This window comes from Monomorium pharaonis, chromosome 8 (genome assembly GCF_013373865.1).
Source record: "Monomorium pharaonis isolate MP-MQ-018 chromosome 8, ASM1337386v2, whole genome shotgun sequence".
In the NCBI taxonomy this organism is placed as follows: Eukaryota; Metazoa; Arthropoda; class Insecta; order Hymenoptera; family Formicidae; genus Monomorium; species Monomorium pharaonis.
Window position 1 is genome coordinate 16672562 of NC_050474.1, and position 130480 is coordinate 16803041.

General features: G+C 34.8%; 6 protein-coding genes and 4 long non-coding RNA genes across 18 annotated transcripts; 4 read left to right on the plus strand and 6 right to left on the minus strand.

Annotated features, from left to right (window-relative positions):
* Positions 1–2464: 2464 nt before the first annotated feature.
* On the minus strand, positions 2465–5678 carry LOC118647069. The gene is made up of 2 exons (XR_004964379.1): positions 4013–5678; positions 2465–3897 (listed from the first exon to the last, which is right to left on the minus strand). It is a non-coding gene; the product is annotated as an uncharacterized LOC118647069 (long non-coding RNA).
* Positions 5679–6741: 1063 nt separating this feature from the next.
* On the minus strand, positions 6742–13135 carry LOC105839688 (proteasome assembly chaperone 1). 5 transcript variants are annotated; one of them, XM_012686174.3, is made up of 6 exons: positions 13008–13133; positions 12577–12691; positions 12357–12436; positions 12113–12279; positions 11829–12021; positions 6742–7977 (listed from the first exon to the last, which is right to left on the minus strand). In XM_012686174.3, the coding sequence occupies exons 2-6, from the start codon at positions 12672–12674 to the stop codon at positions 7793–7795; spliced, it is 723 nt and encodes a 240-aa protein (XP_012541628.1). In that variant the 5' UTR covers positions 12675–12691; positions 13008–13133; the 3' UTR covers positions 6742–7792. The 5 variants fall into 5 exon arrangements, with proteins under 5 accessions (XP_012541628.1, XP_036147153.1, XP_012541627.1 ...); XM_036291260.1 differs by having other exon boundaries at positions 13032–13051; XM_012686173.3 differs by having other exon boundaries at positions 12861–13025.
* Positions 13136–18452: 5317 nt separating this feature from the next.
* Positions 18453–19715, plus strand: LOC118647065. The gene is made up of 2 exons (XR_004964375.1): positions 18453–18699; positions 18847–19715. It is a non-coding gene; the product is annotated as an uncharacterized LOC118647065 (long non-coding RNA).
* A 559-nt stretch (positions 19716–20274) lies between these two features.
* LOC118647066 lies at positions 20275–20668 on the minus strand. The gene is made up of 2 exons (XR_004964376.1): positions 20514–20668; positions 20275–20366 (listed from the first exon to the last, which is right to left on the minus strand). It is a non-coding gene; the product is annotated as an uncharacterized LOC118647066 (long non-coding RNA).
* Positions 20669–32463: 11795 nt separating this feature from the next.
* Positions 32464–35868, minus strand: LOC105840381. Its single transcript, XM_012687297.2, has one exon. It carries the CDS (start codon positions 35866–35868, stop codon positions 32464–32466), a length of 3405 nt encoding a protein of 1134 aa, XP_012542751.2.
* A 9721-nt stretch (positions 35869–45589) lies between these two features.
* Positions 45590–53316, plus strand: LOC105839947 (protein HIRA homolog). The gene is made up of 11 exons (XM_036291239.1): positions 45590–45962; positions 46044–46106; positions 46234–46344; positions 46523–47118; positions 48279–48560; positions 48628–48884; positions 48991–49546; positions 49973–50162; positions 50264–50548; positions 52860–52954; positions 53037–53316. The coding sequence occupies exons 1-11, from the start codon at positions 45926–45928 to the stop codon at positions 53157–53159; spliced, it is 2595 nt and encodes an 864-aa protein (XP_036147132.1). The 5' UTR covers positions 45590–45925; the 3' UTR covers positions 53160–53316.
* Positions 53317–54477: 1161 nt separating this feature from the next.
* LOC118647064 lies at positions 54478–57255 on the minus strand. The gene is made up of 2 exons (XR_004964374.1): positions 56282–57255; positions 54478–55261 (listed from the first exon to the last, which is right to left on the minus strand). It is a non-coding gene; the product is annotated as an uncharacterized LOC118647064 (long non-coding RNA).
* A 439-nt stretch (positions 57256–57694) lies between these two features.
* Positions 57695–79850, minus strand: LOC105837706 (autophagy-related protein 13). 3 transcript variants are annotated; one of them, XM_036291254.1, is made up of 6 exons: positions 79301–79850; positions 67597–67779; positions 64068–64416; positions 62662–62845; positions 61237–61561; positions 57695–58170 (listed from the first exon to the last, which is right to left on the minus strand). In XM_036291254.1, exons 1-6 carry the CDS (start codon positions 79319–79321, stop codon positions 57958–57960), a joined length of 1275 nt encoding a protein of 424 aa, XP_036147147.1. In that variant the 5' UTR covers positions 79322–79850; the 3' UTR covers positions 57695–57957. The 3 variants fall into 3 exon arrangements, with proteins under 3 accessions (XP_036147147.1, XP_036147146.1, XP_036147148.1); XM_036291253.1 differs by having other exon boundaries at positions 61228–61561; positions 79301–79848; XM_036291255.1 differs by having other exon boundaries at positions 61228–61561; positions 67597–67784; positions 79301–79846.
* An 8328-nt stretch (positions 79851–88178) lies between these two features.
* LOC105832731 (glucose-6-phosphate isomerase) lies at positions 88179–101459 on the plus strand. 2 transcript variants are annotated; one of them, XM_012673920.3, is made up of 11 exons: positions 88179–88424; positions 88661–88754; positions 89867–90058; positions 92004–92084; positions 92163–92378; positions 98213–98452; positions 98687–98867; positions 99073–99191; positions 99260–99482; positions 100584–100650; positions 100750–101459. In XM_012673920.3, exons 1-11 carry the CDS (start codon positions 88294–88296, stop codon positions 100871–100873), a joined length of 1668 nt encoding a protein of 555 aa, XP_012529374.1. In that variant the 5' UTR covers positions 88179–88293; the 3' UTR covers positions 100874–101459. The 2 variants fall into 2 exon arrangements, with proteins under 2 accessions (XP_012529374.1, XP_028046165.1); XM_028190364.2 differs by lacking the exon at positions 98213–98452.
* Positions 101460–104253: 2794 nt separating this feature from the next.
* On the plus strand, positions 104254–118511 carry LOC105832732 (dolichol kinase). 2 transcript variants are annotated; one of them, XM_012673921.3, is made up of 7 exons: positions 104254–104707; positions 107319–107572; positions 110970–111190; positions 111677–111865; positions 112001–112210; positions 113777–114104; positions 114187–118511. In XM_012673921.3, exons 1-7 carry the CDS (start codon positions 104628–104630, stop codon positions 114318–114320), a joined length of 1416 nt encoding a protein of 471 aa, XP_012529375.1. In that variant the 5' UTR covers positions 104254–104627; the 3' UTR covers positions 114321–118511. The 2 variants fall into 2 exon arrangements, with proteins under 2 accessions (XP_012529375.1, XP_036147144.1); XM_036291251.1 differs by lacking the exon at positions 104254–104707 and adding an exon at positions 104716–104930.
* The last annotated feature ends 11969 nt before the right edge of the window (positions 118512–130480 follow it).

Consider the following 130480-nt stretch of genomic DNA (forward strand, 5'->3'; position numbering starts at 1 on the left):
AACTATAACAATATATAGTTGCGCATTTGTACGCTTCGCGTATTCTCTCTCCCCTCTCCTCTTTAACTTCGGAGCCTCCCCTCTTGAATTATTATCCAAAGATCCTTAATATAAATAATTGTAAAATTGCTATGCAGTGTGTAGCCTATGCACTCTATGTGAATTTGTTGTCACGAATAATATTATGTATTTTGTGTTTATATTACATTGCAACTAAATACTATTAATTAAGCATTCTCCTCAATTAATAAAACACTCAAATGAGACGCGTCAGCGCGTGGCGCGGTGTGCCATCGTTAGTAATTGCCGATACAATTTCTCGTAAGTGTTTGCGGCACATTTACGAATAATTGACCAAAGGAATAAAAATATCTTAGGAGGAAAACCTCTCCACGATTATTCTAGTTAGAAATTCAAAATTCAAAATTCAAAATTATATAAAAAATGTTTAGAAAAAATTAATCTAGTCTTTTGTAAACGATGAACACAGAATAACATATATTTTGAAAGTTATGTGCTAAAAGCGTTTCGAGAACAGCCTGCGTAGATAGAGGACAATATTACATTATATTATTGTGTCATATTCTACTCTGAAAGTAATGAAATACACGATGTGTGAAGTTACTGCATATTTTTAATAAATGGGTCACAAAATATACATCACCGTTTCTCATTCTCTTGTTCGTTCCTAATACAAATGACAAATATTGTGATTATAAATTCAAATTTCTGACACAATGAACGAAATAAGTAAAGGCCATTGCATGTACAATTCTGTAACCGTTACCATAAAAAATTGAACAATGCTATTGGTCTAAATCTTACGGTTATGATTATGGAAATATACGTACAATGGCTTTAATAGGGAACAAGGAATGTCTACCCATACTTCCCTCTCCCTCTTTACAGAGCAAAACAACGTCCACACTTGTACGCGAGGCACTCCTATCGGTGAGGTGAGTGCGGGAGGGTGGCAAAGCCCTCCTTGCATCTCCCGTGTGGCCATAGCAAAGAATTGTCGGTTAAGTGTATTTCTTGTAGACTGTCAATGTTTACTATTATTATTATCATAAAACTTGTGTTAATAACTTTTTAATAAATGCCGAGCGAATTCTAAAACCTTCACAATATTACTCAGGATGATGACCTTGATAACATATGTGAAGGACACTAAAATCGGAGGTGGCTCCGTATAACTGCATAATTACCAGATTGAAATTAAGGGGATCCTAAGTGCCTCGTCAAACTTGATCGGGATCGATAATGTAAAGTCATTCGTGCATACCATTAACAAGATTTTGTATGTATTTCTTTTACAGATTTGAAAATTCTTTTCCAGAATTAAAGTATCCGTATTAATATTATCATATGAACTGGATTTTATACCGAGAATAAACAAAATGTTTTTCGGACTGCTCCTTTTCTAATATATATCTGGATTTGCAGTTATAAAAAGTTCATAAAATTAATCTTTTTTTCTAGACTTTTCTAGATTCGTACTTTCCCACACAGCACACTTTATCTTGAGGATATCCCTAGGTTATCGAGATATCCAATTGGACATATTGCAATCCCATGGATGTCCTACGGTTATTGCGATATCCCTCGGATATCTGGTGGATATTGCGATATCCTGTGCTGTGTGGGTTAATTTTATAAAAGAATTTTGCGATTCTATAAAGCGAATTAAAAGATTATGAAAGATTTGTGTTGAATAAGTTATATGAAGTTTTGAACATTTAACGTCGTTTTTCTTAAAAACTATTGTTTTTATGGCAAAAATTAATAGAATATAAAATATGTATTTCGATAAGATCTACAATTTTTATTTAAAGTATTTTTTGAAATTCCCATTATTTACGGAAATAAATGGAAAAACTATGATTTTTATGGTTTTTTTATGGTTTCCGCTATGAAAATCAAATTTGCGCCAATTTTCACTATCATATTCGTAATCAACACGTCAAAATGTGTAAGTCTATAGTTTTTAAAAAAAGGAGGTACGTGTCCCTTTGGAAGTTTATATAATAACGTTTTTCTAACAAAAATATTAGTTACATTAGTTAATTGAGTACTTATAAATAAGTTCCAAAATTTTTTTGTACTTGGTAATACACGCGGATGTGGCTGGATGATTTTCCACATTGAAAGTATACTTTCCTTCATACATAGCAACATAACTTTAAAATCTGTCTTGAGAATGTTTAATACATTCAAAAGTGTTAGATATTCACTAATGGATGTGACACATTAAATTCAGAAAAAAAAACTAACAATTAATATTTCGTTTCATATAGAACGACGGTTTCTTCTGCGATTCTTTTATTTTGAAAGAATGTATCAAATGAGCATAAATTTATATATGTGCGCTGCTAACTTTATTTATAATTGTAAAGCTCTGAATAGACATGTTTTAAGGGTAATCATGGAACAAACTTAAAAAGACATATAACACATTTCATGATTTCAAAGATTATTTGACTGATAATTCTTCGGGTAAATTAACATAGAGTTTGTTTTATATTATATAACTATATTTTTTGTTTTAAGGATGAGTAAAAATTATAATTATAAACTCGAAAAATTTGCAACCAATAGTAGTATATTAGCGTATATAAAAAGTGCGTTTCTTATATTTTATACATCATTATCTTACAATTGAATGTGTGACAAGATATCTCAAATGGTTGCATCTTTTATTTTTGTTACATATTTGTATGTTTCTTTATATATATTCTGGATATAAAGAATTATCAATAAAATTAAAACATCACATAAGTTATTCTTTTATATGCCTCAAGCAGAAAGCACGAGAAAACAGTGGTTTAAAAGTACCCATAATTGTACATATTTTGCTTATTGCTATTTATTTGCAACTTCGCGGATTGTTGTTTAACTACTCCTAGTTTTTTGCTTTTTCCTCTTTTATTTCTCTCATTCAATCATCTTTTTTGAAGCAATAGATTTATTGGTAGCACAATTCAAATTAATTCCTTCTTTCATACTTAATTTTTTATAAATTATTATTAAACACTATTAAATATTATTAAATATAAATATTAATAATTACTATTACATAATTACTTATTAAATAATATTATTAGAATCACGAACCAGAACCGTAACTGAAACAAAACGGAAAAACCGAAATTTAAACGGTTTTGGATTTTTGTATTTGCCAAGGAACTAAAACTGAAATCGTAACTAGTTTTCAAATTTTTTTATTAAACCGTAACCATAACCGAATCTTAATTTGATTCGGTCCGGGTCCCTGATTCTATGACATATTTTATAGATGTTTTCGAATTGTTCACTCCATAATATATTTCTAAATATTATAATTATAATGTAGAAATATTATTGTTAATGTTCTATTCAAAGATTTTTTATAATAACATTATATAAAACATTAACAACTACATATTTTATAACGTTACATTACGTCATAAAATATCATTATAATAATTATATTTATTCTACCATCCCGATACTTTTCGAACTTTTGTGTGTATATAGAAAGTTCGAAAAGTACCGGGATAGTAGAATTAATATTATATAATTATTATAATGGTGGAATACATCTTTTGTATTAATCCCTTCGAAATATTCTATCGTCCCGGTCGAACTTTCTGTATATACACACAAGAAGCGTGTTCAACCTTTAAAAGTACATCATTAATTTCCGATATAAAAATATACATGTTCATTATTTTTCATATCATTATAAGTATGCAAAGTTCCATTAAGTTCGGCGAGTCACACTTCCATAGGGTTTCTTGTTATGTATAATATACAGCACACCCTTCTCCTATGGATGTCATATTTGAATAGATATTCCTGTGGACAGATATTTGAATATTCCAGAGATATTCCCAGGATGTTCGCGGGACAGGTGTGCTATATGGGAATGGAATATAAATATTGTAAAATATTTTTGATCTAAAAAAGCTTCTACTTTTCTATTTTCATTTAATTTTTAAATTTATTTTGAAATTGCCGGTTATTTGGTTACCTTACACCTTTGACTATTGGCATTTTCGACCGGTGCTGGGTTAACCCGTTTCGGTTTCTTTTCCTCTAGAACTGGTCAATCACAGTTATTTTCTTCTTCAGAAGAATGGCTGTGATTGGTCTTACGACGTCATTAATCGCTGCCGGAGCGATTAACCCAGGCTGGTCGAAAACACTATATATAAGTATTTTCCTGCGCTAGAATAATGAAGGTTTAGTGTATACTTTTTAAACTAGTACAGCCAGTGCAGGAATAAAAAACAAACTTCATGTTTTATAGTGGGTACTGTGCATTATTTCTTTCATTTGTGGGACCAAATAAACGTTAATTCCGTTGTGATTACATTTATAAAAAAGAAAAGTAACACCGTTACCAACAACGTAATAGTTTGAATAATTTAAAAAAAGAATTGCATTTTATAATTTATATATATTATTAATTGTATTTTTTTCTCATGGAAATCACCGAATACAGTATGAGTCCTCTCGAACGTTCTATGACGTCACACTACAATACCCAAACTATTTTTTATGTATTAAAATATTCATTTATCTTAAAAATAAGCAAAAAGAGCACATATAAAACGTGTTTTGTATCTTTATGTAAAAGTACAATTAAAATATCACATAAGTTATTCTTTTATAGGCCTCAAGCAGAAAGCATGAGAAAAAAGTGGTTTAAAAGTGCCCATAATTGTACTGATAAAATAGGAAAATAGAGTTATTTTTGTTGTCAAAATTATTTTAATGTAAATATTATTATTATTATATAAACATATTTTTTATGCTTTAATTATAATATTTATAAAAATATCAAACAACGCATATATTGTTGTAAAAATATCTTATATAATCTAAACTTAATCTAAACTCATACATTAAATATCATTGTATTTAGGACTTTTTATTTATAAAGTACATCTAAAATTATTTGAAAATTATATTTTACAATTAATAAAAAATTTTTTGTGTGTAAATGATATTTTTAAAAATTTATAATCATTAAAAATATATTCTCAAACCATAAATACATTTATTTTTGGCAGATTCGTTGAATCAACTTTAACGAATCCTGAATCTAATTGGTTTGGCATTTTATTTTAATATACACAGATATTAACAATAAGAAGGCCGTAACAAAAGACTAAGGCGAGGAAGGAAACTCGTTTAGGAGGCCGAAAAATAGTTTAATTTCAATTTTTTTAGTTACAATATAATAAAAATTATCTTTTACCAAACTTTGGGTACGTTTTACTTACATCTTAAAGTGAACAAAATAATTTTGTAAAAAAATTAAACATTTTATTGCAAAAATGACACAATGTTTCTAGCGCCTTGCTGCCGAAGTAGGCGTTCTGTGTACAGAATAGCTCTCGTTCTATTTATTTAAAACAAAAAAATCAAAATGTCTTACAAAGGAAGTGCACCAAGTGTTAATCGCGAATGGATATGTGTTATATATTGTTCAAAAAGTCTTGTCAAATAGAATTTGTGTGCAATATTTCGCTTGAATGGCGCCTTTAGAGGGCGCTATGCGCAATGTAACCCAGATAGCACAAAATATTTATAAAATATTTATAAAATATTTTAAATATTATAAGAAGGAAAAATATTTATGATAAATATTTTGTACATATTTTTATTTCCGAGTTTGGCAGGTATAAAAAATTATGATAAACATTTATGAAAATATTTGAAATAAATATTTATACCATTATTATCAAATAATATAAAAAATATTTCAAGTTTATATACCATAATTAGTTTTCAATACATTTTAAAAATATATTCTATATATTGTTGATAATAATTTTTGTATCATTTTTAAATGGTTTATAAAAATATTTATATAATCTTTAAAAAATATTTTTTAAAAATAAATTTGTAAAATATTTATAAATATTTATTATAATATTTTGTGCTATCTGGGAAGCTATAGAGCTAGGTTGGCTCCCCCATGCCGAAACTGTTTCAACTGCCAGTTTTTTTTCTTTATTTTTGTTATTAATAATAAGATAAAATAAAAAGTGCAATTTATGTTATATTAAAGTATCTTATTAATAATCTTTTTGATTTTTTCGTTTTTTTTTACTTTCAAAACTCTAATATTAGTTTCTTGATTTTCTTTTTTTTACTTTATTTTTATTTTTAAGATAAAATAAAAAGCGCAATTTATGTTACATTAAAATATCTTATTGCGAATAACTTTTTGGTTTTTTGGATCTTTTGTACTTTTAAAATAAAATAAATGCAATTTATCTTGAAATAAAATATTCTAAATAAAACTTGTGCAGCTAATTATACTAGTAGACATTTTTTATTTGATACTATTTTTAAAGCAAAAACAATTAGCTTTTATAGAAATCCAAGCGCCCTCTAAAGGCGCCATTCAAGCGAAATATTGCACACATAAATTCTACTTAAGACTTTTCGAACGATATATAACGATATATATATATATATATATATATATAACACATCCATTCGCGATTAACACATGGTGCACTTCCCTTGTTAAACTTTAATCCAATATGTTTTAGATGAACTAAAAAAAATATAAAAGTGAAAAATAATTTTGAAAAAAAGTTGTGATTTTTACGAAAAAATGTCAACCTTTTATTGCAAAAAAGTCATTGTAAAATTATATTTTCAAAATTTTTTTTAATTCACCTAGAAGAGGATCTAATTAGCTTTTAAATAAGCCAAAATTTATTTAAATCGGTTCATTAATTTTTTTTCTATTTTGTACACAAATTACAAAAACCTTGTTTTGACAAAATCGCGTTTAAAGTTTTTACAAAAAAGAATCCTATTTTTTGAAAATTTTCCTGTACCATAGGCATCTGCGATTCCTACTCCATATATCAAGTCTTTAGATTCCTCAAAGAACTTGTTTTGAGCAATTTGCTCCGCTCTACGAACTTGACAAACCTCTTTGGTTTTGCTACAACGTTGCCTCGCAATCCGTTGTTATACGTATTCGCAAAATTCTGAGCTTGCAATCCAATTGTGATGTCGAGGTGATTCATTATCTTTAAAATACAACGGTAGTTTTCATTAAAAACGCATGCAACAATATGGAAGGCAATTTCAACGATTTTAACACCTGCATGAGGATACTTAGGAGCTAGGCATTACACCATAGAATTGAAACTGTTGTTCGGGTTTTGTGTGTGGCCGCCTAAACACCTGGCAAGAAAATCATCATTCGACAAGTTCTTATAAATCGGATATATATTTCTTTTCAACGTCGGAGCGGAAGAAATCGCATGCTCGTATTACCTGTTTGACTCTCAATCATACTAAGGCTCATAACTTGAAAAATACTTTGAATTTGGTCCTGCAACTGTAGGGGAATATTTCCCGATATATTTGCTGTCGATTTAAGCAATTTCCAGAAAATCGTTTTCATCTTTTAAACGAGTTTTCCCCCTTAAGTAAAACCCGGCGTAAAAAGTTTGAAACTATGTGACGTCATGCACTTGTAAGCCAATCAAAATCGTTTTCTGACTTCATAAAAATTTCAAATATTAAATTTTATTTTAATTTTTTAATACCTGCCTGTTAATAAAAATGAAAAATTTGGTTATAAACAAGTTTATAAAATAGATTGTATTGTTCTCCTTAAATTTACAAATTCTTTACAAATACTATAATGTACATAAATACAAACTTAACAGATCTTCCAGCTCAGATCAATACAATCTTAACAATCAAATTAGTAAGAGCCATAATCGGTTAGACAGTAAGAAAGAAAAAATAAATCAAACACATTTATATTTTACATGTAAAGATTTCCTTTACTGAAAGGATTTTCTGTAAATTTGTGTGGTTGTAATTTACAAGGCATTTCTTCAGTTAAAACTTGTAAAATTGGTTCTGCGCATTTGGAATCCAATACAAAACTGTCGATGTACAATATATATAACTTGGCTGGTATTCCCATGAGTTCAGCATAAGATAAGACTGAAACAAATAAAATGGTTTGACAACAACCTTCATTTGATCAACGCATTTTTTGAATGCATTTTCCGTACAACACAGAAAGATTGCAGAAACATTGCAACTATTACCCCCCCCTCCGCGCGCGCGCGCGTGTGTGTGTGTGTGCATGTGCGTGTGCGTGTGCGTGGCGTGCGCGGCGCGTGCGTGCGTGCGTGCGTGCGTGTGTGTGTGTGTGTGTGCAAAGCATTCTCTGCACCACATGGGTTTGCGACTATAAAATATTTATAAGAAAAAATACAATAAATATTTTGCACATATTTTTGTCTAAGTTTGCCAGATATAAAAAAATTATGATAAATATTTATGAAAATATTTAAAATAAATATTTATGCTATTATTATTAAAAAATATAAAAAATATTTCGAGTTCATATATTATAAATATTTTTCAGTACATTTAAAAAATATCTTTTATATATTGTTAATAATAAGTTTTATATTATTTCTAAATGGTTTCTCAAAAATAATTATATAATCTTTAAAGATATTTTTAAAAAATAAATTTGTAAAATATTTATGAAAATTTATGATAAATTTTCTGTGCTATCTAGGTTGTTTTTGCATTATTCTGCGATGCGGAATCGTATTGTGTGCAATCGGGTCAGTGTACAAACGGGTTGGTGCGCAATTGGGTCCGTGTGCAAACGGGTCGTGTGCAATCGGGTCCGTGCGCAACTGATTCGGTGTCCAATTCAAACGTTATGTGTCCGATCGTTGTTGTATCCAATAGGGTCTGTGTCCGATCGGAACGGTATGCAATCGGGACCGTGTCCAATCAGGACTGTGTCCGATCGGGAAATACTACTGTGTCCGATCGTTTATGTGCGCAATCTGTGCCTCACTCGTTAATTACGTAGTTCTGTAGACTCTATGTTATTCCGTTAAGTTCATCTAACAAGTATATTTTTTAATAGGTACGCTTTTTTCGACTCGTCTATTGTCTCTCGTAAAATCTCACCTCAAAATGTTTAGGTTTAGGTTTAGATTTAGGTTTAGGTTATTATACACATTTATTATACACTTTATTATACACATAAGTTATATATTAAAGTTACGATCACGGCCTAGCTATATTACGGTCTTGACGTAGTAACAATTATCATTACTAGACCTCTGATTTCACAGAGTATTTTAATTTATTCACACACAATTTTGTTTACAAAATAAATAAAAAAGAGAAAAATGAAAAGAAACAGTTTTAGGAAATTTAAAACGTGAAATAATGGTGATGTTATTGACAGTACACTCACTATTGTTTAAACTGTGCAATTTGCAAAAGAAAACTGCAATTCTCGTTATTGATAAATTGATTTTTAGCAAATTTTATGTAGAAAAGGGTACGAATGTATGAAATGTGGGTTTTTATTTCTTTAATTAACCAAGCGGATTGTTTTTATCGATATTCGTACAATGCGATGTTTAGTTTCCAAGAAATAAGGGAGTTCCAATTCTAGAAACTGTTCCAAATTCGGTGCCTTTCCTCTAATAATAATAATAATAATAACAACAACAACAACACAACAACAACAACAACAACAACAATAATAATAATAATAATAATACTTTTAATAGTGCCCCTTTTTGAATAATTTTAAAAATTTTAATATTAGAACATTTTCGTTCTTTGGCCAGTGAGTTGAACTACGAAAAAGATGGCATCGCTTCAGCGCCTAAATTAAGCTTCTGGTCCGAAAAAAGAAGTGCTTATTTTTTTGCTGTATTTAAACTTTATATTCTTGTTTATTGTTAAAAATATTTAAATTCATTTGCAATGAAAAATGTGTTGAAAAATATGTATAAAAACATAATTATGTTGCACTTTGTGAAATATGAGGCAGTAAAATGTTATTATACAAAATAACATCGACTCATTTCAAAATAAATGCACATATTGTAATAAAAAAAGTAATTTTAGCTAACTGAGGTGTTTTCGGTGAATCTAATTATAAACCTAATATTAGACTTTCGGTCCCAGAAAAGTTAATTGCAGAAATTATTATATACTATCAAATATTTTCAAAAATAGCTCCATGTGACTTACCATGGTAAACTTGTATTTAAATGCAATATAAGATATTTGCATAAAACCTTAGCAGTCAATTTTCACAATATGTTTGAAATATTGCTTCAACATTATTAAAATCCTATTCTATACATATCTATATTTTAACAATGTTTTTGAAATATTGTTAAAATATAGATATGTATAGAATAGGATTTTAATAATGTTGAAGCAATATTATATTGCATTACAATATAAAAGATTACAATGTTGCTACAATGTAGCTGCAAGATCTTTTGTCATATAGATTGATCTCAATAGAATAAAGAAAAAGTATGGATCTGGCAAAATGCCTCAAAACCAAGACATTTGATAAAAACATTCCACACAAAGTTGTTTGAAAAAGGAAACAAATAAATAATAACATTAACTTTCGAAAAACTGATTTTTAAAGGTTATCACCATTTTTTAAACAGAATTATTTTTTTATATAAATTTCTTTAATTATTCCTCATATAAAAGTATTAGATTTATTAAAAAATCAATATTTAAGATATATTTTATGCATATCAAAATATGGTACAGTGAAGTATAAAACATTTCGTAAACTAATGATTATTTAATATCTATCTTAATAGTTTTATATAATAAGAGTAGAATAACTAGAATAATCACGTTATGTAAAAAAATCAATTTTATTTTAAAAATAACTTCATATCATTTTAAACAAGTTTTTTAATTCAACATTATTCGTTTTCTTCACAAAAATACCATACAACATTTGTTTGAAATATTTTTCCTTAAGATGGTTAAGATTGTTATTTAATACAAAATGCATCTTCTGCCAAAATTTCAGTTCATGTTGCCAACAAAATTTTAGAAAATAAGCTGTTTGAAAATTGTCTTTTTAACTCATTGTCTTTGTTGCTCTTATGGGAGTCTCAATATTTTACAGAAGTCACATAATAACTTTTATTATCACAAGCTTTACAATGAGTTACATAGGAGTTTGCCGACCGAACATCAAAGATATTGAATCGCAAAAATGTAATTTATGAGGTTATGCATGCCTTTCTGCTAGGAGTAAAAATAGAAGAGGATGATCTTTATAGCTGCGAATAGCAAAAGTGACCCCATTTTTAAACCCCTAATTGAAAGGAAATCTATTGAAAGGAATGGATTCTTAGGGTAGGTAAGTTTACCAAGAAGTTGGAACAACCAGCCCTAAGTTAAACCTCTTGTAGCAGTGTCATGCCAATTATTGACCATTTTTTCCATGCAAGCTGTAAAAAGGCTTTTCTTTTTGGAAACATCTTTTTTCCACTTTTTGTAGTACATCCACGTCATTTCATAATACAAATGCACAGGTAAACAAACTGAAATACAGCTGGACTGATCGAGTAAGGTTAATTATTGCAAATGACAGCCATGGATAAGAATCTATTTCTTTCAGTAGACATCCTCCCAATTAGGAGTTTAAAAATGGAGCCACTTTTGTTTCACAGAAATCGCCCTCTTCTTTTAGTTCATGCTGCTAGTAAAAGGCTGGCACAACGCTAACACGTGTGCAATGCTCGATGTCTGATGCTGCTGCTTATCAATCGATTAATAAATTAATTTCCGATTATTGCAAAATAAATAATAAAAATCAACTGAAACATCGGGAAAATTATGAACTAATAAAATATTAAATGAACTTAGGGATTATTTTTTTTAATTTGAGAAAGTCAAGCAATGCCTTGATTCCGAGATATTTTATCGATCCTGTACTTTTTGCTAATGTCATATACATAATTCTTATAAATACTAACCTCCTGCACCAACTCCAAACACAATATTTGGTTGTTCCAATGGTTTGATCTCACATTTCGTGACATTTGCAGTTGTGGTAGCTAATATTCTTAAAAATGAAGGAGTATCTGGAATACTTGTATTTTGAAACTGAGATATATGACGACACACTATTGAAATAACATTCTCCGAACTCAGCAACAAGTCGTATATCTGTAAAAAAAAGTAGATGCATATTTTTTAGACTTTTAAAATATATGCTGAGAAATAGTTAGATATATGTTATGGTTGATCAGATACATGCCTTATTTACAAGTTTTCCAGCATTTTTTGTGTCAAATTGTGGTAAAACTATACACATATAGGCTTGCTTATTAATTTCATAAATGACTGAAACTCTTTTATGATTTTCATTTTCTATGATGCAGACTTCTTCCATTTTGCTGGAACACAAACATTGCTCCATAAAGGCTAGAAAAAAACATTCAATGTAACAATCAAAAAGCATAAAAATTGATAAATGATTTTAAGAACAGTACTGATATTACAGATTAATGGATCTCCTTCTATTACAATCAATTTTTGTATACATTTTAATTTAGCTTTTGACCAGCAAACATACAATTTCCTGAAATCATAATCATGCTTTTATTAATAATAATAATAATAATAATAATAATAATAATAATAATAATAATAATAATGATAACAATAAGTTAAAAAATACTCGATTTATGACAATACGTGGACACCATAATTCTAACTCACAGAGAATTTTCTGTATTATCAGTTAGTTCATATTCGTCCTCGTCATCCCAAAATGCTCGTGACGATGGAAATATTACTTCTCCAAAGTGACTAACCATTTTTTAAATAAAATGTCCTATAAAAATAAAGAGAAATTAAGACATCACTTTATGCTTTCCTAAATCATATGTGGTTTTTTTTTACAAAATGAATATTAATCGCGTCCAATCGTATCAAAAATAATGTATAAATTAAATTGCTGTGTCAGCATCGCCTAGGGTAATTATATTATTTAGATCTTTCACCTCAAATATTGCTGTTATTCTACTCATTCAATGCGATTTTATGCGAAACAAATGAATCTAGCAGAAATAAGCGTCGCTTTGCCTCGGAAAATGAGATATTAATTGATAAAATTAATTATTAAAATTAACGACTTCAGATAACGAAACCTGTCATCCAAAGAGAGAGGGCACCTTTGAGTATATATACATGGAGCAGGAATGCCAGCACTGACTACTGATTCTTCTTGATTTTCCCCAGATGGATCTCCGACCCAAGTCACTGACTACTGGCTTGTTCTTTTTCGCTGCACTGCTGCACTGGTGCAACAGGTTAGAGTAATAGCGTTTTCTACTGGGAAAACTATGGTCTGTTCTTTCTATCTGCACTGTTGCACTGGTGCAATAAGTTAGAATGAGAAAAAATATATACTTGTCTTACTTTAACTTATTGCACCGGTGCAACAGTGCAGCTAGAAAGAACAGACCACTAGTGCAACACTGGTGCGCACTGAGTGCAATTTTATTGTTCCACTGTAAAAATCAGTTCACATATTTTCAATGTTTAATGTTCTACTGACAAAATTGATGCAAAAAAAATTGCACTGTGCATTCATTAAGTGCAATCTAAAAAAAGAACAAACCATTGACTTGGTCCACTTGACGCTACAAAAGTTTCGAAGTATTCTTTGATTGGTCAATTCGTAAAAATCTTTATTTCGATTGATCAATCAAACGCTTCGAAGCATTTGTAGCGTCAAGTGGACCGCAGCCTCGAAGTCGGATCGAGTCAGCAAATCAAAAATGCTATCTTATTGCATCAGTGCAGCAGTGTAGCAAAAAAGAACAAGCCATACATTTAGGGAGCGTTCCCACCAAGTGCGTCACGCGTCGCGTCGTCCTTCACGTCCAATCAAAACGTCTCATTTTATTATGATAAAATATAATAGACGTTTTGATTGGGCGCGAAGGACGACGCACTCAGTGGAAACGCTCCCTAAATGTATGGCTTGTTCTTTTTCGCTACACCCGGATCTACAATAGATGTAGTAAGCCTTAGGCCAGTATTCATAGTCGAATCTTATGGCCTGTTCTTTTTAGCTGCACTATTACACTGGTGCAATAAGTTAAAGTAAGACAAGTATATTTTTTCTCATTCTAACTTATTGCATCAGTGCAACAGTGCAGCTAGAAAGAACAGACCATTATTCAAGACCCATCTTAAGCACGATCTTGAGACGTCAATGCTGTTATTTCATTGGTTAAGTAAGTCTCAAGTCGGTAAGGCTCGAAGCTAGACTTAAGATAATTTTTAAACTTAGGCCAAAATCACATAGTGCAAAATAGAGCTGCGGAATAGAACGTGCGTCATACTATTAGTTTACACCGAGCACTTGGTACGCGTATCAAGTACCGGAGTACCCAGATAGCCAGTATGATATAATAAAGATATTAGCATCTTGCTACGCATTTATGTCGTCCCTTGTGCTGTTGTTTGCTAACATTCGATGTCGGAAATAAAATTCTTTGCACGTTTCAAACATTATGCTAGCATTACTTAAGATCAGTGTTGAATGCTAGCAAATAACAGCACAAGGGACGACGTAAATGCGTAGCAAGATGCTAACATTTTTATTAGCAACATGAGAACAATTTGTGCTCATTCATATATTTGTGGCTATCTGGATAGTGAATTTAAACTGATCAGCCAATGATTAAACACATTCACTAGTTATTTACTATTTGATACGCGTACCAAATGCTTGGTGTAAACTAGGTCTATGTGATTTTAGCCTTAAGATCGGTCTAGAGCACTAAAAAAGTAGGTATTCTCACGTCCGCCATTTTTCTTCAAACTAGCAAGTAACTAGCATAATGTTTTACATATATAATACATCGCAATAACCTTACAGTCTCAAAATCATAAATATCGTGTCTTCGTTTTATTGTCACATAAAGTTTGGTGTTTCCAAAGATTATTGACGTATATATTGTAACCGCCGCTCGCGAGCGACGGCCAACTTCGCCTCCGTCCCTGGGGCTCGATTCTTGAATTCATTTGCAAGAGAAACATATTTGCAAATTCTGTTCTTATAGAAAAGTTGAAAATTTATTGGCTATTGTATGGCTTTTAACCAATAAACTTGCAACTTTTCTGTTAGAGAGGGTATTTGCGCATACGTTTTCTTGCGAATGAATTCAAGAATCGAGCCCCTGGCCGCGGCCCTGAGCCGCCCGGGTATCGGGGCGGCTATCCTCGCGAGGTTTCCCGACGCAACACTAAGTTGGGCGCCAGGTACGTTAAGCGTACCACTCTGTGTGCACCAACTCGCAAACCAATGTTTCGAGACGTGAATCTCGGGAAAGACGGGCGCACGCTAGGCGACCGGGGCGTTAGCGGCTCCGAGATCCAGCTGCTCAGCCCTCAAATGGTAGAGGGGGAGGTTCGGTGCGGGCGGATGGAATCGGGAAGGCGAGAGAATTACTTGTACGACACAGATGTAACAAATAAGAATAACAAGTGTATTTGATCGTAAATAATACAGAAACTGACGGCTCTGCGGAGCGGTGGTGGCTCGCGCGCGCTATCAGCTGACGTCCGCTGGATATCAAATTTTTCGAGAACGGTCTGTTAAACGAGCGGGCTATGATGCGTACGCGGGAACTCTCCGACTTGTCTTACGCTTGACTCGGCGCCGTTGGAGGACGCCGACTTCCGTCAGGGTGACCTCGCCAAGGGTGAACGGGACGGATCGCAACTCCGAACCCGCGCTACATGCGACGGACTCGTGTTCTCCCGTGCTCGAACGATTCTCGCGAAGATAAGCGCGATGATTACTAATGATCCGCCAGTACGGCGGGATACGACGAACGCGTCGATAATTATCCGAATATACTCCCCGAAGGGCTCGCAGTCACAGTGCGATCGACCAAATTTTACAGCATTGACGAACAAAGTCTTCTACGACGCGACAAGATACAGCGCGGGAATAACCCGCGACACGACGACCGGACGCAACAACAATTGACTCGGCTGCGGATCGGGACGCACACGCAACGCGAAACGATTGTAAAACACACACGGCACGTAGCGAAATTACGCGGACGGGCGCGATCGGGCGAGACGACGAAGCCCCGTTGAATCCGGGAGCTCGAGATTCTCATAAACGCCGAGAGATTTTGCGACAAGTACGCGATTTCCTCGCGGCTCGCCCAACCCGCGAAATCGGTGGCTTTACAATAGGCTTGACGCTCGTCTCACCACTTCGACTCTCCTCTCGTGGCCTCCTCCGGGTCGGGATGTCGGTCGCCCCTGCGTCCTTCCTGACACTCGTCTCGGGAACTCACGAACGCACGCACAGTTCTCAGGAATACGTCCGCAGCACGAGTGAGGAATCCTGGATCTCGCGGGGACCGCTCGGCGGCGCGCCCCACCTTGCCTCCGGCGTTCGCGGCCCTTATTGGCGGATTTCGCGAAAATCGATTTTCGCGCAGAGCGCGGTGCCCACGCTGTCGCCGGCTGATTGATCCACGCACGGCGGTCGATGTTTATGGGCCCCGGGCACGGGAATCCTGGCGCTTCCTTGCGCGGCCGACTCTTTTCTCTTCGCCCGGCGTATCCTCCGCCATCGGGGCGTCATTTCCTCCTCGACGGGGCGTCGGCGGATCTTGAGTTGTCGTGATTCCTTCGCCGCACTTCCCGCGGTATCGGGTCTGCAGTCGCCCCGTCGGGATGTCGGCCTCGCGCGCCGTCGCTGGATCCTGAAAGCGTGATTCAGCGGCAGTATCGGAATTCTAACATGGCACAAACGGTAGGCAAGATAAGGGCGGCATTACCTGCGGACCCCCGCTTAAAAAGGGTCTTCCTTGACTCCCTCGTTGTCCGTTCCTCTGCAATCTCCGGGAGGATTTTCCGTGGAGACGAGACGTCCGACAACTACAATGAGATCTTCACAGCCACCGATCTCCGCCGCACCCGCGGTATAACGCTCGCAAAAATCTTAACACGTAATTAAATGGACAGCACGCGGGACGCCACACACACAAAAGTACAGAGAATACGCTTTTGCGTCCGCTCCCGAGCGGGAGGACGCAGGGCCCGCGTGATGTTATTGCGTAAGGGCCCTCAGGGCCTTGTGACGGACAGCAGCCTGCGGCTGTCACGTCACAATATATACAAAACATACCTAATTTTTCATGCTAGTTAGAAGAAAAATGGCGGACTTGAGAATACTCACTTTTATAGTGCCTTAATCGGTCTATGGCCGGTATTCATAGTCGGATCTTATATTTAAGATCATCTTAAGTACTGTCTTAAGATGCCACCAGCCAATCACAGAGTCGTATTAGCATCTTAATGCCCAGTCTACAATGAGTCGTTGGTCGTTGGTCGTAAGAAATTTAACCAATTATGTTCGGTTATTCTTCTCTAAGATCAACTGTGATTGGTTAAATTTCTTACGACCAACGACCAACGACTCATTGTAGACTGGGCATAAGACATTGCTTGAGACGATCTTGAAATAAGATTTGACTATGAATACCGGCCTATGAATTCCATTCTTAGGGTGCTGTTCCATGGCAGCTGGAATTCGGAAAACAGAATCTCGGAAAAGTAATAGAGAAGGGATCAGCCAATCAGAAATTTCGCACGTTTCTCCTAGTATACAGTGGTAAATTAATTTGATTATTTTATTTACTGTGATTATAATTTTTTGTAAGATACGTATTTTATTAAAAGAAATTATAATAAGATATTTTTGTAAATATAAAATAGGTTATTAAATAACCGATATATTAATATAAGAATAATAAAAATGTTAACTTTCTAATTTTTAGAAGCAATTCGTATGCAGCTACTATAATTATTGATGATTGTGGAATTTATTTCCATTTAATAATTTCTTCAGTTAAAATTATCCTTATTTTTTTCCATTTCATAATGTAGCTAAAAAATAATATATAAATATACAATTTTATATAAATAGTTATCAATAATATATTATATTATGTCATAGGTTCAAAAATTGCCGACTTGTTAGTTCGGAATTTTTATGACTGGGCTCCTCATGTACCAATATTTTCAAAAGTCGGAAAATTTATTTTTATTATTTTAGAGCAAAAAAAATATTTATCATAATAAAAGAATTAGTAAAAAGTAAAATTTATATATATTATATTATATTATATGATAATAAAAAAATTTTTTTTAATAAAAACAATTTTGAAATTAGAATACCCTTCTAAATTCCATAAAACATACTCCATAAGGAACGAGGGCATCCAAAACTCGAAACAATAAGCTGATTTTGATTGGCTAACCCTCTCTCCATTACTTTTCCGAGATTCCGTTTTCCGAATTCCGGCTGCCATGGGACAGCACCTTTACTCATTAAAAGTAGATCAAGGATAAACTGATGCTGATAGCGCTAATAGCGTCTCCTCGAACACATCCTCGACCCGACTCCGAGTCAATGGTTTGTTCTTTTCCACTGCAAAAAAGTGATAAACTGTGCAAGAAATGAAAATAAAAGAAACAGACCATTGACCCGGAGTCGGGTCAAATCAACAAATCGAAAACGCTATTACTAGAGCACTAAAAAAGTGGTTACACGACATTTTCCCGAAAACTAGATGAGAAAATGTTGGTACTAACCAAATTCTCTAGGCAATACCGTTTCAATTTCTGCAGGTTAGTAACACTGTTAAAGTAGTAAATCCAAGGTTTGCAGAGTCGGTTTTGACGTATGCGCGCGTATATGTCAAACAATAAATATTATATAAATGATTTATGACATTTGATTTAATAAATGAATAAAAATTACACAAATAACTAAAAATATAGTGCATAGAGATGAACAAGGTGAACAAATGTTTTATATATTTATATGTAAGAGAAGAAATTTTAATATAATATATTAATATATTAAACTATACTAAATTATATTTTTATTATATTAAATTAATTAGTAATATAATAATTTTTAATTTCTTTGATATGCCTTGACAGACAAGATTTATGATTGAAATCTGGTTTTCCATATTAAAATCATTGTCAGCCGAGAAACAAAATCTGTGCAAGATAAAATAGAAACATAAAGAAGGAAGAGGGAAAGAAATAAATGGAGAATAAACAAATATATATCAGATAAGTAGCTAATATCTTTATAAAAAATTATGTATTCTATATGTGCTTTTTGTAGATGAACCGATTCTTTTCTTGAATTAATTTTTTGTTTCAGCTTTTTAGCCAATTGTAGAATGTTGACAGCTGGACCACCAGAGAACAATTTCTTGCCGAATAAAGCTGTCAAATTCTAAGCCTGCTACTTCTTCGAGTATGTCAAAATTGTGAGCAAAAAAGTTGAAATTATATTGTAACATCAATTAGATTTATCAACGGTGGAGTAACAGATTGATACAACAAACTGAGAGCAGGTTTGTCGAAATTGTTTGTTCTACAAAGCATATGTGCTGTTTGTCTCAGCAATGTACCGACATTATTTAAACTAAAAGAGATCCCAGATAGCACGGAGAGTTTAAAGAACTCAATTGTACGTCACCAATTATGTTACCAATTATGAATTCTTTTTGAATCTCTGTGCTATCTGGGATACTATTGTGTTTATCGTCAACCTGTCATGAACGCTTTCGATAGACCTGCTCATTGTTTACTGTTATTTTGTTATATAGTCTGCTGATCGGTATACACCTTTTATCTTTCAGCAAACAGAAAATGTGCTACCTACATTGGCTTTTACAAGAATGGGTTTAGAAGTAGCGATGGATGCTTGTCCAACAATCGAAGATCATTTCATAAGTGAATACACTATTTGATGTAAAATAAACCAAAATTATCTTTTTAAAAACGGTAAAAAAGACGCCAAGTGTATGCTGTAGAAAACACCTCTTAAATCTAAGATAGTCTTCATCTAATTCAACCCAAGTAATATCACGAGCCTTCTTATACTATAACTAAAATGTAACTTTAATTATTAAACTAATAATTATTTTAAATGAATTATACTCACAAACACACACACACACACACACACACACACACACATTAACTACAAAAATAATGATATCAAAATATTTCTTTAACAATAATTTGTTTTACTCCAAATAGTATATGTTTACTTACGAAATGATACTCGATGTTACAATGTGATATCAACTTTTTTGCTTACAATTTTGGCATACTCGAGGAAGTAGCAGGCTTAGAATTTGACAGCATACTCGGCAAGGAATTGTTCTCTGATGGTTCAGCTGTCAACATTCTACAATTAGCAAAGAAGCTGAAACAAAAAATTAATTCAAGAAAAGAATCGGTTCATCTACAAAAAGCACATATAGAATACATAATTTCTTATAAAGATATTAACTACTTATCTGATATATATTTGTTTATTCTCCATTTATTTCTTTCCCTCTTCCTTCTTTATGTTTCTATTTTATCTTGCACAGATTTTGTTTCTCGGCTGACAATGATTTTAATATGGAAAACCAGATTTCAATCATAAATCTTGTCTGTCAAGGCATATCAAAGAAATTAAAAATTATTATATTACTAATTAATTTAATATAATAAAAATATAATTTAGTATAGTTTAATATATTAATATATTATATTAAAATTTCTTCTCTTACATATAAATATATAAAACATTTGTTCACCTTGTTCATCTCTATGCACTATATTTTTAGTTATTTGTGTAATTTTTATTCATTTATTAAATCAAATGTCATAAATCATTTATATAATATTTATTGTTTGACATATACGCGCGCATACGTCAAAACCGACTCTGCAAACCTTGGATTTACTACTTTAACAGTATTACTAACCTGCAGAAATTGAAACGGTATTGCCTAGAGAATTTGGTTAGTACCAACATTTTCTCATCTAGTTTTCGGGAAAATGTCGTGTAACCAAAAAAGTAGGTATTCTCACGTCCGCCATTTTTCTTCAAACTAGCAAGTAACTAGCATAATGTTTTACATATATAATACATCGCAATAACCTTTACAGTCTCGAGATCATAAATATCGTGTCTTCGTTTCATTGTCGCATAAAGTTTGGTGCTTCCAAAGATTATTGACGTATATACAAAGAGTCCCAGAGCATACTGGTCACTGTTTATAAAAAGGTAGATGGGATCGAGATGAACATAAAAGTTCAGTATTGTTGTGGGTTTAGTCTGCTAATAATCGAGATATAAATTTTTTAAATTATGCGAATGAGAGCGCGCCTTGCGCGCCGAAGGAAGGGCTCGAGCCGCTCGAGCCGTAGCACGGCCTACTGTTTCAAGATTTTCAAGCATTGGCTGCCGGCGGCGACGGGGGAAAGAAGGAGAAGCGTGGCGTCGTCGTCGTTCCCACGTCTCGCCGCACCGCGCCTAAGCTTGCGTCGATGGCTGCTACGCACACTCGCGATTACATGACGAGATTATGAATTATTAATAAAAATAGGACAAATTTAAATCGTAACAAACTTTTGTAAATAAGAAAGTCGAAAGAGAGAAAGCGATGGAAACGTATGGAACCTGCAAATAATATAATATTTGCCACATCAAATTCTCTCATCGTTTTTTATGGAATATTAAATTAACAAAGATTTATCACGATTGAATCTTTATACATTCTCTTTTCGTAACCATCTTATAGAAAATTACGAAATGCACGAAATACTATCCCTAATATGCACTTTTTGTAAAATAACACGATAGAAAAATATTCACGTTTGATCTAACGACTTCAGGATAAATTATTCGATACAATTTCTACGGTAATTATAGGTAATTAGAGATTAATGTTATGTCAAGTATCGTTAGTATGGTTAACTAGAAATAATTTTCTCTTGTATATGATAGAGAACTTCGAATTTCTTCTATCGTTAATACATTATAAGTCACTGAAAATCTGTCGTAATTAATAATGCAATTAAAGGTAGAAGAAACTCTGAAATTCTTTTATTCATTATTGAATTTTTTATTTACTCTTGATTCGTATGTAAAATTGAACTTTGTACTTTTATACTTTGTAATTTAGCAGGAATATCTTTCCCTCTAAAGTATTTACAGAAACACGATAAACGTCATTTTCAACAACAGTTCCAATCAATATTATTAGAGTTTCATTAAATGTCATAAAATTTTTTTAACAAGATTACTATTTTTTAACATTTTTAACATTAAACACGATACGACACTCAGAAAGAAAGTATCGTGCTGATTATTTATCGCAGTTTTAGTGATAATTTTTGATAATTTTTTTTTTCGATCGTGTCTAACACTAAAGATATAAAGAAATGATAATTGTTAAAATTTTATTCAAATTACACATAATGAAAGTAGAATAGTACAAACTAAAGATGTTGTTAAACATGGTAATATTTATTGTATTTGTGTACTACGTAGTGCTTGAGAGGGAAAGAAGAAGGGAGAGAGAGAGAGAGAAAGAGAGAGAGAGAGAGAGAGAGAGAGTAAAAGAGAGAGGGAGAGAGAGGTGTCATACTAAAATGCGCGAAATACTTATCCATAGTATGTTACACTCTTTGTAATAACACAGAAAAGTATTCCTCTTGATGTAACGATTTCACGATAGCTTAGGGGCGATGCTACGATAATTATGCTTAAAAATTAATGTTTAATATCATGTATTGTTAACACAACGAAGGATTTTCTTTTATAACCATAGAAAACTTACAGTTTCTTCTACCTTTAATTGCATTATTAATTACGACAAATTTTCAGTGACTTATAACCCAGCAAACACAAAGTTACATGTAACGTGCCTGTTAGTTATAATTTCTCACTCAACAATGTAATTGTAATATAACACACGTGTTATATTACAATTACATTGTTGAGTGGGAAATTATAATTAACAGGCACGTTACATGTAACTTTGTGTTTGCTGGGAATGTATTAACGATAGAAGAAACTCGAAGTTCTCTATCATATACAAGAGAAAATCCTTTGTAGTTAACCATACTAACGATACTTGACATAACATTGATCTCTGATTACCTATAATTACCGTAGAAGTTGCATCGAATAATTTATCCTGAAGTCGTTAGATCAAACGTGAATATTTTTCTATCGTGTTATTTTACAAAGAGTGCATATTAAAGATAGTATTTCGTGCATTTCGTAATTTTCTAATAAGATGGTTACGAAAGGAAAATGTATAAAGAATCAATTGTGATAAATCTTCGTTAATTTAATATTCCATAAAAAACGATGAGAGAATTTGATGCGGCAAATATTATATTATTTGCAGGTTTCATACGTTTCCATCGCTTTCTCTCTTTCGACTTTCTTATTTACAAAAGTTTATTACGATTTAAATTTGTCCTATTTTTATTAATAATTTATAATCTCGTCATGCAATCGCGAGTGTGCGTAGCAGTCATCGACGCAAGCTTAGGCGCGGTGCAACGAGACGTGAGAATGGCGACGATGCCACGCTTCTCCTTCTTTCCCCCGCCGCCGCCGACAGCCAATGCTTGAAACAGTAGGCCGTGCTATAGCTCGAGCGGCTCAAACCCTTCCTTCGGCGCGCAAGGCGCGCTTTCATTCGCATAATTTAAAAAATTTATATCTCGATTATTAGCAGACCAAACCCACAACAATATTGAACTTTTATCTTCATCTCGATCCCATCTACCTTTTTATGAACAGTGACCAGTATGCTCTGGGACTCCCTGTATATATATACAAAACATACCTAATTTTTCCTGCTAGTTAAAAGAAAAATGGCGGACGTGAGAATACTCACTTTTATAATGCCTTACTATTACCAGAGAGGAACCTGAGAGCGGCCACCGCGGCTTTTTTCGTGCGACCAATATTTGACTAGCATCAGCGCCAAACGTGGATGTAAAGCCCGTTCTACATTAATTGCAGTCGCCAGTTGTAATTTGCAACACCCAATAAATGTCGAGCTTTAACTAGAAACTAAGCGCCTATTGGATGTCGCAAGTCGCAACTAGCTGCTTGCAATTAATGTAAAACAGACTTTACATCCACGTTTGGCGCTAATGCTGGTCAAATATCGGTCGCACGGAAAAGGCCGCGGTGGCCGCTCTCAGGTTTATCTCTGCTATCACTATTAGTAAAGCATGTAACGACCGTTTTCGCGCGGAGACGTTAGCTCGTCGGGAAAAGGTCAGAGCGAAAAGGGCTCAGAGACAGCAGAAATGCAATAGTTAGCTGGACGATATACTTTATTCTTTATTTTACAATAGAGACAGGTTTGCGGATATTTACAGCGGAGCAGGAGAATTATGTACAGATGCGTTATACGCGATGAGATTTCGGCGATCAGTACCCGCGCGCGTGACAGCCAGCCGATCGGCTGTTTGGTATGATGGTATGTCCGCGGTGCGCGGTGCGGCGGGCGGTGCGCGGTAACGAGCCCGACGTTCAGGCTTGGTAGCCGGCGGGCGCGCGGTGTGGAAGCGGGTGTCTCGCGTCCGAAGTTTTTCTTGTGCGACATTTGAATTGTTGCGGCATTCTGTGAATTTCGGTTCGTTTTCGAGAAACGGCGTCGGCCCCGAGTACGCTCGGGGAGAGACGGAGAACACTCCGTGTCGGTTACCGGGCCGAGAGGATGTGGTTGGTGTGGATTCGGGCTGGCTGCCGAGAGCTCTCGGCGGAGACAGAGCACGCTCTACCCCCGTTGTTTGCTAGCGCGGATGGGAATGAAACGAGCTAGGCCGAGAACTCTCGGCAATGACGGAGAACACTCCACCGTTTTCTGGCTCGTGAGGTTTTCTTTTCTCGTCGGAGTGAGTCGGACGGGATACGAGAAGTGATCTCTATCGCTGCCGGGCGGCCTTATATATGGTCCCTGGCAACGACTCGGGACTCCTCGGCCTCCTCTCGGTTACATCTCCCCTCGGGCCGGGATGCTGGCTCGAGAGGAGGGAGGCAAAGCGCCTCCGAGATGCGCGTCATCTCGGCGGCGTGGAGAACTTATTACGGGCACGCTTCGCCCGTTTCTTGGCCCGGCGGATGGCCGGCCGGGCCTCGCGGTCGCTGTTAGCCGCTGAGGAACGTGGTTCGTTACAAGCACTAGAAAAGTAGGTATTCTCACGTCTGCCATTTTTCTTCAAACTAGCAAGTAACTAGCATGAAAAGTTAGGTATGCTTTGTACATATATACGTCAATAATGTTTGGAAACGCCAAACTAAAACACTATAAAAGTGAGTATTTTCACGTCCGTCATTTTTCTTTTAACTAGCAGAAAAAATTAGGTATGTTTTGTATATATATACGTCAATAATCTTTGGAAGCCAAACTTTATGCGACAATGAAACGAAGACACGATATTTATGATCTTGAGACTGTAAAGGTTATTGCGATGTATTATATATGTAAAACATTATGCTAGTTACTTGCTAGTTTGAAGAAAAATGGCGGACGTGAGAATACCTACTTTTTTAGTGCTCTAGCCAAACTTTATACGACAATAAAACGAAGACACGATATTTATGATCTTGAGACTGTAAAAGTTATTGCAATGTATTATATATATACATAGAGCTTGTATTAATAGAGAGGCCATTGCTATATGCCGGAGTCCGCGTGGGGAGAATCGACAAAGATATGAATATATTTTTATATATTCTGTCTCTTTTCGTGTTGGTCATCCCAACCACTCCGTTTTCTAGAAGGAAAGAAGGGCACATACGAGCGGTACGATAGGTACAAGCCTACCTACTTGGTGCCTACTTGGGCCTTAGGCTGTTACAATTAACTCAGTGAACACATTTTATAGCGGCAATATAACATGGAAGTTACATGTAATTTAACATTGTTATTTTTGTGATATGTAGGTGCTATATGACATGGAAATAACCTGTTACGTAATATTTGTTATACGCAAGTGATCTAGCTGTTATACATCGTTTTGGCGTTACAGTTATTCAATAAAAATTGTATAATCGTCCCACACAGCACACTTTATCTTGAGGATATCCCAAATTATCCCAGACAGACGAAGGCGATCCCACGGATATCTCAATGAGTAGCTCCCGGGATATCCTATAAAAATATCTTAAAATATCGTAAAATATCTTAAGATATCATATGATGTCCCATTAATATATTTCGATATCCCCCAAAAATATCTTAAAATATTATAAGATATTGTAAGATATTCTATAATATCTTACGATATCCTATTACACATCCAGATAATATTCCATCATATCTTATATCTCTACAATTAATAGAGCGTAAATCAAGTGTAAAGGAAAAGTGAATTATAATGTAATAAACGAGTGACAAAAGCGTTAATTAAATCTCTAAGAAACGTAAATTAAAACAGAACATAAAGAAAATACACTTATCAAAATAATGTGGTATATATTAATAATACTAAAAAATTATAAAAAATGACATTAAAAAATTTTTTTGATTTTATACAAACAGAGCAAAAACAAACTTTTTAATAAGTTATTCCACATGCTATTTTGCACGCATATGTAAAAATGAATAAAAAACTAAAACTTCATATTTATTCATAAAAATATAAGTTAACTATACATACATATTTCATCCTTCTGATAACATCTCTTGTAATGATATGTATGCATAACAAATATGTATGCATAGACAAGAAGTGTTCATGGATTATCACGTGGCGTTAAGATGCGTACGGTCTTCGAAGTCAAGCAACGTCGGCGATGGTTGACACTTGGATGGGTGACCGTTTTCTCAGATATAGAGATTAAACATGCTTTAACGGGTACGACTGTGGCTTGGCTGAAACATGTTGTTATAGTCTTCTTCCATTTACAAGATTACCGTAAAAATAATTAGAATTTTTTATTTTTTGTTCAAGTTTTTTTCAATTCTTAGAAACTCTCAAAAATACTTAGAAATATTCAAAAATTTTCTAAATTAATCAAAATTTTTTATTTTTAAAGTTTTTCCGAGAAATGTTTCAATTCTTATAAAAAATCGGAATATTTATCAGAAATCCTAAAAAAAATTTTTTAAATTTTGACAAATTTTTTTACTAGGGTATATTACGATATCACAGGAAATCTCTTGGACATCCTCTGGATATCGTTTGAGATATCTGCAGGATGTCAAATCGGTGGACATTTGTGCATCCCTTGGATATCCCTTGGATATCACAGACGGTCCACGGATATCCAACGATATTGCGATATCCCAAAATGACATCCTAGTGACATCCCTAGGATAAAGTGTGCTGTGTGGGATAACATAACACGTTCGTATCAATGTTATTACAGAACGATGCGTCGTAGTTGACTCAGAAATCAGACATTATAACATATCCTGAATGACAGATCTATTTAATAATAAAATAAATTATTATAAAGATAATGTTTTCAAAAATAACGGTTTGTCTACAATTACTGCAAACAAAAAATGCACAAAATCTAAATTCATCATGTGTTGAACAAAAACAATAATAAATGTATACTATTCAATTTTTCTTAGAATTATGATCTATATATATAATTAACCATCTAATTAATCATTTGAACGCTTCAAAGATTTGCTAAATAGATCGCAATTTCCATCAAATTATTAAGGTTATAGAAAAAGATAAATTTAACAATGAAATTAATAAGTAAATAAATTAATGCTATTTATTTTTAATGTTTTGCAAAATTTAATTGCTTTTATAAAAAATAATATAGTCGCGTCAGTTTACATATAGGTACATGTAGACAATAACAAGTACCCATATCGATGAGTCAAATTGGCGTAGCAGGTAGAGTACAAGGTTCGTAATCCTAAGGTCCCGGGTTCAAACCTAGCAGCGGCAAATAAGAATAAAATAAAAAATAACATAATTTAAATTTAATTAATTAATAAAAATTTATCCTAAATGTACTATGTGCTGTTAATAAAAATAATTTCAAAAAAATGAAATTATTATTTTATTTTATTTTTCTTTGTAACTGTTGTGTAACGGTTAGATAACATGTAATTATAACATGTTATATTGCTGAGTCGGAAATTCTAACTTACATGTAAGTTATGTGTAATTTCAGAGTAACGTAACCTGTTATATTCGGTTACATTGCTGTTACACTGCTGCTATATTACTGTGTTCACTGGGAATACAAAAAATTTTTATATACGAAAGTAATACTAGTATTACTTTCGTATGTAAAAATTTTTTGTACTAATTGTAACAGCCCATGATGTAATAAGAAAGGTGAACCAACATCACGTATGCGCAGTAGTCGGCCAATAAGAATTGGGTTCAAATGTTCGAAAGAAGATTATTTGCGCGTTGCATTTGGACCCAAAAAGGGAGCGCGCCTCTGAATCTCCCACCAGACTAGCTGAGTGACGAAGACAACACCTTACTACATATCATTCTATCCCATAGAAGATGCGGACAGCTCCGCTCACAGAAGGTTGACTCTATATTATATATCTCTATGCTCGTACCTGTCGTACCGCTCGTATGTGCCCATAGACTTTATACCCCTATAACCATTTCTGCTGTGACAAATGTTGGCAACAGATTCTGTTGCCAAAAAAGCGACAAATGAGAAACATATCTTGTCATTGCAAACACTATTAGCAGATATTCAGCAAATATTTAGCAACGTCTGTCATCAGAATACATGACAAAATAATAGGGAACTACGAGCAGATTTATTGAAAGTATTGATAACAGATTGACGACAAACACCAAAGTGCAAACAATGTCAGCAAATTGCCTGTAGAAATGCAACAACATTTGTGTGTCAAAGTACGCGACAGATTGATACCAGAAATGCAGCAGATCTGTCGAAATGTCAAATTGGCAATAAAAAGTGCGGCACCGTCGATAGGCGGCTTACTTTCTCGGGAGTAAAATGCAGTCAACTCGCTACATAAAGACCACTCGCAACGCGACTAAGGTAAGCAAAAATTATCTTCCTTCGCTGCACCTGCGGAGGAGTCCGATGTGACGGAAGACCGCCACATTATACTTTTATGATACAGAACTGGTAGTATTTTCATTTTTTGGGGAGTGAGATTTAACTATAAAGAAATTTAATGAAATTAATTGCACCTAGAATAGATGATATACCTGCGATATAAAGGGAGAAAATAGATAGGTCAATTGAGGCTCTCTTATAGGAAATATTAGATGCTAAGGAGAGGGTTGGGTAAATTATTTAATCTGTTTTTACTCCTGAATTAATAAATCTTTCCAGGAGATTGCTTACATCGATTCTCAAATAAAATTATAACTGTGATGAAACAAGAAATGAAAAGATTCGACAAATCTGTCGCCAATCTGTCATCATTTATGAATACAGATCTGTTGCATATTTGGCGTAAATCTGCTGTGAGTTTACGTTGCAACATCTGTTCTCAATTTGCTGCGTGAATCTGTCATTGTATTGCTAGTGACAGGTCTGCTCTGGTGTTGCACCCAATTTGATATCAGGATTTGATAACAATTTTTGCTTGCAATTTGGGCGCACTCGAGGACACAGTAGGCCATGGTTTTGGCAATCTGATTCCGCAAGAAATTTTTAGCAGTCTGCTGACAATTTGGCAGCAAATGGTTAGCTGGGTAGATATGGACTGGCAATACTGAGAAAACGAAACCGTGTCCATACTTCTCTCTCTAAAGAGTCCAAAAATATGTTTCGCGCATGCTTGTACATATTATACATTGAAATCCAATGATTGGATACGTTTTGGTCACGTGTTTTAACTTATGTGTGTGTATATATATGTATATACATATGTATGCATGTGTGCTAACATGCGCGATAGTTATTTCCGGTAACTTTAGAGAAAGAAGTATTAAAAAGTCTGTTTCTCTCTCGCACCTCTTCTGGACACCGTTTTCTATACACAAACTGTAGGCAATTGTCGGTCCATGGCCGGTATTCATAGTCGGATCTTATATTTAAGATCATCTTAAGTACTGTCTTAAGATGCCATCAACCAATCACAGAGCCGTATTAGCATCTTAAGACATTGCTTGAGACGATCTTGAAATAAGATTTGACTATGAATACCGGCCCATATCTATAAGGTCTATGTATGTGCCCTTCTTTCCTTCTAGAAAACGGAGTGGTGGGGATGTCCAACACAAAAAGAGACAGAATATATGAAAATATAGAGATACTATAACAGAGATTCGCAGATGTGCCGTCTTGGGGTAAAACCAGATATCGGATATGACGTTTTCGATGGCGGTTTATTTTGATTGTAAATGCAAGAATACAATATATATATTTTTTTATTTGTAATTATTAATATTTAATAATCGTGAACAAAATGAATATTAAAACACAATATATTTTAAAAAAAGGTTTAGGCATATTTCATTAATTTTCCCATGTAAGGTTAAGTAATATAAATTGATTATTAAAAAATTATATATTATTATATATAAATACATATTATGTTTATATACACATTATGTATTATAAATATAATTTAAGCATTGTATTTAGACTCGTAGAAAAATATGTGCAACCTCAAGTTTCTCTCTGATTTTATATTCTATTTGGTAGACACGTAGACACTCTGTTTTCTTTTGACAGGTGACAAGTTAGGTTGTAGCCGGACGAGGCACTCGCGTTCCCGCGTTCCCCGTAAATATCACTTATCAACGCTTATCCGAATTGTTAGCTTACCGTTACGCTCCTACGTAACGTATAATCCGTGTTGCAGTGATGCGTAGTCCATGTGGTCGCCAGGTCGGTTTGACCGATGATTACCGCCAAGGTCAGTCTCAGCGTCCGCCCGCCTGGTCGTCCTTCGGTTCGCCTCGGTCGGGTCGTCTGGATCGCCGTCAATTACGTCGCGTGGGGGTGTGTGGTGCGGAATAATCACAAGTGCGTTTCACAACACTAAAATATTTATTTAAACACTTGGTTACACTGGGCCCTCAGCGCCCTTATGCGCCCTTAATGGTACGCTCGCCTCGCACTCACACATTCACTCATCCACGTCTTAACACACTCGCGCGTGTGTCGGCGGAAACGCTCGCGTTGACCAACGCGATGGTCAGTCGCGCGCAAACAATGTTGCCGCGTCGCGTGATCGGTTCGAGACGTTTCGATACAACGCCCGGGTCACTCGCGCGTGGCCTCGAGCAATCGCGCCCGCGTCGCGTTAATTCCGATAATACGGAAAAATCAAGAAAAGGAGTCGTCCGTGACTCTCGAGGTGTCGGTTGTATCGCGTCGTTAATTATCACAAACGCCCGAATCACTCTCACTTTCGTTGGAAGTACCGGTTGTTATCGCGTCGTAGTATATCCGTTTCGTACGAACGCCCGGAACCTTCTTTCTGCCGTTCCGTCGCTCCCGGTTGCCAGCGACCGCTCCCACCATCGGCCGAGTCGTCCCGCGCATGCGTCGCCACGCCCCGTTGTTCCGGAGGGGATACGCGCCGTATCTCGCCGTATCTACGGTCACTGCACCGTTTCGTCGGTCTGTTTTTGTCTCTACGGTCCGTTTACCGTTTTCTCTCTTTGCTACGGTCGGTTTACCGTCTGTCTCCGTGTATGGTCATTGTCACGGTCGGTTCACCGTCCATTATCGTGCGTCGTCGTTATTACGGTCAGTTCGCCGTTTGTCACCGTGCGTTGTCATTGTTACGGTCAGTTTTTTGGTCTATCGCCGTGTTCTTACCTCGTTAACCGAGTTTCACGGTTCGATCACGGTGGATCGGGCTTTCCCGCTGTACTCGCCGTCTCCTCGCCGTTCTCTCGCGCTAACTTCGCGTTCGCTCCCTCTCTGCGCTTTTACGCGGTTCACATGCATTCCCGGACGATGACGAATCGGTCATGTCACCGAGCGGCCAATTGGCGGTTGGTCGCAATCTCCTCGCCTTTTGGCGATTTTTGTGAGACGAAGGCTTCAAAATGAGCCAAAATAAAATAAAATAAAGAGGTGGCATAATTGGTTCGTCAGCGTCTCTCCTTTTATTCCTTATCTCTATATGTTTTTAACTCTAGGTGTATGTTGCTACATAACTGTTTTAATATTGAATAACTTAACGGTTAGATATGTTCGTTAGTAATTAATTGTACTTATAGTCTAATGTTATTTTAACAGTATAATATGAAATACGTATATATGTACGCTTAAGAATAAGAAATATTTTTTCTTTGGTTTTTGTATTTGTTTTTTCTTTTTAGGATTTATCCTACGGTTAATAATAATGTTTGTTCGCTTAATTATCTGTATTTGATTATTTCTAACGGTTAAATATACTTATCCTACGGTTAGGTATAGGTAATACGGTTAAATTAATACAATATGTGGTTAGTTTTTTACACAAAGGAATTTTATAGGTAAGTGTTATTCTTAATAATATTTAGGTTATAATGTTGTATTCTTAATACTAATTTATTTTATTAAATCACACAAGGTAAGTATATATTTATATGTGTTTTTAAACTAGGTATAATTCTAAGGTAAGTATAATGCTGTATATATATTTTTATTTGAGTATATGAGGTAAGTGTAATATATATGGTAAGTATTTTATTTTTTAGTTCTTTTTTATATTTTATACGGTAGGTATATTTGTTTTCTTATATGTATCTTATAACTATTCGTGTGGAATTTGTTCACTATTTACATGTGTTTTTTCTTTGTGTTTACGTTTGTGGTCTTCCTTCCAGGATGTCTGCCTGTTGGGATGTAGAGGGTTGAGGTTCGTCGGTGTTCTCAGCTCTCTTGTCGACTAACGGTTGAATCACTCGCGCCGGCTCACAGCTTTTGCCGTTGGTCGCCGCTTTCTCCGTTTTCCCGTCGTTTGGTTCGTCGATTCGCGTAATTGCTACGCTTATAATTTTCTCCTCGATTACTTTAACCTTGGGTGCAAATTTGCCCCCCTTGTCCCGTATGTATGTTTCCGGCCTTCTTGATGATCTGCCGTCTATCTTCTTCTCGTTTCGGGATAATACTCTGGCTTTGCGTCTTGGGTCGCGTTGAGTGGATCTGGATCTCCTTGAGGTTTTAATCGGTTCGGAGTTGCTATCCTCCTCCTCGCTCGTTGAGAATCGCTTCCTTTTCTTTGTCTCGTTGCGCCCTTTACGTCTCTGGCCTCGTATCTTCTCGTTTTTCTCCGAAGCGCTGTCTCGCTGTGATTCAGCTTCGTCAGCCTTCCTTCCCTTTGGAGTTTCGGTTCTTTCGATTATGTTTATAATTGCGTTTGTTTCCAACGTTTGGTTCGGTTCGGTCGGAAAGAACTGCTTAGCGATCACAGTGCCGTTCTTGTACATCAAGAGCACGTGAAATTCTATGTCTTCATCCTCTTCTGTTAACGGATGTCTGGTTGTGTGGGCCAATAGCCTTAGTTTGGCTAGGTCCTCGCCTGTCGGTCTCTTTAGATTCAACTCGACGTCATTGACGCTGGTTCTGTGCGTTTCCAGATTGTAATTGATGATCGCACGAGTGTACTCTTCCTTGGTCTCCTCGTTGGCTCGTTGCAATTCATCGCTAGGTGTAGGTTGTGTTCTCTGGTTGAAACGCTGTGTGAACGATTTCGTTGTCGCTATACAACTTTGGATTTCTTCTACATTATTGTTGTCACGGAGGGTTTGGGTAAACGTCCTTCTCGCTTCTCTTTCCTCTCTCAATAGCTCGACGAAATCAGGATACTCCATGGTTCGCCTGTGTACAGCTTCTATTAGGATCGCGATGACCTCCTCGCAATCCCTATGTATTTCTGTTTGCGTCTGTTCTGACGGTCGCGTCGGGACTGACTCGCCGGTTGTCGTCGTTGAGTCTCCCGTCTCTCGCTTGATTGCGCTTTCGTCGCTCGTCGTCGCGTCGATAACAGTAACGCTCGACTCGCTTTTGCTCGCCAGGTATCGATTCTTTTCGCGGTTATCCTCGGTGTATCTGAGGTACTCGCTCGATCCTGCTACGATCTTCGATACTATCTTACTTGCTTCCCGATAACTTTCGGTTTCGCTGTCGCTTTCTATGATTATCACGGATTGATCCGCTTGATCGTTTTCCTCGATCTTCGCTATTGGTGATACGTCCCAGATTAGTGGATTACCCTGTTGATTGTCCGGTACGTACGCCGTCGTTTCATCCGAATAGATGGTTCTTTCCTCCTTCTCCTCGCTGTTTTGCCCTTGCTGGTCGTCGTCAAACCGTGAGCCGGAACTCGCGATCCTCGCGCTGTCGACAGAGCTTTGATTCGCCTCCTCGCTGGATCGTGCCGTCCGTTTGTACTGCTCCTGGTCTGATGTTTTCCTCGGTGTTGTTTCGCTTTCGCTCGCGCTTAGACGTTCGCAAAATTTAATCGCTTGCGCCACTACGCTGTCGCTTATTTCGTTTTTTCGCGAAGATCTCGCTTGGTTCGCTCGCCTCTCTAATCTACCTAATGATTTGTTTAATCTAGCTATGTTGCTTCGCGTTTTTTCGCGTCTTTTTTGCGATTCGCTGATTCGTGGCGTTAACCACTCCTCGCTTCCGCTGTACGGTATCCTTACCATAGCGTTCACGTGATAGCCTTGTTCTATCGTGTGGATCGTAGTTCCGCTTCGCGTAGTATATCTATTGCCCTTTCGGTACGCGTATCCACGGTCTGTTTCTACCCTGTGTTCGAAGCTGTCGTCCTCGTTGCGGTTGATTACCTTTACTCGTTCGTCCGTTTCGGCTGTAACTATTTGATTTTCGCGTTTAACGATCGCGTTGTTCGTAAGAACGGGATCACGGTCCCTCGCGTCGCTTGTCTCGCTATCGTATATCGGCGGTTCGTTCTCGCCGCTATCGCTCGATGAGCTAATTCTATTCATTTTTCGGCGTCTTCGTCGTTTGTTCGCGCGTCGGTTGCCCTTCGTCGGTTCGCGTTCGCTTACGGTGGTCGTCGTCGATCCGTTCTCCTCGCCTAACTCGCTCGTAGATGACGCTCGGTTCGGATCGCCCGTCTCGCTGTTCGCGCTCCCGCTTTGATCGGAATCAGCCGTATTTCGCGTAACTAAACGTACGGTTTCTTCGCCTCTATCGCTATCAGATATTTCTATCTCGCTTTGATCCGTTGGATCGTTAATCTCGCGATTGTCACCGTTTCCGTCGGGTTGTTCGGTATTACTGTCCGTTTGTCCGTTGTCCGGTCGGAATTGGGATTCGCGGTGTGGTCGGATTTGTCTGGCGTTGAACGCCCCTATGACGTTTCCTTCGTCGTCGCCGATTAGGTAGGCGTTTTTTCTCAACACCCGCAAAATTCGATACGGTCCGTCGTAGACCAAATAAATCTTTCTCGTAACCCTTCTGCTCGCGTCTGATTGTCGGTGTAACTTCACCCAGACTCGCTCTCCTTGCTCGTACTCTTTCGCGTGTAATTTTCTGTCGGCTTGTCGTTTTCTTTTCGCCGCGTTTTCTTTGAGATTTTCCCTCGCGGTTTCTATCTTTTCCTCCAGTCCTTGCTCCTGATAGATCTCCGGTAAAAGGTCCTCCCTTAGTCCGAAGTTGTCCGTTCTATCGAAATGTAATTCGTTTGGCGTAAATCCGGTGCTCGAATGGATCGTGCTGTTCAATACGTCCTCGGCTCTTCGGATTATCTTGCTCCATACGCCCTGTCTATGACTAGCGTAGGTTCGAACGATGCGTCCGAGTTCTCGCATGACTCTTTCGACTGGGTTCGACTGTGGGTTGTACGGAGTTGTTTTCTTCGGTTGGAAACCGTTCTCTCGCGCAAATTCTGCCCATCTCGTCGTTATAAACTGCCCGCCGTTGTCAGTCAATACTTCCTTCGGTACGCCCATCTGCTCGAAATATTCTCCCATCCTTTCGGCTATAGTGTCCAATTTTTGATTAGTCATGGGGTAAAGCCTCACATGCTTCGAAAATTTGTCCATAACTACCAGGACATACTTGTATCCTCTCTGTGCGGTTGGCAATGGTCCAAAGATGTCGACCGCTACCGCCTCTCTCGGTTCGTCGGGTAATACGTAGTATTGCTCTCCCACTGTGGGTTTCGCGTAATATTTAGTCGCGTGGCAGATCTTGCACGACGCAACCACGTCTCTAGCTATTCTGGCCATATTTCGCCCGTGAAAATATCCCCGCATGAAACCTATAAGTTTGTCGGTTCCAAAATGGATCAAAAGTTTATGCGCTCAACTCGCGATCTTCCATAACGCCCTCGCTGGTAACACGATTCGGTCCTGCTTCGCGTCTGCTACGCGCGCTAGTCCATTTCGCACGAAGTACGTTTCCGGTCGGGTTTGTATCAAATCGCATATCTCGTCGTCTCTTTGTTGCGCCTCGCGTATCATCTCGCTCCAATCCTCGGTTCTCGCGCCGTCTGTGGTGTCGCGTATAACCGCTATCGTTTTGTCGTTCTCATATCCGTCGGTTTCACCCGTATTTCTGGATAATGCGTCCGCTATTTCGTTGTCCTTACCCGCGATATGTACGATCTCCAGATCGAATTCCTGCAAAAATGCAAACCAACGTGCTATCCGCGTGTTGTTTCTCACGCACGTTCCTAGGAATTTTAGCGCCTTATGGTCGGTGTGCACGCGTACGTGTCTACCCAGCAGCAATGTGTGCCACTTGCGTAACGCTATTACCAGTGCCAGTGCTTCGATCTCCGTCACGGTATAATTTCTTTCCGCTCCGATGAGCTTTCGACTCGTATACGCCACGGTATACTTCTGCTCCTCATCGTCCCTGTATTGGTACAGTCTTGCTCCGATGCCGGTCCTTGTCGCATCCGTCTGAATTCCAAACTTATATCCCGGTCTTATCAGGTATAGAGCCGGTGCTTCGCTAAATGCTAGCTTCGTTTGCGTGAACGCACTTTGGTGCCGTTCGGTCCAATTAAATTTACGGTTCTTTTTGAGCAATTTCTCTAACGGTTCGGTCAGTCTGGAAAGATTCTTCACGAACCTTCGGTCCCAGTTGACTAGACCCAAAAATGACTGTAGTCCCTTCTTGTTACGTGGTCTCGGGAAGTTTTGTATAGCCGCCTTGATTTCGGCGTTTATTTCGGCTTCTAGCTCGGTAAATGTATGTCCCAAGAATTTTATCTGCTGTCGCGCGAATTCACATTTGTCGCGGTTCAATCTAAATCCCGCTTCGCGCAATTTCGTCAGTACGTAAGCCACGTGCACGAGGTGCTCCTCACGGTTGTTCGACGCGATAAGAATATCATCGAGATAGACTAGCATGAAATCCGCCGCCGATTTTCCCAACGCTAGACCCATCGCTCGCGTGAAGGATGCCCCCGCGGTCTTTAATCCAAATGGCATTCTACGAAACACGTACGACTGTCCGTTAAACATAAAACCCGTATACTTTCGCGAATCTGGCTCCAAGGGTATCTGCCAGAACGCCTGCGACACGTCCAGTGTCGTAAAATATCGTTTTCGTCCGATACGTCGGAATACCTCCTCAATCGTCGGTGGTTGTGCGTGATCGTCGACCGTACGCTTATTCAATTCCCGTGCGTCTAGGCATAACCGTATCTCACCGTTGCGCTTTATCACAGCCACCAAAGGACTGATATACGGTGTCGCGGCCCTTTCTATGATACCTTGCGCCTCGAGTCGGTCGATGTGCTTCGCTACCTCACCATAATGCTTCTCTGGAATCGGGTAGGTCTTTCCCTTAAAGGGTTTTTCCGAATTTAACACGATAGCGTGCCGGTAATGCTTGACCTCGCCGATCTCCGGTCTAAATATCTCCTCGTTATCGCGTAATATCGCTTCTAAACTCTCCACTTCACCGTTCAAAATCATTGCGTTTATTCGTGACGCGTTTCTAACTTTTGCCACGGCGTTATCCACGGCTGTCGGATCGAATTCGAATCTCGCGCCGCTCTCGTCGCATTTCATACGCATTCGGTACTTGATTTGGAAATCTAAACCGAGTATCATCCGATAAACCATGCGTTCCACGATATAGAACTCGTGATCGTATGTATCGCCTAAGTATGTAAATTCTAACCGTACCTTGCTCGTGATTACGGCTCCCTTCTCCGCAAATGCTCCTCGCAGTATGAACCTCCTTATCGGAATCGTGTCCAATGTCTTACCTTTGTCGCTCAGTACGTCGTACAATTCCTTGGTCAGCGCCGATAATTGCGCCCCTGTATCGACCAAAGCTCTCACCTCGAAGCTACCGAATCGCACGCTCATCATCGGTGCCTCGGGCTCCGCTTGCTCCTTTGCTATCTCGGTTGCGAATAACTCGTCTAAGTCCCGTAACACGGTCTCCGTTCGCAATATGCTCAGACTTCTATCGGTCGTTTCGCCGTTTCGCTCGACGATTTCTCGGTTCTCGTCTCGCGGTGTGAATTTAATAGCAGCCAGACGCTTTTTCCTCGCGTCCATCTCTCCTGTCGATGCGTTCGGCTTAGTCGCGCCGTTTCGCTCGTCCTCATCCGAAATTTCGGTAATTACGACGTTTCCCTTGCGCGTTTCACTATTGGACGCCGTTCCGCCCGTACGAATGGCGCTGTTACCGTACCGGTTGGTCGCACGCTCCGCGCCGTCGCGCACTCGCGTCGCAACGCGCGCTCGGTCGAATCCACCGTCGCCATCGTTTCGCTCTCTCGGTTGTCTGTCGCCCGTCGTGATCGCTCGCATTCTCGGGTTATCGTCCCATATTCTCGGGTATCTCCGCCATGTACGGTCGTCACCCGTTGTATCGGTTCGGGGTCCCATGGTCAGGGCCCTCGCTCTTCCCATACCGCGCGTATTCGCGTATCTCGTCGCGTTCGCGGCACTCGCGTCCACCGCGGTCGTTGACTCGCGTTCTCGCGCGTTCGCCATCGCTCCTCTGCCTTTTCGCGCTAACTCGATGGAATCGAGCGTTTCCAACAGCTCGTTCATCGTTTGTACCGTATTTGGTCTAATCTCGCGCGTTACCTCGTTTACGTAATGACTACGGAGCAAATTTATCACGTCCGCGTCGTTCATCGGCGGTTCCAACATACGCGCCTGTTGCGCCACCGCCATGGCGTATTCCGCCATCAAGATCCCTTTTTTCGGATCGTATCTACCGATATAGAGTCGCTCGCGTATCAACGTTTGTGCCTCGCGACCCCAGTAGTATCGCTTAAATTCGGCCTTAGCCTCGCTTATCGTGGATGGTCTGGTAACGCCGAACCAGTCCCGCGCGCTGTCCTTCAGCGTTCTACCGAAATAATGGAGCTGTTCGTCGTCGCTTACGCGCTTGTACGACGCCGTTGCCTCGAATCGCCGCAGAAACACCATTGGGTTCTGTTTGTCGGAGCGACCTCGATAGCACAGTTCGTCGAACGGGTTACGGAGCCAACCACCTCTCGGTAATCGAACTCCCGCAATCGTATATGCGCCCGCGCTCGCGTCCTCGCTCACATCGATCGGTCGGTCTCGGTCGGTCTCGTCACCATCGCACTTCACTTTACTCGCGTCAACCGGACCCGGAACTCGACTCACGCCCGCGGATTCACTAGGGTTTAGCGTTTTTTCACTCGCGTGGACGTCGACACTCCTCGATTCCTCGGGTATCTCGATCGTCACTCGCCGCTTCGTCCCTACCGCGCCGTAATCGCGTTCGTCGGTCCTTCGTCCGTGGTTAATCGCTTCTAACCGGTCGAGTCGCTCGTGCAGCCTTTCGATCATCTCGAATAAGTTTGACCGCATTGCGCTCGATTTCTCACCTTTATCGCGCAAAACACCGTTGTTTCGGTCCATTTCGGCCGTAAAATGCGCGTCATCGCTATCGCCCGCCGCCTGTCCCACGTCAAAGTACTGCGTCTCCGGGTACTCGCCCGTATCGCGCTCGTCTTTGGACATGACGGTCACCTCACGTTTTCGATTGATTATCTCCGAACGTATTCTACCGCTGCGGTTTTTCTTCGGTGTGTCGGCCGTTTCGTCGGTCATTTCCCCGTAATCGCGCGTTTGCACAACTCGATGCTCGGGTCGGTCGGCTCCTCGCCAAACTCGCCCTTAACGCGTCCGTAAATCGTTTTCACCGTCGCCGAATTCCTCGCGTCGCGTTCACTTCGGTCCGCGCCGTTGAACAGCCCGTAAAAAACTTCGAGGTTAGGTCGCGCGTCGCTCGCACGATTCACCCAACTCGCGTGATAAACGAACTCGCAGACACCTCGCGACTCGCGTGGTAATCGGAAATTTATCAGCGGATCGGTAAGTCGTATAGTCGGGGTTCACCACCGTCGGTAATATAGAACTCGTGTCTATCGGTAGCAGTTACGGTTACGGTACCGTATTATCGGTCCGTCTCGCTCGGACTATCTCCGTCTCTTTCTTCGTTCGGAACTCCTTTGATCTCTTTGTCGGCTTTCTACAAAAGTATGCCGCGTTTTTGCGTTCCTATCTCGACGATGTCGGCACGCTTTGATGTCGCGCCCGCACTATCGCTGTCTCACTCTACGTTCGGCTCGCTCTTTGATCCCTTTGTCGGCTTTAACTCAAAGATGCGCCGCTCCGTTTCACTCGCGTTTTCACGTGCAATTATCGATTTTCGGCTCGCTCTTTGATTCCTTTGTCGGCTTTTATATCAAAGATGCGCCGCTCTATTCTATTCGCGTTTTCACGTGTATTTATCGATTTTTGACACTTCCGCGCCTACTTTCGCGCCTTAACCCTTTGGGTTGTCAATACTTTATCTATCTCACTTTAACTTACGTTCCCGCGTTACTCTACGCTCTCTCGCGTGTTTTCTCGCGTTCTAATTACTATCTTCGCGCTATACGTCAATTCTCGCGCTGTTTACGCTTTTCCGCGCTACTTCGGTTATCGTGCCTTCTATTTACCCGCGCTCGTTCGCTCGTCGACCTCCCTCGCAAGCTGTCAACACTCGGAGTCTCCCCTTGAGCCCTGCGATCTTCGGTCCTTTGTTTACGTTTGCAAACTCGTCGCTTCACGGTCACGCTTCACCTCTCGTTCGCGCTTGATTTCTAATTACGTCGGGAACTCAATTATCTCGATTCGCTCAATTTTTACTCGCGCTCGCGTATCTCACGCGTCTGTCGCGCTTCGTTTCACTTTACGCTACTCGGACTCTACGCGCTCGCGATTCTAGCACGGTCCTGTCACGGTCGCCATTTTGGTTATTGTTGTTTATCGCGCCTGTTCGCAGTTAGCTTCTGACGCTAGTGTCTAGGGTGGTTTGGCCGAAGCGCTACCCGTTTGCAACACTACCTCGACGATGTGAATCAGGCTCGGACCTCGTTTCTACCACCGAAGTCGTCGGTGTGACGCAGCCTTCCGGAGAAGATTGTTCGCGTTCTTAGGTTTGGTCGGACCGCGCGTCACGCTCGCGCGCAATACCACTGTAGCCGGACGAGGCACTCGCGTTCCCGCGTTCCCCGTAAATATCACTTATCAACGCTTATCCGAATTGTTAGCTTACCGTTACGCTCCTACGTAACGTATAATCCGTGTTGCAGTGATGCGTAGTCCATGTGGTCGCCAGGTCGGTTTGACCGATGATTACCGCCAAGGTCAGTCTCAGCGTCCGCCCGCCTGGTCGTCCTTCGGTTCGCCTCGGTCGGGTCGTCTGGATCGCCGTCAATTACGTCGCGTGGGGGTGTGTGGTGCGGAATAATCACAAGTGCGTTTCACAACACTAAAATATTTATTTAAACACTTGGTTACACTGGGCCCTCAGCGCCCTTATGCGCCCTTAATGGTACGCTCGCCTCGCACTCACACATTCACTCATCCACGTCTTAACACACTCGCGCGCGTGTCGGCGGAAACGCTCGCGTTGACCAACGCGATGGTCAGTCGCGCGCAAACAATGTTGCCGCGTCGCGTGATCGGTTCGAGACGTTTCGATACAACGCCCGGGTCACTCGCGCGTGGCCTCGAGCAATCGCGCCCGCGTCGCGTTAATTCCGATAATACGGAAAAATCAAGAAAAGGAGTCGTCCGTGACTCTCGAGGTGTCGGTTGTATCGCGTCGTTAATTATCACAAACGCCCGAATCACTCTCACTTTCGTTGGAAGTACCGGTTGTTATCGCGTCGTAGTATATCCGTTTCTTAATAAATGTTATTAATGTTATAAATGTTATTTTATTTAAACGTATTTATAAACATGTGTTTATAAATACAGTATATCTTAATTTACTATGCACTTGCACTACAAATTAAAAAAATTTATTGTAAACATTATTATTAGTCTCACATTAGTAAAATATTTATGCATAATATTTATACATAAAGATATATGATTTTTTAAATAAAATAATGATAACACCATGCAACTTATCATTAACAGTTGTTACAAGAAAGAAAAATATTTATACTTAAATTTTTATTTTACTTGTAATCTAAAAAATATTATTAATAATGATTTATTTAGTAATTTTACATCATTTATCTCATTTGTTTTAAAGTGTTAACACCATTTGTTTAATAAAAGATGACTCTTCTAATATATATGTTAGTTATTAATAATAAATAATAACATTTATTGAGAATCAATGTTTAATTAAAATATTATATTAGGTTTTAAAATAATACCGTTATGATAGAAACTTGATAGACAGAAAAAATATTTGTAAATAAAATAATCTCTTTAATATTATTTTAGACAATACTTTAAAAATACATGATTGTGTTACATATAATTATTATTTTAATAAAGTTAATAATCTTATACATTAAAAATAAAATATTTTTAATTGTAATAATCAATCAAATTATTTATTATATTTATATCGTACTTTTTAGGTTACCTGCTACAAACTCACGGAACTCGCAACTCGCAACTTGCTCGTGATGTTCTTCTTCTTCTTTTTCTTATCGCCCAATGGATTTCTGCCCCTCTTGGAGTAAAGTACCACGCTTTATATAGCCAATGGGGCTACAGTCGTGGGGGAATGACTGCGCCCTTATTGTCTGCCTTATAATGTTGTTTCTTTCTTCTTTTCCTCGCTTATTTCTCTTGTGGTGACTGCCTTTATCTCCAACTAGTAAGGACAATCCTTTGGCTTTTGGACTCGATAAGATTGATAATTATCGTACTTATATTAAACAAGTTACACTTAAGATTAAAAGATATCATTCATTATAGCTTTATTCCACTATCCATTATAAATTCCACTATTGCCTTAGCAATTTGTTTATTCAAGTTTAGTATCAAATACTCTACCGTAAATGGAGCGTAAAGTTTTAATTCGAACAACTTATTACAAAGGTCCCCTCTTTTCTGTGTGAAATTAGGGCATATCCAAAATATATGATTAATGTCCTGAAACTGACATCCACATTCACAATCCGGTGAATTTATTAAGCCAAATTTGAATTTTGTTGCATTGGTATAGGAATATCCAGTAACCAGTCTAGAAAGGATACAAGAAAGGGTTCTTGGAAGATTATACTTAGATATACGTCTAATATTCCACTCTGAGAAGTTGTTCATAAAATGGTTGCCAGTATTGACATTTATTCGATCAAGAAAGTCTTTATCAGCCTGTTTATAATTGCCGTTCAATGATGAAATAACCTCTGATACATTAACAAAAACAAGTTCGCAATCCCTTTCCCCTGTTAGTGCGGCCTCCTTAGCTGTCCTATCCGCTATCTCATTACCATTTATCCCTTTGTGCGCAGGGCATCATGTAAATCTTATTTTATATTCTTTGTCTCTTGCCACTATCATTAGTTTTTTAATTTTATCAAACCAAGGATTTAAATTTTTGCATGTATTTTTCTGAAGATCCGTCGAAGATTTTAAAACATCTAAGTTACTTCTAGAATCCGTGCAAATATTAATCTCTGAGATCTCATTATTTAGGGCAAACTCTACCGCCTTCAATATTGCTATGGATTCTGCGGAGAACGAACTAGAATGTTGGTGCAATTTGAATTTGTAACAACATTCCCAACTGGGGATATAAATCGCACAGCCCACCAATGAGTCGCCATTTTCTAAGGGAGTTTTTGATCCATCTGTAAAGATTGCTAGTTCCTGATCTGAGGATTTAGTAAAATTAATTAAATTGTCAAAGGCGATATTCGGGTTGTTGCAACGCAGAGCCATGGGGCCCGACCTTAGGTCAATTTCGGTTTTCATAAATATAGAGTAATCAGATCTTGTGTAGGCAGGGTGTATATCCCACTGAAATAAGGATTTCTCGAAGGATTCTATTTGTGGCCATCTGTTCACAATAAATGGTATATTTCTTCTAGCTACTCTCTTAGAAATTATCAGGCTGTGCAAGTTTTTAATCTTATTAATAATAACAAACCTTTTAAGTTGGATTATTTTACATAGGTATTTATCTGATTTTATCCTAATTCTTTTAGAAATACTGGCCTGACCACTATATTTCCATGCCACTCTATTAAGTGTTGAACGAGGTAATCCCATCGCTATTTTATACGCCTGACATAGCACCTTCTCTAAGCATTTTATATGAGAGTCTGCGGTACTATAAAACCATAGGCATCCCCATTCAATTTGGGCCTCTATTGTGGAATTAACAAATCGAATACTATCGAGTGGACCCACCCCCCATGAAGGGCCCGATATCCATTTTAGAATATTTGTATACGCTTTTGATTTATTTTTTAGCTCGTTTATATGGTCTCCCCATCTAAAGCCCGCATCCATAGTAACACCAAGATATTTAACTTTATTCACTAGTTCAATAGATCTATTATCAAGTCGGATGTATCCTTCGTTAACCTGGTTCTTTTTCCTATTAAATATAATACATTGTGTCTTATTAAGTGATAATTCAAGGTCTATGGAATTTAGCCACTTCTCCAAATTAACAAATGACAATGCAATCGCTTTCTTAATATTTTCCAACTTATTGTCTGAACATATGATGGCTATATCATTCGCGAATTGTATAGTTTGACAGTTGTAGGGTACACTCCATAAGACATCCCTAACATATAAGTTAAACAGAAGCGGGCTCAGAGCAGATCCCTGGGGTAATCCTCTTTGGATTGTTCCATACCATCTTCCTGCCTCGAAAATATTTGCTCCCTTTGGTTCTAAAAAATTTCTAAGTGCACATTTATAATTCAACGGAATCTCCAACCGATTAATAGACTGAAATAACATTTGTGAGTTAACGCCATCATATGCTGATTTAATATCGAGTAGCAAAGCTCCCGTCATTTCTCCCTTAGCAAACGCTCTATAGACCAAGATATTTAGCAATGCCAGGCAATCTTCACAAGACCTACCTTTTCTAAAACCAAATTGTATGTTTGGTAACAATTTGTTCCTCTCAACAAATGTATCGAGCCTTCTAAGTAACAATCTTTCGAAAATTCTAGCCGTAACTGATCCCACCAAACACCAAGTTACATGTAACGTACCTGTTAGTTGTAATTTCCCACTCAACAATGTAATTGTAATATAACACGTGTGTTATATTGCAATTATATTATTGAGTGGGAAATTACAACTAACAAGCACGTTACATGTAACTTTGTGTTTGCTGGGGATGTAAGAGAAATGGGTCTATACCCCTTATTGTGGGGTTTCTCGTGATGTTGATTTGGCTATACCAGACAGCATTGAGTTGTCACAATTTATAATAGTAGTAGATGGCTGTGCTTATCATATATTTCGGTCCTAGAGAAAATTACTCGGATAGCCATTATCGTAAACACCCATAGGCCGGTATAGTCAAATCTTATTTCAAGATCGTCTCAAGCAATGTCTTAAGATGCTAATACGGCTCTGTGATTGGTTGATGGCATCTTAAGAGAGTACTTAAGATGATCTTAAATATAAAATCCGACTATGAATACCGGCCATAGTAATACCATAGCGCATGCGCTATGGCTTCTGCATTCTGCCTTATGGCTCCTGTAATTTTATGTGTTTCCACCTTAAGAATACCTACTTTTCTAGTGCTCTAATATGTCTATGGTGGCCTCTCTCAGTTATATATGTGTTTTGTGTAAGGGGGTTTTTTAGAGGGTTATTCTCCCTCGGGTGAGGTGGTGTGTGTTTTGTGTATGATTATGTGAGGTTATGTCTCGTACGAATTTTTAAATTATGCCGGGATAATTCTTTATCAGGATTTTACATAGTTCTAAAATGTAACAAGATTCAAGGATTGCTTATGCAAGTTGTAACAGTGACATAGCCCCGGACGACAAAAAAAATGAAGCTGGTTAAGCCAAATTGGGTTACTCACGATGGTTCATAATGTTTACTGCTTTCACATGATTTCATAATTCATTATGATTTTAAAGAATAATTTTATACCTATTTTTCATTAGGGTACCCGATATTTTCTATCGATATACATCCCAATGGGAAAAGATTTGCCACCGGTGGTCAAGGTATATTCTCTGTTGTACATCTTTTTTTTAAATAAAGATATTAAAATTATTTGTTCATAAATGTCAATGAAATACAAACAATACTTAACATTTTGTCCCTGTACTTATTATTATATTCAAATATTAGGTGGCGATTCAGGAAGGGTTGTTATATGGAATATGGAACCAGTGGTTGATGAGGCTGCAGAATTAGACTCTAATGTTCCAAAGATGCTTTGCCAATTGGACAATCATCTTGGTAAGAATTAATTTTATTATTAACTTAATTAATTTTTTTTATTATATTAACTATTAATCTTGTTTATTATATTTACTTATTGGTGTATAACTATACATACACACATATTATATATATATATATATATATATATATATATATATATATATATATACACATGCTTTTTACTTTTATTCAGCATGCGTAAATTGTGTACGATGGAGCAATAGTGGACTGTTAGCATCAGGTGGAGTAGACAAACTTATTATGATTTGGAGATTATCTGGATCAGGGGGAAGTTCAATTTTTGGTGGAAAGGCGAGTGTGGAGACTTGGCGATGTATCGCGACGTTACGTTCACACGAGGCTGATGTACTTGATCTTGCGTGGGCACCGCACAGTCCATGGTTAGCTTCTGCCTCGGTGGATAACAGCGTGATAGTATGGGATGCCTCTAAATTTCCTGCAGTGGTCGCTGTATTAAAAGGCCATACAGGTTTTGTAAAAGGGATTACTTGGGATCCCGTGGGAAAATATCTGGCATCCCAGTCCGATGATAAAACACTGAGGGTATGGCGTACCACGGATTGGACAGAAGCAGCATTGATATCTGAGCCTTTTGATGAATGCGGTGGTACAACTCATGTTCTGAGACTCTCTTGGAGTCCGGATGGTCAGTATCTAGTATCCGCCCATGCTATGAATGGAGGAGGACCTACGGCTCAAATAATAGAGAGGGACGGATGGACACAAGATAAGGACTTTGTTGGCCACAGGAAAGCAGTGACTTGCGTTGTAAGTATCATGAACATATTTTTTCTTTTATTTTATTATTAAACTTTTAATTATGTAACTTCAAGTGTGAAAGGGAAGTCAATTAGAACTAATTTGAAATAATTCATCATTTATTGATTTTATAAAAAAATGATTTCATGTAGAACCATAAAGGCTTTTGTATCATCTAGGCAAAAGCAACAGACTCAGGATTCAGGGCAAAAGGTCTTGGAATAGAACTGAACAAAAAATTTATTAAATATAATTAAATTTTCAATTTTGCTGCCGTACTCTTAAGTTTAAAACTTTCCGACACTAATACAAAAATTAAAATTTTTGATATTTTACATCTCTATGCTCTTCGTAACTTTGGATTAATTGAGTCATATTATATCATTGTTGCTCTCCGAATATTTATCACATATTCTACTTCTACTGCTTCGTATATAAAAGAAATTATAGAGTAAATTTTAATAAATTAAAATTAATTAAAAATATATGTATAAAAAATAAATACAAAAATTGTTTTGAATATATCTATGTAGAGATATAAATACATATACACACATGTGTGTGTGGGGGGTATATGTATATATATATATGTATTAAATCAGAAAATATCTTGATTTCTTAAGATTAGACTCGAGATCATTATTATACGTAATAACAAATAAATTTATTAAATTTAATTGAAAAAACAAAGAAATATTGTTTTCACAATGTATTTTTCTTTTATGTAGCTACAGTTTTAACTTAGAAAAAAAGTTTATTGTGTATTGATTATGTTATATTAATTTTTCAAGTTTGTGTTAAAAATAACTAGTTAAAGTGAAAAATTAACTTACTTAAAATTAATTAATAAGTTTAAAATTATTTTTACTTAATTAAACAATATATTATACTTTTTAACTTTATTATTTAACTTTTAACTAGTTACTCTCTCTCTATTCAACTCTGAAAAAAATCATATAATTTTAGTAAAAGAAAAATTTAGATTATCTTCATATCAAAAAATTTGAAACATAAAATAATCAAAATACATTCATGTGGCAAATTCCACTGAATGTAATATATTTCATTTAATTTTTTGTAAAATCAGTAACCAACAAGTTATTTCAAGTTGCAGTCTTCTTGATTCTCTCTGCACACATGTAAAATTAATTTTTACTTTTTTTTTATAGAGGTTTAATGGTAATATTCTACAGAAGAAGCAACCAGGTTCCTCTAAACCACAACAGTATTGCTGTGTTGCAATAGGATCACGAGATCGTTCTTTATCTGTTTGGTTAACATCTTTAAAAAGACCGTTGGTCGTAATTCACGAGTTGTTTACACATTCTGTATTAGATGCTAGTTGGTCACCTTGTGGTCTTCGTCTTGCTGCATGTTCTTGGGACGGGACAGCAGTATTTATTGAATTCACTCAACAAGAATTGGGACAACCTCTTGATCCTGCTGAACAAGTAATTACATATGCGAATTATTTTCATATATTTTGAGAGAGAATTGAATTGTTGCTTTCCTTTATAGAGTAGCTTACATGAACGATTGTATGGTAAACCATTGGTTCAAGGAGGTTGTATGGTAATGGAAGCACCAGAACTCCTTAACTTGAAACAACCGGTGTTGAATCAGTCCTCTCAAGTGTCATCTGCTCCTAGTATTTCCCCTACCATCAACTCCGTGACCACTCCTGTTAAGGGACCTATTAATAAACAAATTGAAACAAGAACTTCAGATGGTAAAAGAAGAATTACTCCCATGTTTATTCCACCACCAGCAGATACGTAAGTTAATATTTTTATCTACTTATCTACTTCTTAAAATTTTTTATTATTTATCTGTTTAATGAAATACTAAATACACTCTCGTGATGTTTTTGTCAATTTTTAGAGATACAAATATCAGTGGTAGTTTAGGCACACCAACGTTTACGAGTAAAGTACAAACCAAGAGTTCAATCGTGATAGAGAAACGTAACGACGTAGTCGCGCCCAATGTCACTTCATCATCCATAAAACCAGTTACCGCTGATACCCCAGGATCCTCGCTTACATTGAAACGCAAGGAACCAACGATACTAAAGGTACACCATTCCTCGCCAAATAAGAAGCCCAAATTCGTGCCCGACAGGAATATAGGTCAGACGTTACTGCCACCTCTGAAGCCGTCTAGCTCGTTATCCCAACAGGCGGGTCATTACGCTGTGACTGTCACCAATAGCCAGGGCCTAGCTCATTTACAAGTGTTCAAAGGCACAGATTCTGAACCGACGTGGGATCTTTATTTAGGTTACAGTGCCGTGGCATTGGCGGCATCGCCGGCTGTGATAGCCTTGGGGTTGGAAGATGGGAGTCTCCACACATTTCATCCTGCGAAGGGATGCCGACCAGCACCGCCACTGGCGCCACCGGCACCCTTGGCGAAAGTTCACGCTGTTGGAAACGCGGTAAGTTTATTTGTTTGTTCTTATGTGTGCATAAGAGAATATTTTTGTTTTGAGCATATATTCATTTTTGAAATATTAAATATTGATATAAAATTATATAGAGCCTTAATTATATATAATCTAGATATAATTTGCTTATGTGAAGAAAGTGATATAATTCATTTGTATAATTAATACCCCTTTGAAAAAAAAAAAAAAAACGATTTTTCCCTTTCAGAGCGAATACCGTCGGAAGTATAAAAGATAGAAAAACATTTTTTAAATAAAAGTTGTATTTCAAGAGTTGTAAAGAAAAAATTTTTTAATTGTTTTGTTTAACAAAATACCCCCAATTTTACATGAATGTTTCACATTGATACTGTTTTATATTATTTTTCTCGTGTGTACAATATTTAACATTTTTATAGCTGTAAAATAATTTAATAGGTGATGGTGATATCAAGTTGTGGTGCAGTTCGCGTATGGGAAATAGGAAATACATGCAGAATGATTGTTTCAACTTCGGCTGCTCATTTAGCGACGCCTGGAACGTCCCTATTGTCATGTACCTTGTACAATGGGATGCCTCATGTAGCATTTACTAATGCACGAGCATATATATATCATAAGGATATGGGTACAGTAAAAAAATAATTTTAAAAAATTGTTTTTGTATGTATGTGATTATAATGATTATTATATATTTTATACATGATTCTATACATGTATTTTGTACAGGAACATGGCTATTAATTGGAGATAGTCAGGATCCTGTGTGGCGATGGTCATCATTCAATGTACTGAGCACTTCTGGCAGTAGAGCGCCTAGAGGACCTTTATCGTCACTGCAAGAAGGACTGCTCAGAACCTCCGGAAATACTTTACCAAACCCGCGATTACCGCATAGCGCACCAAGCGTAGTTTCTTATTTGGAACAACAATTACTTACATCTAAAGCTCTTGGAAGTGCCCAAGAATACGTTCATTGGCTCATGGCATTAGTGTCATTCTTATTAACGCAAGGTGCGTATGCAATCCATATTTCATCTATATTTCTTTTTCATATATTTCTTGAATAAAGTTTATTAAAATTTTGTAAAAAAATTCTTTAAGAATTCTCGAATATTTGTTCGGTTTAAATAAAACTTTGGGAATAGTACTTATGTTATAATGAGACATTTTGAAATAATTATTTCTTTCGCCGCCTGATAAATGAAACGCAATGCTAGCCTCTTGTATCAATAAGCCCTGGTTTCCTTATGGATCAAAGAATCCATGGACATAAGTGGTTGTGAAATTTGTGATAAGAGAGGGAGGATATAGTGCTTTTTATATCTGTTTCATGTTGACACATAAGTTGACACCGTCGGCGGTTTCCATACATACCCGATGATTCCTAAAACTAGATATATTTCATATCTGCTAAGTCCTAAATTAAAGTATGGAAAAAGTTGGAGCACAAGAACATCCGTAACACATTATGTACTCACCATAAACCTAAGCTTATACTTAAAAACAAACTCAAGTTAACGCACAAACAAATCCTTAAATGTAAAAACTTACGTTAAAGATTTCTTTGTGTATTTATTTAAGTTTAATTTTAAGTATGAGCTTAGGTTTATAGAATACATAACAACGTATAACGTGTTATGAATATTCTTGTGCCTGAATACAAATTGCTTGGAATCTTCGAAAAATTATTACACATAAGCTGTAATGCAAGCACTTCGGATATCTTCGGTTATATTTGTTGATGCTGAAGGTGTCAATTTGTAGAAAGAGATGCTGAACGAATAAAAAAGGACCATTTTTTTCCCCTTACCGTTTAACAACTTCCTCACCTGTTGGAGCACCTTATACGGTATCCATAAATTCTTTGGGTCTCCTTTATTATCTTCTATTGTCACTAATTTTTTTCATAAAAACTTGTAAGCCATATGAGAATGGATGCCATATTTACTACTAATCAAGTTTGTATTATTTTAAAAAATCAAAGGAACAATTATTAAAATTTGCCTGAATATCAATAAAATTCTATGAAAATCTCATGATTTTGAAGAATAAAAATTAAATTCTGAAAATTTAACATTTTTCCAGGTATTGAACTGTTGGATTGAGTTTCTGAAACGGTTTATTATTATTCTCATCTCATGATTATTCATTCGTAACTTTTAACTCTCTAATTAATCTTCCTCGTATAAAATTAAGACAATGTTATATACAATACCTATATAATACATAACGTTTAATTTTATTTTATTTCAAGCCCTAATTTTATTTTATTTTAAATGTTATATATAAATAAGGGCATTGATCGATTAATTTATTTGTCAATTAAAATAATCGACTAATTTAAAATTTATATAATTATAATTATATATTATATAATTAATGTAATCAATTAAATTGTCAAATGATTTTGTTTAATTAAATTGACTAAGTTTTTACTTAATTAAAATAATTCTCGATTAAAAATTAATGATTAATAATTATTAATGATTTAATCGATTATTGAAATAATTATATTTTTTAATCAAACATCGTTGATTAAAAGATGTAATCGTTAACTATTAATTTTAATTTAATTATATGTATTATATTAATTATAAATATTCAAAGCTATTGGTCATCGATTAAAACTAACGATTACTAATTAATGATTAATTTTTTAATCAGCAAGAGATAATTATTTTTTATTTCTTCGGCTCCGCCATGCTTTTAATCAACAGAAGAAAATTATTTTTTATCTCTTAGGCACTTACTTTTGTGCCTATTTATATATATCTAGATTAGCGATGTAAAAGTATCAATTACAATTTTTTTTAATCGAAATTTTGACATCAGGAAAAACAATACCCAAGAAAGAGTCATAAGTATTTCACTTCACAAGACACATTTATAAAAAGTATATTACAGAAGTATATGTATAAAAATATATTATATAATACATAAGATATTTATAAAAACGTCCTGAGTTACGTTAATCCAGTGTGAGGTCCGACGTCTTCTTAATTAATTAATTGATTTAATCCACATTACATAATACAATTTATTTTATTACCCAATACAATTCATCTTACAGTCGATTAAAATTTTAATTTGATTAATGTTGAAGATTTATTTTTAGGCGACTAATAAATTTAATTGTTTATTATAATCGAGAACTAAATTTTTAATTGAAATTATTAATTGATAAATTTATTAAAAAGTTTACCCAATATTGATTATTGAGACATATATAAGATGATAATCGCGATTAAATCCAAAATTTGTTGATTAAAAGTTGGTCCCCTTCTTGTACGAGGTCGAGCTTATATTTTCAATACTTTTTTAGATGGTTTGGAGAAACGTCTGAGGCTTATTTTGGATGATCTTTTGGGCCCAAGTCATACGTCAGCTTCCAAAAGTATATGGGAGCCTGTTATTTTGGTAATATTGGTTATATTAATTTTTAATTAATTTGTATATTCATTAATTTACATATATTTATGTGGAATCTTATATCTTACAGGGAATGAAGAAACATAAACTTTTGGGCGATGTACTAGCCGTAGTCGGTGGCCATCTTCGTTGGCAAAGGTTGTACCTTGAATATTCGGAGCAATTAACGGCACTGAAGAATCAAATTAATTAACGATTCAATACAGTGCAAATTTATTATACCAAAAGCATCATCTTTTTTTATAATATCTTGTATATTTCTAAAGAATATGATCATAAAACTGTACAGTTTTTATAACATTTGTGATTTGAAATGTATGATAATGAATAAACAATTTTTAGTATCTTAACATTTATAAGAGGATTGATCTTTTTGTCGATAATGCTATTTACAATGGACGAATTACTTCAGAAAAGTAATGTAAATGTAGGTGAATAATTGTATAAGTTATAGAAATTCGTAATACATTGATATAGATAAAACTCAAAATTTTCAGGTAAAAGGGGGGATTCCAAGATGCTAGTAAACATCGACATTTAGCTTATAGGGGAAGGTAGGGCACAATGAGCAGGGGCAGCTCAGTTTGGCCTCCAAATATTATCAATATTAATAAATGATAAAATTTAATTTTTTATGAAAACTTAATCAGAAATACTTTTAGTATTTTTCACTTGACTTACAATATCAAAAAGAAAGTTTTATTAATCAATTTAGTGAATTGAAAATTCAGAGCAAAAAAAAGGTTGGCTTCATTTTTCATTCGCTCGGTACGACTCGAAAATAATAATTTTTTCAAATGAAACCAAACGTATTTAATAGTTTAAGTTTTAAACTTTCAACTCCTGTTTTTTTTTTAATCTTTATAAATATTTTAATTAAAAATTGTGTTAAAATGGGACACGAGTGGCACACAGGGGGGCTGCGGCGGCGGCTGCGCAGATGAATCAGCTGATGGAGATGCTGGAGATGAGTCTGTTTTACCATGCAATTAAATGCGATTATTGTTTTAGTAAAAAATCTTATTGTTGATTACACAGAATTAAAAATCCTTCAGAATTAAAATATAGACAATAACGGAGTGCGCTGTACTTGAGAAGTCTTTAAATAAGATTCGACTATGAATACCAGCCTATGACCTCATAAAAGGCCGGTATTCATAGTCAAATCTTATTTCAAGATCGTCTCAAGCAATGTCTTAAGATGCTAATACGGCTCTGTGATTGGTTGATGGCATCTTAAGACAGTACTTAAGATGATCTTAAATATAAGATCCGACTATGAATACCGGCCATAGTGCCTTAGTACACCTTTCTTATTACATCATGGTCTTCATAAGTTTATCTATGGCTGATATAAATGTGATGACCGTGCTATTTGTACCCCCATACCGTGCTAGCGTGCTATGCTCCACCGTCCATCCGCCAGTGGGGCACGTAGAGCATTTTCGAAAGGCTTTACTTTTTTATTTTTAGCATAAACTATAATTTAAAAAAAATTTTTTAACTGTTGATTTTGATTCTAGACGTATTTATCTATTTATTGCATTTAAAAAATTTTTTTAATTTAAATGTTGAGTGACAATCTTAAATTAAAGTTAGGGTGCCAGTCATGCCCCACCTTTCCCTAATTATGTTTTAAATCTGACGAATTTGTCGGCGCGCAGTTTATGAGCGGAGATTATTAAATATATTTTTAATAAAATTATAATCGGTAAGATCTAGCTGCGACCGTTTAGGCCTTCTTAACTTTATCGATATGTTAAACATTTATACGGTCTAAGAATTTACTGTTCTCAAATTTTAATTCAATAACTATTCATTTTCTTACATGTAACTTTAACAATTTCAAAGATTGAGAATTAATGTTTATGAGTTTATAATCCATAGAAATAAGTAAATCTTTATATATGATTTTGATAAACAATAAAAATTGAAATATTATTTCATAATCAACTTATATTTATCGTTTTAATCTTAGAATTAAAGTGCAATTTACACTTTATACAAGCAATAAATTATATTAAGTAATCAATTATCACAACTAGAGTTTGCTCTGCTAATTAGTATAGAGTGTCCCAGACTTATTCATTATAGCCATTAATAAAAGTAGATTCCTGAAATCATTTTGTGACGAAAATCCTAAATGTCCAGGTTACAATAATTTTTAAATAAGACAGATTTAAAGTTGTGTAAACTACTCGATGCACGTTCAGATATAGCACACTGCACGCAGTAGTAGTGTTTCTAAATGATTTTTATTTTTTATTTGATTTTGCATACATCTGCATAGAGAGCCTCTGAGGGAGAGAGTGGCAAACTGATCACGTGACCGCGCTTTAACGTCCCCATTAAATCAGAAGAAACGTGGTCTCTCTATCTGTTCTTCTTCTTCTTCTTTAACCTGCTGAATTTCTGTCTCTTGCGAGACAAAGTACCATTTGTTCTTTTCTCCCGTCAGGCAACAGGCGTGGGAAAGAACTGTGCCTTTATTTGGGGTCTGTTCGCGTCACATGCCCCAACATGCTCCTATTCACCCCAACGCACTCTCATACGTTGATTCCGATGACGCCAACCTATTAGAATGCGTTGGAGTGAGTAGGAGCATGTCGGAGCATGGCGACGCGAACAAACCATATGGGTCTGTTTGCGTCACATGCCCCAACATGCTCCTATTCACCCCAACGCACTCCAATACGTTGATTCCGATGACGCCAACCTATTAGAATGCGTTGGAGTGAGTAGGAGCATGTCGAAGCATGGCGACGCGAACAAACCATATCGCTGAGGGAGGGAGAGGGAGGGAGAGAGGGAGAGAGAGAGAGAGAGAGAGAGAGAGAGACACGTGACACACACAAACTGATCATGTGACCGCGTGCTTAACGTCCGCATCGAATCAGAAGTACTGAAATATAATATAACCGGAACGAGTGTGGCGGTAGAATCCCTTTGTTAAAGGTGATGAGGAAGAGAGCGTTCTAAGAAGTATCCTTATCCCTTTTTAACTATTTGTTCATAACCTTTTTACGGGACTGTACAGTCGCGTAAACGCGTTAGTTAAAAAAGGACAAGGAAACCTCTGAGACCCTCTTTGCCGGATCGTGACACTAGCGCTCGCACTCGTTCCAAATATATTATATTTCAGTGATCAGAAGAGATGCGGTTTGCCACTCTCTCCCTCAGAGGCTCTCTACAGGTTTGTTCTTGGTAGTTGTACTGCTGTACTGGTGTAATAAGTTGGAATGAGGAAAAATATATTTGTCTCATTCTAACTTATTGCACCAGTGCAGCAGTGCAGCGACGAAGAACAGGCCTTACATCTGCACGGTACGATGAGCTATATATAAGTGTGCGAATTTCAAACAATTTGATTTACCAACTTTAAACTTTTCTCATTTAGAGATAAGAATTATTGTAACTTCGACATTTTGGTATTAAGGTTATCGTCTTAAAATCTCAGAAATCTGTCATTAACAGGTATCACAGTAAATCTGAAATACCCTGTATATACATAAAATCTTTGCTACATATACTATGTATTAGCAAAACGTTGAGCGAATAATTATATTCAGAATCTAAGGAAAGATCATTTCTCTTCCAATTCTTAAATTTTTGATATATACTATATAAACATATTTATAATTCTTTCAAAATCGTAAAATTATTCGATGCAAAATACAACAATTATCAATGATCTCAACTTTCTGACATTTAACTGACAAGATTACTTCAACATACAATTAGATATACGTACGTGAACGAATAGATTTCAAATCGAACATTTCATTATTACAATTCAGATACATATTCTGTGATAAATAGAAAATAACTACATTCAATTTGATCTTGTAAAAATGAATCTAAATGGATCAAAACAAATTTTAAATAAACACAAACGAATAGAGATCTGTTTCAACGAATATATTCCATCTCTTTTCAATAAATTAAAAGGAAAAAGAGCATGTTATACTTGTTCATTCTTATTGTAAATCTCATTCTTGATTCATCTTTATTAATTTGATATGAATTAATCTATATCTTAATAATGCATTAAAGTTTATTTATGGTTAAATGTGTGCTAAGTACATATTAAATCTAATCGAATAAAATCGTTGATGTTCGAATTGCATCTGAAATTTTCACTCAAACCTCTTTGATTCAAATTCGAATTTTTTCTTGATACTCCTCCCATTACATATTTAAATGTAGTTTAATGTAAATAAGTATTTTTACGAATGTTAATTTCTTTAATAGCAAAAAACTGTAAGAATTTTAAGAAATTTTAGAAAATAAAAATATGTGTGCTAAGTAAAAATTTATAATAAATACTAAAGATAAATGTAGGAGTATTATACTAAAAAATGAGCATTAAATATGTATATTGTACAAATTATAATATACCTGTCAAAGTTATAATATTTTAATGCAGTTCATCAGGAAATAGATTCGAAATTGAAATAATGATTCAAAATTCTCGAACTATTTAAGTTTGAATGTTTAAATTTTGCAAATGAATCAAATTGAATCCACTGTAAATCGTTTTAAATTCGAACCTTTTGCACACCTTTAATATGGATCGATCTTAAATTAATGCATTAAAGTAAAGAAATGAAAATACGTATTCACTATATTATTGTTTGAATCTGTATATGGTAACATCAAAAGAATTACCGTTTAATTATATTATTAGAAGTTTTCATAATTTTTTTTTTTTTTAACAAAGTGGCGAGATTATTATAATTATTTAAAAATTCCACATTTATAAACGTCGAATATTTTTATCTTATTTGTATTATTCACAGAAAATAATTTAATTAAATATAAATTTTTATTGTATGAACATTATATATGTGAAAAGAAACCGCTATATAATATGAAATATTCGCATTCATTATTCGTTCACTTAACGTACGTCCACTTCAATACGACTCATATGTATACAAAAGTTGTATACAATTGTGTCTCTTTAAATTCGGTATAAGCAGATTTCAGCCTTAATTATTGTTTTCCGTTTGACACAAAGATGACAAAATATCCTCATAGTGTTGCATATTTGTTTCAAATGTTTCCAATTGTTTAGTGAGATCTCCTAGTTGTTCTGCAAGCGTCCTTTCTTCCATGAAAGCTTGTAATTGTGGAGCACTCTGACATTCTCGATAAAATGCTCCTACATCGCTATTAGTATTCGTGACGGCAAAAGGAGTTTTCTGTAACAATATTCCAATTATTTGTTTTATGCACAGAAATGTAGTATGAAATTTACTCAAGCTATGAGCATAAAGATATTTTTCGTTCTCTGTGTATTGAAAGTAGTCCCTTTTCTCACCTATTAATTCACACTTAAGGACCATATTTCAACGCACAGGTAACAAACAATATGTGTGCGACATGTGCGGATAAGCTATTGCCTACTCATGCAGATAAACGCACTTGTTTTCGGTTTGTGCGCCAAATTCCTGCACTTACGGACAATAGCCGACTTGTTGTACAATATACTATTTTCTCTGTGTGTGTGTGTACAATTTTATATAAATATAAAATATTTATTTTTATATATTAATTTCATAAATTATGTTTTGAATTATTACTTGTACAATTTTTAATGAAAAGATAAATATAAAATAATACAATTTAAAAATGTGTGTACAGATTAAAAAAAATTATCCATTAAATTTTTTTCATTGGAATAAAATATTAAAAATTATTATTTTTAATAATTCTATTACTTAAAAATTAATGCCTTTAACTTTATCACAATAACACTAGTTTACTATAAAATTTTTTTTACATTATTTTAAACCAGACAAAATGTTTTTTACAGATTTTTAAGTGTTGAAAACATTACAGTAAATTTTATCATGATATCTGATTGGAATTTCCAAATATAACGTTAACTCTTTTAATAAAAAATCTCAACATCACAGAAGTTATTTTTATTAAACCTCAATTATTTTAGGAATTTGACGCTGGTAAAATTTGATTTACGGCATTGTTTTTAGTACTCAAAAATCTATTAGAAACTCGTCGTATTAAAAATAATTTTTTACTGTAAACTAGTGTAATTTTTAAATCAATTGTAAAATAATTGTATTTTTTATCTACAGAAAACAGTTTTTTATTTCTTTACGCTCTATAATAATTTAAATTTGCAAAATTATATATAAATATATATGCATATATATACATACATACATACACAACACATGCACGCTTGCACGCACATATGCACGTCTTCAGATTTAAACTATTATTTAATATATAGCATTTATAATAACTACTAATTTATGTATTTAAGGGAGTTCCTTTGGTCAAGCCCGGCACAACAAGTGGCACAGGGGCTCAAGTAAAAAAAAACTCAAATAACCATTTTGTCTTCTTTTTTTTGCTGTATATGATCTAAAGTTAATAATAGTGAATATGAGAAAAAATTTGCCTATAAAGTACTACCTTTATTACTGAAATAATTTTTTTTTTAATTGAAAATAAACACACACACATTCTTCACTATTATATCACCCTTAAGTAACTAAATAAAACAATTTGAAATTTATGTTATATCACTAGCACACATTTATCACACTTACGTGCTGTATTGCTTCGATTATTGTGAACTTTTTTTATCCTATTAATTATTTCACTCAAACGAGCAAATGCATCGTTTCAAAAATTTAACAGTTACTTTTCTGGATAGCTAAGATGTATCGTTGTAAAGTTTCACTAACATCTGTTCATTACTTCTACGTTTAATACGACGATAAGAACAGAAAAATTATGAAAATTCATTGATTTCCATAAGAATCCATGTAAATAAAATTAATATCTAAATAACTAGCTAATTTAGCTTTCTAAAATTTTGACAGTTAATTTATACTTAATTTGTACTTCTCTAAAAAGTTTCATGAAAATCTGTTCATTTTGATTTAGCAACGGAACTCCCTTAACCCTTTCATGTCTGGTCTTTTTATGCTTACTGTTTTCATATTATTCACATGTTACTATAGGTTTTTGGGGTCACTGATTGATTACAAATCCGCAGTTAAAATTTTAAATTTCAAAAAATTCAAAAAGTTTTACGAAATATGAATGAAAATAAAAATCTAAGAAATATATAGTTCCAATAAAATTCAAGAAACATTAGCATATTTGCCATTGTCTATTTTAAAACTTTGACAATATTTTACTTTTTTTATTCGCCATTTTAAATTTTGACTACGAATTCGTAATCAACAACCCCGAAATTCTTAAGAAATGTGTTTTAATCCAATTGAATCAAATTTCACTTTTTTGACGCCATATTGAATCCGTCATTTTGAATTTTGAAATTTTTACTATGGATTCGTAATCAATGACCCAAAAATCTCTAAGAAATGAGTTTCAATCCAATTGAACCAGATTCCAGAAAAATATGTATATTTTTTTACCCCATTTTGCTACTATTTAAGGGAGGGTATACACGAAGAGATGAAATCTACAAGGTTGCTAATATTTTTCTTCAATAATTTTTGACATAATCTTTAAAATAAGCCCAGATAGAGATTATTATCTTTTTTCTAACGAAAGATATGAGTTTTTGAAGTTTTGGGATGTATACGTGCCACCAGGCATGAAAAGGTTAAACTAACCCTTTAAGTATAGTGGTTTCTTAATATGGAAATAAAATTTAAAAACTGTAATTTTCTTGTTTTTTAAATTGCTTTTTATGACTCTGCCTTTAAAATTTCACACTTTTATATTTATTATAACAGATTTAATATGGTGGATCCAATTTTCAATTGCAAGATGCAACTTGCTGAAACTTACTTTATATACTAGTTTTTGAAATCGCTAAGTTTGAACATAACTTTAACATTGCAAAATTCGAAATAGATTTGTTCATAACGGAATTATATCAATTTGTTTCGTATACTCGAGCTAATGGCACAAATAATTTAAAAATAAATTTAAAAAGATTATTTTACTTTCTATCTTCAATCTATTCCATCTATTATTGGGGACACAGATCTTTTCTAATCTTTTCGATAATTATTAGTTCTGCTTGAGTACATTAGATCTGCAGGTTAGCATTTTTTACGACTGCCATAATAATGATAATAATAATAATTAATTGGATCAGCCCAACAGATTTATTTCTCAGATTAAACAAAATTCACACACACACACACACACACACACACACACGCGCGCGCGCGCGCGCGCGCGCGCGCGCAAACTGAGTAGAATACAATAAATTATTGTGATATGTTTGGATTAAGAGCATCAATTACCAAATCTACCATAATAAAATCATCGTTGGCACTAGTCATTGAACAACTACTTCTTCTAGATCCGTTTTGAGATGCGCATTTCGTAGTTGTATTATCATTATTAAGTCTTTCGTTATTTCCATTGTTGCTGTCGGTAGCAGTGACAGTTGCCATCGCAGTCTTTGTATTAGGTTCCACTAGTGATATCGGAGGAGGTGACGTTTGTTTAGGCGTTAATAGTGAACTGAACGGCACGTCCGGTATCACAAGATCCTCTTCATTGACAATGACAGGTTTGTTTATTACAAATGCGCCAACTTTAATGGTATCGCTCAATGACTTTGACGTTTCCTCGCTACATTTAATTTAAACGGTTATGAAGATATACGTACATCATACGTAATGAAATCTCTGGTGACAATTTTTCTCAAAATTTTTCATATATTAAAATAATTATGATTTCTAAAAAAATACTTAAAAGTTTTTCCAACTTAATTTTTTTTTAGAAATTATAGAACGTGACATATTAAAATTTATCAAAATTCACATATATAAAGATTCGTAGAAAAAATGTAAACTTTCGTACTTTTTATATTTTTCAAATTTGATAAAATTTGTTGCATAATTATAAAATAAAAAAAGAAATTCGTAGAATATGTCAAAATTCATATATATAAAGACCTCTAAACTAGTCTAAACGATACAAAGCAAATTCGATTGTATTGCACTAATATGTACTGATGCACATTAAAACTGCTATTAATCTAAAATAAGTAATATATTATACTTATTTTTTACTCCCAGCATCACAGAAAAGAGGCTTCATTACATGCCTTTTTTAAGAGAGAGAGAGAGAGAGAGAGAGAGAGAGAGAGAGAGAGAGAGAGAGAGAGAGAGAGAGAGAGAGAGAGAGAGAGAGAGAGAGAGAGAGAGAGAGAGAGAGAGAGAGAGAGAGAGAATCTGTTTCGAAATAAGTAAGCTTACCTTGATGTTTTGGAAACGAGATAAACAATTAATAAAAGTAAATAAAGTATTTTGACAATACAGTACATTATATATTATATTAGCACAAATACTTGTCTAATAGTAAATTGTTTTAAATATTTTTATTGGAATATTTTAGCTATTATGTTAGTCTAAAAAAGTATGAAAGTATATTTAAATTAATTCTAAAAAATAACTTCAATTCGTAAAAAAGTCTGATAAATTTCTTTAAAATATTATAAAATATATATTTATAATTTGTAATATAATTAGAAAATTTATATAAAGTTTTAATAAATTCTATATATATTTATTATCGTCGGTCCGAGTCAACACTAGATGTTCGTGTATAATTGTTTTAAATTTACAATACCAGTATGTGCTACGCGCCGACAAATTCGTTTTGAAATTCTGAAAAATTATATTAAAAAACTTTCACCAGAGATATTTTTAAATATTTTACACATTTACCTTTGCTGATATCGCGCATGACGTGGACTTAAATCCGAATGAAAATGATCGCTCTTAAGCATAATAGAATCTCGTCCCTTATGAGTAGGTGATATAGTCATTTTTGTTCTGTAAGAAACTGTCAGAAGGATAGTGCCTACTGGGGTACACAATTGACCTACTCTTACATATTTGTAATTATCACCTAAAAAATAGGTAACATTTAATCATAAATGCTATACGGATAATTTATAAATGTTATAGAATGTAAAGTTAGATAGTAATTAGTTAAAAATTTAATAAATTTTAATTTAAAATACACATACCTGGAGAAAAAATGTTTCATATAAAAACATATATAAATACAATATATAAAAAATATGTCCATATATGTTTATATTAGTTTCCTTTCATTTGTAAAACTTCTGTTTAATATAAAAAAAATAATAGTTATACTGAAAAGATAGAAACTAATTTAAAAAATAATTTTTCTAAAAAAGCTAAGTATGAAAAAGGATTCCGGAAGATATCTGGAATATATATGATTATACTATATGGATAATTTTTCATACTTAGCTTTTTTATAAAAAGCAATACAAAAATTATTTTTTTAATTAGTTTCTATCTTTTCAGTATAACTATTATTTTTTTATATCAAACAAATTTTACAAAAAAAAAGGAAATTAATATAAACATATATAGACATATTTTATATATATTTATATATGTTTTTATATAAAACATTTTTCCCTGGTAGTTTCAAAATAAACCAATTTTGAATTTCAACGAGTTATTTTTAAAATATAAATTTTAAATTACCTTTTTCCATTAAAATAAAAAATTAAACTTAAAAAATGTAGAAGAAAAATACATTCTTGAAAAACCATATTTTTTTGTTATTTCGTATAGACTCAATATACAAATATAATATCTGATGCTCCATATTGTAACTGTTTTATTATTTAAAGTAATTTTAAAATATTGACATTTTAATATTTAATATTAATAATAAAATAATAATAGCAATATAACATAAATAATAATAAATATAGTAATAATTTTTCAAAAATACTTATAATTAAATTATATACTTATATTAATACTTATAAAAATACTTATAATTTAACTATAACATAATTTTTAACTTAGTCTTTGTTTATGCAACTTTTGATATAAATTAATTTATAAGCACTAAATTAGTTTTTTTAATTTTAGTTTTAAAAAAATAATTTAAATAAAAACTGATAAAATATTGAAATATGTCACATATGTACAATGAAAACAATATAATTAGTATAATAATCTTTACTCTTTGGTAATAATCTTTACAATAATTCATAAAGAGCATGTTTTACTTACTCAAAATCAAATGTAAAATATAAATTAAGAAAAACAAGAAATTCTGAATTCCTGGCTAATAAACTGACCTAAATTATGTAGCTGAGGTTCTCCCATGTACATTCGATAGCACATGGTATAAGAATCAGGTCCTTGTCGTCTGCTCAATTTGTAAGCAGGAGTAATTCTCGATACAGAAATCAAAGATTTCAATAAAATCCCCATTTTATTATATACGGTATACGTCACTCGTACAGTCGGGTCGCTTTGCTCCGGCAAAACACCGAGGCTCCAAGTCTCTAAAACCATTTTGTCACCCTCCACTGTTTTCAGAGAAATTTCTATGCATAAAGGTACAGGCGAGCTCAAGATTTCTCCGCATAATGCTCTCTTAGCGTCAGCCGAGACTTCCGGTAATTCCTTTATAGCCAGATTAAACTACAATATCGGATATAAAGATATCTATTTAATTCCTTCCTGATATAATAACAACATGAATAACTGTAGAATTATAAAAGATTGTATGATCTAGTTTATTTGATTTAACCTACCATTTAAAACTTCTTTTAAGAGATAATAATTTCTATAAATCAATTTTTTCTAATATTAAAAAATGTTTTATAGTCTTGAATCGCGTTTAGGTGTCTAAAAAATAAGTTAAATATACAATATGACAAATTCTCACCTCGGATTTCTTCAAACTTTGTAAATTTGTGCAAAGTATTTTAATGCGTAAAATATATTTCTGAAAACAAAAATTGTCGCTCACGTACTGTTATCTTTTTTCCTTTATTTTTCGTTTTATGCTGTCGGTAAGTAAAAAAGTAATAACTTTCATCATTAAACTTTCAAAATTTGTATCAATTAAAAATAAATACTTAAAATTTTATGCTAAAATTAACTTATATTAATTAAAAAAGCAAAAATAAAATAAATATCTACCGCAAATATTTTCTGCTTTAATCAAAAGCATATATATTATCTTATAAAATTTAAAATATAGCAAAGAATAGTTTGTGTTTTTAGTGAAAGTAGAATTGTAAAGATTATATTACAAATAATTAGTTTTTTATATGTATTAAAGTTTAGAGCTAATATTTCTTTAAAATAAATGTTATGACTATATACTCGACTATAACGTTTTCGTCCAAATTTGTATAAAAATTTTGAAAAATAATGAATAAATATTATGATTCAACTAATTTGTTTATTCAACTTAATAGAATTACCTTGTAATTTAAATAAGCAACTCTAGCTTTAATTTCACGTCTTTTAAGATAAAACTTAAAATATTATGTAAAAAATCTTCTAAAATAGCATTTATAAAAAAACAAAATAACTAAAATCTTTGGATTATAATCTTTCAAATTTTTGTTCCAGAACATTTGTCTAATAAATTTAGGTTTCAATTTTGCATCACGGACAACATTTTAAACTGCAAGCCAAGGAGTATTATTAATTAGCTCCACTAGATATTCTTTTTTTGTTAGATTTAAAGGTTATAATATAATGACAAAAACATAATGTAACTGAAATTGACACAAATTTTTAAAGTAGTGAAAATTATCACTTTTCTATTTACCGACGTCATAAAATTAAAATAAGAAAAAAACAGTACATGAGCAACAATTTTCATTTTCAGAAATATATTCTACGCATTAAAAGACATAAATTCACAAAAAAAATCTGAGATAAAGACGTTATACTGCATATTTACCAAAAATACATCTTTAAAGCTCCTGGATATTTGTTACCATGTTGAATTCGTAACGTCAAAAGCAAAATATCATGCTAATAAGAGTTCTTGTATACCCATTTTGAAATAAAAAAAATGTTTCAATAAAATAACATTTTAGATAGCTTTAATATACTTGTAAGACATGCCAAAAACTATGTTTTTCTTTGACAATTAATAAACAATCCTGTCATACAGTGTCTATAACTAATTATGTGATGAGATATGCAGTATATAATTTTGACAACTGTCGAAAAAAAGGAAAATATACTTTCCTGCTGTTTTGTTTGCTAATTTTAGTTTTTGGGAGTGAATTTTAGGAGTCTTACAAATACACACATGTTACAGTTCACTAGTACAAAGCAAATAATATTAATGAAATGGCACGCAAAAAATGAATTAAATTGTCAACACATCATTTTTTCGTCTTATAGTTCTTATTCGCAGCACTTATGAGTGATGAGGAATTCTCAATTAAGAGAAGCTTTAAATATTTCTTATCCTCTAATTAAAAATCTACCTATAATTTTTAGGTATATATTTTGATAATAAATAATAAAAAACTAAAATTATTCTAAAAGACTTTTAATTACATCAGATAAACAAAAATGGATAAAGTCAAAAATTTTTTATATTTTCTCTTGAAAAGATTTGGTAGTGAATTAAAATGAATCAATCTTACTATTTTTATGTAATCCATTTTTTCTTATATATTGGTAAGTAATTTTTCAATATGCGTTATTTACTAAAAGATTGCAATTTTCTTTTGATAAGTTTCAAAACGCAGCCCTGTTGGTGGAACGGTTGAACATAATTGATTAAATTCATAAGAGCTCGATGAGGCCAAGCTGCATTTTGAAGATAACTGTACACACACGGGCATTAATGCCTAGACGTACTAATTTCACTTGTTCAGAATGTATTTCTCTGTTTCCACATTGAAAAGAAAAGCCTAGACATTTCTATCCGCTTATGTACATTATAAGTATAAGAGATACATGATTAAAAAAATGATTTTTAATAAGATTTTTAATAAAATCAAATAGACAAATAGAAACAAATAAAGCTAGAATTTGTTACAATCTTCCTCGAAAGAGATTTTGTCCATAAATCAAAATTAATTCTGCTATTTGTCTATTATAAGTAATTTTCTCATATAAGTAATTTTGTCATATACAGGGTCATTCAGAACATTCGGTCCGTAAAATGACGCATTCCTGACGCAATTTTAAGACGATTTTTCCTTTACAAAAAATTTTATTTAAAGCGTAGTTTTTGAGTTATAAGCCAAAATAGTTAACAAATTACGCGTCGAGTACAGAAGGCAGGCAGGGGCGGCGCGCCACGAGCGTAACACGGGCGCCGCTGACTATCCGCGTCAGCTGACGGGTGATCACCACGCGTAAGTCGCTAACTATTTTATCTTATAACATAAAATTATGCTTTAAATAAAATTTTGGTAAAGAATTAAAAGATTGTCTTGGAATTATGTTAGGAATACGCGTTTCTTAAAATCACTGTAACAACCAAAAGTTGTTCCGGATCGCCGGGCGATAAAAAAGTTAAATTAAAATTTTTTAACAAATTGAATAGATAAATAAAAATGGATAAAGTTAGAATTTGTTACTCTCTTTTAAAAGAAATTTTGATCAAAACGTTGAATCAGTCTTGTTATGTTCCATTTGTTTCTCTTACATACATTTAATTAATTTAAATTTAAATAAATACCTATATTTCAATAAATAATAAATTTAATACTATTTCTTTTATATTGGGTAAACATTTCTTCAAAAATAATACATAAGCATGTACATCTTGAAAATAAAATATACAAAAAGCATAGGGATAAAATTAGATAAATCATATAAACTAAAGGCTTTTACCCAGTCACCGGCTGAAGAATCCGACTTGCATGTGGTGTTCACTTTCTGACCCGATCTCGATTGCACTATGATCTGGGCAGCCCTCAGTGCAAGGTACTTGGTGAACTTCTCCAAATCCTTCCTGTCTTGCATACTTAGCTGTGTTGACATTGTACACATACCGTTGCAATTACAATCTTGCCACTACGCTGAAACAAAAATTTACTTTTAGTAAATATATTAAAATTATAGTTACTTAATTTAAATAAATAATGTTTAGATCATTATTTAAACTTAGTTAAATATTATTTAAACTTACTTTTCTTTAAATTTTAAAATATAAATCTTTTCTTTTTATAATCTTTTCTTTTATCAATTATAAGATAGTAAACCGAGTTATTAAAATTAAAAAGCGTTCTTGTTGAAAACTTCTTGTTAAAAAATATCTGAATCAATTTATATTTAATTCATTATAATATAATACTTGTTAAAATCTAGTAAATAAATTTTTTAATTGAATCCAGATGCTTTAATTTTCAAAATAACATTTTAGTAAATATATGTTTAAATTTACGTTTTTAAGAGAAAAGTTGTCCTGTTTTTACCGATAATTTTCTAGCTCATTAATTTTTTAATTGCATTTACAGAATTAAAGATCGTTCTCCAAGATTCAAGTATAGACAATAACAAAGACGGGTCGTAACAATTTTGTAGGAAAAACGACAAAAAATTTTAAAATTATCTGCTTCTAGCGTCGACTTGTAACAAAATGTGCCTGATGTAAAAATTTCAGACCTTGTACGCATAAATCAAGCCTGGGCCCAATACGAGTAAACATTTACAAACAACGCTACGCTTTCAGATTGAGCGTAAGCGTTCTAATAAAAAAGATTGTTTAGCCAGAAAATTTCGTGTCTAAAAAGAGCAATCTAAAAAATTTTTTTAAATTCTTGTATGAAATTCATGTTGGTATAAAATTCAATTTATAAGCTGATATTAATACATAAACCTTAATTTTAAAAAAGGATTTCCAAATCTATAAAAGAAATACATACAAAATTTTGTTAATGATGTGCACAAATGACTACATTATCGACCTCAATCAAGTTTGACTAGAAAATTATCGGTAAAACAGAACAACTTTAGCATTCGCTTAAAATTACAAAAATAATAAATTACTCTTAAAGTCTTCCTTTACAGACCTATCACTCAGCAACAATTCCTGGGTGTCCCAGATATTTTATTCTTGTTGTTTATTAAATGTTAAACAACTGAGTATTTTCAGGTACATTTTCTCCTTGTTTAACAACCTTGTTTAAACAACAAGAATAAAATAAAACTTGAAGGCCCGAGTAATATTTCTGAATGTAATTTAAGGAGAAATAACTTTTCTTTCCTTCAAAATCAAATCTGGGAAAAAAAAAGTTTCTCTTAAGTTATTCAAAATAGAATTTTGAAGTCAAGATGATCTCTGATGCACTCAAAATAAATATCTTTAAATAAATATTTATATCATAGAAAATACTTTTTACAAATTATAAATATGACTTAATTAATAAAAAAAATTTTAATTAAATATTAAAAAATTACTAATTTATAAAAAATAAACAATAAAATTTATATTTAATAACTAGCCATGCGTTGCTGTGGCTCTCTATTCTTATGCTGTTTTTTTCAAATTTTCTTTGCTTTCGTTGTTTAACTTTCAAGAACCTTGCTTTACTGTTGCTCTTTTTATTTTATTTTTGAATAAGCATTTATTTATCTTTAATAAATCTAATATTCATTTATTCACGTACTTCTAATTTACTTCATTTATTTATTGCCTTTGGCACTTTATTCAATTAATTTGTTTCTATTTATTGTTTTGTATTTTTATTATAATGTAATATAAAATTTATTTTATTAAAACTTTGAAATAATTTTCAATTAAAAAAACCGATTTTTTTTAAATACCCATTTTTCTAAATTAAGCATTTTGAATTAGAGTGTATGTATTTAATTTATTATTAATTAATTTTATGAATCAATATTTCGTTATTTTTTTCTAAAAGCTGCCATAGATTCAGAAATCCATTCAAAAAACTGTTTTAAATAAGTTCCTTTTTTCAATAAAATAACAGCCATCTTTATTTTCCTTATTACCTTAATTTAAACACAATAGAAACATTCTTCTAGTTAGAGAAGTACGGTGTACTGTCTACCTAACACATATTATTAATATTGCTAAAATTTGAAAGATGATTTATCTATTTAGGGAAGTACGGTGTACTGTCTGCCTAACATATAGTATTAATTTTTTTTAAATTAGAAAGTTTTTTAAAGTCTAACATTCTATAAATTTCTATTTAATTTATTATTAATTAATTTTATAAATCAATATTTCGTTATTTTTTTCTAAAAGCTGCCATAGGTTCAGAAATCCATTCAAAAGACTATTTTAAATGAGTTCCTTTTTTTCAATAAAATAACAGCCATCTTTAATTTCCTTATTACCTTAATTTAAACACAATAGAACGATTCTTCTGGTTAGGGAAGTACGGTGTACTGTCTACCTAACATATTATATTAATTTTTCTTAAATTAGAAAGTTTCTTAAAGTTATGTAATATATGAGAAAATTATGCTCTTCAAATAAATAAACTAATTCCTTTTAAAGACAAGTTCTTGAGACAAGTTGTTTGCAAACGCATAATTTACTAAAATTAAAGAAAACTTTTTTTTTCAATATATTTTCAATATATTTTCATAATGCATAAAACATTTTATAAACCCACAACAGAAAAAAAAGGACATTGTAGCATTGTAACAAAACAGCACCATGGCTTTTGTGGTGAAAATTGTAACACATTGTTTATACCAATTTGTAAAGATCGATGATTACACTGTTTGAAAGTACATTGCAAACATCTGGAATGGATTGTCGACAATAATATTTTAACTTAAAAAATAAAAGGTATCATTTTTAATGTAATTTTTAGTGCTTAATATTTTCATGAATTATTAATCCTTACAATTTAAAAAACAACACTCCTACAAACCTAGATAATCTTCATCCACATTTTTTATTAATTTAAAATAAAACTGTTACTTTTCAATGTCAAAGCTTTAAACTTTCGAAGTTAACTTTAAAGCTTTAAATTCTTTCAAAACTTCAAATATTTGAAGTTGCTAAAAAATAATTTAAAGGGTTTTAAAAAATCTCCAAAAATTTATGAATATACTTTCTACAACAAATGTCTGTATTTTATTTTGTTTAAAAAATGTGAAAAAATCAGTCACAAATTTAAAAGTTTGGCTTAAAAACTACAATTTTTTAATAATAAATGCATGTAAAAATATTTTTATGGTTCTCTAAACTTAAGTATAAACTTTTAAAAAATTACAACTTTAAATTTTTCGAAAAGTATAATTATTTAGATATATAAAAATAATTTTCAATAATGCAAAAATATCTTCTCCTGCCTTCAAGAGGCTCAAGGTTATCTTGCTCGCATTTAATCCGATTTGACATTATAATCTTATTTTCTAAATTCCATCTATTGTTTTTTTCAAATGTAAGTTTTTCAAAGAAAAATATTTTTTAAATAAAAACAAACATTCAAATATTAATTTAATTCTCTATTTTGCAATAAATTTTAGAAAATTTTAATTTTTCAGAAAAAGGCAACGTTGCTTACAATCCTGGATACTAATGTTGTACACAGAAATCAACACATTGTTGCGTATGTTAAGTTAGCCCTCCATACATTAAAATTCGGTAGTTCTGATATGAATTCCCATTTCATTTTAAAGAGATAAAGAGTTCTCTGTAGTTTAGAAAAAAAAATTCTATTGTTTAACAGTCGGAAATTAAAATTTAAAAAATGGGGTGCTAACTTCTTATCGAAATTTCAGATCGAATAGTTCTGAATGGTTCAATAGCATCATTTTGCGATTATCTAGAGTTCCTAAAACGTAAAAAAATTTTCGATTAATTAAAAAAAATTGTTAAAAATTTGATTTTAAAATACAATAGTTCTAAGATGTTTCTATTGTTATTTTGTTTATTTCAAAGAGTTCTTAACAAATAAAAAAAATTTAGATTAAAAAATTAAAGAATTATAGACTATAGATGAATTTCAAAATCAATTCAAAATGACATGTGTCTGCTTATCATGTTATCCAATCGCTTTGGCTTGTAAGACTTTTCACCAGAACTCGTCGAGAACTATCCAGAAACGTAATTAGAACTATTTGGAACTTCAAAAAATTTATCGTCCATGAGACTTAAAAAATTTTGCAGTCGCTTTGCAAATTTGCTACATGCTATACGTAGTTTACAATTGTTCCTTTATTTTGTTTTATTATTTGACTATTATTCATTTTTAATTTATATCTATGTATGATTCATGGACTTGAGGCATAACATGCTTCATATTTCGTTTGGCTCAAATTTATAAAGTTGTTATGTCGTAATTAAGTAGTGTACCTTTATCTGAAAAGAACCAAAATCAATGATCAAAACGTAATATATTTAATAAACGGATTTGCCAGAAAGTCGACCTTATATTATTGACTTAGTTAATTAAAAAATTTTGCGATTACCATTTTATGTGACAGCACTTTGCAAACCGTTGATCCGACCATTTTGACTTGTGAGATTTTTCGCGAGAACTCGTCGAGAACTGTCCAGAAATGTAATCAGAACTATTTGAAATTAAAAAAAATTTTTTGACCAAGGGAATTAAAAAATTTTACGATCATCGTTCTAATATGTGACAGTACCATAGTTTTGATTACATTTTTGGGTAGTTCTCGATGAGGTTTAGCGTAAAATCTTACAAGTCAAAACAATCGAATCAACGGTTTGCAAAGTACTGTCACATATTAGAACGGTGATAGCAAAATTTTGTAAGTCTCGTGATCGAAAAACTTTTTGGAGTTCTGAATAGTTCTGATTACATTTTTTAATAGCTCTCGACGAGTTCTGGTAAAAAATCTTACAAGCCAAAACGATTGGATTACATGATAAGCAGATACATGTCATTTTTAACTGATTTTAAAATTTCGTTTATAGTCCATAATTCTTCAAATTTTTTATTTAAATTTTTTTATTTGTCAAGAATTCTCCGAAATAAGCAAAATAACAATAGAAACATCTCAGAACTATTGTATCTTAAGATCGAAATTTTAACCATTTTTAATTTTTTTTTAATTAATTGAAAACTTTTTACGTTTCAGGAACTCTACATAATCGGAAAATAAAGCTATTAAGCCATTTAAAACTATTCAATCTAAAATTTCGATAAGAAGTTAGCACTCTATTTTTTAAAAAATGTTAAGAAAAGTCAATTTTCCGACTACAAAAGGAACCTAAAATTTGAGTTCCATGGATATCTATAAGCCGTATAAAAAGTGAAAATGACGAGTGAGACCCGATTGCGCACATAAGTGATTGGACACAGTAGTACTTCCCGATTGGACACCGTCCCAATTGGACACAAACCCGATTGGACACGGACTCGTTAGACACAGACCCTATTGGACACGGATCTAATTGTATACGACCCATTTGCACACGGACCCGATTGCGCACTGACCCGTTTGCACACGGACTCGATTGCGCACCGACTTGATTGCACACGACCCGTTTGCACACGGATCCGATTGGACACAAACTCGATTAGACACAGACCCGATTGAACACGGATTCAATTGGACACAGTCTCGATTGCACACCATCCCGATCGGACACAGTCCCGATTGGACACGGACTCGATAGGACACGAACCCGATTGCGCACCGACCCGATTGCACACGGACCCAATTGCGCACCGACCCGATTGCATACGACCCGGCCATCGGACGTAGCCATCGGAGCAGCACTAGAACAAAAAATTAGTGAAACATGGGCGCCAGTAGCATTTTTGTCGCGCAAGCTGACACCCACAGAAAGAAACTACTCAACATACGACCGAGTGTTACTAGCCATCTACGCAGCAATCAAACAATTTCAACACCTCCTCGAATGCAGGGATTTCGTCATCGTCACCGATCACAAGCCGCTCACATACGTTCGGCAACGACTTGACAAGGCTTCACCCCGGCAACTGCGACAACTGGACCTGATTTCCCAGTATTTGATCAACATTATCCACCTCGCTGGTAAGGAAAACATCATCGCAGACGCACTTTCGCGTGTAAGTACATAAACATGCTCACTCTTCTCAGCCGAAAAGAAATCGCCAGAGCGCAAAGCCAGGACGACGAATTGCCAGGAATTCTGCAAGGATCAATATCGTTAAAATTGCAACGACTCAACATAAAGGACGCAACACTACACTGTGATGTCAACACAATAACACTCCGCCTCTATATTCCCAGCAGCATAAAGAAAATTGCGTTCGAATCAGTACATAACTTATCTCATCCCGAAAGACGCATTACGTCACGGGCACTAAGGGAAAAATTTGTATGGCCAGGCATAAAATCCGACGCATTAAAACGGTCGCGAGAATGCCTCGCGTGTCAACGAACAAAAATTCAAAGACACAATTGCACCATCCCCGAAGGCATAACAGTTCCCGACGCTCACTTCAAACACATCAATCTAGACATTATTCACATGCCCCCAATCGACGGCTACAAATTTTGTCTTACAATCATTGACCGCTTCTTCCGCTGGCCAGAAGCCGTATTCTGAAGGACGTCATCGCGCCAACGATGGCGACAACACTTTTCGACCACTGAATCTTCAGATACGGTACACCGCTATAGATCACCACTGATCAAGGCCCTCAATTTGAATCAGCCCTCTTCAACGCACTCTCATTTCGTCGATGCCAAAAAACCAGGACCTCTCTATATCACCCAGCCTCCAATGGCATCATTGAGATAACATCGCACCATAAAAACAGCACTCATGTGCAAATCCCACATCCCGTGGACGAGTCTGCTGCCTTCAGTCATGCTGGGGATACGCACAACTTACAAAGAAGACCTAAAAAGTTCGCCAGCAGAAATACTTTTCGGCATGACACTCAGAATACCAGGACAATTCTTTGTGCACCAAAGCCTCGACGCAAATCCGCAAGCCTTCATCTTACAACACAGGAAGTTCATGCGCCAAATTCGTCCCGTTCCGACTTCGAACCATACCAAATCACGCTCGTTTAAGCACGAGAACATGGACACATGTACCCACGTTTTTATCAGATGCGACCACGTCAAGGCACCACTGGAACCACTGGATACACGGGCCCTTATGAAATAACAAAACGAATCAGCGACAATCTGTTCAAACTACGAATAGGAAATAAAGAATAAAACATTTCAATAGAAAGACTAAAACCGGCGCACTTCACAGTCGACAAGGAACAATAACAAGAGAAGGACCAGAAAGAACACGAGCAACTACCACAAATCCAGAGCAACCAAGGAACGTCAACCCAAACAGAACGTTACCCACGGAAGATGTCGAAAAGTAAAAAAACCGTCACGTTTGCCTCTCCTCTCCAGTCTCCACCTGTGATAACCGACAGTAAAAGCAAACCGACTAGAGGTGGAGTGGATGTGACAACCTCTGCTCCAGAGGAAAAAAACAGCGCGCCGGTCAATCAGAGAGCTGAACAAAGAAAAAGAAAGCAAAGCCTTCTCCCACGCGAAGTGTTTGGGATACTTCGAGATAATAACGTTCCTTATACAAATACACATCTTAATAATGCAGATTAGTCAGTACTTTATTAAAACTTATTGTAATACAAATACATTAAAGTTCCTGTTTTATCTTGGAAGTAAAAGGTTTATAACGAGTGATTATAACCTTCCTATCTTGTTATCATATATGCAATAGTGATATGATCCACAGGAGCGTCTCAGATGCGCACAGTGTAAAACAGACATCACCAATCAGATTGCTGAATTAGTTAAGGTTAGGATAAATTTATAGAATTTGATTGATGGTGTCCGTTTTACACGTCTATGAAGCTGGAAGAACAAGGTCGTCGAAAATGAAAAACAATAGCATGAGAATTAGGTGCTTTTTAGGTGCTATTTAGGTGCTCCATTCAAAAATTAGGTGCTCTTCCCGTTTTTCCGGAAATTAAAATTATGCGTTGTACTGCCAGCTTGACGTAAGCTAGCAGCGCACCCAACTAATATCACTAAAAGAAGAACCCTAAAAAAATCGAAAGGGTTCCATAATTAGGTGCTTTTGAATGGTCAAGCTTATTAAACCTTTTCGGTTTATTTCGGGATCTTCCTTCAATGACATTAGTTGAGTGCGCTGCTAACTAAGGCGTGGGTCACTTAATTCGCTAGTGCTACATTAATAAGGCACTTAATTAAAACCTATTTTCTGTATATAAATTTATTTTTTATTCCAATCATTTATAACATTTTTTTCTTGATATCTATATCGTTAAAGGGGTGTTTTTGAGCGAAAGGGTAGTGATACGACTCCGCGAGCTTGACTATTCAAAAGCACTTAAAAAGCACCTAATTATGGAACCTTTTCGATTTTTTTAGGGCTCTTCTTTTAGTGATATTAGTTGGGTGCGCTGCTAGCTTACGTCAAGCTGGCAGTACAACGCATAATTTTAATTTCCGGAAAAACGGGAAGAGCACCTAATTTTTGAATAGAGCACCTAAATAGCACCTAAAAAGCACCTAATTCTCATGCTATTGTTTTTCATTTTCGACGACCTTGTTCTTCCAGCTTGATAGACGTCCGTTTTACACTGTGCCCATCTGGGACTCACTCCTACTGCACAGTTCCACTTCAAAATATTTTTTTTATTGAGAGGAAAATAAGAGATTCTGAGATCTCAAAAAACTTTCTTAAACAAATGTGGCGGCTATGACCATTAACAGTTGACAGCCTCAGATGTTCTTAAATTTGGTTTTGCCTGAATTTTACTTCAGACAAATTAAATAATTTTCCTTTGCCGACAAACGTCGCATTATGAATTTGCTCGTAATTAAAAAGATCTCTAAAACTGTATATAAGAAGGCACAATTCAACGTCTCTTCGCTCACTAAGCGAATGCAATACCGGCTCTCCAAGCAAGTGCCCGCCTCTCTTCTTGAGAGGAAATCTCCAGATGTCTGGACGCTGCACAGAATATTTTCCCTGGAAGTTGATTCCGATCGACTTTCCACAGCCGAAGTATTACGTTGACGCCTGCACGCAGACGATTCACTTCGAGACATCAACGCAGACGGAACTTTTAAACTTTTCAAAAGAAAAAGAGAAGAAAGAAGAAAAATACGGACCAATCTTGGTCACTCTAACTAAACCTCACATCTCATATAGAGAGAGAAAAATATAAGAAAGACTCTTTGTTCGCGCTGAAAGGCACACTTAATCCATTAAAAGTTAATTGTAGAGAAAGGAAATAAAGATATTCTTGAAAGACAAAGACCACAATCTCTAATTTTTACTGCAAGCCAGTACTCCACACAAAAATCAATTGCACGCAAATTATCCAGATTTGTAGAAAAAGAATTAATTTGTTACTATTGGTTGGCTTTTAATTTCCTTAAACTACAGTGCTAATGATTTAAATTAAACTAATTAAAGCAAAAATATCTTTTTGGATAAATTACATAAACATAGTTCAATATATCAATCATTTCTATAATTTTTGCCAGTTTATTCCGTTGGACAAAATGAAACAGAAAAAGCCACATTTACTTTTTTTTTTTTCATTTGTTGTATACTGTGGAGTGTGGACTTTTCCAGCCAACTCTAGTGATTTTTACAATAATAATTGGCCTATTCTTTTTAACTGCACTGTTGCACTAGTGCAATAAGTTAAACTAAGATAAGTATATTTTTCTAACTTATTGCACAAATGCAACAATGCAATTAAAAAGAACAAACCTAATATTTTACAAATAAGAGAACGATTTGAGACTATATCATTAAATGCCACTTGAATATTTTAACAACTGCAAAAGTATTTGTGTTTGTGTGTGTGTGTGTGTGTGTTTGTTTGTGTGTGTGTGTGTGTGTGTGTGTGTGTGTGTGTGTGTGTGTGTGTGTGTGTGTGTGTGTGTGTGTGTGTGTGTGTGTGTGTGTGTGTGTGTGTGTGTGAAGTTGGCATCTCAGCTTTCTGCACCGTAAGCTTTCATGCAAGTTCTACTTGCACCTGCAATAGTTCTACAGTTCTTGATAGTTTATAGCAGTTCTGCTAAATTAATATAAAAAATAATAGTTAAAAAATATGATTATAGAAATTATAGAGATTATAGAAGTAATTCTGGTCTTTAATTGTCATTAAATAATTTTTGAACTCATGCATTGCCACCCCATCACAAGAGTAAAACGTCATAGCAAGACATCTAAATGACTTTAACATTTTCCAGTTCCACAATAGTTTCAATTCTTTTGATGAGTATTGTCGAGAGTTCAGGCCTTCAACTACTTTTATCAAAAAAATTCCTACCAAAATGTGTTAAAGAAGTTGATTAGAACTCACTATTTAACATTTTACTCTTGTAATAGAGTAACAGCGCATGAGTTTAAAAATTATATTTCTATAATCCATCAGGAACTATAGAATTCAAGTATTACAAAATTTCAAAGTGAAAATTGTTATTTTTTGAAACTTGTTGCAATGAAAAGTTAGCATTTCATATTTTCAACCTATTATTTTTTATATTAATTTGGCAGAACTGTTGCAAGTAGAACTTGCATAAAAATTTGCAGTGCAGAAAGTTAAGGTGCCAACTTCACACGCACTATAAACAATTCCATGTTGAAATTTCTATCTCACAATATTTAATAAATGTTTTAAAAATAATATAAATTGAAGGAGCATGTAAGTCAAGCAAGATGTTTATGCTAAATATTTGTAAATAGTTTATTGAAAAACAATTTCTTCATGAACGTTTTCAACTCTATTATCAGGTCATCTTCGGTATGTCATTAAGATTAAAAGATTCCTCTATAAGAATATAATTTAAAAAATTACATTAACATGTAATAAACTCGAATGTTTTAAAGGTTAATTAGAGATATTTTACTTAACAACTCATTTAAGCAAAAACTTCTTAAGGGAGTTCCTCTGCTCAGACCCGACACAACAAGTAACACAGGGGTTCAAGTAAAGAAAAATATTCAAATGACTATTCTGTTGCCTTCTTTTTTTGCTGTATATGGTCTAAAGTTAATAATGGTGATAATCAGAAAAAAATCGATTATAAAGTATTACCTTCATTATGGAAATTTTTTTTTTAATTGAGAATAAACATTTTTCACTATTATACCACCCTTAGATAACTAGATACAACAATTTAAAATTCATGTTATATCACTAGCACATATTTACCACACTTAGGTGCTGTATTACTTCGATTATTCTAAACTTTTTTTATCTTATCAATTATTTCATTCAACGAGCAAGTGCATCATTTCAAAAATTTAACAGTACTTTTCTGGACAGATAAGATGTATTATTGTAAAGTTTCACTAACATCTGTTCATTACTTCTATGTTTAATACAACAATAAAAACTGAAAAATCTTGAAAATTCATCGATTCCCATAAGAGCCCATGTTAATAAAATATTTAATATCTAAATAACTAGTTAGTTCAGCTTTCTGAAATTTTGACAGTCAATTTATATCACTAATTTGAACTTCTCTATAAAGTTTCATGAAAATTTGTTCGTTTTGATTTAGCAAAGAAACTCCCTTAAAAACTTTTAATAAACGTACTACTCTCGTTAGCGTTGCACACCTTGAAAACACGTGTAACCATCACACCACTGTCTGTCGATACAGCCAGAGATCAGGAATGACAAACGGATGGCTGGTTTATGCGCGTTCGGCGCGTGTTCGATTCACTCGGAGTTCTATACACGGACTTCGAAATTCGTAGGTGGACTTGAGCGCACGCACGACACGCTTCCTCCGAAGATTTCTCGGTGGAATCGGCATCGTCGCGTCGCACCACGTACGATCGCACGGATACTTCGGGTGTTCACAAGAAAAAGTTGAGAAAGATTTCTATATCGTCGGAAATAACTTTACTTCGAAAAAAGAGTCAGAGAAGAAGTTAGGTAGAGAGATCCCAAGAGATTATTAAAAAGTTCACTCGCGAGGAGCAGTCAAATCACGTACGAATACCAACGAGATTTTCCTCTCTCCCTATGTATGCTATTACAAATCGATTGAAAACGAACTGTCGTCACTGAACATTGCCCTCTCGCAACGCGACAACTATAGTATAGATATAAAGTCGTATAGACTATAAATGTATAGACCCACAGGCACACTTGTATCAAAGGCTGCGTTCCGATATTCACTACCAGTCATGGTGGAAGAATACAAGGTGTGCTCTTGCGCATATGAGTCTAACAACCAATAAGAAATGTGCTCCAGATAAAGACCTATGATCAAAGATTCGCCAATGGCGAACACAATTTTGATTGGTCACTTGAGTCACATGGTTTATCCGCCATTGCGTACCCACGCTGAGCGAGGAAGAGGGGAGAGTGCTCTGTGTTGAGCAGTTAGGTTAAAGGAATATGGCCGGTATTCATAGTCAAATTTTATTTCAAGATCGTCTCAAGCAATATCTTAAGATGCTAATACGGCTCTGTGATTGGTTGATGGCATCTTAAGACAGTACTTAAGATGATCTTAAATATAAGATCCGACTATGAATACCGGCCTATGTGTCAGAAATTATAAGGTAATTCAATCTCTGCACTCTCGAGGGTCACTATTTTTGACGATACACTCAGGAAGAACAAGAAAAATTAAATTTGCATCTGTTATATGGCTGTATACAACTTGGAGCAGGCTCGCATTGTTTACTATCTCCACTACTCCAGACCCCAGCTCCAGATCCCAGCCCCCATCCAGCATAGACCTTATAGATATGGACCGGCAATTGCCTACAGTTTGTGTATAGAAAACGGTGTCCAGGGGATTTATTACGGTTCTTGGGTGAGTTCACTCACTGTGAAAATGTGAAAAGTGAACAACAGTGATTGGTGTATATCGTTAGTTCTAAAAGTATACACCAATCAGTGGAGGTAGTGCTGGAAATGTGAAAAGTAAGTGAACTCATCTAAGAACTGTAATAGACCGCGGTAAGGAGCCAAAATCCATAAAAAACTAGGGGAGAATGTTGGCAATGATGGAAAATCTCTAGAATCCATAAATTTATTTCTGAAGTTGACAACACTGTTGTGCTTTCGGGAGTAGCATGGGATGCGTGTAGTGCAGAACCGTAATTCTGACAGATGGTACGTGAAAGACCAAAATAACCTCGCGGAGATGACAGGTCAGCAAGATGCAGGTTAGTGCTAAATATTAAACTTTAATAAAATTATTAATTTAGGATGTTTACAATACGAGTTACTGTAAACTGTCTTTGCTGTTTAATTCTGACTGCATTTACTATGTAAAGATTATCTTTCTTATAAAATTATGTGATATTTACATGTTTACTTTAATAATTAAATAAATAAATAAATAAAACCAGAGTTGTATTTATTAATTAATTTAACACTAAAGTCATTTGTGTTGTAAAGATCCTAAATTAATAATCTCAGATCAGTCTTTCTATAATAGTATTGATATTACAATGTAAAATTATATTATTATTACCAAAATACCAAAAATAATATAGAATTATTATTTCTTAAAAGATATAAACGTATAAATCCTTTTTTGTAAAGATTTAATGATTATATAGATCCATCAAAAATAAAAGATTAATTAGTAATTAATCTTTTACCTTTGATAGGTCTGTATTAATTAGTAATTAATCTTTTACTTTTAATGGGTCTGTATGATCATTAAATCTTTACAAAAAAGTATTTATACATTTGTATTCTTTAAGAAATAATAATCATCTCATATTATTCTTGGTATTTTGGTGATAATAATATTATTTCACATTGTAATATCGACTATTACAGGAAAACTGATCTGAGATTATTAATTTAAGATCTTTACGATACAAGTTACTGTAAACTGACTTTGCTGTTTAACTCCGGTTGTATTTATTAATTGAATTATTAAAGTAAACACGCAGTAAAATCACATAATTTTATGAAAAATATAATCTTTAGATAATAAATGTAGCCAGAGTTAAACAGCAACGTCAGTTTACAGTAACTCGTATTGTAAACATCCTAAATTAATAATCTTATTAAAGTTTAATATTTAGCACTAACCTGCATCTTGCTGACCTGTCATCTCCGCGAGGTTATTTTGGTCTTTCACGCACCATCTGTCAGAATTACGGTTCTGCACTACACGCATCCCATGCTACTCCCGAAAGCACAACAGTGTTGTCAACTTCAGAAATAAATTTATGGATTCTAGAGATTTTCCATCATTGCCAACATTCTCCCCTAGTTTTTTATGGATTTTGGCTCCACCTCTGTGAAGTTAGCCAGCCAACTTCAGCTTTAACAATTTTCACCAATTGGTATCGTTTGGTGGTCGTTTGGTGGTGTTTGGTGGTCCAGTCCCATCGTTTGGTGGTTAGCCGTTCTCTTGTAATATCAAAAATAAAATTTGAGTGTGAAGTTAGCCCGACATTGTTTATTTTTGCACCAATTTTAATTTCAAGTAGCTCATTCAATTCGGAATCGTTTGGTGGTCACGAATATGCTAATGAAATCGTTTGGTGGTCAACCGTTTTCGTAGAAATTAGAAAAAACCGTTTTTGAGTATTTCTAGTTTTGGTAACACTGGAAATTCCCCAAATAAATATTAATTATGATACAAATTCACTTTTAAAGGCGTCATCAGATGTAAAATCGTTTGGTGGTCACGAATAAACTAACGAAAACGTTTGGTAGTCAACCGTTTTCGTAGAAATTAGAAAAAAGTTTTTGAGTAGCATCATGCAAATTTCCCCAAACGAATATTATTTTTCATACAATTTCACTTTCAAAGGCGTTATTGGATGTAAAATCGTTTGGTGGTCACAAATATATTAATTAAAACGTTTGGTGGTCCACCGTTTTCTTTAATATTACCAAAAAAATGCTTCCCAATGGCTTTGCTGTATAACTCCCTAGAACCATTTGATTTTTCAAGCAAATTTACTTCGCGAAGGATTATCGACGCGTAATCGTTTGGTGGTCGCTAATTTCGTAATTAAAACGTTTGGTGGTTAATGTCGTCGTCAAAAAATGGTAAATGACGTTGTGTGCGCGTTTCATGCGGATAGGTCACTAGGAGACATTGCGGAATAAATGGAAAAATTTTCATTTTTTTATCAATTTCACTTTATGAGGGGTCATTCGACGCGTAATCGTTTGGTGGTCGCAAATTTCGTAATTAAAATGTTTGGTGGTTCGTCTCGTCGGCAAAAAACCTGAATGACAGCGTGCACACGTTTCATGCGGATAGGTCACTATGTGACATCGCCGAATTAGCGAAAAAATTTTCATTTTTCTACCAATTTCGCTTTGCGAGGGGTCATTCGACGCGTAATCGTTTGGTGGTCGCGAATTTCATAATTAAAACGTTTGGTGGTTCATCACGTCGTCAAAAGAGCTAAATGATTGCGTGGGACTTTTTGTTAGGGTCAGGTCATGTCACACTTTGGAATTAGCTGAATAAATTTTACTTTTCTCGACCAATTTGACTTTGCGAGGGGTCATTCGATGCGTAATCGTTTGGTGGTCGCGAATATAATAACGAAATCGTTTGATGGTCATCCGTTTTCGTAAAAATTCGAAAAAACCGTTTTCGATTGGCATCATTGTAAACTTACTAGAAAAATATTATTTTTTGTACAAATTCACTTTCAAAGGCATTATTGGATGTAAAATCGTTTAGTGGTCACGAATATATTAATTAAAACGTTTGGTGGTCCACCGTTTTCTTTAATATTACAGAAAAAATGCTTCCGAATGGCCTTGTTGTATAACTCCCTAGAAAAATTTAAGTGTTATATTTAATATTTAATTGCACGTGTCATTCAGGTTTTTTGCCGATAAGATGAACCACCAAACGTTTTAATTAATATATTCGTGACCACCAAACGATTTTACATCCATTAATGCCTTTGAAAGTGAATTTGTATGAAAAATAATATCTCTCTAGTGAGTTTACAATGATGCCAATCAAAAACGGTTTTTTCAAATTTTTACGAAAACGGATGATCACCAAACGATTTCATTAGTTTATTCGTGACCACCAAACGATTTTACATCCAGTAACGCCTTTGAAAGTGAAATTGGATGAAAAATAATATTCGTTTGGGGAAATTTGCATGATGCCACTCAAAAACGTTTTCTTCTAATTTCTACGAAAACGGTTGACCACCAAACGTTTTTGTTAGTTTATTCGTAACCACCAAACGATTTTACATCTGATGACGCCTTTGAAAATGAATTTGTATGATAAATAATATTCATGTGGGGAATTTCCAGTGTTACCAAAACTAGAGATACTCAAAAACGCTTTTTTATAATTTCTACGAAAACGGTTGACCACCAAACGATTTCATTAGCATATTCGTGACCACCAAACGATTCCGAATCGAATGAGCTACTTGAAATTAAAATTGGTGCAAAAATAAACAATGTCGGGCTAACTTCACACCCGAATTTTATTTTTGATATATTACAAGAGAACGGCTAACCACCAAACGATGGGACTGGACCACCAAACACCACCAAACAACCACCAAACAATACCAATTGGTGAAAATTGTTAAAGCTGAAGTTGGCTGGCTAACTTCACAGAGGTTGTAAACTAAGCCTATAAGGTCAATGCTCTAGTTTACACCGAGCACTTGGTACGCGTATCAAGTAGTGAATTTAAGCTAATCAGCCAATGATTAAACACATTCACTAGTAATTTACTATTTGATACGCGTACCAAGTGCTCGGTGTAAACTAGAGCATTGACCTTATAGGCTTAGTTTACAACCTCTGTGAAGTTAGCCAGCCAACTTCAGCTTTAACAATTTTCACCAATTGGTATCGTTTGGTGGTCGTTTGGTGGTGTTTGGTGGTCCAGTCCCATCGTTTGGTGGTTAGCCGTTCTCTTGTAATATATCAAAAATAAAATTCGGGTGTGAAGTTAGCTCGACATTATTTATTTTTGCACCAATTTTAATTTCAAGTAGCTCATTCGATTCGGAATCGTTTGGTGGTCACGAATATGCTAATGAAATCGTTTGGTGGTCAACCGTTTTCGTAGAAATTAGAAAAAACCGTTTTTGAGTATCTCTAGTTTTGGTAACACTGGAAATTCCCCAGATAAATATTAATTACGATACAAATTCACTTTCAAAGGCATTATTGGATGTAAAATCGTTTGGTGGTCACGAATATATTAATTAAAACGTTTGGTGGTCCACCGTTTTCTTTAATATTACAAAAAAATGCTTCCCAATGGCTTTGCTGTATAACTCCCTAGAAACATTTGATTTTTCAAGCAAATTTACTTCGCGAAGGATTATTCGACGCGTAATCGTTTGGTGGTCGCTAATTTCGTAATTAAAACGTTTGGTGGTTAATGTCGTCGTCAAAAAATGGTAAATGACGTCGTGTGCGCATTTCATGCGGATAGGTCACTAGGAGACATTGCGGAATAAGTGGAAAAGTTTTCATTTTTCTATCAATTTCACTTTACGAGGGGTCATTCGACGCGTAATCGTTTGGTGGTCGCGAATTTCGTAATTAAAATGTTTGGTGGTTCGTCTCGTCGGCCAAAAACCTGAATGACAGCGTGCGCACGTTTCATGCGGATAGGTCACTATGTGACGTCGCCGTATTAGCGAAAAAATTTTCATTTTTCTACCAATTTCGCTTTGCGAGGGGTCATTAGACGCGTAATCGTTTGGTGGTCGCGAATTTCGTAATTAAAACGTTTGGTGGTTCATCACGTCGTCAAAAGAGCTAAATGATTGCGTGGGACTTTTCGTTAGGGTTAGGTCATGTCACACTTTGGAATTAGCTGAATAAATTTTATTTTTCTCGACCAATTTGACTTTGCGAGGGGTCATTCGATGCGTAATCGTTTGGTGGTCGCGAATATAATCACGAAATCGTTTGGTGGTCATCCGTTTTCGTAAAAATTCGAAAAAACCGTTTTCGAACCACTTATTCCGCAATGTCTCCTAGTGACCTATCCGCATGAAACGCGCACACGACGTCATTTATCATTTTTTGACGACGACATTAACCACCAAACGTTTTAATTACGAAATTAGCGACCACCAAACGATTACGCGTCGAATAATCCTTTGCGAAGTAAATTTGCTTGAAAAATCAAATGTTTCTAGGGAGTTATACAGCAATGCCATTGGGAAGCATTTTTTTTGTAATATTAAAGAAAACGGTGGACCACCAAACGTTTTAATTAATATATTCGTGACCACCAAACGATTTTACATCCAATAACGCCTTTGAAAGTGAATTTGTACGAAAAATAATATTTTTCTAGTGACTTTACAATGATGCCAATTGAAAACGGTTTTTTTGAATTTTTACGAAAACGGATGACCACCAAACGATTTCGTGATTATATTCGCGACCACCAAACGATTACGCATCGAATGACCCCTCGCAAAGTCAAATTGGTCGAGAAAAATAAAATTTATTCAGCTAATTCCAAAGTGTGACATGACCTAACCCTAACGAAAAGTCCCACGCAATCATTTAGCTCTTTTGACGACGTGATGAACCACCAAACGTTTTAATTACGAAATTCGCGACCACCAAACGATTACGCGTCGAATGACCCCTCGTAAAGTGAAATTGATAGAAAAATGAAAACTTTTCCACTTATTCCGCAATGTCTCCTAGTGACCTATCCGCATGAAATGCGCACACGACGTCATTTACCATTTTTTGACGACGACATTAACCACCAAACGTTTTAATTACGAAATTAGCGACCACCAAACGATTACGCGTCGAATAATCCTTCGCGAAGTAAATTTGCTTGAAAAATCAAATGTTTCTAGGGAGTTATACAGCAAAGCCATTGGGAAGCATTTTTTTGTAATATTAAAGAAAACGGTGGACCACCAAACGTTTTAATTAATATATTCGTGACCACCAAACGATTTTACATCCAATAATGCCTTTGAAAGTGAATTTGTATCGTAATTAATATTCATCTGGGGAATTTCCAGTGTTACCAAAACTAGAGATACTCAAAAACGGTTTTTTCTAATTTCTACGAAAACGGTTGACCACCAAACGATTTCATTAGCATATTCGTGACCACCAAACGATTCCGAATCGAATGAGCTACTTGAAATTAAAATTGGTGCAAAAATAAATAATGTCGAGCTAACTTCACACCCGAATTTTATTTTTGATATATTACAAGAGAACGGCTAACCACCAAACGATGGGACTGGACCACCAAACACCACCAAACGACCACCAAACGATACCAATTGGTGAAAATTGTTAAAGCTGAAGTTGGCTGGCTAACTTCACAGAGGTTGTAAACTAAGCCTATAAGGTCAATGCTCTAGTTTACACCGAGCACTTGGTACGCGTATCAAATAGTAAATTACTAGTGAATGTGTTTAATCATTGGCTGATTAGCTTAAATTCACTACTTGATACGCGTACCAAGTGCTCGGTGTAAACTAGGGCTATAACAATACACTTATAGCCCTAGTTTAGAGCCACCGCACAAGCTTTTTCGTAACACAATGGCCTAGTTTACATCGTGCATTTGATACGCGTATCAAATAGTAAATAACTAGTGAATGTGTTTAATCATTGGCTGATCAGCTTAAATTCACTACTTGATACGCGTATCAAATGCACGATGTAAACTAGGCCATTACGTTACGTTAAGTGCTCCATAAACCTAAGTTTGTACTTAAAATTAAACTTACATCAACGCACAAAGAAACTTTTAACGTAAGTTCTTAAGTTCTTACGTTAAGAATTTCTTTGTGCGTTAATTTAAGTTAAATTTTAAGTACAACTTAGGTTCGTATGGAGTACTTAACGTAACGTAACGCGTTGTGGAAGAGTTTGTGCGGTGGCCCTTACACCGAGCACTTGGTACGCGTATCAAGTAGTGAATTTAAGCTAATCAGCCAATGATTAAACACATTCACTAGTTATTTACTATTTGATACGCGTACCAAGTGCTCGGTGTAAATTAGAGTATGGACCATATAGACGGAGAAGTAACGTACCTATTTCGTAACTTTTAATAATAATTTTCGATAATGTACGTTACATTGTTGTTGTATAATTTTTTTATTACATATAATACGTGTACAATTAGTAATATATAAGAATACTGACATTGATACAAAATAGGGCTCTAAAAGAACTCTTTCTCACATAAGATAGTATATACTTCCATTGAACTTATATTCAATGCGCAAGCGCAAGAAAGCATAATGGTATATTCACACAAACTTGCATAAGCGCATAAGCATATACATAAGAAAATTGATTGGTCTACAAGCACTTACATAAGAAAATAGACCAATCGAATTCCTTATGCATATGCTTCTGCGCTTATGCATAAGGAATTCGATTGGTCTATTTTCTTATGTAAGTGCTTGTAGACCAATCAATTTTCCTATGTATATGCTTATGCGCTTATGCAAGTTTGTGTGGATATACCATTACCGAGAACAATACTGCCTTAAATTCCAATCGCAATACGTTATACAGTTCAATATAATTGCGTAAGATACAACAGTCACTGGTAACAAATTTTGCTGTTGAGTATCACGGCGCGGTCTTCTTAAATTAGAAAATGAAACCCAAAACGGATTTATTGGCTGAGCCCGCATGGAAACAATTGCAACAATATTTCGACAGTAATGGCTCGAAAATCAATATATATAATATGTTCCAGCAAGATTCCAAACGTTTCGAAAAACTCAGGTATGTTTCCACTTTAAGCAACCTTGAAACGACCTTTTAAAGGTCACTTACATTATGATTTAAAAAACTATTTTAAAATATTTTACAATCGTTTTCTGTTACATATAAGATTTTACAATAAACTTTTTTTCATTTCTTTATTAAACGTAATGGAAGATATTGACTGCTCTTAAGTAATTACCTTATAGTTTTATAATTGTAAATGTAGTTCTACATTTTTCCTACCTGTAAAATAGCTTGGAGTTATCCACTCCACAAGATGGACCGATTTTATTGGATTACTCCAAGAATAAAGTCAATGAGGAAGTACTGGGATTACTATTTAACTTGGTATGTAGAAATTAACTTATATAAAATTATTTTGATAGAATTTTTAATATTTTATTCAAAGAATTTTTAGAAAGGTTCCAATTTTTTTTTCGTTTTTAAAAAATATTAGTGATAATAATTTAGAAAGTGAAAATTATTTTGGTTTATTCCATTTATTCCTAACATTTTTTCTAGATTAGATCTGATAATCAAATTAATTTGAGATATTTCTTGTTTCAATTTACAATTTTAAGTTTGACATATATCGGCACACATATTATATATATTAACTGAAAAATATATTTAATAATTAACATAAAATTATTTATATGATTGACATTTATATGAAGCTAGAAATATTAAATTAATAGAAAAAATATATTTAGCACCAAGATTCAATGCAGACCAAATAGACAATCTTATGTTTAAAACATTTATGTTTAATTTAAAACTTATTGATCAAATAGTTAACTTAAGCCTTTAGCACATGATATGATTCTTCATGTTAGATCGCATACAAGATGTCTTATTATGTGTCTTGATTGGCTTGGATGATTATATTATCAATCGTAAGCCAATCGTAAGATACCTCGTATGAGTGCTAGCATGAAAAATTGTATTGTGTGCAGGCTTCACTATTATTGTATATAATTATTATTAACATTAAAATCTACTTTAATAAAGAAATGGTATTCCTTCTTTTTTTTGGTGATTACTATTTTACATATAATTTTTGAATTTATCAAGTAAAATTAAATGAAAATATTTGAATCCTTATGTGTTCAACAAATTGCCTAATATAAGTTTACTCCATTATATTCAGAGAATTAACAATATTTTAAAAAGATTTAAATCATTTCAGTAACTTTTTGATAATATTTCAAAAAGAGATTGCAGACTGTTTTAGTAACTTCAATAATTTTCCATAGGATTTCAAGTATAAGAATCATAGATATTTTGCTATTCCAGAGCTACCTCATAAATGTTACAGACATTTTGTAGTTTTTATGAAATGTTTCACTTTTTAGTTGAAATATTTCAGAGACACACCTTTAAAAAGTTTTGGTGTGTTGTATAAGTATTATATACAACATATCTTATATATCTTATTATATTATAGTATTATTTTATAGGCTCGTGCTCGAGAAATAGAAGCTGCAAGAAATGCCATGTTTAATGGGGAAAAAATCAATTTTACAGAGAATAGAGCAGTTCTGCATGTTGCTTTGCGTAATAGAGGTAATACGCCGATATTGGTAGATGGAAAAGATGTGATGCCCGATGTTAATGCAGTATTAGAACATATGAAAAGTTTTACAAATGAAGTAAGTTTATTGTTTATTTTTTTAAATATTAATATACAGAGGCAAAATAATATAAATACTTGGGAAATATTGTTTTATTAATAAGAGTTTGGCATAGTATTTATCTTTTAAGAAACAGATTCTGTTCTTAAGACAGGTAATAGAATGTATATATACAGAAAAATACTGCCAAAGAAGCAATACTCAATTAATTTTTTTCTTCTAGTATAAATAATGGTTATTTAACTTAACATAACAAAGAATATTCTCTCTTTCTCTCTCTTTTTCTGTTTTGACAATTGTTTTAAAATATACTTATTATAAGTTTTGGAAAAACAATTTTATTATAAAAAGCTTTATACTCTTTTGAAGAATATAATTAAATTGTATTAAAGAAATGTTAAAATAATCAAGAAATGCAATTTTTGTTTTAATTAAACTTAATATTCTTGATTATTCTATTATCTTAGCATGAGAATGATATTTTTCTATGTATAAACAATCAACAAGAAAATGTATTATTTCTTAGCAAAATATCTTTTAGTTGCTTATAAGTTTTATTTTAAGTAATACTATTATCTTAAAAATAAAACATTGGAAAAAATTTCAACAAAAATTGTACGGTTTAAGAGGATGCTAAACTGCCCATCAAACTTGATTGAGGTCGATAATGCAGAGTCATTATTTATCCTTGTTCATGAAAAAATTTGCTTTAAAATACAAGTTATATAGCTTATACTTACAAATAAATGGTGTCTCGCAGTTTGGAATAGAAGGAATAAGACTATTTGTCAAATTACGTTTACAAGCCGTAAAAAAACATATTTATGTGATCAAAAATTTTATTCATTTAAGCGCTTCTATTTTTAAAATATCTTTTTTGTACGGCTTGTAATCGTAATTTGACGATTATAATCTTATTCCTCAATCTATTCCGAACCCGGGAACACCATTCATTTGTACGTATAAGCTACATAACTTGTATTTTGAAGCAAATATTTTTATGAACAAATAAACTTTAAAAAATTTTTTGCACTTTTGGTCTTTGTCTAATCGTCCCCGGGTTCATTTGTGTACGTACTTTAAAAGTGTAAAAGGATTATCAATTCTGTAAATTCAATTCGAAATTAAGTGATAAATACAGAATGTCGGTAAAACACACGGCTTTAGCATCCTCTTAAAGAGAACAAATAGTGAATAAAGTTAATTTTTGAAAAATTAATTTTGCAAGGTTATATGAAGATCATTATTTTTTTAAATAAAATTATATTTACATAATGATTTCTCTAATTATTCTGTATATAAAAGTTGTAATAAAATATACATGTAAAGTTTAATATAAAAATGTTAACACAAAGAGTTCAAGAGGTAACAATATAAAATAAAAAAATTTAATTAAAAGAAAATTTTTATGTAAGAAAACTTAATGTTGTTAGATGCAAAAAGAAGGAAAGCTGAAAACAATTTATAAATAATAATGATTTTAATTTAAACGTTCCTATTGTAGTACATTTGGAAGTCTATCAGTGCCAAATTTTTTTTAGATTTTATTTCAATTAAACTTTTTAAATTTTGTATTATCTTTTTAATTCTTTGTGTTTAAATTTTATATATATTGTTAAAATATATCACCAAACCTTCAATACCTTTTCAGTGCAGTCTTTTATATAAATTTCTATATTTTATATAAATATCACTGAATCATTATGAATAGTTTTTAAGGACAGAGTAAGAAGCAAATTTTTTTTAACTTTTTTTAAGCAATTGAAAGATGTTCTGAAAGATTAAAAAATTATGCAAGATTGGTGGTTGTTTAAGCATTTTATTATTCTGATCCAATAAAGATTTGTATTAATAATGGGTCAACTTTTTATTAATAAAATAAGTATAAGTAATATATTTCCTCAGATGTTCACATTATTTTATCTCCTATATGTTTTAATGTATGAAATATATTTATTTATAGATATTGACGAAACAATGGAAAGGATTCACTGGTAAACCTATTGAAGATGTTGTTAATATTGGAATTGGAGGTTCCGATCTTGTAATTCATACAATTTCTTTTCATTATGAGTTAGGTGTCTATTTAATGAAAATTTAATACTTATATGTATTTTAATAGGGTCCACTTATGGTAACTGAAGCTTTAAAAGCATATAGCATTGGGCCTAGAGTTCACTTTGTCAGTAATATTGATGGTACTCATATAGCTGAAACTCTTAAGAAGTTAAATCCAGAGACAACTTTATTCATAATAGCTTCTAAGACGTTTACAACGCAGGAAACTATAACTAATGCAACTACTGCCAAGCAATGGCTCTTGAAAACATTGAAAGATGTAAGTGTATATAATTTAAGTGTTAAAATTTAAGAATGTATTATATCTATTCTCAAAATAATGAAAAATTTAGGAAAACTTACAGATTATTTTATATTATAATTGAAAGTAATATTAAAAATTTGGCGACCATTTTCTACTTAATATAATAATAATAATAATGAGTTCGGGGGGCAGTCCTCAAATGGGTCCCGCCTCTGACACTCAGACAGAGTCCATTGTATCTCCCCGTTGTCAGCTGTCCTTAGCGGGGCCCCGCTTCCTTCCAGAAGCGGAGAAGATCCTCTAAGGGCAGCTGTCCCACCTGATCCGGTTCCAGAATGCCTGAGCCCAGCAGGCGTGCTCTTGGTCCGACCAATACTGGGCAGTTCCCAAGAATATGGAGACTAGTCTCCTCTTCTTCGCCACACCACCTGCAGTCGGGCGTATCGCTACTGCCCAGCTTATACAGGTGATAATTAAGGTCGCCATGGCCCGTGAGCAATTGCGTCGCCAGCCTGGCGTCCCTCCTATTTAGGGATCTCATGCTTCTGGCCAGGTCCTCACCGGGACAGTCTCCCAGCAAGGCTCCGGCCTGTCTGCATTTGACCCCCGTAACTTTCCTCCAGTGCTCAAGGTGCTGGTCCCGGAGCCAGCTCCCGATCCTCCTCCTGCCCAGGCAGAAGGAGATCCCAACAGCCGGCTCCGGTCCCACCAACCTTGTTTCTGCTGCCTCCTTGGCAAGCAAGTCGGCTATTTCGTTGCCCTCGATCCCCGAATGCCCGGGGACCCATACTAGGCCAACGTCATTATTCTTCGCCAGTTCGTCTAGTACAATTTTACAATCCCAGACCAACCGCGAGTTAAATCTCGGACCTTCCAGCGCTTTGAGCGCTGCCTGACTGTCCGAGCAAATTCTGATGCGCCCTCCTACCCTACCGAGCTCCAGTAGGTTCTGGGCACATCTCATGATAGCTACCACTTCCGCCTGAAATACCGTTGCGTGTTCGCCAAGCGGAACGATCATTCTTGCTCCATCGCGCTGGCAGTAGAGCCCAGCTCCAGAGCCCGTGCTCGTTCCGGAGCCGTCCGTGAACCAGACGTCCCCATCCCGAGGAACCGGTCCCTTGGAGCCGTCCCACTCCCAGCGCTTGGGAAAGCTTATCTTGTACCTTCTTTCGAAGGTACGAATTACTGGCCTTCTATCTTGCCCCATCGCAAAAATGGGGCCCGATAGAATTCCTTCAGGGAATCTTGTGTGCAGGGCTCCCGCCCTCCACCTTGATTCGCACCTCAGGCGGTAGGCCGCCGCTGCCGCCGCCGCCACTACTACCCGATCGAGGGGCTCGATGCCCAGCAGCATGCCCATCGCCGCCACCGGCGTGGTCCGCATAGCTCCCAAGGCCCCTCTCAAAACCAGAGCCCTGATATGCTCCAGCGCTGACGCGGCGGTTTTCTTCAGCACCCTCGGCCACCACACGACAGATGCGTATAGCAGCCTGGGTCTGAGTATCGCCGTGTAAATCCAGTGGACTATCCTCGGTTTCAGACCCCATGTCTGTCCGAATGTCCTCCTGCATATCCAGAAGTAAGAGCATACACTCTTACATCGGTTCTCAAGATGTTCCCTCCAAGCCAGCTTCCTATCTAGAATTACTCCCAGATATTTAGCCGTCCCGGTTGGGACTAATCTCGTCCCTCCAAGGACTGGCCCTTCCACCGGACCTACCTTGTACTTGCGAGTGAATACCACAAGCCCGGTCTTCAGTGGGTTTACCGACAAACCGGTCCTGCCACACCACTCCTCGACTACCTCCAATGCTCCCTGCGTGAGCTCCAGGAGTGTTTCCAAGAAGGGGCCTCGTACTAGGATAGCCAGGTCATCCGCATATCCCAATGTAAGAATCCCCCTCTCGTTCAGTGTTCCGAGCAGACTATCTGCCACCAGACACCACAAGAGTGGAGAAAGAACCCCTCCCTGAGGGCACCCTCTCTCCACCCAGCCACTGACACTCACCGTTCCCAGTGAGGCCGTTACCTGTCGCTTGAGCATGCCTTTGATCCACTCCACAATCTTCTCCGGCACACCTCTGCGAGCAGCCTCTTCACATACCACCTCATGCGGTGTGTTGTTAAAAGCACCTTCAATATCTAGGAAGGTGCCCACCGCGTAACCCTTCTTCTCCAATTGCTCCTCGATGAACGATACAGCAGAGTGAAGCGCCGTTTCGGTGGAATACCCCGTACGATACGCATGCTGGTTCGCATGCAGCGGATGCCGCAGCAGAACCACATCCCGTATGTAAATATCCACCAGCCTTTCCAACGTCTTTAGAAGAAAGGACGTCAGGCTGATTGGACGAAAATCCTTGGCGGAGCTGTATCCCGTTCTTCCCGCCTTGGGGATGAACACAACTCTCGCCTGTCTCCAAGCTCTGGGCGTATAGCCCAGGGCCAAACAAGCCCTCATTGTCCGCGTGAGCGGCCCCGTGATCTGTTCCAGCCCCTCCTGAAGAAGGGCCGGGAAGACCCGGTCCGGTCCAGCCGACTTGAAGGGCTTGAAACCTCCTACAGCCCTTTTGACCCTGTCGGGCCTCACAATTTTGGCTGCAAGAGACCAGTCATTCCCTCGTGCCCTGCATGGGTCCAAGGTTCCCTGCTGGATGTCTGCTCCCGGGTCTCTACAGAAGCCCGGAAAATTCGATTCCAGCAGGTAGGTCAGGCAACGTTCCCCGGAAACCATCGTCCCGTCATCGAGCCGGATGGCCTCCAAGGCCGCGTCCTGACTTCTAGCCAAGATCCTGCCTAGTCTGGCGGCTTCGGGTATCCCCTCCACCGACTCGCAGAATCTTCTCCAGCTCTCCTTCTTTGCCCTTACCACAGAGTCTCTGTAGACCTTCTGAGCCCTTCGGTGAAGGTCCCAGTCAGTCTGGCGGCCCGTGTTCCTGGCTCTATTCCAGGCCCGACGTGCCGCACCCCTGAGATCCTGCAGCTTTGGGCTCCACCAGGAAACCTTTCTGTCATTCCTTACCGTCCTCTCCGGACAGTTGCTTTCAAAGCTGTTGATGAGCGCCCTTTGCAGGTGCTCGACACACAGCTCGATCTCTTGTGAGGTCCCGTGTCTCTTGGGGAACTCCCTGAGACCGACAGCCAGGTCCTCACGGAATGAATCCCAGTCCGTCTTCCTTGGGTCCCTCACAGTCCTCACCTTCGCCTTGGCCTTTGCCAGTCTGAAGGTGATCTGTCTGTGATCCGACAATGAGGGTTCATCGGAGACCCTCCAGCCGGTCATCTCCCGTACCAACTGCCTAGAACAGACAGTTAGATCCAGCACCTCCCTTCTCACCGCAGTGACAAAGGTGGGCTCGTTACCTCTATTGAGAATTTCCAGGTCGGTAGACACCAGAAATTCCAATAGCTTCTCTCCTCTCCTGTTGGTGTCCGTGCTTCCCCACACCGTATGGTGCGCGTTCGCATCGCACCCCAAAATGAGGGAAAGCTGCTCCTTTTGGCAGTACTCCACCAGGCGAACCACCAGGTCCGATGGTAGTGGGTCGTCCTCTTCGTGTGGAAAGTAACCCGACACCACCACCACCCTCCTTCTAGTCCTAGTCTCACTGATGGCCTCGATCACAACCGCCACCAGGTCTCTGGAACAGAAATTCGGCAGCAGTTGGGCTTCTAACCCCTTGACAGCCACACAGGCCCTGGGTCGTTCATCTTGCGGAGACTTGAATAGTCTTCCGCACCCCGCCAGACCCCTAATACCCCCCCGGACTAGCCAGGGTTCTTGTATTAGTGATATGGCTGTGTGCACCCTAGCTTGGCGCCTGGCCAAAGCAGCCGAGGCTCCCTTGCTGTGGTGCAAGTTAATCTGGGTGAAGCCCACCCCGGTCCCGTCTACTGTGAAGACGAGGCCTTTGGGTCGGGCCCTCCCTTGCCCTTATCCTTCCCATCCTGGGGTGCCCCGGTCACCTTGAAGGTAACCCGGTCCATCCCGAGATGAGGCCTGAAATCCAGTGCCTTCAGCTTGAGGACACTGGACTCGGGAATGCCGAGAACGAGGTTTCTACCCTCGCAGGTAGCCCCCACGTTCTCCGCATGTACACGCCAGCCCGAAGTACTGATCCCCGGGTTCTGCCGCTCCAGCAGCCCCAGGACAGCGGCCGCGCCCACAGGTGGACCCGGGACCCATACCACTGCCCTGCACTGCCTTTGCAGCATCTCCAGTCCCACCACCCTGAGCCTGGCGCCCTCCCACGGTACGATGCCGCTGATTCGACTTTCTAGCCAACTCAGCGACTCCGCATCCGCGCATCTGACGACCGCAGCCCCTGCCCGCAAAGAGGTGCCGTCGAATCTGGGCAGGGGACCCTCCTGGATCCCCTGGATCTCCTTAAAGACCGCACCCCTTAGTTGCGCCACCCGCTCAACGGTTAGCGCTTCCTCGGGGTACCCCTCCGCGACAATCACCCTCGTTAGGGGGTCCGCGGCATCTGCGTAAGCCTGGGTCCCTTGGACCTTCGGCTTCTTTGTCGCCCCTTCCACCGAAGGCGGGGTCTCGGCGGGGCCCCTCCGGCGCTTACCGGCGGCTCCCCCCCGAACCCCCCCAACCGGTGTCCGGGGGTCGGTCAAGGTCGAGGTCCCCGGAGCGGCCGGCAGAGGCCCCTCCCGGGTTTGCGCCCGGGCCTGAGCCTCCACCTTTCGCTCCCGAGCCCTCTTCCTTTTCGCGGCTCCGGAGAGTTTCCTCTTACCGAGGTCCCCTTCCTTTTCCGCCCTAGCATCCGTAGCTTCGGTGCCTCCCGTGCCCCTTGGGGCCCGTTCGGCTCCCGAAACCACTCCTCTCTCCGCGGTCTCGGTGCTTCCCGTGCCCATAGGGGTCCGTTCGGCTCCCGATCCCGCTTCTGCTACCCTTCCGGAGTCCTCTGTCGAAGCCTCCATCGGGGTGTCTTCCGTGAGTTTTGTTTTTATTAGTGTTGAATTTAAGCTCTCCATTTTGTTCCCACGAGCAGCTAGGGAAATAAACGGTCCACCCACGCAGAGCCCCGCATGCGTGGGTAAGGCTAAATACTCTGGGGTTTCGCCCGGTTCCCCAGAGGCATCGTTCAAGACACTGCTCCCCCAGTGCCACGCAGCCCTCGCCACGATGGCTTCCAGCTTGGCTTGGGGAGTTGGTCCGCGGTAACGGCTTTCCCCCCCCCTGGGCAGGGTTTTACGCCCGCCGGGGCAGGTTATAACCGCTACTACCCGGGCGGTCCACCCGGGCACGCGGGGGTTTAGACCCGGGCCAGAGTTTCCCACCCGGGCGTCCTCCTATCCGCCGCCCGGAGACGCGCCCGATAGGCACTCAACCCACGGGATTTTCTACTTAACTTAAAATTTATTTTAATAAGAAGCAGAAATGTGTCCTAGTGGTATAGTATAAAAAGTATAAATAAATAATGAGAAAAATTGGAATTTTTTAATTCAAAATTTATGTAAAGTTTCTCTGTGATAGAGATATTATTTGTTTCGTAAATAAATAAATTTTATTTATTTATGGAACAATTCAGATCAGAATCAGAATCGATTTTGTATAAATTATCTTAAATGTTTAAAGTATTTATTAAAAAATTGAAACTTTTGAAATTTTATAATAATAAAGAATAATAAACTTTAAATATGTATGTAATTGTTTAATAAAAATAGAATATTATACAGACACAATTTTTATGATTTATTTAACGTATGAATATTAACATATTTTTATATAAAAATGAGTGTAATACATTTTTAATATATTGATTATATTTAAATATTAGATTCTGCTTGATATATATTATTTCTTTTTTTTACACAACAATGAAATCATTTAGGAAGCTGCAGTGGCCCGTCATTTCGTAGCATTATCTACTAATGAACAAAAGGTTAAAGAATTTGGCATTAACGTGAAAAATATGTTTGGTTTCTGGGACTGGGTTGGAGGACGTTATTCGTTGTGGTCAGCTATTGGCTTATCAATTTGTTTGTCAATTGGTTTTGATAATTTTGAAAAGCTTTTAAGTGGAGCTCACTTTATGGATCAACATTTTTGCACTGCGCCATTAGAACAAAATGTAAGGCTATCAAATGTGAGAAATCACATTCAACTAATAATGATTACAAAATAATTTCAACAATAAAAAAGTTATAAGTAAAATATATGTAGCAATAAGCTTAATTTAAAGTATTTATTGTATAACTGTTTTTATTATGTTATATTGATATTAAAAAACTGTAAATATTCTAATAAGTTAAAAAAGATGGAGAGAATAATTTCATTATATATCTAATGGTCTTAATCATTTTAGGCTCCTGTTATATTAGCTTTACTTGGCGTATGGTATCATAATTTTTATAAAGCTGAAACACATGCATTATTGCCATATGACCAATATCTGCATAGATTTGCAGCTTACTTTCAGCAGGGTGATATGGAAAGTAATGGAAAATATATTACTCGTTCTGGAAAAACTGTAAATTACGCCACTGGTATGTTCTAAACAAAATATATAGTAAAACAATATTAAATCAAAATTGATCGATAAAAGTCTCAAATATAAAAGTAAAAAGAGCCGTTATTGATCAAAGTAGATATTTAATAATAATTCGCGTAAATTTTTTACAATCTATTAGAATATATAGAATTTAGAATATACTTAGACATTTTTTATTAATTGAAATCTATTTTTTTCAGGGCCAATTGTATGGGGAGAACCAGGCACTAATGGACAACATGCATTCTATCAGTTGTTGCACCAAGGTACAAGACTTGTACCAGCAGATTTTATAATTCCTGTTCAATCTCAAAATCAGGTAAATCATTTTTTATAACATTGTTGCATTTAGATTTATATGCTATTGTATAATTTTATTTAATACAGATTGCTCCGCATCACACGATTTTACTTGCTAACTTCTTTGCGCAAACTGAAGCTCTAATGAAAGGCAAAAATGAGGATGAGGCTCGAGCCGAATTACAAAAATCAGGATTGAGTGGTGAACAACTGGCATCACTATTACCACATAAATTGTTTGAAGGAAACAGACCAACAAACAGCATTGTAGTAAAGAAACTAACGCCTTTCATTCTTGGTGCTTTAATTGGTAAATATTTCTCACAGACAATGACATATGTTAAATATTTGACAAATCATGATGCAATTGGTAATATAAAGTAATTGTCCGATTATTGATACTTTTGTCAATTGTAATATTTAAAATAAAAAAGAATGAGAATGTTAAAAATATTTTATAAACTAAGATTATATTATATAAAAACAAATAAATGCATGGCAATAAATATTAAATACACTAGCAATAAATAACAATATTAGATATGTACGGTAATAATTGGGGAGACAGTATTCAGAACATTGACTGAAAATAGGTTCAATATCTTATATCTTTACGTTTTTTAATTTTCTAAAAAGCATGAAAATGTGTATTAAAGATGTTTTAATGTTAAGATTATCACATGAACATTACTATATATGTGATAAATGGGAAAATAACGAGAGGGTAAGTAAGTTACAAAGGTAGCCGTTATTGTTACCATTACTTTTTTAGTAATAATTATATGATAATGACGTTTTAATTTTCCATAACAACTATGGTAAGGTTAGAGTTGGCTAGAGTAGTCACTTTTGGCAAGTAATTCATTACCATTACGCGTTACTCATTGAAAAGAAACTTTTAACTGTATTCGTTACATAACAAGTCAACAATGAGTTACTTTTTACAATAAATCACTTATTATTGAAAAATTGTAATGTCATTATCAAATCGTTATTATAAAAAAATAAAAGGCAATGATGACTCGTTACTGCCCATCTCTGCTTTCATTATTTAAATAATTAGTTTTGGAACTTATTGTTTTTATTTTGTGTAATTATGTTAACATTTTTACTTGAATGCCGAAAAAGAATGTTTATTATATAATTTTAAAATGTTAAAAATAAGCATATCGATTGTCATGTGTTTAAAGGGGCAGTAATTGAAGCAGTTAATATTTTCCTAAATACTTTATATTTTCTCCAACATATTTCTTATAATTATAAAGAAATTATGCAATAAATCCAAACATTTATCTTTTCATGCAAATTTCTTTGCCAATTGCACAATTTATTTTTAGACATTAGTCTGTATATTAAAATATAATTATATATGTAGACAATTCATGTAATTTTTTATTTCTATTATTTTCAGCGATGTATGAACATAAAATCTTTGTACAGGGTATCATTTGGGATATCAACTCATATGATCAATGGGGGTAAGAAGAAATTATATTTCTGCATGAAACAAAATTTTTTATCAGTATACAATTTTTTAGTATAATCTTAAAAAAATAAATAATATTTTTTATATACAGCGTGGAATTGGGAAAACAGCTAGCTAAAGCCATTGAACCAGAACTGGCTAGCGCAGAAAATATTACAACGCATGATTCATCGACTAATGGTTTGATAGCATTCGCTAAACGTCATAGAGCCTAAATGTATTATACAGGCTACGTTTTATGTTACAAGATGTTTAAAATAGACATGCCCAAATGTAAATAGCTCTCTGTTCTAAATGTTATTATATATATATTGAAATTTATGTACTTGGTAATTGATGAAAAAAGGAATTGTATGAAAGGTACTAATATATAACTTAAGATATTTTTAAGATTTTTAATTTTTTGTGTTATGGCTATATTGGATTATGATCTCCAAATGATACAAAGGACAGTTTTCAGCAAGAGACGGGATAGTATGTAACACAAAGAATTAATTTTCTTATATTTCCTTACTTAACATTGACAAATAATAAGGATGAAATGATATACATATACATTCACTATGTTACACTGTATCTTTTTGTATCTTTTGTTGGAAAACGTCCAGAGTGTGCTTCAAAATGTACTAAAAATCTGTAATTTACATGAGAGATTTTCAATACTATTAATACATTACAGAATGCACCTTCAAATTGTGGTGTGGAATATTAATTTATTTTGACGTATAAAGAAAAAAGTATATAATTCATTGTTATAATATTGTAAGGGAATTGAAGTGGGATTAGAAAAGTCTAATGGGTAAAAAAAACCATGACAAATTCCATTTTTTTGTCCTGAATTTTATCCAATGGAATAAATTGGCAAAATGACTAATATATGATACTAATATATGACTAAAATATATTTTAAATATTTTAAATATAAAGTTAAGATTACCTATTTCAGTCTGCAGCGGATATATATTAGAATTTTACTATACATTATCATATTTTATTAGTGAAGTGTGAGATTATAATTTGAGATATCTTTCAGATAAAGTTATCGAAAACTTATCTAAAGGTGAAGAAATCGGGTATTACTAAAATATGTTTATATAACTTGTGCAAAAAGAAATTTTTGCTTTAATTTGTAAATCATGCTTGTAATCACTATGATTTAAAGTTTAAAGAAAAACTGACAATAATGAATTAATAATAATGACACTTATAATGATAAAATTTTTATAATTAAAATTAACTTGTGATTTTTTAAATAAAAACTTTGGAGATATAAATGTTACTAAATTTTTTCATTAAGTTTTATTAATAAATATAATAGTAACAATTAAATATTTTGTTTATATAGATTTGTTTTATTTATTATATTCAGCATCTTATAACAAAAAATTAATCTGTTATGCGTCAGAATTTTCCCTATCAGTACATTTTACACTGCTTCGCTATATCTAACAAGGGAAGTGTCTCATGGGTGTCCAACGCCAATTTGATACTCCGTGAAATATGTTGTTGAATATATTTTAAGGAGACATGTATTTTTTTTATGTGCAGAATTTTATGTTTAGAGGGTGAAACACCCGTTAAAAAAAAAAACGATTTTTCCCTTTCGGAGCGAATGCCATTGGAAGTATGATAGAAAAAATTTTTTTAAATAAAAGTTGTACGGTTTTAAGAGTACTTTTCGAAATTGTAAATAAAATTTTTATTTTTTTTGTTAACAAAATACCCCCACTTTTAAAGGGGTGTTCCACCCTCTAAATATGAAATTTTGCACATAAAAACGTGTTTCTTTGTTTTTCTGTTCAACAACATGTTTCATGGAGAATCAAATTGGCGTCGGACGCCCGTGATACTTCTCTCTTGTAAGTGGGGTGAATTCTTCCAATGAGGTTTTAGTGTCATGAAAGTCTTGTGTACCTCTTAGATTTTTTCTCGCTGCTCCTGTCCCGATTACTGAAATAAAATAATACTGGAATACGCACGTACGGACGCTAGTGTGGTGGTTTGACAAAGAGGATTGGACACGGACTAAGGAAGTGGAAGATAGAGCCTAAAGTTCTAAGTTTAGGTAAAAAGTATCAATTCAGACATGCGGGGAGAACAATTCTTTACTATTGTTTTCTATCTATTTACTGTGTGGGATTGCAAGACGAGTAAGAACGTAGAAAGAGCGTATATTTATAAGGAAATTATTCTTTTTATCAAAAAATGATTAAGTGTATATAGTGCTAGGATGCTGTAGTACAAATTATATATCTGAAAAGATGCAGCATGTAGAGATGCTGTAAAAACAATTATTTCTTATATTATATAATAGATTCTATTGTAAAATTGTTACAAACAAAAATAAAATGCGAAAATTGTTTAAAAGCTTTGGAAGGTATACTGCCATCAAACTTTTTTTTTAACTCTCGGTTGTCACTTATCTCCAGTCGCATCGTTGCCACACTGGGTACAGCATTACTTATATCGATTTTCGAACTATTACTGTTTTAAAACTATCAGAGATGATAATTAAATAAATTGGGGATTAACTTCAATCCTTTTAGAGTATTGTTTGATTATTACAATGTAAAATTTTAAAAGCTTCATTTAAAAAAAATCTTGAAAATTGTAATTTCCCGAGAAAATCAGTTTTTATAAAACCATATCTTTTTTAATTATAAATATTTTAAGTTAAAAATTTATATGGTGACTTATTTGACTTCAAAGTTGACGCATGGGTACAATGTACCCAGTGTGACAACCGAAGATTAATTATAAAAAAATACATTTTTTTATTCATCCAACACAGTATTTGCTGCCAGAACCTGTGGCCTGTTCTTTTTCGCTGCACTGCTGCAGTCTGCACTAGTGCAATAAGTTAGAGTGAGAAAAAATATATTTGTCTTATTATGATCTGTTCTTTCTAGCTACACTGTTGCATTGGTGCAATAAGTTAGAATGAGAAAAAATATACTTGTCTTGCTTTAACTTATTGCACCGGTGCAACAGTGCAGCTAGAAAGAACAGACCATTACTCTAACCTGTTGCACCAGTGCAGCAGTGCAGCGAAAAAGAACAAGTCCCTGGATGCTAGAAAGGTCAGAGATTTCAAACAAACTTTGTAATATTTGATCGGTAAACTGCTGTCACATATGATAGACATTAACATTCTATACACATTTTATATCAGTGAACTGGCACTACTGGCAACAGAAATGCAGCAGGCCCTGTTGTTTTGCAACAGGGTCTGCCCGATTTTTACTGATGTAAAATTTCAACATATTTTACTATATTTTATTTTAGGTAATTTATTTTTTCAATTTAATATATTTAATATATATAATTATAATTGTTACATATATTATTCAAAATGCAATATCTACAAAAATGTTATAATTGTTTTTCTAATATATTTGCTTATTTTAGAACTTTTCAGATATAATGTATAGCATTGCGAATATTGTAATCTTATTTATTAATAATAAATAAAAATTATAAAAACTTTATAGAACGATTTCTTTCAATTTTAAATTTTATTATTTCTGAATCTAACTTTTGTGTGTTCTGTGTGTGTGCGTGTGTGTATGTGTGTGTAATATGTATGTGTACAATACAACGATTATAAAGAAATGAATATGGCGCTTCACCCCGTCTCCTCTGTGAGCGTCAATGGCTGTGTTTCAAAATTGCTGTTAGTACTGAAAATCTATAGTGTATGAAACGGAAACTATAGATTTTTATTCGCTCAACGTAGGCAAACGTAGGTATAGGTTGCTGAAGAGTGGGGCGAGTGTTGCTAGCCGGCAGCCATTCCCTCCACGTGCAGTCAGCGTGCTGTAAAAAGATTTCGAAATGGCATCACTGGAAGTTCGAAGTGCATCTGCATAACAGTGTGTAAACATGTGTAAATGAAGTGCGTCGATGGTGGGCGCGGTGTCGTCTCACGCTGATGCTATGCGAAGTGATCTGCTTTAGCCGGGAAGAAGAATGGAGCTGTTGGTCGCGCAGTACGCTCGGTTCGAGGAAAATATACTACGAAATGTCAAACGCAATCACATACAGCACCGGTATGTCATTGACATTACCATTCCTTTCCGAGAGGGAGATCTTAACCTCGTTACGAAGTATTATCGCGTTTGATTATTGAAATTACGACGATAGTGTAACGCTTTGGGCAACAATTGCGCTGTACTTTTGTAATTCGATGATGACGGTCGTTAATTATTTTGGAGTAATTATGGATACAATTGACGATCTGAGGGCGACCTCCCAGATATAATAGTAAAGAAGGTAATTATTCAGTTTAGACCCATCGCCCCAAATATTGATGTAATTATGTTCATTCAACGCAGTTTTGCTTAAAACGAACGAATCTGGTAAAAAGTAGTGTTGTCTGCCTCGGGAAGCAAGATATTAATCCTTAAAGTTGACGAATATTCCCTCTAAAAAAAGGTGTGTTACTAAGTGAATTTGTTCGTATCGATGTCTTGAGGCCTCTGGGTCTAAACTGAATAATTATTGTAAAGAAAAATTGCGTAAATCTGTGATTGTTTATGACACTGTAAACTTGGTTTATATTTGTCTTTAACGAAAATATCTTTGAAATCACAACAATGTATAAATGTATGGTCAGCAGTTTACCAGTATCAAAGTTACCTCGCGTTTCTCTGCAATACAATAGTATTGTATGATTTTATAAATTATTATGTTAACATAATGTTAACAATACAAATTTGGCAATGACGAGTTCAAAGTTGCCGATAAATCTTGTTATTCAAAATTATCATATCATAAAGGTACCAATTTGTCAACTTAATTGCTGTAATTCTGATAGCAAGACACATAATATGATTATCACAACTTTCCAGCAACATGTGTAGATTGCTATCTGCACATGTTGCTGGCAAGTTGATGTAATCATAGTTACCATCTGGGTAGATATGATTACATAAATTCTAATGGGGACTATATAAAGTCCGTATAATATAAAACTATTTAATCAAACTTATGTTATTTAATTTTTACTAAAATTTTATAATAAAGTTCTTCAAAATGTTTTGCGACTATAATTTTGAGGGTAAATTCCAAAAAGTTTACTTTTTAAAAGTAATTTGTTACTATTATTTGTTATTGAAAAAGTAACCAGTAACTATTAGTTACCAATTCTAAAAAATAACATTATTATTTAAAAAGTAATAATTTGCTACTTTTTCCATTAATTTTTTAATACAAAACAAGATCAAATTAAACATCAAATTTACTTTTCTAATATTTTTGTTAAAATATTAATGAAAAAACGTTATATTCTGTAATTTAAATACACAAGTTTATAAAAAAATTAAAGAGAAAAATTTAAAAATACTTAAAATATAAATTTAAAAAAAGCTTTTTTATTAAAGTATGACGCACACATGGGAAATTGGCTACCCATCGAATTAGCTAAAAATGCAATATGTTATAGTTGATGGCCTTCTGATCAAAAGTCCCAATGGGTCTGAGACCCAAAAACTAATCGTTATCTAGATAGAGAGTGTCAAAGATATATAGAAATTTATATATAGAATTATATTTATATATAAAACATTGCTCCAGAAGTTTTGACTTTTAAATCAAAGATTATTTAAAGTTTGTGTATATGTATATGTATATACATATACATATACACAGATGTGTGTATAGGGAGGGGATGTATGTATCATACAGATTATAAACATACAATGTCCTGATTAATGTTTGCTAAATTCTTTTTGTTTTAGCTATTTTTTTTTGATAAGTTTTGTACAGAAGTATGGTATGTACTTGAACTGAGCCTATGAAAATTGTATGTAAAAAATTGAAGAGATATTTTGATAAAGTACAAAATACCTTATGTGATTGCGATATTTCTTTCTGTACAATTAGCTAATGCATTTTTTAACATTTAATTATATAGGTAGACTTTAAATATTCTCTAGTTTAAAACTTCTGAGCAATGTCTTATATATGACTTTTGATGTTCTCTATCTCGATAACAGTTGGTTTTTGAGTCTTGGGTCATTGGGACTTTTGATCAGGAGGCCATCAATTACAATATATTACATTTTCAGCCAATTCGATGGGTAGCTAATTTCCCATTATGTATGTGTATAGTTCTTTCATAAATACAATGAAATTTATACTTTTTGCATTTTTAATTTTATTAAAAAAATTTAATATGCTATTTAACTAAAAAAATGTCTTTAAAATGTTATGGCAATATGATTGGTTTATAATATTCTAAAACTATCTAAGATGATTTCAACCATAACAGACTAAATATCAGCTGGAGTCTGAAGATTAAGCATACACTTCAAAATGTAAAAAGTAATGGTAAAAGTATAATTGTTAAAATTGTTACTATTACTGAAAAATGTAACTATATTATTGTTATGGTTACTAAAAGAAAAGTAATTGCTATTACTAAAAAAATGATAACAGCATTATTTTCTAATTCTGGTAAATTTTAAGAATAAATTCTCTTTGTATACTATAAACAGAATTATAAACAACAAAATTTAAATCTTTCTTTTCATGTATATTAAACAAGAAAAAATTAATAATTCTAATTATGGTAGAACATTTATCCAATAAGTTAATTAGAATGTAGTCTAAGTTATCCTAAAGGTTAAATTTCTATAAATATGTATTTATTAATTGCAGACCAAACGCAAGCAGTGGATTATGGCTAGGTGTTTTGGTCGGTCTGAGCGCTGTGGTCACGATATTGAGAGAACAGAGCAGTTACTCCGAGATATGTCTTCTTATAGGAACCACGGGTTTTGGTCTTGTTCTGTGTTGTGTATGCCTTTACGCTCGACTTTCAATGAAGCAGATTGTTGTGAAAGACTTTCATGCTGTCTACTTTGTACCTGCGATTATAACATCTGTATTATTTCTACTCGCTGCTAACAAAGGTATATCAATCCGCAAATTATTTCTTTATTGGCTAAAGAAAAAAATGTGTTGATACGAATATAAGTAATGTGTTAATACACAGAATTATATAACAAAATTGGTCAGTAACTACACAGAAAAAAACAGTATTATGCGTTATCAAATTAAAATTAATATATTCTATTTATGTCTACATGTATTTCTATAACTGTCATGATTTCATACACAAGCAATAAATTTATATTCTAATAATAATTTTGTTTACATAGATTTTAATTTTTTAAAAAGAATTTGGTAATTTTAAATTCAGTAAAATATTATATTTTTAACAAAATACAAATTATAAAGACCTTATATATTATATAATTATATATGCAAAGCAATAAATAATATGAGAAAACAGGTCAATACATCGAGCCAAGAACAGTTATCCTAATACATAATAATTTATTGACTAACATAAAAATATAAGTATAAACACAAATAAAAACTAATGTGCTATATAATATTAAACAAACTTTCGAAACGTTTCGTTTACAAAGTCTTCCTCAGTCGTAATAAAAATAACTGTAAATGTAATTTAAAACCAAGAGTATAATTAAACTAATAATAATTAATAAACATTCGATAAAAACTTAAATCATCACATATCGTCGATAAAATTGTATCATACAGATAAAATAGATAGTACAAAAAATTGTATCATACATATAATAGGTGATACAGATAAAATAGGTAATACAATATTCGACAAATTGTTATACATATTAAAAAGAAAAAGACGGTATTTTTCTGTTTGTTGCGAAAAAACATAGAGTCAGAACATTAAAAGTGCATGTATTTCCGGTCAAAATTATTAGTCAAAAAGTCTTATTAAAGAATCTAAAATGGTCAACACGAAAAGGAACTACTTGTAATTTATGGACACAATAAACCGGTACATGTATTGTAAAACAACATATAGACTTAACTTATGTTAGTTGGAGATGATATTATACAGAACATAGAGACTAGATTCAGACAAAGCGTTAAAGCGAGTGCAATGTTCGACAGTCAAAGGCGATGTGAACTGACTTATTGTCTGTTACCTATTTTTAATCCATTATATTTTTAATATTATATTTTTTCAATATTATAATTGTCATCTAAAGAGTACCTACAATAATTTTAGACTTACAAGGGAACCTCGCAAACCTGAAATTTCTGATTTTAATGAAACTTGGCATAAATATAGAAGGGATAAATATATGAATTTAAAGGTAAAGACATTTTTGCCTTTTCTTGATTTATTTCGTAAATTAAACAAAATATAAAAAAAGTTTTATACAAAAGCTTTTTTATAGCATAAATACTTCTATTTAACTAGGCTATTTATTTTTTGAAAACAAATTTTTCTTGAAATAATTTTTTTTCAAAAAATGAATAGCATAGTTAAATAGAGGTTTTTATGCTGCAAAATTTTTGTGTAAAACTTTTAGATATTTTGATATTTTACGAGATATATCGAGAAAAGGTAAAAATATCTCAACCTTTGAAGAGTGGTTTCACCTCTTCAAACCGTTTTTGACCCCAAATGAAAAATTTCTAAATTCATGTATTTACTTTCTCTACATTTATGCCAAGTTTTATTAAAACTGGAATTTTCGGGTTTGCGAGGTTCCCTTGTCAGTACAAATAATTGTTTTAATAACAACAGTGTTAAACAATTTCATTACAATATTTAACATTTCGAAATAAAGATATTCTCAAAACAAGAATATTTTTTTCTAAGTAGTTAAAAAATTAAAAGTTATTAAATCAAAAGACTACAATATATCTATAAAAGTTAATACTTATATTTTTTACATGTAAACCAAAAATTTATTATTATAAATTTATTATTATTATTTATTGTTATATAAATTATTAATATAAAGTAGACGTTTTAATCCATCATTGTGTTTTTTATAATACATAACAAATATAAAAGTCAATTGACGCATTGAACTAGAAGTTAATAATGTAAAATGTCATTACATAAAAAGGATATAAAAGTAAATTAAGTATAAAATCAGTTAATATTAGAAGTTCCAAAGAATCATACTTACTAAAAGGATTAAGTGGTCATTTTTGATCGCAAATATTGAAATATTTGATATTTTATTAAATTTTAAAACATATTTTATAGAAAATAAAGATTAAGTAAATATTGATGAAGAATATATATTTTATTGCGGAAAAACTCTTTTGCTTTATTCAGATTAAAATATTCTGATAATTGATTTTACCGCACAGGAGATAAGAAATAGCTTCTCTCTGATATTTCATTTTCTAAATGTCTAGAATTCTCTAAATTGACTTTGAATCACAGTTTCATCGTCGATTGTTTATAAGCAACGTTATTGCTTGCATAAAAATAAAATGTACCAATTAATACGGAGTTTGATTTCAATATGATGGCAAAGGGGTAAAATAACCATTTTGACATATTTTATACACTACATATACGAGTAGTTTTTGAAGCAGTATGCTGATGAGACAGTATGGTGATCATTGATAACAGGATGAAATGAAGCGGACACTGTGACTATGCGTCATATTCCATGTAAATCTGAAATTTAAGAGTGCCTTATTTTCAGCACCTAATTACTTGGACAACAAACAATTCTAACGGGTTGTGAGTTTTATCGAGATGAACAAAATAACACAGTTTGAAGTAATTCTGACGTGGTTGAAAAAATAGCTTTATTGACACTACTCTTTTTCTATAAAAATTAATATTTCTTTATTGTTTTATATAAAGTTATATAAATTTTACAAATAGAATGAAATTTTTTATTACGACTTATTTGTAATTGTTTTGTCATTTAGAGTAATGTAATTTTTAATAAATTATGACATTCTAATTTAATATATAAATGGTTTTCAAAATTGTTAATGTAATTAAATTAAGCTTACATAGCGATGAGTTGCAATGTCAATTTTCATCCAGAACAAGATTAGTATTGTGTATGTTAACGTTTGTTGAAAACCTGCTGGTTCGCAACCGGAAGAAAATTGACCCTTTATTTCATTTTATATTTACAATTTAAGCTTGCGTAAGATTCGCTGTTCTTACTACCGCCGTATTGATATGTTATTGTACGCTGAAGAAGGACAAGTCAGTCCAAAACTGTTACGTTATTCTCAATATTTTTTGAATGTTATAAACTGGGAATAAATACGTCAATTTTTTTATATATTTCAACATATTCTTCGCTCGTTTTGACCATTTTATTTTGTATTGCTTTGCATAATACGAGCTTGATTAAATAATATTTAAATAATAATTTTTATAAGTTACTTTAACTTAATTTATTTTAATTTACTCAATTTTATTGTATAGTAATATGCAATTTTAGTTCTTATTATGTTTTTATGTTAATTAAACAAGAACAGGATTATTGACGAGTGTTACGTGGGGTCTAACCGTCGCAAGTTTGGGCACATGGGGCGTTCTACAACTTATGTCAGCTTTTCCATGCTGCTTCACAATGGGAGAAGCAACAGTGGCTACGCACAGTTTTATCTTGTTTTTGATGTCGGCTGTTACTAATTTACCCTTGCGATATCATTTACCTCCAATTCATGACAATGACATAAGCACAGTTGTATTGCAGGTAATAAGAAAATACAAAACTCAATTCAAGGAATTTCCTAGAAAAATCAAACAAATCCAAAAAGTAGAATTTTTAATAGAGCATTATTTTCAAATTGTTTATTCCATAAATACCATTAGTAATTTATAATATTTTAGTAAATTATAAATATAAATAATTTTTATCCACACACACTATTCTACTTATTCTAGTTATAATTGTTGATTACTGTATCTGGTAATAAGAACAAAGTTTGAGACTTTGAAAATAAGTAGCTAAAAAACCTCTGAATTTGTTTGATTTTTTTTTGAAAATTTTATATTTATTACCTATTTTTATATTTAGATGTCTCTGTGTGTGTGTTTAAATAAAATTTCTTGGTGTATAATCCAGAAAAAAAAGACTTGTTGGTTTATATGTGCGTATGCGTGCGCGAGCGTGTGTGTAAAAAACCCTTTAATTATAACGATATTGCTCATCTTTTTCTTAATATGTCATGCATTACAGGTTGTGATATTGTATACAGTATCGGTATGCTTCCTGTGTGGATATTTTCCTGTTCTCCGCAACACAACATACTTTTATTTAATGATAATCAGCCTTTTGTGTTTTGTAACTCTTCCGATACTTTACATTATTCTTGATCAAAATCCGTTAACGTGGGTAGTTTTTTTTGCTTTCGGCAATCGTGAAAGGGTAAGTAATGATACAACATATTTTTGTTATAATTTACACTTTGAAAATGATAATTATAGCTATAGATAAGACCGATTACAGATATAAGTATTTTTTCGTTATCGCGCGATCTTATTTTATTCTTATATGTTACAGATTGCAATATTTATGTACTGGGCAGGATGTTTTCTACTAAGTATTTTTATTTTAATCTATCAGACATCGTCAAAATCCCATGCTACAAATTTGGTTAGAAAGAATTTTCATATATTAGCTACATTTGTATATATTCCTGGTATGATATATGATCCTTCACTATTGTATTTTGCCAGCGGCGTGATGTTTATAATCTTTATTGCTCTTGAGGTACTTAAGTTATTTTTATATATTGTTATAGTTATTATATGTTAATTGTAACTTTTATTTATTTCTTATAGGGTTATTGTACTAATCAATGAACAAATTTACAATAGAGAAATTAAATTAAGTTAATAAATAAATAAAACTAATAGCTTTAGGAAATTAGAGGCTCAGATTATTCGAAAATTGTAAAAAATATTATTTTTATAAAAAATCATTAAAGGTTTTTGAGCAATCTAATAATCCCTTAACTACCAGCGTCAAAGATCTTTGTCTTTTTAGATATGGCCTAAACTGTCGAAAAATAGAGAATCTTTGACACTGAAGTTCATGATCTGGTAAACCTAGACTGTCCAAAGGAGTAAAAAAAAATTTTCTAGACCATGAACTTTAATGTGAAAGATTCTCAATTTTTCAGCAGTTTGGGCCATGTCCAAAAAGACAAATTTTTGACGCTGGCAGTTAAGGGGATATTAAATTAAATTAATTAAATTTGTATGAAAATGAGATAATATTATTTTGCAAATTTCATACAAAGTCTTATTATTTTAATTTTTTTTGAAACAGTCATTTATTGATGATTTTGTGATTGGTGCAGTGATCCTGATATGTAATAATGGTTTTAAGGTCATTAACCTTTAGAGGATCGGCGTTTTTCCTTTGAAATTTCGAATTTTGGGGGGGAAAATTTATACATATATATAACTAACATCTTTTACACAATTTCCAAGCTCATATACGAGCCATCCCAGCCCAGAACGGTAGGAAAATTAAAAAATTTTGAATTTTGGTTCTAGAGGTTTTTGATGTCGCTAATCACGATTTTGAGGACAGATGATCGAAATTTTATATAAAAACGGTATTGCCACCATAAAGTTAAATAAATAACAGTAGTTACGTTATTATGCAAATAAATAACAGCAACTTTTCTTTTGCATTACTGACATGTAATGCAAAAGAAAGTACTGATGTGGACGTAGAAATTTTGTAGCTTTTTGCTTGGTTTTTTACTTTATAAATTTTTTATTATAATTTAGTAACATTTTAAAATATTTTTTTATTTACAGTGTTTATATGAGAAAAAAATAAAAGTAAATTTTTTCAAAATTTTGTATAAAATTTCGATAATCTAATCTCTAAATCGTGATCAACATCAAAAACTTTTAGAAATACCGAAGTTCAAATTTGGAAAATTTTCAAAATCTGTCATACCATACCAGATTGGAGTAATTCATATGAGCCCAGGATAAAAATTACATAGACCATGTAAGTTATAAATTTTACATGGAAAAAACTTGAAATTTTTATGGAAAAATGCCGGATTTCTAAAATAAAAATATCTAGTTTAGTGGCTTATATCTAGTGGGATATATAGGACATCCTGGCTCTCTAAGGGCCGATTTCACCAACTCCGGTTACCTTAACCGGTCGGTTATTCCATTGGAATTGATCAATCGCATTTGTTAATTTTTCTTAACGACAAATACGATTGGCCAATTCCAATAGAATAATCGGCCGGTTAAGGTAACCGGAGTTGGTGAAATCGGTCATAAAAGTTAATGTTTTTTTCAGCTAATTAGACTTTTGAAAGTTCCGCCTTTAGGAGAAATGCTACAGCAAGGATTTGTTGCATTTGTCGACGAGAAGGATTATACGCTTTCATTAACAGCTATATACTTATTGTGTGGCTTATCGTTACCTCTTTGGATGCCAACTAATAATTTGACGCTAGTGATATTGCTCAGTGGCGTGCTGACGGTAGGGATTGGTGACACCGCTGCGAGTTTTGTCGGTAACAGATGGGGTGTACACAAGTGGTTCGACACAGAAAAAACAATCGAAGGCACCGTTGCATGCGTATTTTGCCAAGTTTGCGCAATACTCGTGCTAATGTGTTGTGGTAGATCTCGATTCTTGTATCTTTCTTAACACCTTTTTTAATGAAACCGTTTTGCTTATTTAAATTATTTATGTTTTGCCAGGTTTTATAGACGATAACTGGTTACTTCTGAGAAGCATCTTAGCAATCGTGTCAATATCATTAATCGAAGCACGTACAAATCAAGTGGATAATTTGGCTATGCCGTTATTAATGTATGTATGCCTGATGGTATAAGTGTACAGATCGTTCTTTCCAATTCGCGAGAATAGTTCAGTTAAATTAATTTTTACGAAAATTTATCAATAGCGAATATAGTGCTGAAAAAAAGTAATTAGTTGAAATAGGAAATAGTAATAGAAATATTTATTTAAAAGATATACCTATAAAAATACTATTTGAAATATGTATTGTGTAACTCTTATCCGTTTTTGCGTATTGCATCTGCAAATATAAGCTGTGTTCCAATATAAAAGTATTGAAAATCTATAGTATACGTAATAGGAACTATAGATTTTCAGTATGGGCAATGAATTTCGGAACGTAGCTACATAAAAAGTGCAATGTCATGTAATCATGTTTAATGGAGATTTATCTGTGTATCTATAAGTTTTTGTAATAGAATTTCTGTTTCTGTCCGCATTCTGTATGCATTAGATACTGACGGTATCTATTTGGATTGTAGATACCGTATTCCGAAACACCGATATCCATTTAAATCGGCGTTTCCTAGGTGATATCGGACTTCAAAACAAACTAATAAGAAAGATTTGAACAGTTATGTATAAGAGACATAGACGAGATCGGTGTCCGATCATTAGATGTATTTTATCCCGAGGAACATTTTTGTTGAAAACTGATTTAATCATCTTTTATAATAAATAAATATAATAATGATAATGATAATAGAATTAATAATAATAATAATAATAATAGAATAAATTTTCATGTATTTTTGTACTAAGAAACGTATGGAATGTGTGTTTGCATTAGCAATTAAAATCGAAGAGCCGGTAAATCGTGAACAAATATAGATAAATCTTGTTTGGTTCTGCAATCAGATGTGGATAGATATTTAAGGTAGTTTTATCATCAAATAAGAGTTCTAAAAAAATTTTCAATTTTTTACATAACATTGTTCAAATTAGTATTTGTTTTAAAATATGAAAGCCGACTTTCATATTTTGATGTGAAAAATCAAGTATAAATTATTGAATATGAGATTCTCGAATTGAAAGAAGTACATATTTCTTTAACTTTTGTACCTGAGATCTTTTATAAAGAATATTTCCAACATATTCTTTAAATAATTTAACATTGTGTTCATGACCAAATTTATCTACGTTCTATAACTGGGGTATATGTGTACTCACTGTCGGAATTTCGTCTTTCGACTATGCACAGGATAAAATGGTGTCAGATGATGCCAAGAAAAAACCAGAAACAATTCTTTACTACAATAGATACAAAGCTGGAGTCGACACAATGGATTAGATGATTGAAAGATAGACAAGTCAGCAGCGTACTTAGAGGTGGCCTCTCGCTCTTTTTTATAATATCATAGACATTGCAACTCTTGCAGCTTATATTATTTATTACGAAAATAATAAAAAAACTAACAAACGCAGAATATTTATGCGATAATTAAGTCACGAACTTTTTCTTCCAATAATTGAGGATTGATTGCAAAATTTACAATCAATGAAGTATTATAATGTAAAACTGGCAGTGCAGACTATTTTCGGTAGGCCAACAAATCCTGTTCCTTCTGGATCTAAACAAAGAGGAAATGATAAAAACAGAAACATATTTACTGGGTCGTGTCATCTATGCTATAAACAAACTATTAAAAGACGCAGAAAAACACGAAAATCTTGTTCAGAATGCCAAAAACCAGTGTGTGAGCATGCTATTATAAATATTACAAAGTGCTTAGAATGTGATAAATAGATAATTATTACTGTTTGTTTATAAAAATCTTTGTTTTTATTTATTTTACAATCCTTTTTATTAATTGACTTTATAACTGTACATAAATAATATATTTCTACTAGTACACGTGTACTCAAGTTGTGGCTCAGGCGTATGTGAACTTTAATGCAATATATTTTTTAATTTTAGCTTTACAAAAATTAAAGTAAAAGCATATTTCGATAGTAAAATAATCAAATCGCGACGCTTCGGGAGCGATTGAAAAAATGTTGACAGGAACATAAAAAATTTTCAGAAAAATTAGTCAAGTGGGTATATTTGTACACGGTCATGGACACAAGGGTTAAAAAGTAAATTAAAAAAAAAAAGTCGATTATTTCGACTAAAAAAATTAAATTGTTAGATCTGAAAATTTTTACTTGTGTAAAGTATAGTTGCTATACCTCGAGTGCGTGGCAACGTCACATGGTATATTCAATATAGTGAACTATAGCTACAGTCAACTTCACACTATAAACACTTTAAGCATTTGTAATGTCAAATCGATTTCAACCTATGTGTAAATATGTAAAAATTAAAGAGAAATTAGTTTTTTTAGAAATAAAAATGCAATGTGGATTATTGTGGACTATTGTGGATTTCCAAATTAAATAATTTGTTTTTTTGGGGGGTGGGGGTGGAGTTTACTGTCACATTCGTTAGTGGATATTTTATACTTTTGACTGTATTTGAGTTATTTTTTTATTACTCTGTATATAGTGTGATCTATAGTTCCTTTGTTGTACAGAAAATGAAATGACTCTGTTGAAAATGATTCGTTTATTGTAATAATGCAGGTTCAGTTTTTTATCTTCTTGACAGTTAATGCCAATCACTGTTGCCATGTTTTTGGGAAAACTTGTATTGTGTAAAAAGAACTCCGAAATTGTTACTTTTTATTTATTAAAAATTTACTATAAAAGCAATCTATTTTGTTTAAGTAATTATTATATTTTTAATTATGAAGAGTAAGAGTTTTTCTGGCAAATTTAAAGCCCCTTTTAAGCATACATGAAATCCGATTTTACAAATATGATAGTACTACCTTAAAACTCGTCGCGTATAGAAACAGAGAGGATTCATATGTCTGTACATAGATTCGGATAATTTTCGTTTGGTTAGGAATCAGTTAGATATAGTCTTTTAACGTCTTTGCATATATAATTTTATAAAACCTAACACTTTTACTTGTATCCATAATTGTAAGGAAAGAAATGTATGATAAAACTGTTAGAAACAGATAGAATGTACGTTCTATTCGTTCTAATAGAATTTTTTTACTAGGGATATGTCGCGTTCAAGAAACTGGACAAAACTAGCATCGCTTTAAGAAACAGAAAATAGTAAATAAAAAGAAAACAAAATAGAAAATGCTTATTTATCCGTAACATGTCGAAATGTAAAACAAATATTTTATTTTAGAGTAAATGTATAGGTAAATTCTGTTTACTTTTTTAATATTTACTTCACAAAATGCTTATTTCAAATAGTATTTTTTAGATGCAGCCTTAAAATAAGTATTTCTATTGAATCTAATTTTTCCTGGATATTGGGTCACTATAGATACAATCATTTCATTACATAATTATTTGTGATTAATTGCTTTTTGTAATAGAAGTGAGAATATATAAGTAACTTATGCAAAACTCAACATTTTTATGTTGTTTATATTAAAAATTATTAATTAATTTGGATCGATATCTAATCATTGTACTGTTTATTAAGTACCGAAGACAATTAGTCATAAATCAGAATTACAGAATCCAAAATTAAAACTGACAAGAAATGCTTAACTTGCAAGTGATTTAGCATGATTCTGATTTACTTATTTGTACAATACGCGTATTTGTTAGAAAGATAAGGATGCAGTTGTAAATTGATGTAATCAAATGGAATTATCTTTATACATGTGTTAAACGGTGATAATGTACAAATATTTATATTTACAGTGTAACACATAGATTTTTCTGTATGCATACATACATATATACATACATACATACATACATACATACATACATACATACATACATACATACATACATACATACATACATACATACATACATACATACATACATACATACATACATACATACATACATACATACATACATACGTACGTACGTACGTACGTACATACGTACGTACATACGTACATACGTACATACGTACATACGTACATACGTACGTACGTACATATATATTACATCTACAGAATCGTACGATATGTAAAAAGATTGTATTGATAAATGTAATGAAGTGGTCAGAGTGAAGGCAGATGTTATGCATTTAAGCTTTACTAACTTACATTTATTTAAAATCTGCGAAACACCGATTATGTGCCTGATATATTTCATTCATTCCTGACAAAGCATTTTTGTATATGAATCGTGTGAACTTTCTGATGAAGAGAGAATTGCTAATTATATAAATAAAGAATTATTTTTCTATTTTATGATTGTATTTTATACCTTTTTGCCTTTCTTTATAAATATATATTGAATTTTAATGGATATGTGTCCCGGCCTTTTACCATCAGAGACTTACCGACTGCATCTCTAAAGATTCGGACGACCCATAGGTGACAGTGAGTGGGTATTATTAGTTTTCTTTAATATAAAATATTTAAATACTTTTTAACTTGTCGATCTAAGGAATTATCACCGAGATGCGGTCTTTAGACATACAGTCGGTAAGTTATCGTCGGTAAATCTCTGATGGTAAAAGGTCGGGACATCTATTAAATATACAGGGTGTTCTAGATTAACCGGAGGAGCCGGCATGTACGTATTCCTCATGAAAAACTGAGTCGAAAATGTCAGTAGCAAAATCTTGAGGGATCAATAGTTTTCAAATGGTATGCCTTTGAAACTTTCCAACCACAGGCCGTGAAGCTCGCGCTGTCAGGCGCGGCGCAACTAAGCGGCCGGCCGGTCGCTTTGACGAGTATCGCTAAACTGTGTGGTATCGAACGAGTATAAATCTGTGAAATCTCTTAATATTTGTTGCTGTATTCTTAAATCGAGTCCAATTTAATTGACAAAAAGTAATATCAGTTGTAAATTCGATAAAACGTCATTTATATCAATAAAAAATATGTGTTTTTGAAATACGTTTTATGTATAAATAAATTAATAAATAAAATCAATATTAATTAAATTATTTAATCAAATAATATTAAAAACATCAGTCGACAACATTTCCAAAACTTTTTTTCAAAAAGTTCTGTCACAAACAGAAAACATTTACATTTGAAATTCGCATTTGATGTAAATAAATATTTCATATTTAGGAAATAAAATGAACGAAATTCCGAATTATGATATAAGAGGAAAAGGAAGTAATACTGTGAAGGAATCGACGTAAGTAAATAATAAGTATTATTATTACAAATTACATTTTGAATAATATTTTAGAAACTTTTAGAGTAGGTGTTCGAAATGGCCACCACCCATTTCAATACAAAGCTGAGCACGTCTAATCAAATTTTCTCTCGATCATTGTACCCTTTCAGGCGTAATGGTTGCAAGCGCCTCAATTCGATCACTCTAAAAGTTTCTAAAATATTATTTAAAATGTAATTTGTAATAATAATACTTATTATTTACTCACGTCGATTCCTTCACAGTATTACTTCCTTTTCCTCTTATATCATAATTCGGAATTTCGTTCATTTCATTTCCTAAATATGAAATATTTATTTACATCAAATGCGAATTTCAAATGTAAATGTTTTCTGTTCGTGACAGAACTTTTTGAAAAAAAGTTTTGGAAATGTTGTCGACTGATGTTTTTAATATTATTTGATTAAATAATTTAATTAGTATTGATTTTATTTATTAATTTATTTATACATAAAACGTATTTCAGAAACACATATTTTTTATTGATATAAATGACGTTTTATCGAATTTACAACTGATATTACTTTTTGTCAATTAAATTGGACTCGATTTAAGAATACAGCAACAAATATTAATAGAGATTTCACAGATTTGTACTCGTTCGATACCATACCGTTTAGCGATACTCGTCAAAGCGACCGGCCGGCCGCTTAGTTGCGCCGCGCCTGACAGCGCGAGCTTCACGGCCTGTGGTTGGAAGGTTTCAAAGGCTTACCATTTGAAAACTATTGATCCCTCAAGATTTTGCTACTGACATTTTCGACTCAGTTTTTCATGAGGAATACGTACATGCCGGCTCCTCCGATTAATTTGGAACACCCTGTATACAATATTATATATACACTGAGCAACAAAATTAACGCAACAAAAATTTTTACCAAAATTTCACTCAACTTCAAATAATCGTAACTTCGCGAAAACTTATCGTATTGGAAAGTTCTTTTTTTTATTTTAAAGCTTGAAGTCTTTACTTTAAAGAACATTTGTCAGATTTTGATCCTCTCGTTTTCCCTTTTCGGCATCTCTTCAAAAGTAAGAACGTGTTTTGTCTTTAAAAATTTTTATACTTTAACGCGCTCCATGGGGTGCAGTGAATTTTTCTCGTAAATTTTATAAAAATTATCGTAAAATATGAACTTTTCCTTACAAATTGAAAAAAAATTAAAGTCTACGATTTTTTTTGGCGGAGTTATTAAGATTTTAAGAAAAAATGGTCATTTTAATTTTCATTGCTTATTACTCGTGAATAGATCAATGTATAGCGCTCCGCAAAAAAACAATGGAAAATTGAAAATTTGCACTTTCAAATATTAATTGATAAGTTGGAAAAAGCGCTTAGGCAAATTTGGTACAAAATTCCGCAGGAAATTACTCAGAGATGCATAAACATATAAGAACGTTTACAAGCAGTAATTGATCAAAGAACTTTAGTGTTTATTATTGGGGAGTAATCGTACTATAAAACTTTGCTTTAGCGACGTGATTGGATCCTTCTTCACGACAATATATTGAAATAAATGAAAACCGTAAAATATGCGATTTTTTACGTAATCTTTGAAAATGCGATTTGTTGTTAGAAAAAATAAATCTATGAAAAAATTAATAATAGCATTTGAAAGTGCAAACTTTCAGCTTTCCAATGCTTTTTTGCTGAGCGCTGTACTTTGATCTGTTCACGAGTAACAAGCGATAAAAGTCAAAATGACCATTTTTTCTTAAAATTATAATAATTTCGCCAAAAAAATCGTACAGACTTCAATTTTTTTTCAATTTGTAGGGAAAAGTTCATATTTTACGATAATTTTTATAAAATTTACGAGAAAAATTCACTGCACCCCATGGAGCGCGTCAAAGTATAAAAATTTTTGAAGACAAAACACGTTCTTACTTTTAAAGAGATGCCGAAAAGGGAAAAGGAGAGGATCAAAATCTGATAAATGCTCTTTAAAGTAGAGACTTCAAGCTTTAAAATGAAAAAGAGAACTTTCGAATAGGGTAAGTTTTCGCGAAGTTACGGTTATTTAAATTTGAGTGAAATTTTGGTAAAAATTTTTGTTGCGTTAATTTTGTTGCTCTGTATATATATATATATATATATATATATATATATATTATATATATATAATATACAGGATCATTCAGAACAACTTTAGGTTCATAAAATGACGTATTTCTGACGCAATTCTAAGACAATTTTTCCTTTACCAAAATTTTATTTGAAGCGCAGTTTTTGAGTTATAACCCAAAATAGTTAACGAATTACGCGTCGAGTACAGAAGGCAGGCAGGGGCGGCGCGTCACGAGCGTAACGCGGGCTCCACCTCAGCTGACGGGTGATTACCACCGCGTAAGTCGCTAACTATTTTATCTTATAATATAAAATTATGCTTTAAATAAAATTTTGGTAAAGAAAAGATTGTCTTGGAATTATGTTAGGAATACGTGTTTCTTAAAATCATTGTAATAATCCAAAGTTGTTCCGGATCACCAGCCGTCGGACGTTGCAACCAGCTGATTGCTACACGCGACATGTGTGTATGCCGTGTTTGTGTAAAAGAGAGAGCGAGAGAGAGAGAGAGAGAGAGAGAGAGAGAGAGAGAGAGAGAGAGAGAGAGAGAGAGAGAGAGAGAGAGAGAGAGAGAGAGAGTGAGAGTGAGAGGGGGGGGGGACGTTCATACACACGCACGCACACTTTCTCTCTCTCTCTCTTTTTCTCTCTTTTTTACACAAACACGGCATACATACACACATCGCGTGTAGCAATCAGCTGGTTGCAGCGTCTGACGCACAAACACTCATACACTCATTTAATTACTCACACACCTGCTCACTCACCTTGTAGCAGCGTAGCCAATCTTCATGCTTATGAACAATCATTACAGATGGTTGTTAAAGATGCGTGATACATCCAAACTTTCCCGCTTTTACTAATTACACTCAATTGACACAATAAAAATTACGGGTTTACTGTTTATTCACTCACTACCGATTTCCAAAAATTACTTTACTCACCGTTTTCAAAAATTACTTTAAAAGAAACGCGAATGCGAATAGCGCAGGACTCGACGCGAAGCGACGGACCGCAGAGACTGCACGACGACGACCACGAGGGCCATCACACAATGCCACACTGAGAAAAATGGTTTTATTATAATAATAAAACGGTTCTGGTTGAGCGTATTCTTATTAAACGAAACAGAATTTCTGGTTATCATAACAAGATTTTATAGCTTATAACTACACCGTTTGGTTAACTGTACTATAAGGATTTGATTAAGTTTTTCTTGTTGGATCTACAAAACTTCTTGTTGAATCTACAAAATAATACAAAACTTCTTGTTATATTTACAAAAATAGCGATAATGCTGGCGCCTTCGTTCTCGCAGCGCAAGTCGGTGCATGCCAATCTCGCGCAAACCAACGCGGTATCGATGCGATACTAATATCACGCGGTACCCATAAGGTAGCTTTTATATTTGTTTCGTGTATCTTACAATCGTGTATTTACATTATTCTGTTCAACGGCATGGCGGACGAAAAAATGTCTTCTCTTCTGCGCGAATGGAATTTCGACAGCTATATAGAGATTTTTAGAGGTTAGTAAAATATATATAAAATATATGCAGTGTACTTTAAACCAAGATATATTGTTATTATTTTAAAAACTCTATCCAAACTCGTTTTTTAACCAAAAAATTGTGTTAACCTAATAAAACAATATAATAAGATTAACAAGAAATTTTTGTAGAGTTTTGTAAACCTAACAAAACGATGTAGTAAGATTAACAAGAAATTCTGGTAGATTCAAACAAAATGGAATTAACCAGAATCCTCTGGTAATTCCAACTACAAAATTTGTATCGTTCATTTTCGAACAAACGGACAGGTTGAATCAACCAAAATTTCTCATAAAACAACAAAACTTTTTTTCCAGTGCAGGCAACAGGCAATAGGAACAGGAAATAAAGAAAGAGAAAGAAAGAAGAAGATCCTTTCTCTCTTTCATTATTTCTGTTCCTATTGCCTGTTGCCTGGCATTGTGTTTAGGCCCTTATGTTTTTACAACGTGCTGCGACTGGGACCAAGAATGCCGGCGCCGTAAACAGAGGGAGCGAGCGCGTCGGTATGACGGCGTGGTAGGAGTCGCTGTCGCGACTGTTGCCGTCTACGGCGCCGCATCCTTGGCGCGTGATTGACGCGAGCGGCGAGATAAAACAAACGATCGGCTAAAACCTTTGCATTGCGAATGCGGTAGAAAACATGAAACGTATGACGTACTTAAAAAAATTCATTATTTATTATAATTAATAACTATTTCTAATTGTAATAAATAATTATTATTTTAAAAAGCATGTTATACATTATTACGTTTTCGAAACTATTGCAGTTATGATACAAAAGTGTCAGTCATCGCAAGAATAATCCTTTCTAAAAAAGGGCATGGCATCGATACTCGCATCTCTCAAAGTATTGTTGTCGCTTTTCCGCGATGCCGATTAAACGTGTGTGAAGTTAGCATCTCAAAGTTTAGCATCTCATAAAAATACTGCAGAATTACTTGCATCCAGCATAGTTTTACAGTTCTTGATAGGTTTCAACAATAGTTCCGTTGAATTATCTATTTTAATTAAATTTTTATAAATGAGATGCTAACTTCCAAAATCACATAATAGCATCTCACCGTATTTCGAATATACGACCACAGAGAAGACTAAATCTATAGAGTTCTATCGTTTAGAGACGTCCTATCAATAGTTCTGATGATTAAATTAATAAAAAAATAATTTTTTGTTACAAAACATACGTATATATGCGTGTACGTCTGCGCACGTGGATTTGGTGTAACTGGCATCTCAGATAGACAAAATTAATTAATTTAAAAATTTTAAAAGTATTTTTCAACAACTATCTAGATGGAAAACTTATATTTATAGGTCTAGACATGAGATGCTGGTTGAATATCGACAGTTCTATTTCTTTTAACGCAGTTCCCATATAGATACGGACGCGTACAATAAGTTTCTAAAGAGTTCCGGTGATATAATTAATTGAAACGTTTTTTAAACAATTATTTTACCCGGAAAACTTGAATTTTGAGGGCTAGACGTGAGATGCTGTTCAAATATCGACAGTTGTATTTATTTTAACGCAGTTCTTATATAGTTTCGGACGCGTACAATAGTTTTCTAAAAAGTTTCGGTGATATAATTAATTAAAACATTATTTAAACAATTATTTTGCCCGGAAAACTTGAATTTTGAGGGCTAGACGTGAGATGCTGGTCGAATATCGACATTTCTATTTCTTTTAACGCAGTTCTCATATAGTTCCGGACGCGTACAATAAGTTTTTAAAGAGTTCCGGTGATATAATTAATTGAAACATTTTTTAAACATATTGTGGTCGTATATTCGAAATACGGTGAGATGCTATTATGTGATTTTGGAAATTAGCATCTCATTTATAAAAATTTATTTAAAATACGTAATTCAACGTAACTGTTGTTGAAACTTATCAAGAACTGTAGAACTATGCTGGATGCAAGTAATTCTGCAGTATTTTTTGAGATGCTAAACTTTGAGATGCTAACTTCACACATGTTTAATCGGCATCGCGGAAAAGCGACAACAATACTTCGAGAGATGCGAGTATCGATGCCATGCCCTTTTTTAAAAAGGATAATTATTATTGCAATTGTTATTTTTAAAAAGTAAAAAACTAAATAGCGCGCGCGTAGCGCGCGCCTGTGTTGTTCTAGTGTAATTAATAAATTACATTTGAGAAAATTTATTTTTATTCTGCTCATGAGAGATGTTCCACTGTCAAAATGTATTGGTCGTTCTGAAAAGAGCGGATTGTTTAAAAAATTTTTTTAAGTAGATGCTCGAAATGCCTGCCGTCCATCCTAACGCAAGCTCTCATGCTTTTAATAAATTTCTTTCGACGTTCTCCATTACTTCTTCGTCGATATCCCAAACAGCAAATCATAATCTTGTCTCTAGGTCTTCAATATCTTCGGGAAGCGTTTTATAAATTACTTCCTTACAATATCCCCATAAGAAGAAGTCCAGAGGATTAAGATCCGGAGATCTTGCGGGCCAACGTATCGGACCGTACCGACCAGCGTCCGGGAAAATGCTCGTTTAAGTAATTTGTAATAATTCTGGCGTTGTGTGGCCCAGCACAGTCTTGTTGAAAGATAATCTTGTTTCTTTTAAATAATGGTACATTTTCTAGGAAATCTGATAAATTTTCTGTTAAAAAACAACGTAGGTTTTTCCAGTTAAAATGTCTGGGAGAATAACTGGACCAAGTATCTCAGTGCCTCTTGTTCCAGCCCACACATTCAGTTTCTAACGAATTTGAAAATTTCGGAGTCTTGTGACTCTGGGATTTTCTTCGCTTCAAAAGTGCATATTATGCACATTAAAAATTCCTTCTTGCGTGAATAGCGATTCATCGTGAATATTACACGAGAGAAATATCGAGGATCTCGATCGATGTTTCGCAGAAAATTTTCGCAAAATATTCGTCTTGCAGGGTAATCTGCTGGTCGTAAATGTTGCACGCGTGTATAATAAAACGCGTGCAACTTTTCTTCTTTTAATATCCTTTGTACGGTTGACTAAGATAAGTGTTGTTTTCGCGCAACTACCCGAATACTCGTTTCGTGATTATTCTCGAAAGCATGTAACACTCTCTCCGTGTTCCGTACATTTCTAACATTGCGATCTCTCCCAGCGTCATGTTTGTTCGGCAGGAGACTGCCAGTATGTCCAATGTCCAATCGAGTCCGTGTCCAATCGGGACTGTGTCCGATCGGGACGGTATGCAATCGAGTCCGTGTCCAATCTGGAAATACTACTGTGTCCAATCGCTTATATGCGCAATTGGGACAGTCCCGTCATCAATACTTTCAATAAATCTGCTCGCAGTTCACTATTATTTTGTCATGTATTCTGATGACAGACGTTGCTAAATATTTGCTGAATATCTGCCAACTGTGTTTGCAATGACAAGATATGTTTCTCATTTGTCGCCTTTTTGGCAAGCAGAAATGGTTATCAGGGTATTATCCTATCTTTACTACCCGTTCCTAGCCCATCTCTTACTAAACTTCCTAAGTTTCTTATCCTTATGTTAAAATTTTCTATGATTATTGTATCATTTTCCTTCTTATTTCCTAGGATCTTATCTAGCTTGTCCTCTAAGTTTTTTCAATTCTCTGAGTTATACACTAAAACGATATGAATATTCCTGCCTTACTCTTAATATTCGTTACCATCAATTTTTTCTATTTTTTTCCTATTTCTATCTCCATTATCTTTTCTCTCCATACCTTTCTAACGAGAGACCTTCATTTGCGCACAGTACAATTGGACACGTTGCAATTGCTCACCGTGCTATTAGACACGAAACATTGCACACCGTTCAATTGCGCACAGTTTGATTGGACACAGTTTGATTGTGCACTGTTTGATTGCGCACTGTTTGATTGCGCACCGTTTAATTGCACACCGTTCAATTGCACACTGTTCAATTGCAAACATGTCAATTGCGCACATGTCAATTGCGGACGTGTCAATTGCACACCGTTCAATCGCACACCATTTAAGTCGCAAACCCATGTGGTGCAGTGAATGCTTTACACACACACACACACACACACACACACACACACACACACACACACACACACACACGGGGGGGGGCGCCTTCGGCCCCCCTTCCCGCACTCATCTCGTCCAAGTCGTTAACCCATGTACACATTGCAAACGCAGCCATAATGTATGAATATTTAATATGCGTTTGAACGGTGTGCAATCGAACGGTGCGCAATCGAACTGTGTCCAATCGAACTGTGTTCAATCGAACTGTGTTCAATCGAACTGTGTCCAATCGAACGGTGTCCAATCGAATGGTGTTTAATCGAACTGTGTCCAATCGGTGTCCAATCAAACGGTATCCAATTGAACGGTGCGCAATTGAACGGTGCGCAATGTTTTGTGTCTAATAGCACGGTGGGCAATTGCAACGTGTCCAATTGTACTGTGCGCCATTGAACCTCTCCCTTTCTAACAGCTATTATAAACCCCCTTTGGCTCTACCTCTTTTTATTCTTTGTCGCATACCTACATTCTCAAATATGCAAGTCTGGCAACCTATTTTTTATCTTATTCCATCCTTTCTCTTCTAACCATATGTTTCAATGAGACTAATAAAATCAAAATCTTTAATATAATTCCAATACTGCTTATCTTTGATTACTAAACCAGCGATTCCACAACATTAAACACCCATCTGCCTTGTAATTTATATTATTTATTATTCTCTTGTCCCTCTGTCTTACTCTTTTGTTCTTTCCATTACAAATTAACCTTTCTTTTTTATCTCTTTGCCTTATTTCCTTTCTAACTACATCTTCTACATCCTCTCTACCCTTAATCCTATCTTTATTCCTATTAAAACATTCTTTACTATCTTTATCCTTTTTATTCCCCTCTTGGCATCTAGTTTTCCGTTGTATCACCAGATCCTCTATTTGATTAGCTCCACTCTTTTCTTTTTTTTTCCTCCTTCCTATTTTTTTCTACATCTTCCCATTTTATCCAATTCCTGTTTATTTTAACTCTATCTGTTCCTTTTTTTCTTACCTTTCTTTTTCTCAGCTTTAGCCCATCTACCTATATCTAAATATTTCTTTCTTCCCACGTCAAATCATTTTTTATGAAAAAACTTTCCCCTTTCTTTTATTGTATATTATGTCTTTTCACTTCATGATTGCCTATACATACTATTGTCATTCCTCCGCTCCACCAAAATGTCTAACTTTTCTTCTAACATGTCTGCTATCCCGCTACTCGTTACCTTTTCTGCTTACCTTCTTTCTTAATGCCTTTAATTACAATATTGTTTTTTGTTTTCTTTTTCTAATACTATTCTCTTAACTTTTTCTAACTTTTTATCGATTAAGATCTCGCTTGCTCTGCTATAACTACATCTGAAGCTACTTCTACCAGTGTTTGCTGTGCTATTCCTACTTCTCCTAGGTAATGCTACGCTTCCCCGTTGGAGCCTCCCACTGGCCGCGGGCGCCGCGCGACCTACTGGTAGTCCCGGGAGATCGCCCAGTTGCGGACGGCCGCGGTTGCCGCGCGTAGAGCGTTGCAGAAGGTCTGTCGGTGGAGTATCGCCGCGCGCGCGCCGCCCTTGGGGCGACCATCAGGACGGCAAAGGCCAGGGCCTGGGAGGAGCTACTGGCCTTCCTCGAGGCAAATCCGTCGGGGCGCCCGTACAGAGCGGCCATGAGGAAACTTAGGCCGCGGGCCCCCCCGTTGACGGAGACCATGGAACCGGGATTCGTTGGCTGGGTGATGGGCTCCTTCTTCCCGCCCCACCCCGGCCGGCTCCTCTTCGTCGTGCCCCGGTGACCGCGAGGACGGTGCCGGGGACAAGAAGGTTAGGGACGTCGACGCCGGGGAACTCCTCCGGGTACTCAAGAAGATGGGCGTTGGTCACAAGGCGTTCGGCCCGGACGAGGTCCCCGGATTGGTCCTGGCCCTGGCTATTCGGTCCGGGTGGGGCCGTCGCGTGGCGCGGCTGTATTCCGCCTGTCTGCGGATCGGCCGCTTCCCCCCCGGTTTTGAAAGAGGCCAGGTTGGTGCTCCTTCCCAAAGAGGGCAAGGAGGGCGGGACGCCCTCCGCGTATAGGCCAATTTGTCTGCTCGACGAAGCCGGCATATTGTTCGAGCGAGTAGTTGCCGGCCGCGTCAACTAACACCTTAACGGGGACGGTCCGCAGCTCCATCGGGAGCAGTTTGGTTTTCGCGAGGGCAGATCGACGATCGACGCGATCCTGCACGTCCGAGCCCTCGCGGGAGAGACGGTGGAGTGGGGCGGGGTGACGATGGGCGTTGCGCTGGTCATCAGTTAACGCGTTCAACACCCTGCCCTACGACCGGATAGGCGGAGTGCTGGCGCGTTACGAGGTGCCCGCGTATCTGAGGAAGGTTGTAGTAGACTATCTCCGCGGCAGGCAATTGGCCTATCGGGACCAGGACGGGGTCCTGGTGCGGAGGGCCGTGCACCGGAGTGTCCCGCAGGGGTCCGTTCTGGGGCTCCTGCTGTGGAACCTCGGGTACGACGCTGTCCCGCAAATTGCCCTCCCCTCCGGCTGCGGTGTCATCTGCTACGCCGACAACACCATCGTGATGGCCGGGGGGTCCGACTGGGGGGAAGCGAGACGGACGGCCGAGCAGGCAATGCAGCGAGTCGTGCGCGCCATCGAGGATTTGGGCCTCAAGGTGGCGCGGAAAAAGATGGAGGCCCTGTATTTCCACAGGGTCTTCGTCAGTGGTGGTCCCCCGCCAACCAAGAGGCCCTGGGTCCTCGTTGGTAACACTCCCGTTCGGATTGGGCCCTACATCAAGTACCTGGGCCTGACGCTAGACGGTTCCTGGAGCTTCGGTGAGTACTTCCGTCGGCTGGCCTCACGTTTGGAGAGGACGGCGACCGCGTTGGGTCGCCTGCTCCCCAACGTGGGAGGTCCCGGGGCGGGAGAGTGCCGTCTGTACGGGGGGGTCGTAGGGTCTATGGCCCTGTACGGTGCGCCCGTTTGGGCCGGCGCCCTGATGGCAAAAAAGAATTGGAGAAGTGCGTCGCTGCACTCCGTGCAGTGGCACATAGCCATCAGGGCTGCGAGGGCGTACCGTACGACCTCCCACGCGGTGGCAACCCCTGTCGGGCATGCCCCCCCCTAGATTTGTCGCGCGGGCCCAAGCCCGCGTTTACGAGCGGACGCGACAGATCCGGGAGGGGGGCGGGATGGTGACGGACAGGGTCCGTCATCTATTGTGGCTTCAGGCCCGGTGGTCATTGATCGAGGAGTGGCGGTTGAGCATCGCGCGCGCTTGAGCAGTCCAGGCTGCGCAGGCCAATGGACCCGGCGAGGACTTGTCCCTCGGCACGCTGGTGCGAGCGATGCTGAGGGACGAGTCACTTGGGAGGTGGCCTTCTCCT

What these genes read in the sequence shown, in the direction of transcription:
- LOC105839688 (XM_012686174.3), bottom strand. Translation starts at nt 12,674, where the DNA reads ATGGTTAGTCACTTTGGAGAAGTAATATTTCCATCGTCACGAGCATTT. An exon ending in GATAATACAGAAAATTCTCT is followed by an intron (nt 12,437 to 12,576) that starts GTGAGTTAGAAT and finishes TTATGATTTCAG; the next exon opens with GAAATTGTATGTTTGCTGGT. An exon ending in GTTTGGAGTTGGTGCAGGAG is followed by an intron (nt 7,978 to 11,828) that starts GTTAGTATTTAT and finishes TATTTGTTTCAG; the next exon opens with TCTTATCTTATGCTGAACTC.
- LOC105840381 (XM_012687297.2), bottom strand. Translation starts at nt 35,868, where the DNA reads ATGGCCAGAATAGCTAGAGACGTGGTTGCGTCGTGCAAGATCTGCCAC.
- LOC105839947 (XM_036291239.1), top strand. Translation starts at nt 45,926, where the DNA reads ATGAAGCTGGTTAAGCCAAATTGGGTTACTCACGATG. An exon ending in AAATTGGGTTACTCACGATG is followed by an intron (nt 45,963 to 46,043) that starts GTTCATAATGTT and finishes ATTTTTCATTAG; the next exon opens with GGTACCCGATATTTTCTATC. An exon ending in TATATATCATAAGGATATGG is followed by an intron (nt 50,163 to 50,263) that starts GTACAGTAAAAA and finishes TATTTTGTACAG; the next exon opens with GAACATGGCTATTAATTGGA.
- LOC105837706 (XM_036291253.1), bottom strand. Translation starts at nt 79,321, where the DNA reads ATGGTTACACGTGTTTTCAAG. An exon ending in CATGCGCGATATCAGCAAAG is followed by an intron (nt 61,562 to 62,661) that starts GTAAATGTGTAA and finishes AATTAAATGTAG; the next exon opens with CGAGGAAACGTCAAAGTCAT. An exon ending in ATTTTATTATGGTAGATTTG is followed by an intron (nt 58,171 to 61,227) that starts GTAATTGATGCT and finishes ATATTGTTACAG; the next exon opens with AAAACTCCTTTTGCCGTCAC.
- LOC105832731 (XM_012673920.3), top strand. Translation starts at nt 88,294, where the DNA reads ATGAAACCCAAAACGGATTTATTGGCTGAGCCCGCATGGAAACAATTG. An exon ending in GAATTGGAGGTTCCGATCTT is followed by an intron (nt 92,085 to 92,162) that starts GTAATTCATACA and finishes GTATTTTAATAG; the next exon opens with GGTCCACTTATGGTAACTGA. An exon ending in CTGTTCAATCTCAAAATCAG is followed by an intron (nt 99,192 to 99,259) that starts GTAAATCATTTT and finishes TATTTAATACAG; the next exon opens with ATTGCTCCGCATCACACGAT.
- LOC105832732 (XM_012673921.3), top strand. Translation starts at nt 104,628, where the DNA reads ATGGAGCTGTTGGTCGCGCAGTACGCTCGGTTCGAGGAAAATATACTA. An exon ending in TAAGCACAGTTGTATTGCAG is followed by an intron (nt 111,191 to 111,676) that starts GTAATAAGAAAA and finishes CATGCATTACAG; the next exon opens with GTTGTGATATTGTATACAGT. An exon ending in TAATCTTTATTGCTCTTGAG is followed by an intron (nt 112,211 to 113,776) that starts GTACTTAAGTTA and finishes TGTTTTTTTCAG; the next exon opens with CTAATTAGACTTTTGAAAGT.